The sequence below is a fragment of the Balaenoptera acutorostrata genome, chromosome 15, assembly GCF_949987535.1.
Source record: "Balaenoptera acutorostrata chromosome 15, mBalAcu1.1, whole genome shotgun sequence".
NCBI lineage: Eukaryota > Metazoa > Chordata > Mammalia > Artiodactyla > Balaenopteridae > Balaenoptera > Balaenoptera acutorostrata.
Window position 1 is genome coordinate 16,564,067 of NC_080078.1, and position 135,581 is coordinate 16,699,647.

Sequence of the window (135,581 nt, forward strand, 5' to 3'; positions counted from 1 at the left end):
AGGGCAAGAGATGTCAGGGAAAGATCAAGACATTAAAGGAAGGAGAGAGAATCAGGAAAGAAAGGCAAGCACAAAGAAAGGACAAAAGCCATAAGAGAACAAAATGGCTGGAATGAAGCAAAAGTTGTCACCAGGATGTGCTCGTTTTGGACATGCAGAAGGTTGGAGAGGGGAGATCACACAGTGCATCCTTGGCTGCCCTCCTAGCTCCCGGAATCTCCCTGCCAGGAGCCCCACCGTACTTCCGGCTCCTCAGGGTGGGGCTCCCTGTGTTTCCTGGGACGAGTCCTCAGTCCCAGATGGTGAGCCTATAAGGGGGTGGGGTACTCCGAATGCCAGGCTCCTGACCATTACTAACCGAAGCTAAGGGTTCCAGCCCCTCCTTGGGCTCTGTCTTTCTGCCCTGCTGACACAGTGGGTCAGAGGGCCAGTCCTAGAGGGGCCCCAGAAGAGAAGGGCTGGCAAAGAGAAGAAACCGATGACACCAACCCTGGGGAAGTTTCAGACCTACAGGAGGGAGCCATTGCCCTGTGTGGGCTACAGCCCCAGGAAGATTCAGCTATGGTGCCCAGGAGTCCTGAGGGCCCAGAACTGCCCCCAGAGGAGGACCTGTCTGCTTTTACTTCCTCAGCTTCCCACTTGCCCGCTGGACTGACTCTATCTGTTCCAGGGAGGGGGATCTCCAGGTGTCCTGCGGCCTCAAGTCACCGTTCTCAGAGAGAAAAAGTTTGTGAAGAGTCTGACAGATCAAGGATGGATGAATGGAAAAAATAGTACAGCAAAATATTAAGATAGAATCTACATAGTGGGCATAGGGATGTTCACTGTACAATTCTTTCAACTTTTCTATACTCTGGATTTTTTCATATAAAATATAAGGGGAGAGAAAAAAAAATGTCTGGCAAATAGTAGGCATTCCTAAGTATAAGGTGTTGGGAGTGTAATCCCTTTCCAGGAGAATCTATATTTCAAATACCTGCAGAGGACAATGTTTATCCTGAAAGATGGCAGATTGCAGGTGAGGGCACCAGCAGAAACCAAATAGGGGAAGGAGAACCTTGGACCACACCCAGAGGTGATTAGAAAGTTTGCCCACCCAAAGCAGATGGCCCTTCGGTTGGTGATCTTTTCTCAAGTTTATTCTGCCTCTTCTGAGATCTGGGCTTTGGTCCAGAGTTGACCCCACCCTGCCACCTGTAACCCTTGGGGCAGGATAAGATGTTCCAGACCCTGCCTGACAACTGACCCTAAGAGTTTGATCATGTTTGCTCAGGAGGTGAGGTTCACACAATAAAGAGCAGGGGGAGGGCTTGGACTAGGTATAAAAGACCTGGAAGTTTCCAGGGGGTTACTTTGCACTTGAAACTGCCAGGTGAGGGGTGACAGAGGCATGGGCTGAGGGGTGACAGGGATGCCTGGATTTGAATTAGAGGGGATTCAAGCTGAGCTGAAGAAGAGGCTTCCTGGATTGAATGGCTGGGGAGACCTGTGTGTCAGCTAACCGGGGCATCTGGGTGTGAGCTAGTCTTCGGTGTAAGGATATCTGGATCTCAGCTGAAGGACTGGGGACACCTGGGATACACCTATGGCCAGATTTGTGTTAGTGGAGAAGGAGGTATGACAAATAGACCAGGTGCCTGGGATCTCCTATCTTAAGCTGGTTCCGATTCCTTCTCCAACTTCTCAGTCTATCCCACCTGCACCAGAACTGCTTGGACAGTGGTGTTGGCTGTCTCTTCTATCACCAACTTCACTCTCCAAGTGACCCAGGGACCTCTAAAATGCTCCTTTCCTTCTGATTTGAGACTAGGATGAAACTAGGAATTTTAACTATGCCCCAGATGTCCCACAGACTGGGCCAATCTACCACAGGCCTACTTCAGTTAGGTTTTGCTCTGACTCCTGGTTTGATAAACTCAACTATTTCTAGGATTTGGAGATGTCTTTCACTTCTTTAGAAAACTCCTTTCCTGCTTTGTGCCAGGAGGGAACAGGGCTTGACACAGCTTAATCCAGATAGAAGGTCACGACTGATCTTCTGGCTTGGGAGGGAAGAGGAGGGTTGGTTGTAGCCAGACCGGAGAGAGGCAGAGGGATTGAGGACACATAAGATAGTATTTGTGACAAACAGGACTAGAGACTGTGGACAATTCTTTCTAAGACCAAGACTGGGTGGACGAGGTCTGAGTTGAAGGACCAAGAAACCCAAGCCTCAACTGGAGGTCAGGGGTGCCTGGGTAAATGATATCTGGAGGGATAAGGGTAAACGTTCACTTTCTCCTTTCTTCCCACTCCAGCCCCAGGATGTTGACCATTGCTTTTCTTGCCCTTCTTTGTGCATCAGCCTCTGCCAGTGAGGGTAAGTGAGAAACCAGGAGCCCAGCACTAGATTCAGGGGAAGCAGCTTCCTGTACTGCTGGTGGCCAAGGCTGTCAGTGGCTGATTTGGGGTGGTGGGAACTGAGTTGCGGGAGGAATAAGGGTGGTGGGGAGAAACTGAGCTCTCAGGGGATTTCTCCCCCCAACTCCTCTTTTCCCTCCAGTTCAGGCCAGGTCCTCCTCTTTCAGTGGAGAGTATGGAGGCCGTGGAGGAAAGCCATTCTCCCATTCTAGAAACCAGCTGCATGGCCCCATCACTGCCATTCGTGTCCGAGTTAACAGATACTACATCGTAGGGTAAGATTCTTTGAGTTTCTGTGGTTTGGGGACCTTCTAGGATCTTACTAAATTGTGAATTTCTCAGTCACTTTGGGTCACATCTGTTTCAATCAAGTCACAGGGATAACATGATATGGAAAAATTATTAGAGGACTTGGATTTGAGACCTGTGCTGCCGAAACCCCTAACACTCCCACACTTGTGACCTTGGGTAAATCATATACCATCAACTCAGAGTGACCTGGAAGTTGTCTCGTTTATCCCCCACCCAAGGTTTAAATCCCCTCTGGCATCCTTCATCTTTGCTTGATGCCTCTCCCAAAACTTTATCCTTCTGATCCTGGATTTGTATCCTAGCACAGCATGGACAAGTCTCTTCCCTCATCGGAGCCTTTCAGATGTTTGAAAAATCCCTTTTCTTGTTTCAAGTAGGGGGTGGGGGCCTGGTGGGAGTGTAGACTTCAAATTCAAGCTCTGATATTCACTGTCTGGGTGATTCTGCGCAAGTTGTTTTCCCTCTGTGAGCCTGTTTGTCAGCAAAATGAGGAGTTGAAGTTCCATGTATGATCCCCAAGGGCTTACCCAACCCTCACATTCTGTGGGACTGGCAGGGGGTGTGTCATCCCTGTCACTAGTCTGAAGGTCTCAGCCTGTAGGCCGAGAGGTCCTGAATTCTGATCACCTTACTCAGTGTCTCCCTTCCTTCCCTCCTCACCCCTGCCCCTAGTCTCCAGGTGTGCTACGGCAAGGTGTGGAGCGAATATGTGGGTGGCAAGTTGGGAGAGCTGAAGGAGATCTTTCTGAACCCTGGGGAATCAGTGGTCCAGGTGTCGGGAAAGTACAAGAACTACCTGAGAAAGCTGGTCTTTGTGACTGACAAGTTCCGCTTCTTGACTTTTGGGAAAGACAGAGGCATAAGTTTCAAAGCTGTCCCCTTGTACCCCAACACTGTGCTACGATTCATCAGTGGCCGATCTAGCCGATCCATTATCAATGCCATTGGCTTCCACTGGGATGTCTACCCCAGTGAACACGAGAACTGCTGAGTTGTCCTGCAACACTGCAGTGGGGGTATGGGAACCCCTCACCACTAACCACCATCCACCTGTCTCAATAAAAAAAATAATAAAAGGCATGGCTAAAGCTAGTGTGCGTATGGGTGCCTGCAGCTGGGATCCACCTCTTGACTCTGGGTATGGATGTGTGAGTCTCATTTCTGGCTATTTGTCAGACGTCAATCTGGGGAAGAGTGGGAGGATGAGGGAGAGAGGTGTAAGAATCCTGGGCTTTTCTTCATAATTTATCAAGAGGAGATAAGATTCTGGCCTGCACCAATTCTTTTTTTCAAGTGTTTACCCAAACTGGAGTTCTAAGGCTGAATGAAGGTAAGACCCAGTTGTGGCTTATCGCCAAAACCCCAAATGTTCCACTCTCCAGCCCTTTTCTCCCCTTTGTCTTCTCCTTGAGATAGTGCCTCTCCACCAAAAGGCTGTCACCTCACTCTCCTGACCTTAACCCACTCACTGTACGTGGGTGGCCTGAGTCATCATCCTTTGTTATTTCCCAGAACCCACCTGACTCCCAAAATTTAGCCTAAGTTCCTGCCAAGGGCTTTGCTTATTACCCCAGCCTAGTTCCTCCCCACCTTTACTCATAAGCCCTGGTGTCCTGGCTCAGCTCTCTCAGACCGCAGTTCTTTCCTCAGGAAGCCACCACCTCCTCAACAGCTTCTACTCTGCCAATATCACCCTCAAAACAAGGGCATCCCAAGGTGGGGGGCAGAGATTTCCATCATGGGTTTCCATGAAGAGAAGGGGCTGGTTAGAGTTCAGGGGAAGCATTAGGGTGACTGGATAGATTCAGCAAGGATACAAAGTTGCTTTGGAAATAATTCTTAGGACTCTAGCTCCTGGTCCTAAATTTCTGACAGTTTTTTGTTTGTTTGTTTTCTTTTTTGTGTGTGTGGTGGTGATTGGGGGTGGGGGAACTTACTCATTGCTCCCAATAAGTTTATACACATCCCAGAGAATCCCAGTCACATTTCTTCACAATTAGACGAAGATAACGGTTATGTACATGTAATTTTATAAAGAAATATTAACATTACACAAACTTATGCCTAGCCTGTTTTTATAGAAATTCCTTTATTTCTCTCAATTCCATGGAATGGAATACTATGCCACTGTAATTATATTTTTATTGAGATATAAATCACATAATACAAGACTCACCCTTTTAGAGTGTGCCATTCAGAGGTTTTTAGTATATTCACAAATTGTGCAGCCATCACCACTCTCTAATCCCAGAATACTTTTACCACCTCAAAAGAAACCCCATCCCCATTAAGTAGTCACTCTCCATTCTCCTCTCCCCTAGGCCCTGGTAACCCTCATCTACTTTCTGTCTCTATGGATTTGCCTATTCCGGACATTTCATACAGATCAAATTATACAACAATGCGGCCTTTTATGTCTAGCTTCTTCCATTTAACATAATATTTTCAAGTTTTATCCATGTTATAGCATGTATCAGTACTTCAATCGTTTTTATGGCTGAATCTGACAGACTTTTGACAGATCAGACATCTGGTCAACTGTAGGAAAGCCTCTGCTTTCACACTATTCCCACTTAAGGCACTGGCACCTCAGAGGCAGCATGGCACAAGGGGACTAAGGGAGGGATTGCTGGCTCTTATCTAGTCTACACATTAGGTTTTGGCAGGAGATTATGATTAAAATATCCCCTTACTTAAAAACTTAAGCTTTAAAACTGCTGAATTAAGCTAATCACACATTTACCAAATATTCCCTGCTAGGATCTGGTTCTTTTCCTCTAGTCAAACTGTTTTATTGGTGCCATAACAAAGGTGTTTTTCGTAGGATGCTAAAGGAGCCAAAAGGAAGGCTAACTTTCTCTGGGAGGTCAGGGAAGACTCGTGCGTGCGTGCGTGCGTGCGTGCGTGCGTGTGTGTGTAGTGTAGGGGAACAGTACTGGGCCCAGCTTATGCATAAATATGAAGATAGGGCTTCCCTGGTGGCGCAGTGGTTGAGAATCTGCCTGCCAACGCAGGGGACGCGGGTTCGAGCCCTGGTCTGGGAAGATCCCACATGCCGCGGAGCGGCTGGGCCCGTGAGGCACAATTGCTGAGCTTGCGTGTCTGGAGCCTGTGCTCCGCAGCAAGAGAGGCCGCGATGGTGAGAGGCCCGCGCACCGCGATGAAGAGTGGCCCCCGCTTGCCACAACTAGAGAAAGCCCTCGCACAGAAACGAAGACCCAACACAGCCATGAATAAATAAATAAATAAATAAATAAATAAATAAATAAATAAATAAATAAAAAAGAAATATGAAGATATGAGAACTACAAGTGGTTCAGTACAGGTAAAATGCAAAGCACAATTGGGCCAAAGATGAAGCCTCACGGAAAGGCAGGAACCGCGAATATCATACTGAACGATTTAAACTTTATCTTATGAGTTACGGGGAGCCACTGAAAACTTTGCCCAGAGGATTGATAAGATTTAGAAGAATATATAATTTTCCTGGTATAAGTGGGGAAAATGGACTAAAGGTAAAGCAGGATGAGATACGAAAATAGTTAATAGGCTAGTTCTAGATCAGAAATGATGTCTACACAAAGGCAGTAATACGAGGAAAAGAGAAAAGGGAAGAATTTGAGAGATTTGAGGTGGAAGACAGGCTCAGAAGAACTTGATAACTGAATGCACGAGGGTGAGTGAAGGAGAATCTAGGAGAACTACCATGTCAGTAGCTTGAGCAACTGGGAAGACGGTTACTCTCTGAGATGGGGAATACAAAAGAAAAATTAATTAGCTTTTGGACCCACTGAGTTTTGAAATATAGTTGATTTACAATGCTGTGCCAATCTCTTCTGTACAGCAAAGTGACTCAGTTACACACAGACATTCTTTTTTTTATATTCTTTTCCATTATGGTTTATCACAGGATATTGAATATGATTCCCTGCGCTATACAGTAGGACCTTGTTGTTTATCCATCCTATATATAATAGTTTACATCTGCTAACCCCACACTCCCAGTCCTTCCCTCCCCGCCCCCTCCCCCTTGGCAACCACAAGTCTGTTCTCTGTCTGTGAGTCTGTTTCTGATTTGTAGATAGGTTCATTGGACCCACTGAGGTTTTTTTTTTTTTTCTTATAAATTTATTTTTATTTTTGGCTGCGTTGGGTTTTTGTTGCTGCGAGCGGGCTTTCTCTAGTTGCAGCGAGCGGGGGCTACTCTTCATTGCAGTGTGCAGGCTTCTCATTGCGGTGGCTTCTCTTGTTGCGGAGCACAGGCTCTAGGCATGCGGGCTTCAGTAGTTGTGGCGCGTGGGCTCAGTAGTTGTGGTGCACGGGCTTAGCTGCTCCGCAGCATGTAGGATCTTCCCAGACCAGGGCTTGAACCCCTGTCCCCTGCAATGGCAGGTGTATTTTTAACCACTGCACCACAAGGGAAGTTCCCCCATTGAGTTTTGATGTACCTGTGGCACATTCTGGAATGGGGACGTGTCTGGATCCAACACTGGGCAGAGGGATATTTGGGAATAAAGCTTTGATATGAGTTTGATATAGGGCTTAGATTCAGGAGTCACCAGCACATAGATAATGAAGTTCAAGTGATGGGTGTGGAAGAAGTCACCCAGGGAAACTGTAGGCATATAAAATGATAAAAGGCTGAAGTCAGAGAGGACTGGGGAACACCAGAGTTTGACAGCTGGTCCAAAGAAGAATCAGTTAAAGAAATAGAGAATGGAGTGGTCTCGGAGGTGAAGGGAAGGAGGAGTGATGCACTCAAAGGCAAGACAGAAATTTCAAGGACTCTGAGAAGTCAAGAAAAGGACAGACTTCAGTTTCTTTAGCTTTGGCAATCAGAAGGTCATTTATAATCTTGACAAAGAAAGTTTTGGCTGGAACCTGAAAGTTGGAGCCAGGCTGCAATTGGTTAAGGAATGAATGGGAAGTGAGGAAATACAGCGGCAAGAATTGAATATTTCAAGAAGTCTGGCTCTAGAAAGGCAGAAAATATGTAAGTAATATTTATGGGGAATGTAAGGAAGGAGGTTTTATGTTTTTTTGTTTTTCCTAGACAGGGGAGACGTGAGCATGAGTTAGAGTAGAGGCTGAAGATTCAGGAAAGAGGAGATAATTGATGGAGCAAGGTCTCAGAAGAGATTGGCAAGGATGCTTTATGTAGGTGTTGGAGCAGGAAACTTTAAGAGAGAAGAAAATAAAGAGTGAAGGTATAGGTTAGTCTGTATGGGGAGTAGGTAAAGAGTGAAACTTGAGGGAGTTAACAACTAGCCTTTACTTGTTCAGTTAAATAAGTAAAGTTACTTGCTGTGTCAGTCAGGTTCTACAATAGAAAGAACCATGAAGAGATATACATACACATATACATAGAGAAAGAGATCTACTGCAAATAATTGGTTTATATAGCTGTGGAGGCTGGCTAGGCAAGTCTGAAATCTGTAGGGCAGGCCAGCAATCTGGAAACTTCCAGGCAGGAGGAGATGTTGCAGTCTACAGGTGGAATTTCTTCTTCCTCAGGGAAACCTCACTTTGGCTCTCTTTTTTTCCCTTCAGAATACGTTATTAGGTTATCAAAACCTACACTTTTAGCAACTTCATTTTATTTTTCAAAAAAATTTTACCGCTTTATTAAAATATAATTGACAAATAAAAATTGTAACATATTTAGTGTACAAAGTGATGACTTGATATACATAGTGAGTCCCCAAGCTCCCACTGCAGAGCGCAACAGGGAGAGCCATGTCAAGGGAACACAGGGCCAGGCCTCTTGAGCAGCCCCAAGAATAGACAAGCCTCAACCTGCACAAGCTGATGCAGTCATCCAGGAGACAGCTGAGGTCAAATCCCTAAACAACCATCCCAACAGAACCAACTCTCTAGTAACAGAAGACTCCCTTTTAGGCTACAGCTCATGGATTTCAAGAAAGCTTTTGGTCCAAGAAATTCAAGTCTAGCCAATGAAAGTGTGCAATTCTTGGTGTTATCATGAATGTGGACCTGCATGTGCTGGGGAAAGACAGCAAATACAGACCAATTTTTTTTTTCCCTAAATTTTAATTTATTTATTATTTTTGGCCGCGTTGGGTCTTGGTTGCTACGCGCGGGCTTTTCTCTAGTTGTGGCGAGGGGGGGCTACTCTTTGTTGCGGTGCATGGGCTTCTCATTGTGGTGGCTTCTCTTGTTGCGGAGCACGGGCTCTAGGCACGGGGGCTTCAGCAGTTGTGGCTCGCGGGCTCTAGAGAGCAGGGTCAGTAGTTGTGGTGCACGGGCTTAGTTGCTCTGCGGCATGTGGGATCATCCCAGACCAGGGCTCGAACCCGTGTCCCCTGCATTGGCAGGAGGATTCTTAAACACTGCGTCACCAGGGAAGCCCAGACCAATTATTAACATAGGCTATATGAGAGAACATTAAGGATGACTTCAGGTAGGAAGACTATATTAATATGTTTACATGTTTAACATGTCATACATGTTTATCTATTTCAGGGAAAACAGTAGGGAGAGATGTAAAATGGAAGAGACAACTAACATTTATTGAGCATCCATTATAAGTTCGGTACTCTTCAAAATTACCTCATTTAATTGTGACAACAATTCTATTGGAAAGTAGTAGCATTGTTCCCATTTTTCAGATGAAGTCACCAAGACAGAAGGCAGTTGATATGTTTGTAGGTGATGAGAGTCACAAGGACAGATGTCAGAGGTCACTGTGTCCCCTCCCCCCAAACTTACACCCTTGCCTATTCCCCAGTAGTATTTAATAACTGAGCAAACCCAAGCAAAAAGAAACTTTTTTTTCCAATTCTCTGCTTCAGTTTGCCATCAAAAGGAAATTCACCCAGAAACACTATGAATCTTAGTAGAGCAAATGAAAATGAGATCTGTTACTCTCAGTACAAAATTAGAGCTAAGAAAAATTACATTACTTCATTTGGTCATATTACAAGTATTTATTAGGTGCCTGTGATGTACCAGGCACTCTGCTAAATGTTGTTATTATACTTGTTCAAAGTCACAAACATAGTATGTAGCAAAGTCAGGATTAAACTCAGGTCTTTCTGATGTTAAAACCTGGGCATTTTTCACATGTCCTTGATTTTCAAATATCTTAGAAACAAAATCTTACAAGGAATCCCAATATGAGGATCACACAGTTGGGAAATCATGTCCTGCTCCCACACACGAGTTTTGACAAATGCATATGCCGGTGTAACCCAAACTACTATCAAGATATAGGACATTACCATCACCCCAGAAAATTCCCTCTGGGCCCTTCCCAGCCACTTCCTGCCCCCAACTCTCAACAGGCAATCACTTTTCTGACTTTGTCACCACAGACTAGTTTAGCTTGTTCTGCATTCAATCTGTTATTACATATCATGTAGCCTTTGCACTCATGAGAGAATAAGAGTGAAAAAGCAAACAACATCTTAGTATTGTTATGAAAATAGTTTTAACTTTATAGAGACCAGGGACCCCCATTTTGAGAATACCTGCTCTAGCGATTACAATATTTTGTTTTGTTTTAAACGTTAATATTCTTTTTTGTCTTCTCAAGGCAACCTCTGCAGAGCAAGCCTCATCATTCCAGTGAGCACAGCAAACTTGCCCATGCACAGCAGCCACCAAAGGTGACCTCAGTGCCTTTAGGAAAGGGCCTGTGTACAGCTCGGCCAGACCCCCGGGAGCTCCTCTGGGTAGTGTCCACCCCACCCCCCCGTGGCTCTTATATAATTAATTGTACATGAAATGAAGGAAAGGGTGTCCACGTGGGGGAGACTGGCATGGCTTCTTGGACACCCACGGTGCTCTATTATCTGAGGACTCCTCCTTCTCCACCTCGCCCAAGTCTGGTTCTCTCTTTTCCAGCCCGCGTTCTCTTCCTCATCACTGGTGCTATGCCTGCTGTCCCAGATGACCCTCATTTAATCTTCCCAGGCTTGAAGGACAGAATTATCTGCTTCATCCACTAGTCTCTTTCCAATTTTTATGGCGTAAGCTCTTGGATTCAACTTTCCTCTGCTCTCCTTTGCTACTTAAGGATCTAGTTTGGAAGTTTTTTTTAAAAATTACTGTTTCTTTCTCTTGGAATATCAGGTGTTTAACAACCCTAATTTCTACCAGGCAGATGCAGATCTTGATACCCTTCCCTTATAATTCTTTTTTTATTGTCTGTCACCATCACCCAGTCCCACATCCATCTCCCCCATGAAAAAAATTAACTCCAGGAAAATAAGAACCACATCTGTCTTCTTGTTCACCATGGTATCCCCACCACCTAAGACAGTGGCTAGCACACTACAACTGAACACTGTGAACGGAATTATCTTATTCTCTTTGAATATCAGTTGTTTAACAATCCTAATTTCCACCAGGCAGATGCAGATCCCTAGGAAGCAGATCCAACCATTATTCCCTTTCAAGAGCTGAAGAAATGGAGGCACAAAGAGGCTAAATATCTCTACCCCAGGCGGCCTGGCAACAAAGCCCCGTACATAAGCTATTTTTTCAACCTCAGAAGCCCTGACTCCCTGACCTATGCTCTTTCCACTATTTCTGGCAGGTATCTTACCAAATATCTGGGAACTGGCAACAAATGTGAAAACATGAAGAGCCCCTGTGTAAAGTGTAGGGAAGACCAAACTGCTAATCATCTAATAGTTCTCGAAGTGTGGTCTTGGAAATTCTGGAGATCCCTGAGACACCTTCAGAGGTCTCCAAGGTCAAAATTATTTTCATAATAAAACTGAGATGCCATTTGACTTTTTCCCTTGCATTCTTCCTTGGGTATACTGTCGAGCTTTCAAGAGGTTATATGATGTGTGATATTACAACAGACTGACTACAGAAGCAACCATGAGAATCCTGCTATTTTGTCTTGAATCAGACATTAGATTTGTAAAAATGTAAAACAATGTCACTCTTGTTACTATTTTTTTGCTTTGGAAAATAGTCATTTTTAAAATTAAAATGTTTTCTATGTTCTATGTAATGGGTTTGTTATTGTAATTTTTGGCAATTTTTTTAATGGAGATATAATTCACATAACATAAAACTTACCATTCGTAAGTGTACATTTTAGTGGTTTTTAGTACATTCACTATGTTGTGCAACTATCACCACTGTTTAATTCCAGAACATTTCCATCACCCCCAAAAGAAATTCCATACCTATTAGCAACAGTCCCAGTTCATCAACCCCTTACCATCCCTTGGCAACCATTAATCAACTTTCTGTCTCTACATATTTGTTTCTGTAATTTTTAATTTTTTTTTTTAAATTTATTTATTTATTTATTTATTATTTATTTTTGGTTGCGTTGGGTCTTCATTTCTGTGCGAGGGCTTTCTCTAGTTGTGGCAAGCGGGGGCCACTCTTCATCGCTGTGCGCGGGCCTCTCACTATCGCGGCCTCTCTTGTTGCGGAGCACAGGCTCCAAACGCGCAGGCTCAGTAGTTGTGGCTCACGGGCCTAGTTGCTCCGCGGCATGTGGGATCTTCCCAGACCAGGGCTCGAACCCGTGTCCCCTGCATTGGCAGGCAGATTCTCAACCACTGCGCCACCAGGGAAGCCCTGTTTCTGTAATTTTTAAGTGCATTAATACATGTTTTAAACTTGTATTCATTTCTAACACTGTAAATATGGATAAATAAAGTCCATATAAACAGAAGATCTTTGGGGCCTCAATTTTTAAGAATTCAAAGGGATTCCAAGGCCCTAAAGTTTGAGACCCACTGGTCTAATATTTGTTTTTTGATAGGCTGGACATAGTGTCTAAATCAGGGCCCTACCAGGAGCTCAAAGATGGGATGATCATCCCTGGTTAAACTTCCAGAAGGGATAGGGAACTACTTAACAGACGACTAAATCCACAGGACATGGGACCAAGGGTGAAGTTGACTAAGAAACAGACCGAGCAATGCTTTAACCCTCACTCCGACGTGTTGAGTGCTGAGTTACAAAGTAAAGGACATCCGAGCTGGTCTCCTCGGCTCAGACATGCGACGTAAGGGGACACAAATGTCACCTGGCCTCTGCACCCCAGAGTGGCTGTGGGCTCAGCAAGAGGTGAGTGCAACGTGATTGTCCACAATCCAGCCAGCGTGGTCCTGACCTAAATTAGTGACCAGACGTTGAAGCACCGTTGACTTGTCCTGAGGGCAAGTCCCCAAACCCACAGAACAATTCCCGCCTCACAAGCGCGAGAAACAACTTCTGAAGCAAAAAACTGTAAAACCGAAGACCATTACTAGTCGTTTAGAATAATCCCGTTTCCGCGAACATCTTCCTTATTCCTATAATGTGTCTTATTATGCCACTAGAATAGCAAAAATTGTATTCAGAGAAATTTTTGGATAAATCGATGAAGTGCCTTCGATCACCCTCTGCTTGATTCGTACCAAAATTCGTAGTTATTTGAGGGGGTGAAAAAATGAGGCGAAAACTACACTTAACGCAAATCTATGCCTCGAAACCCAGACGGTAAAAGGAACCCAGTGCCGGGCGGCGCTCACCAGCTCCCCCGACGGCCACTGTCGCCAACGCGTCGGGCTCCGGAGTTTGCGCGGGAGCGTCAGCCGGACGTCAACGGCCGCGTAGCCAACGTGCGCGCATGCATTCTACTCCAGGGGAAACTTTTTCTTGCAGGACCCGGAGGCGAGCCCTAGAGGGCGGAATAGGGGCGAGGCACAAGCTGGGGCTTCCGGCGGCAAGTAGCCGTGATTGGTGGAGCCCGGGAAAGAGGGCGGGGCAGCGGGAAATTCGAATGGAGAGGCGGGCCCAAGGAAGGAGTAGGATGGACGCGGGGGTCCCGGTGCGGAGGCGACGCGAGATGGCGGCGGCGACCTCGGGTACGCGAGCCCGGGCAGGGTGGGTGCCGTGGTCTGGAGACTTGTGGGGCGATAGGTCGGAGTCCGGTCCCGGCTCCGCGAGTTGTCCGGGAGACCCAGGAATAGCGCAGGGGCGGGGGCGGGGGGAGCTGGGAGTGTGGGAGTCGTAGGCTGCTTCCTCCTCACTGTTTCTTGCTCTCGACGCAGATCAGTAGACCCGGGTTGAGACCTGGTTCCGGCTCACTTTTGAGCCCAGCGCACTTTCCCTTGTGAGCTTCAGTTTTCTTCGTAAAATGGGGACAATGACCCATCTCAGACTACAAGAGTAAGCGACCGAAAAGTAGCTAATACTCTAACCATAGGGACAAAAGGGAGCTGGATGCGCGTATGGGGGAAGGGTTCATGTATGACGTGTTGTTTGGGTGCAGGGAGATCCCTGAGAGAGGTAAGAGTTTCAGACGGGCTGCAGCTGGGTGTGAGTTGACAGCATAGGATGTGCTGAGATCACAGAAAAGGGAAATAAGGGACTGTTTGTTTCCTTACACTCTAGCCTTGGCAGTCAGCGCTATTTTAGGGTTGGAAAGGCTGTTAGGACATTCAGAATCTTGCTCTGCTCTCTTCTGTAGACTGAATTCTGATAAGTGATTATAATGGGCACCACAGTAATTTATTTGAGACCTTAGTGTTTGTCAGCCCCTGTGAAGAAACAGCTATCTAGTAGGATGTCAAACACATGTTGAGCCCTTGCTAGGTGCCAGGCACAGTTGTAAGTACTTTATGATGATGAATCATTTAATCTCCACACAATGCTATGAGGTGGTTTACTATTATTGTTCCTGTTTTACAGATGAAGAAACTGAGGCATAGATGGGTTAAAAAGCTTGCCCAAAGTTAACACAACTAGTAAATATTGGGGTCTGAATTCACACCCAAGCAGTTTGATTCCAGAGCCTCTGCCCTTAACCATTATGCCCAAGCACATGATATTCCTGCTGTCTGAGCACAACACCCCCTCACCCTTCTAAGACCCACTGTGTCTGGTACATAGTAGATATCATAAAAACGCTTGAATGAACATTGTCTCTTCCCTAGAGGAGCTTATAGTCTGTTTCAGTAGATAGTCATATAAATCTATAACATGAAAAGCAAAGAGATATGTATAAATTGCTATAGGGAGCACAGAAGCTGAAGTAAACCCTTGGGTATTCTGGGAAGACTTCATTAAGGAAGTGATATTTGAAGTGGGTTTCAAAGGTTGGATAGGAGTTCGCCAGGCTTTGGTGGGATGAAAAGACCACCAAATGATCAATTTCTTATTTATGATGTAAAGAGAGGCCAAAGATGCTCTCTTTGGCTCAATTTCCTCATCAGTAAAAGAAGAGTTAAGTTGAATGAAGCTTGGGAATTGTGGGAGAGGGGAAAATTAGGAGAAATAATTAGAAGTACTAGCTTTGCCCAACCTCAAAATTGCTTTTATGATGAAAGGGATAGACTCTTCTACCATTGGCAGATGTGTGCATGTGCCTCTCCATCTGTCCTCCCCTGGACTGTGAGCTTTGAGGCAAGAATGGCAGTGGCCACTTTTATGAAGAAAACAGGAAACGAACAAGCCAATGTTTTATGTTAGTCAGTCAGTCAGATCTTAATTTGTTCAGCAAATATTCCCTGAGAGCCTAATCTGTGCCTGGCATTGGGAATATAAAAGTGAGCAGAGTTCACAGTTACTTGGAGAAGACAGACAAATATGCAGTTACAGTGGAGTGTGACGAGTGCTTGGATGGAGAAGCTAAAGAGAACCATGGGCTCACCTAACAGAGCCTTAATGGGGCAGTAATTTTACAAGGGAAGGTTTTTTTTAGAGGAAGTAAGGTGTAAGGATTTACCCCAATTGCTTGGGAGGCAGCAGGAGGTGGTAAGGAAGATATTCCAGGGAGAGAGAATAGCATATGCAAAGGCCCAAAGGTGTGAGAGAACTTGGTGTAGGAATTGAAGGAAATTCATTATGACTGAGAGCTTACAATACAAGGAAGGAAGTAGAGGGAGAATGATTGGAAGGGAATGAGACTGGAGGCAGGGAGACCAGTTGGGAGGCTGTTGAGATGAAGAGAACCTTGGCAAAGATTGTGCAGTGGGGATGGAGAGAAGTAGACTCATTTAAAAAGGTAGACTTGACAGATGTTAATGAAGAACTGGTGTGGGAGATGAGAGAGGAGGTGGAGTTAAGAACTCTCCCATCTTTGGGGTTGGTTCCATTTATTTACGTTAGAGAGCATAGAAGGAAGATGGGGTTGCAGAGAGATGGGGAAGGATTCAGTTTAAGATGGGTGGAGTTTGAAATACCTGAGAACCGTGTAAGAAGAGGTGTCAGGGCAGCAGCTGGGAATGCAGATCCAAAGTTCAGGAGAGCCTGTGGTGTGGAGGTGTCAATTAGGAGTCATCAGCTTTGAGGTGGTAACTGAAGCCAAGAGAGCAGGTGACCTTGCCCATGATTAGTCAGTCAGTAGTGGTTCTCAACTAGGGGCAGTTTTGTTCCCCGTGGGGACATTTGCGATGTCTGGAGACATTTTTGGTTGTTACATTGGTGGGGCAGGGGTGGGTGTGTGCTACACTTCCTACAGTGCACAGCGGGCCCCACCCCCAAAGAATTGTCCAGCCCCCAATACCAATAGTGCAGAAATTGAGCAACCCTGATCTACAGAGAGGATAGAAGGAGTTTAGGAAAAACATTTAAGACTGGCAGAAACTGAGAAGGAGTGAATAGAGAGCTGGTGGGTGGCAGGGAAACTAAGGGAAAAGTACGTTTCCCAAAGGAAAGCAGATCAAGGGTGTTGAATACTGCTGCGAAGTCAAACAGGATGGGGACTGAGCTTGCCTATTGGATTTAGCAGTAAGGAGGTCATTGGTGACCCTGCTGAGGGCAGAAGTGAGTTGCTGCCTTGAGGGGAGTGAGTAGCAAGAGAAAGAGTGTAATAATAACAATAACAATAGCTGACATCGCTGAATACTTACTGCCAGCACTGTGCTAAACATTGTATGTACATTATTTCTCTGACTCCTCACAGTCTTATGAGGGTAGACACTGTCATTTTTATAACAAGAAACTAAGGCTTCAGCTTCCCTGGTGGCTCAGCGATTAAGAATCCGCCTGCCAATACATGGGTCACAGGTTCGAGCCCTGGTCCCAGAAGATCCCACATGCCATAGAGCAACTAAGCCCCCTGAGCCACAACTACTGAGCCCACGTGCCACAACTGCTGAAGCCCATGTGCCTAGAGCCTGTGCTCCGCAACAAGAGACGCCACCGCAATGAGAAGCCCGCGCACCACAATGAAGAGTAGCCCCGCTCGCGGCAACTAGAGAAAGCCCGCGTGCAGCAACGAAGACCCAACACAGCCAAAAATAAATAATTAATTTTAAAAAAAGGTAACTATCCAAAAACAAAAACAAAAAAAGAAACTAACGCTTGAAGAGGTTAAGAAGCCTTCCCAAGGTCACACAGCTAGTAGATGGAACTTGTCTCCGACTCTAAGGCCCATGGGGATACAAAGATGAAGGGGCTGAGAAGGCCCGAGGAATCACATAATGAACTTTGGAGTTAGATCTTCATCTGAAACTGTCACTAGCTAGCTGTTGACTATGGGCAACCTAGCTAACCTTTCTATACTGACGTTTTCTCATTTGGAAGATGGATGAGTATATAATAAAACACTGAGCTTTTATCAAGTACCAGTGCTGTGCTAAGCACTTTTACATGAATTACCTTATTATTGCCTTAACAGCCCAACGAGTAGTTATTTTTATTTATTCCCACTTTACAGGTGTGGAAATTGCCCAGGAATAGAAAATCATTTCCCCAGGTTATTTAGTTAGTTGTAAGTGGCAGAGCTGGGATTTGAACCCAGGCCATCTTACCTTGAATTTTTTCCAACCTTGAATTATTACCAACCTACTTACTATGTACTAGTTACTCTGTTGACATTTTACTTCTTTCAATCCTTGTTAAGCTCTTCCAAGGCCCTCCCCACCCCATTTTATAGACAAGGAAACTGGGGCATATGGATGTTAAATCACTTGCCCAGGGTCACAAGCTAATAAGTGTTAGAGCTGGAATTTAAATTCAGCTCTGTCTAGCCAGAGTCTATACTCTTTCTTCATCACCACAGACTTCCCCTTCCCTTTGTATTGATCACTGAACTTCCTTAAGTGCTTCTGTATCTGCCATCTTTCTCTATTCTCACCAAAAAAAACCCTGGGAAAGATAGGCAAGGAGAGGCTCCTGCACACATTTTTTGACAAGTCAGTGAACCTCTTTGCATCTTAGCTTTCTTATCTGCACAGGTGCATCTGCAGGTTTCTACTTCTGACTTTTAGGATTGCCATGAGGGTCAAATGAAAACTAGATTACCAAGTGCTTTGTAAACCTTAAAGTGAGAAATGGTGTTACTAGCTTCATTTGTCAGATGAAGGAACAGAGGCCCAGTTTTTGGTTTTTTTAATATTTATTTATTTGGCTGCGTTGGGTCTTAATTGCGGCATGTGGGATCTTCCTTGTGGCATGTGAGATTTTCCTTGCGGCATGCGAGATCTTCCTTGCGGCATGCAGAATCTTCTGTTGTGGCATGCAGGCTCTAGAGTGCACGGGCTCAGTAGTTGCAGCACACGGGCTCAGTAGTTGCGGCATGTGGGCTCAGTAGTTGCGGCGTGAGGGCTTAGTTGCCCTGCAGCATGTGGGATCTTAGTTCTCCAACCAGGGATCGAACCTGCGTCCGCTGCATTGGAAGGTGGATTCTTAACCACTGGATCACCAGGGAAGTCCGAGGCCCAGTTTTTGGAATGGACTGTCTGCTATGTGTATACCTTACTTATGCATAAGGTTCTTCCCAGGGTTAGTCTGTCCACCTTTTTGTCCTGCTGTTTCTGTGTTGGCCAGCCTCTTGCCAAGAGAGGCCTGTGGTTCCCAACAACCAGCTGCTACCACCAGCAAAAAAGGAGAGAGTCAGAGCTACCAAGAACTTTCCCATGTACCCAGTTGGTACATGACAGGGAGGCAATACGACATCCTCGTTAAAAGCAAATTTTCAGAGATGAGATCTAGGTTTGAATTCTGCTGTTAGCTGTGAGTTATAGTATGGTATCCTCCAATATAAAATAGAGAAATACCCTCCTCGTAAGATTTTTTTCAGCCTATTCAATCCTCACAGAAATCCTCACAGCTTTTTTTTTTTTTTAGTTTTATCTTAATTGTGTTTTCTGATGATAAAAATAATTCATAATCCCCCACCCCAGCCCCCCGCTAAATGACTTAGATTTAATTATGGGAAGCAAACTAAACAGAAAGCTTACCATAGATGATTGCATGTTAGTGCCTTTGCAAACTGAGCTGGGACAGAAAGGGACTGGGGGCTGCCTCTTAACCTTATCCCTTCCAAAGATGTCCACAGTGTCATTATTATTATTATTTTTTAATGCAAACATTACAGCATTACAGAACTGGGTAACATAGAAAATAAACCCACATAATCCCCCATTGAGAGAAAACCATCATTAACAGTTTGGTGGGGGGCATATGTGTGTATGTATGTATTTATATGTATAATAAACTCCAGGTAAGAAACAAAGGCACAGAAAGGTCAGGCAGTTCATTGACTGATTTTAGATAGGGGCATATGTCAACTCTTTTAACCCTAGAACAACCCCATGAGGTCCTGGTCTGCTACACCTTGACTGACCAAAGTGTGTCCCACCAGCAGTAGCAGCATCACCTGGGAGTTGCTAGAAGTGCAGAACCTTAGGCATCTCCCCAGGGACTGAAGCCAAATCCATATTTTAACTAGATCTTCCAGGTTATTTGTGTATACATTACAGTCTACACCCCACTGGACCTACTTACTGAGTGGGATAGGAACTGAGGCCAAGCTTGGGGACACCCACAGCATGGCCAGGGTGGAAAGAGCTTACCCCGAAATGAGCTGTGGCCCCCGGCCCTCCCAGTGGTATCCGCAGGACCCCAGCCTCCAGGCCTCCTTCCCTGCCTCTGTTGTCAAGGTTACGGGGGTCTCTAGTCTAAGATGCTGGGGTTTTGTTCTGCTTATTCCTCTGAAGAGCAAAAAGACACAATGTATGTTACGATACAAGATAAGGTAATATCTTTTTACAATATCTGGTAATATGCTCCAGGCATAAAACACTGAGGTGCTTGGAAGAGCTGCTGTGCCTCTACGAGCGTCTTCACTGGTAAAATGGGACTAACAGAAGCTACCTCTCAGTGACACCATGGAGATTAAAGTGTGCCTAGCATGTAGTCAGTGCTTCATAAATGTTAACGTTTGCTAAGTACGCGATCTGGTTTACAGTACCAGCCTACAGATAATCTCTCTCCTTCAAACCACCCCCACCCCGCCCCACTGCACTCTTCCTGAGACCATGTATTTGATTCATCTTTTTCTTCCATCCTGCCCTTCTGTGCTCACCCTCACCAACAGAACACACAGTTCTCCTGCCTCACCAGTTCTCCAAGGGGGCCGTGCTTTCACACCTCCAGGCTTTTGCACATGCCTTTCTTTCTGCCTGGAATGCTTGTCAGTGACCCTACTCATCCTTCAGGGGTCAGCTAAGTTAACTACCTCCTCCTCCAAGACCCTTACCCTTACTTCTCAGCAAAGCTACCACCATACTTCACACCTAAAAATTATCTTCTTCCAGGAGCCAGTCGCTGTCGGCTAAGCAAGGTGGGAGCTGGCCGGCGCCCACCTCCAGCTCGAGTAAGGGTAGCTGTGCGACTGCGGCCATTTGTGGATGGAACAGCTGGAGAAAATGATACCCCCTGTGTACGGGGCCTGGACAGCTGTTCTTTAGAGATTGCCAACTGGAGGAACCACCAGGAGACTCTCAAATACCAGTAAGGTTCAGGCCACTCTCCCTCCTATCCTCTCTCTCCTAGGCCTGCTCACACTATCACTTGCCCAGACAGTTTCTCAGACCTTCCTCCTCAGGATCCTTGCTCCTTCCTTAGCACAGCTTTGTTCGCCACACCTTCGTTTGTTCATTCAGGAAATGTTCATAGGTGCCCACTGTGATGGGTTCTCTGTAGGATACTGTGCGGAAGACCGGGGGCTGAATCAGACACAAGTTACTGTTCACAGTCTTACAGGGGAAATAGGCACAAAGTGGGGAAGGAGCAGCGAAGGTAAGCAGGGGAGCCCCAGCTCGGGTCTTGGGGAGGTGTGGGAAGGGTTGGGGGAGCACAGACCAGCTAGCCAACCCAGGCTACAGCTGGGTGGTGTTGGAGACAACCACCCACGTTTGGGGACAGAACTCACAAGGGCAGCTACTTTAAAATTCCTTTGGAGATTTAAAGTTCAGCCTCCTTGGCCTGTTATTCTAGGCCAGAGGGTGGCAAACTACAGTCTACAGGTCAAATCTGCCGAGAATCTTTTTGTAAATAAAGCTTTATTGGAACACAACCACGCTCGTTTATTTACATATTACCTGTGGCTGCTTTCTGCCCGACTGCAGCGGCAGAGTTGAGTAGTTGTGAAAGGAACCATGTGGTCCACAGAGCCCCAGATATTTACTATCTGGCTTTTTATGGAAGAAGTTTGCCAACCCTGTTCTAAGCCCTTGACAATTTGGCTTCAGTTTCTTTCCAGCCTCATTCCCCCTAACACATAGCTACACTCCACTTATACTAATCCCTGCTGTGGCCTTAGCCACAGCTTCTCCGCTGGAGTGCAGTGCATGGACTACAGGTGTGTTGAGTCTCACCTAGTCATAAGCAGCATCCTCTCTTTACTCCATTACGGTGTACAAATACTACTTTCTATATATCCTGTGATATACCCTGCCCTTTCATACCATGTCTTGTTTGTGTGCTATTTTTGATACTTAGAGTATCTTTCTCTTCTCTGGCAAAATCCTCCTTCCCCAGGCAGAATGCTACTGCTCCTAGTGCGTTCTCATCTTCGTTTCCTGAATTGCAGCAAAGTATGGGTATCTATCTATGCCACCAGGCTGCAGAACTCCCAAGAGCAGGGACATCAAATTCATCTCTGTGTTTCAACACCAATACACAGACTGGGATGGAACGGTGTTCAGTGGGTGCTTTCTTAGGTCTTTGTGCAAGAAAAAGGATAGAGACTCTTAAATCTGAGGCCAGTTTTATCCTCTAGGTCTGGGCGAGAATGGAACCCTCTACTAATCCCCTCCTTTCTTCCTGCCTGCAGGTTTGATGCTTTCTATGGGGAGAGGAGCTCTCAGCAGGACATCTATGCAGGATCAGTGCAGCCCATCCTAAGGCACCTGTTGGAAGGGCAGAATGCCAGTGTGCTTGCCTATGGGCCCACAGGAGCAGGTGAGGAAGCCAGATACAGAACAGCTACGGGTCAGAAAGGACTCGGGAGTGGGGAAGAAATTCTCACAGCTCTTTCCACTCCTTTTCCAGGGAAGACGCACACAATGCTGGGCAGCCCAGAGCAACCTGGGGTGATTCCCCGGGCTCTCATGGACCTCCTACAGCTCACAAGGGAGGAGAGCGCTGAGGGCCGACCATGGGCCCTCTCTGTCACTATGTCCTATTTAGAGATCTACCAGGAAAAGGTGAGGCCCCTTTCTGATCGGGGAGGGAAGAGACAAAGGGTCAAAATCAGACCCAGTTCTGGAACATGAAGCTCTGTTCTAGCAAGAAGGCGTAAGACCTGGAAAGACAGAGGTTGGGGTAGTGGATGGCACAACTCTGAGAATCAGCAGAGAAAAGGAGCCCAATAGCCAGGAAGTAAGCAGCCTGTAACTGGAGGATTGGCCCTACCTCCCACTGCTCAAACAGGTATTAGACCTCTTGGAACCTTCATCAGGAGACCTGGTGATCCGAGAAGACTGCCGAGGAAACATCCTGATTCCGGGCCTCACGCAGAAGCCCATCACTAGCTTTGCTGATTTTGAGCGGCATTTCCTGCCAGCCAGTCGAAATCGGACAGTAGGAGCCACCCGGCTCAACCAGCGCTCCTCCCGCAGTCACGCTGTGCTCCTGGTTAAGGTGAGACCCACTGACAGGGGTGAGGACCTGGGAAGCCCCTGAAGCCTGAGCTAAACTGGAGCCCTTGCTCTTACCCCCAGGTGGATCAGCGGGAACGTTTGGCCCCATTTCGCCAGCGGGAGGGAAAACTCTACCTGATTGACTTGGCTGGCTCAGAGGACAACCGGCGCACAGGCAACAAGGGCCTGCGGCTGAAGGAGAGTGGAGCCATCAACACCTCCCTCTTTGTACTGGGCAAGGTGGTCGATGCGCTGAACCAGGGCCTCCCTCGGGTGCCCTACCGGGACAGCAAGCTTACTCGCCTGTTGCAGGTCAGGCCTCCCATCTCGGGTAAAAGGAGCTAGAGAAGGGGGTTCTCAGGCCTGCTGGGGTGTTGGGGGACAGCAGTCAGGGAAGGGGAAGGTGGGGCTTCTGACCCACCCACCCTGCCCCGTCCCCATCCCTCAGGACTCTCTGGGTGGCTCGGCCCACAGCATCCTGATCGCCAACATTGCCCCTGAGAGACGCTTCTACCTAGACACAGTCTCTGCACTCAACTTTGCAGCCAGGTCCAAGGAGGTGATCAATCGGCCTTTTACCAATGAGAGCTTACAGCTTCATGGTGAGGACTGGGGTTGGTAGGAGTGGAAAGGCCCAGTCTGGACAACTGGGGAGTTTGCTGAATCCACCAAGCATCAGCAAAGAAGTTGACACCCCCTTTTTCCCCTACCCTGCCATCTTCCCCTAGTCTTGGCACCTATTAAACTGTCTAAGAAAGAACTGCTAGGCCCATCAGAAGCAAAGAGAGCCCGAGGCCCTGAGGAAGAGGAGACTGGGAGCCCTGAACCCCCAGCAGCAGCATCTTCTGCCTCCCAGAAACTCAGGTGAGCAGAGAGGGAGGGGTCTTGGGCATATTCCCTTTCCTGTTGTGTCTGGGTTGGGTGCAGAGTAGCATTGGGTTTAGCCTGTTGGATCCTTGAGCTGTAAACTTGTTCTTCCACTGGATTCACCCAAAATCCTACTCTACTGAATTCACTGAAGTGCTAAGATCAACCTCCAGCCTTGACGCTGCAGCTGGGGGCCATAAGGAGGCTCCTCCTTGAGCTCCTAGCCCCGCCTTTCTGTTTTCCAACCCCTTTAGGCAGTCAGCAAAATCTCACATTTTGGCACCGATGTTTCAAGGATGAGTACTTTTGCTTCTGGTTCAAGGAGTAATGAGGACCCGGTCTTTCAGGTCCCAAGGGTAAGAGCAAAGCAAAGGAGATAAGAGATGAAGAGAGATGTCTCATGGAGACTCAGTCTGTATGTTAGAGTCCAACCTTTCTGTGACTTTCCATGGAGTCAGCTGCTGTCCTAACTTTGCCCTGCTTCTACCCTCAATCTGAACAAAGCCTCTCTAAACCAGGGAGGTGTGTGGCCTCCTTCCCTGGTTCTGATAGCCCCACCTCATGGCCCAGTATGCACTAATATTCAGGTCACCCCGGTTTAGTGGTCTTGCTTTCTGTGTCTGGCCACCTAGCCCTTCAAGGATCCAGCTGCAGTTTGAACTTTGTCCTTTTTCTACCCCTAGCCCAAATAAAGCTTCTCTAAACTCTATAAGTCCTAAGACTAGAGGTGACCTGAGATGGCCAAGGATTAGTGCACAGTCTGCCCCAGGGGACTATTGTAGTTAAGGAAGGATGGCATACATAAAAAGGTGGTTGGTGCTTGTGTTCACTTGGAACCCCATCTCTCTATCTTGTCCTTCTTAAGCCATTTGTCAGCAGTCCCCTCTCCTATGTGTACAGACTCAGAGAAACATACACACCCGTACATCTGTATTATGTGTGAAACAGGCAAGGTTTCTGTCAGATAGGCACCTTGGGTAATCTCAGAGAATGGGGCACATCAGACCTAGACAGACCCTGACCTCAGGGAGCTCAAGTTTCAGTAGAGGAAGCAAGATGGGAACATCAGTATATGATGCAAGGTCGATAGTACAGAGCACAATAAGGAAGGAGGATCCTCTTGTTCTGTGAGAGCCGGGAAGGAAGAAATGACTTCTGTGTTCACCTGTATTTTCTGATCCTGCTCTTCTAGGCACTTATACACAAAGAACAGGCGAGTCTCTGTCCTCGAGAAGCTAGTCCACAGTGTAGGAAAGAAGATATACAATCAAGCTGGCATCATGGGAAAGGGGGCATCAAACTGACTTTGAATGATAATTGAGATCAGGTGTGAGGGGAAAAATTCCAGACAGAAGGAACAAATGTTAGGCATTATCATGTTCAGATTAAGTCAGGACTCTATTTGAATGGGCCTTTCCTACTGCTCACAGGAGAAAGGCTTGGCATTTGAGGTGAAGGTTTTCAGAGCCCTGCTGAAGATGACCTCCTCTGTGAATCTTTCACCGACTGCCCCTCCAAATGGACAGGCTCCTGGTCCTTGCTGTCACCTTATCACGGTCTCTTACTTTGTTAGACAGTGAGTGCCTTCAGGGCAGGGCACTGATGTCTTAGACCCCATGAACACCTGCCACTCAGGTGTTCATTAAATGCTTCTTCTCATCTGATCTCCTGGCATCCCTGAGAAGTTACTTGGGTAGGTAGTCAACCCCCCTTCGCCTGAAGAAGGCACAGCACCCAGAGAGTCTCGATGACTTGTTCAGGGTTGCCTAGCAGGTTAACACCAGGGTTCTGGAACCACAGAAACACCAAGTTAAGGCAGGATGAGAGGAATCTGCGGCTGGAGAGGGTGATGAGAAGAAGAGGTAAGTGGGGAGTAACCTCTTTGTCTGCTCAGCCCCCTACAGAAGCTAAGTAGCATGGACCCAGCTATGGTGGAGCGCCTTCTAAGCTTGGACCGTCTGCTGGGCTCCCAGGGGAGCCAGGGGACCCCTCTGCTGAGCACCCCGAGGCGAGAGCGGATGGTGCTTATGAAGACAGTGGAGGCGAAGGATCTGGAAATTGAGGTAAGTGTTGGGGGTTGGGGCTGGGATTCCTACTGGCCTTGAGAAGCAGCCCGAGGATCTTCAGATAGGGAAGGACACTGAAAGGCTGGACCAGCATCCAATTTTCACCCAACACTGGAATCCCTCAGTTCTCCAGCTTCTGCTTGAATGTCCTTAACATGGCTGAACTTTGAAAAATAATTGAGGTCAGATGTGAGGAGGTGAGAGAAAAAAAAAATTCCAGGTAAAAGTACAAATGCAAGACATTGCTATTTCCTAAATCTCAGTTCATATTAAGTGAGGACTCTCTGCTTGAACTTCCCTTCAGTATTTCACAAGGAAGCTTGTTCCACCTCTGGACAGCCCTGATCACTAGAAAGCCCTTAATTACATTGGGCTCCAGCTGTCTCCTGGTAATTTCTCCTGTTGGTCCTCGCCCTGCCCTTTTAAGGCCTCAGAGCCCTGAACACTCACTGTCCTAATCTACTGCCCTAAAGTTGGTTCTGGGTCATATCTCTCCCTGATCCTTTCTAACAGAGGCTTAAGATGAAGCAAAAAGAACTGGAAGCCAAGGTGCTGGCCCAGGAGGCTGCAGACCCGAAGGAGAAAGAGAACTACTCTCCCACAATGCTCCGACCCCTTGCCCGCCGCACAGTCACAGTGGCTAAGCCCCTCAAAAAGGCTGTGGTGATGCCCCTACAACTGAGTAAGTTTGGCTCTGGTGGCCAGGAGGGCCCAGATAACAGAGATCTTAGAAGGAAGGAGGTGTTTGGAGCAGCTGTCCTCATGTCACTCATGTCCTCCCACCATGGGAAGGGGGAGGAGGATGTGAAATAAGAGCTGGGTGCACTGCTCTCGGGCATTTAGTACCATGGGGTAGACTGACCAGTGCATGACTGATTATCATGAAAGACCAACTGAGATTAGTTTCAAATAAGGTATAAGAAAGGTCGTGTGGAAATAGAACAAAAGAAGATTAACTCAGGCTGGAGGGGAACTGGGGAATCAGTAATGGAAGAACCAAGTGGCTACCAGGGGGGCTGAAGAGTGGCCTCTGCTGTGATTCCAGCTCACAATTCTTGCTTTCAGTTCAGGAGCAGGCAGCATACCCAAGTGCCGAGATCCATATCTTGAAGAAGAAAGGCCGGAAGAGAAAGGTGAGAGTAGCCGAAGGCTTAGGCTTTACCTAGAACCCAGGAGAAGTAAGGGGTAGAGAGCTCTAGTGGGAAGAGTACTGGCCAAAGAGTTACATGGCCTGTCAGAACACTTATCAGCTATTTACAGCTCTTCCAAGTTGCTTACCCTCTGAATGCAGTGATGTCTCACAGGGCATTTAGGATGAAATGCAGTAATATGAATGTACTTAGTGGGGTGGGTGTCCATCACCTGTTACTTTCCTTTCTTCGTGCTGGCTCTTACTCTCAGTCAGTAGCTACTTACTAGGTACACTGTGCAGCCTGGGTCCTGCCCTCTACAAACTTCAGAGCCCATTTAGGCAAACAGCCTAAATAGTCAAGAAATGAAACAACACTGAAAGACCTACCTAAAAACTGAGATGACATCGGGAATGTGTCACTTGTTGAGTACCTTCTATGTGCTTTCCTAGGGGTGAAAGAGCTTATTCTTTCCTTTTAGAAATGAGGGACCAGATTTAAGAGCTCACTGTGTGTTTTACATTCATTAACTCATTTGATCTTCACAGCAACACTATTCTACTCTTTCACAAGTCGGATAAAATGAGAATCAACCCAGAGAGTGAGCAGAGGGAAGGGTTTTGGGACAGACACTGGACAGGAGGGAAAGAGTCTGGGGAGGGCGGGGAGGTAGGTGCTGTTAGGTTCCTATCCTTGGCAGAGGAGTCCAGAGTGGTTTACTGCTGTTACTGCTGTTTCTGTCACTCACCTCCTCCTGCCTCATAGCTGGAGTCCCTGGATGCCTCAGAGCCGGAGGAGAGGGGTGAGGACTGCTGGGAGCTACAGATCAGCCCGGAGCTACTGGCCCATGGGCGCCAAAAAATATTAGATCTGCTGAATGAAGGGTCAGCCCGGGATCTGCGCAGCCTGCAGCGCATTGGCCAAAAGAAGGCTCAGCTCATCGTGGGCTGGAGAGAGCTCCACGGGCCCTTCAGCCAGGTAATGACCCAGGGAGGACAGCCCCGGAATGGAGTTGGGTGGGGGAAGCCTGGCACTCCCTAGACCCCTTCCCCATCGCTGCTGTCCTGCCAGGTGGAGGACCTGGAACGCGTGGAGGGCATAACCGGGAAACAGATGGAGTCGTTCCTGAAGGTGAGCTCATGAGACTCGGGCCCCCTCCTCCCCCTGGCCTGTGCCCTGCCAGGCCCTAACGCTGCTCTCCCTTTGCCTCCTGTGTTGCAGGCGAACATCCTGGGTCTTGCCGCGGGCCAGCGCTGCGGGCCCTCCTGACTGCCGGCTCCCCTCCTCACTCTGCCTTTTTTTTTCTCTTTTTAAATCCTTGTGTAATTGCTTGTCCTGTAAATACAGTTTTCACTCCGTTGCTTCAGCCTGATTCTTGGGACTGCGAGGGCGGGGCCGGGGTATAATTGCTCTTGGGATGGGCCACAAGCTTCGCGGGTTAACTTCTTTGGGCGCCATCTTTGGGAAAACACGAAGCAGCGCAGGATTGTAAATAAACCGCTGGAGTGGGAGGGGGCAGGGACGGTGGCCCAGAGGACACAAAAAGCCACCGCGAGAGTCCGAAGACGACAACCGTTAGGCGGGCGCGCGCTTAGAGCTTAGCCCCGCCCCATCCGTACCCCAGGCGCGCGCTCCCCTACTCTCCCGCTCGGCAACGACAGCGAGCTTGTGCGCGTGCGCGCGAAGTAACGGCCGCTGGTGGAGGGAGGCGGGGGGTGGAATCTTTCAGGGGGGAAAGAGAAGCCGCCCCGTCTCCCGCGCGCCCACCACCTGCGCCATCGTCAGCCAATCAGCGGCCGTCTCAGGGGTCTCGCGCTTAGGGCGACTCCAGCTGCTGGGTGGCTCCCCCGTCCCTCCTCCCGCCAGAGTCCCTCTCGTACCTCCCCCCTCCCGCTGGCCTCGCGCGCGCTCGCGCTCGCGCCCGCTCCAGCCTCTTGTGTGTCCTCGCGCCCCCCGCCCGCCCTCCCTCCCTCCCCGCGCGCAGTGTGCTCCGCTCCCCCCCCACCCTCCTCCTCCTCCTCCTCCCCCCCCCCCTCCCGCCCGCCCCGCGCACCTCCTCCCCGGGTTCCCCCTCCCCCACTGCCGCCTCCTCCTCCTCCTCCCGCCCCAGGGTGAGCGCGAGCCACCTCCCTCCCTCCCTCCGCCATGGATCCAGGCAACTGGAGCAGCTTCATCTTCCAGGTAACAACCCCCTCCCCCGCCCCACCCCCCCCGCCCCACACCCCCTCCCGCCCGCCCTCCCTCCCGTCCCACCCCCCCCTCCGCGCGCCCGGTGCGCGCGCAGCTGTCCCCCTCCCTCCCTCGCGCCCTCCCCCGCCCTCCCCGAGGCGCCGGCTGGGCGCGCGCGCGGCGGGGGCCGAGGCTGCTCCCTCGCTCCCCCCACCCCGCCCCGCCAGGCTCCAACCGCCGCCGCCGCCGCCGCCCGGGCCCCCGCCCCCGGCCCCGCGGGGCCTCCCGCCCCCACCCAGGGGGCGTCGCCGCCGCCGTCTCCGCCGCGCTCCGCGGCCCGCCAGGCGCCCTCCTTCCCTCCCTCCCGCCGGCCGGGGTGCGCGGGCGGCGGGGCGGCCCGCGGGCCATGCGTTCGGCGCGGCCCAGCCCGGCCGGCCGGGGGCGGCGCCCCGAGCCCGGGCCCCGCGCGGCCCGCGCCCCCGGCCCCCGCTGAGCCCCGGGGGCCCCGCCGTGGCCGAAGCCATGTTCCCCGTGTTCCCTTGCACGCTGCTGGCCCCCCCCTTCCCCGTGCTGGGCCTGGACTCCCGGGGGGTGGGCGGCCTCATGAACTCCTTCCCGCCACCTCAGGGTCACGCCCAGAACCCCCTGCAGGTCGGGGCTGAGCTCCAGTCCCGCTTCTTTGCCTCCCAGGGCTGCGCCCAGAGTCCATTCCAGGTGAGTAGGGGCCGGCCGTGGCGGGCCGGGCTGGGAGGGCGCCGACCCGCGGCCGTGGCCCACACGGCGCCTTGTTTTCGCAGGCCGCGCCGGCGCCCCCACCCACGCCCCAGGCCCCGGCGGCCGAGCCCCTCCAGGTGGACTTGCTCCCGGTTCTCGCCGCCGCCCAGGAGTCCGCTGCCGCCGCAGCCGCGGCCGCCGCCGCTGCCGCCGCCGCCGCCGTTGCTGCTGCGCCCCCGGCCCCGGCCGCCGCCTCCACTGTGGACACAGCGGCTCTGAAGCAGCCCCCGGCGCCCCTTCCGCCGCCCCCGGCGGTGTCGGCGCCCGCCGCTGAGGCCGCGCCCCCTGTCTCTGCCGCCACCATCGCCGCAGCCGCGGCCACCGCCGTCGTTGCCCCAACCTCGACGGTCGCCGTGGCCCCGGTCGCATCTGCCTTGGAGAAGAAGACAAAGAGCAAGGGGCCCTACATCTGTGCCCTGTGCGCCAAGGAGTTCAAGAACGGCTACAATCTCCGGAGGCACGAGGCCATCCACACGGGAGCCAAAGCCGGCCGGGTCCCTTCGGGTGCTATGAAGATGCCCACCATGGTGCCCCTGAGCCTCCTGAGCGTGCCCCAGCTGAGCGGAGCCGGCGGGGGAGGGGGAGAAGCGGGTGCCGGCGGCGGAGCGGCCGCAGTGGCCGCCGGTGGCGTGGTGACCACGACCGCCTCGGGAAAGCGCATCCGGAAGAACCACGCCTGCGAGATGTGCGGCAAGGCTTTCCGCGACGTCTACCACCTGAACCGACACAAGCTGTCGCACTCGGACGAGAAGCCCTACCAGTGCCCGGTGTGCCAGCAGCGCTTCAAGCGCAAGGACCGCATGAGCTACCACGTGCGCTCACATGACGGCGCTGTGCACAAGCCCTACAACTGCTCCCACTGTGGCAAGAGCTTCTCCCGGTGTGCACGGGGCTTCGGCCGCCCACTAGGCGGGTGGGGAGGGAGGGACGGTCGGCGATGGAGGTGGCCTGGCCTTGGCTGGTGGGGAGGGAGGGAGGTTTCTGAGAATGGGGACAGGGAGCCACTCCCAGGGAGGAGGGCGGACAGCCTCTCCTGGTTACCAGGGAGCAGGGGGTGGTACTTAGCAAAGGAGGTGGGTCCTTGGGTTGTAGGACAGCCTCGAGTGGGAGGAGGCCGAGGCAGCCCTGCGCCAGAGGAGGGATTTCCTGCCTTACCAGGACTCTGAAACCCCGGGCTTGGGAGAAAATGTAGGGACCCAGGGAAAGGCCTGCTGTACTGTGTTAGGCAGACTCGGGGACACCTCCACACCCCAGGGCCCTAACCCCAACCCCAACGTATCCCCAGGCCGGATCACCTCAACAGTCACGTCAGACAAGTGCACTCAACAGAACGGCCCTTCAAATGTGAGGTAGGAAGCCCGCCTCCTCCTGTCCTGGTTTTCATGATTTTGATCCTCATTGTAGTTGTCTGAGTTCAGCCTCTCAGACCCCCTTTTTCTCTCTCTCTTCTTTTTGCTTTTTCACTCCATTTTTTCATCCCTTCTTCAAGGCCTCATCATCTCACTCCCATTTCCTACAGATCAAAGATCCCCAAGGCTCTGATTCCTTTAACCTCTTGCCCCCCTCTCCCTACTCCCCGAAGCTTTAACTCTCCTGACACCCCCCACGCCCCTCCCCCCTCCCCAGAAATGTGAGGCAGCTTTTGCTACGAAGGATCGGCTGCGGGCCCACACAGTACGACACGAGGAGAAGGTGCCATGTCATGTGTGTGGCAAGATGTTGAGCTCGGCTTATATTTCGGACCACATGAAGGTGCACAGCCAGGGCCCTCACCATGTCTGTGAGCTCTGCAACAAAGGTACATGCTGAGAGGTGCCGGGGGGGTGCCGGGGACAAAGGGTGGGGACAGAACCAGAGGCCCTTCCACAGATGTGGGTTAAAGGTGCTGTAGCCAAGAGCTCGTGGCATCTAGAGCCCTTTAGAAAGCAAATGAAGCAACATTGGGATGACTAAACATCATCACTAAGTTCGAAGAGGTCATGGCTTGAGGAGATGATCTACCAGAAAGAGTCCACTTCTGGGTGTGTGTGGGGAGATGGGAGGGGGACACAACTGCTTTGGGGAAGGAGTGGTCAAGGGAGCCAGTTCCCAAGGGTCAGAAGGCAAGGTTTCAGCTGTGCAGCCACAAGTTCTTGTCTTCAGCTCCTGGGGCAAGTGGAGTACAATGGCAGGGATTTAACAAGTACTTGCCATGCCTCAGTAGTAGAGCAAGCTGCTTTTAAACAAATTCACTTCTTCACTGAGTAACCGGTCTGAGACTGCATGGGGCACTGGAGGGAGGGGACACAGCCGTCTCTGCTGAGGGTCAACTCTTCAAGTGGCTAGGAATCAGTGTCCGGTCACCCCAGGAGAGATCCCCCAGCCACAGAGGATGGGTTCTGTGGATACCAAGGCCCAAAAGCCAACACCACTCAACCAGTTCTCAAGCTCAGGGAGGAGCTATGCCCCACCAGCCCCAGGAGAGTAGTTGGCCCCAGGCTACCAAGGATGTGGTGGGAGGAGGACAGGGCCATCTGAGGAGGGTGTCCCCAGCCTAGGAGAACAACCCCGTCTCTGGGGTCTCCGCCTGGCTGACCCCCACCCCCCCCATCCCAATCCACCCCCCCCCCCCATAGGCTTCACCACGGCAGCATACCTGCGCATCCACGCGGTGAAGGACCATGGGCTCCAGGCCCCGCGGGCTGACCGCATCCTGTGCAAGCTGTGCAGCGTGCACTGCAAGACCCCTGCCCAGCTGGCCGGCCACATGCAGACCCATCTGGGGGGGGCCGCCCCCCCTGTCCCGGGAGACGCCCCCCAGCCACAGCCCACCTGCTGAGGGGGACCCCCGCACCCACAAGGCAAGGCGTGGGGCATGGCTGGGGGGGGTGGGATGGGGCGTGTGGGATGAGGGGGCTCAAAGGGCCCAATAGGGGATCTTAGGAAGGCCAGGGATGCCCATCTATCACCCAAGTTAGGGAGACTTCTGGGGACAGGGAGGGCCTTTCAGGAGAACTGGGTAAGGATGTGGGCTAAAATCTCTGGGGACCAAACAGGAAGTGAGCAACGGCTGTGTCCCACGGGAGGTTGTCTGGGAAAGAGTCTGGGGCAAGGGGCAAGGCTCTTGCCATTCAGATTGCGCTGTGATCTGGTGTTTCTCACCTTGCAGGTACAGGTGAGGTCTGTCCAATGGCGGCAGCAGCGGCGGCGGCGGCGGCGGCAGTGGCAGCCCCTCCCACAGCTGTGGGCTCCCTCTCGGGGGCCGAGGGGGTGCCTGTGAGCTCTCAGCCACTTCCCTCCCAACCCTGGTGAGCTCCAAGTTGGTGGGGGGGAGAGGGGAGAATGGAGGAAAGTCCCTTGGTACCATCTCCTCTTCCCCTCTCTCTTCCCACCAATTCCTCACTATTTCCCCCATCAACCAAGGAGCCTCCAGAAGAAAAGGAGGAAGAAGTGTTTTCTTAGGGGAATTCGCTAGGTTTTAATGATTTGTTTCTCCTGCTCCTCTCTTCTCCCTATCAGACCTGACCCCACACACACCTGTTCCCTCGGTTGTGTTGAGGCCCCCTGGACAGTGGGCAGGGGTGGCAGAGGACAGGAGTGGCCACTGCCCTCACCCCCTCTCCTCTCTGTAACCCCCTGCCCTGCCCTTCCAGGGATTTGTGAGCCTTTCCCTCGATGGTCCTTCTTCCTCTCCTCCTTTCAGTGTCCCCCTACTGTCTGCTGCCCCTCCCTGGGGAGTTGGTGCTTTTTTTTTTTTTTTCCAGGGGGAGGGAGGAGAGGAAGGAGGGAAATCAAAGATTCTGTCCCAGAGAGGGGGAAAGGTGAGATTTGAGGAGGGGCAGAAACAGGGAAGGCAGAGTTTGTACCTTCATAAGGTGGGGTGGTTTGGGGTCAGGCCCTAAATATCATCCTGCTTGAGAATCTGTCAGGGGAAAACAAGTCAAGGGGAGCAAAAGAAGGAGCCACTAGGGCCAGAGGCAGAACAAGAGATGGAATCTTAGGGGGCCAGGGTAAATGGGGGGGGATCCAGGGACTAGAGGTGCTTCCTGGGGGTGGGGGGAATGCAGCCACAGTGTCTCCCCCTTCCCTCTTCCACCCCAGCTCCATCCCTGGCCTTTTCTTTTCATCCCTCCCCCCGCGACAGAAGCTGTGGCCCTGGCCATGTCATCGTGTTCCTGTGTCCCCTGCATGTTCCCCACCCTTCACCCCCTCCTTTTGCGCGGACCCCATTACAATAAATTTTAAATAAAAACCTGTCTCAGACTCAATGAATGAATTGCTCTCACCAAGCCCCCTGTCCCCACCCCTAAGGGGATTCTTAGGCCTGTTGTCTGTCCCAGGCTTGCTCTGCCCTGTGCAGCTCTGGGGCTCTGGCTCCTTCCTCCCCAGAGGCAGCATCAGTGGCTGCAGTCCAGATTCAGGGTGGGGCTGAGGCTCCGGTGACTGTGGAGAGCACGTTCCAGGACTCCGGAGTCTCTGGGGAATACCCAGTCTGCACAGGCCCAGAATAGCCCCTGGAGGCTTGAAGAGGCCTGGGTCAGAAACCCAAACAGTTGTGGGACATAAATGCTGCTTTCCCCCATCCGGACTGATTGCCTGCTGCTCAGCCAAATACCTACATACCCTTAAGGCCCTGAGAGTTGATGGTGGATGATGTAGCTGCGAAAAGACTGGGCAACTGTGAGCTCTAAGACTGGGAACAATGAGGTTGAGAATAAAAACTGCACTTCTCCCCACTTTTTCTCTTCATTCTTGGCGTGGTCCAACCTGCTCTTACTCGGGCTCCTCTGCCCCAGCCCCCTCCTGCTGTTCCAGACTGCCCTTGCAGCCTCTACCCTGCCCCTTGCAATTCCCTTCCCAGTCCTTGCTCTGACCCTTCCAAGGACCTTTTCTTGAGCCTTCCAGTACCCATTTCTGCTGCTGCTTCCTTGGGGGTAGAGGGACTTCCTGTTCTGCAGGCTCCCTTCTCTTGAAACCCCACCCTGGTCATCCTCTGCAGCCTCCACAAGTCTTGCCTCATCTCCCCTTCTTTCTGCTTCTAGGGGTGCCTCCACCTGGTCCTGCCTGTCCCACTGGTCCTGTCTCTCCTCGCAGACCCCTCTCCGTTTCCCCTAACCCCCTGCCTCTGCCGGGACCCCCGGTGACCGTTGGCGGGAGGGGGCCGGGGCATGGGAAGGAGGCACCCCCAGGAGGCGCGCGGGGGAAGGGCTAGGGAGCGGTGCGAGTGGTCCCCCGGCCGGTTGCCCAGGTAACGCGGGACCTGGCACGCGTGGCTCCCTCCGGCTGGCCGCGAGGGGCGGGAGGCGTGCAAGGGGCGGGGGCGGTGCGCGGCAGCGGAGCGTAGGGGAGGGGACCTGAGAGGAGGGGAGGAGGGGATGAGCAGAGGGGAGGGGAGACCCGCCGCCTCCCTCCCTCGCTCGCTGACTTGCTCCCTCCCGGGCTGCGGCTGCTGCAACCGCGGCGGCGGCGGCGGCGGCGGCAGCAGCGGGAGCAGTTTGGAGGCCGGCGTCGAGGTGAGACGGGAATGGACTGAGGCTGCGGGTAGGAGTGGACGGACAGACAGCGGACCCCGGGAGGGCTGTACGGGAATTCGGGCGCCTGGCGGACTGGCTGGTGGTGCTGGGCGCACCACGCCAATGGGAGGAGGCGGCGCCGGTCCCCCGGGGGCGAGGAAATCCCTGGGAGAGGGGCTGGGAAGGGGCTCAGAGGAGATGCCCAGGTCCCCCAGGGAGGGGCGCGGGCGTCTACGCCCCAAAGGCGCATCAAGCAAACCGCACCGCTGGGCGCCCAGGGAGGAAGGGAGGATTGATGCAGAGGGAGTGGAATGCGAGTTTTGGGGTTCTCTGCCCAGTCTGCCTACCGGAGTGCATGGGTCTCTGAACAGCTTGTTGATTTTGGGGTGCTGTGGTATCTACTAGGATCTGAGAGTCTGGATCTTGTTGGGTGGACCCAGGAAGAGACCATGGGGAGGATCCTGTTTACAAAAGGGCTCATCTTCCCAGGGCTCTCTAACCAGAAGACTGAGCAGAGCACTCCTCCCCAGAGATGTCCCACCCCAAAGCAAAGGAAACCCCAACTTTTCTTCCTTTCCCCAGAGGCAGCCCAAGGCTGGCCCTGAGATAGGAGCATTGCCCTCTTGGGCTGCAGTGCTGAGAGCTACCTCTTCCCTCCTCACACTAAGCCTGTCTCCTCCTCTTCCAGGATTTGCTGCTGTCTCTGCTGCTCTATCCTTCCCACAGAGGCCCTCTCCCCTCCCCTATCTCAAGATGGCAGCCAGCAGCTCTCAGGTCTCTGAGATGAAGGGGGTAGAGGAGGGTCCCCAGACCCAGGGAGAAGGGCCTGGCCATTCTGAAGCTGGAACTGGTCCTCCCCAGATCCCAGCTGGGGTCCCAGATGAGCCAGAGACCCTGCAGCCAGGACCAGACATCACTGGGGCCCCTGTGGACACAGAGCCCAAGGCTGGGCTGGCTCCAGAAACCACAGAGACCCCAACCGTGGCCCCAGAAACAGCTCAGGCCAGAGACCTCAGCTCAAGCCCAGGAGGGGAATCAAAGGCCAACTCCAGCACCGAAGAAACATGCCAAGAGCTACCATCCAAACCAGAAGTGAGCAAAGAGGCCACTGCAAACCAGGGGTCCAACCTGGAATCCGCAGCCCCACTTGAGCCAGCCTCAGAGCCTGCTCCCCAGCCAGACCCCCAGCTGGACCCCCAGCCAGACCCTCAGCCAGAACCCCAGCCAGCTTCCCAGCCCACCTCCAAGCCAGTCCTTCAGCCAGAGCCCCCTACCCAGGAGGACCCCACCTCTGAGGTCCTGACTGAGAACGTGGGAGAAAAGCAGGAGAATGGGGCAGTGGTTCCCCTGCAGGCTGGTGATGGTGATGGGGAAGAGGGTCCAGCCCCCCAGCCTCACTCACCATCCTCAACAAAAACCCCCCCAGCCAATGGGGCTCCACCCCGTGTGTTGCAGCAGCTGGTTGAGGAAGATAGACTAGGAAGGGCTCACAGTGGGCATTCAGGATCTCCCCGAGGTAGCCTGAGCCGCCACCCTAGTTCCCAGCTGGCAGGGTCTGGGGTGGAGGGGGGTGAAGGCACCCAGAAACCTCGGGACTACATCATCCTCGCCATCCTGTCCTGCTTCTGCCCCATGTGGCCTGTCAACATCGTGGCCTTCGCTTATGCCGTCATGGTGAGCCCCAAGGGACCCTGGCCCAGGCCTGCTGTGGCTCCCAGCTTCCTGCCAGTGCTGGGACAGAGCCCCAGGAGTAACCTTGCCTTCCCTCCCCTCTCTGCATGGACCTCACTTCCCAATTACAGGGCCTTTCCTTGCCTCTTCCTAGGATTTCACCTTCTGAGCCCTACCCCTTCAGGTGGGAGGGAAGTTGAGACATTTCACACAGCCTTACTGACCTGTGCCCTCCTCCTGCTGCCTCTCCAATCCCCTTCCTCCCTTAACCACTGCTACCAACTGGCCTGTCTCCTCTGGACGACTCTCACACCTGATCCCGGCTGGGCTGGTGCCCCCACCCCTCACCCTAACCCCAGTCCCGGAACAGCCTGCAGCAGGGGGACGTGGATGGGGCCCAGCGTCTGGGTCGTGTGGCCAAGCTCTTAAGCATCGTGGCGCTGGTAGGGGGGGTCCTCATCATCATCGCCTCCTGCGTCATCAACTTAGGCGGTGAGTGGGGGTCTGGGACAGGCCGGGAGGAATGGAAGGGTTGGCAAGGGCAGCTTTACTAACCCCTGCCCCTGATCTCTCCTGTCTGTCCTCCCTACTTCTTTGTCTCTCCTTGTCTCCCCTCCCCACCCCCAACCGTCTCTGTCTGTCCCTCCCTCTCCTCTCCCACAGTGTATAAGTGAGGGGCTCTGCCCTGCATTCCAAGACTTTTTTTCCTGTTGGGAGCTGCCTTGGGCCCAACCTCCCCTGGGGGGAGCCCAATCCATGGCCCAGGCCCGCACCCATAGGGACCAAGGGAGCCTGAGCGGCCTTGTTTACAGCTTCTTTCCTGCTCCTGCATCCTGCCAGGCTCCACTGCCAACCGTAGGCCTCCCTTCTCCCTGCACTGTTTCCAACTTCCCTGCACTCCTGCCTGCATCCCCTCCAGCCTCTTGGCTTCCCTATCCCTGCACTTCTGGAAACCTCCTTGCACTTCTGGAAACCTCCCTGAACATCTCCCAAACTCTCTTTGCTCTCAGCCTCCCAGCATTTCTCCCCACCTTCCTGCACCACAACCTCCCGAGAATTTCCTGCACCTCAACTCTGGTCTCCCTTTCCCAACTTTCATTGTCTCAGCATCCTCCCCCATTCCTTTCTTCCTTCTCTCCTTATTCATCTCCCTTTCCCTCTCCACATCCTCCACCCCCTTCCTCTTCCTGCCTCCTCATCGCCCCTCAGCATCATCTCCTCCACCCTCCTCCACCGTTCATTCTGCAAAAATTCCAGCACTTAGATCAGGCTGGGGGAGGGGAGCAGTGTCAGGAGAGGGCTCCCTAGCCCGGGCTCCGACTGTTCTCAGCTGGGACCACCCAGGTCCGGACGCCCCCATGGTGCCTCGGGGTCGCAGCGCTGGCAAGCCAGGCCTCGTTTGGAGACTTGTGCAGGGGTGGCCAGTACTGTTCCGAACACGCACCTGGGAGAAGGGAGGGGCGCGGCTGTTGACCCTCCCCGGTCAGCCTGAGTTGACCTACCCCACCTGGGCTTTTTAACCCAGTCAGAGAACTCGTTGGGGCTGGGGTCATTCACGTGCTTTGTAACGAAAGAACCCAAAAAATAGGACCAAAGCTCCCAGCTGCAGGGAGCAAGGGAGAGGCGGAGAGGTCTATGATTTTTTAAGAGGACGAGAGAGGTTTGGGAGGCGGGGACCGAACCACAACGCGGTTCCGAGTTGGCGGGTTTTTTTTCCCCCTAAAAAAAGAAAAGTGTAGGGAAAAAACCTAAAAGTCTAAAATCAAAACAAAACAAAAGGATACACCAAACAGATTCTCCCTTTTTGTATGCCGGATGCTGCATGAGTCTGAAACACCAATAAACGGAGACTGCATGAGACTCGCCTCCAGCCTCAGTTGGTCCGTACGTGCGTGCGCCGCTGGGGCCCGAGGTACTGCCTCCTTTCGGGCAGAACCTATTGGGTGGTTTGCGCATGCGCCGCCCCGGTGGCCATCTTTACTGTGGGCCGAAGCCTATCATTCCGGAGCGCCTACCTGCGCATGTGCAAGCCTTCCCTTGCTTTCCTCTTCCAAGTAGCTTTGACTAAAACTGAGCCTCCCGCGCGATCTCTGTGCGCCTGCGTGCTGTGACCCTACGCAGCCCGGGAGGCGGGTCTTAGCTCCTAGGTGCGTATGGCAGCTGAGGTGACGAAACTTCGAGGTGCGGGGAGAGGGTGCCGGATCCAGGTGTAGAGAGCGGCCGTATCAAGGCGAGAAGAGCGAGTCCGCCCCTCTCCCGCCTGGAAAGTGGTTTCTGCCGGTCCCTGGGAACACCGGAGTACCGGATCTCGATCCGTGGGGGCGGGGTCCTTGGAGGGGACGGAGCGCCCCCTCCTGGGAACAGGCGGTCTGTTCGCAGGGACTGCTGTTGGAGCCTGATTGGTTAGAGAGACATTCCCTAAACCCCTGGGGAGCCCAACCCTTGGGGTTGGGGGATCCCCAGCTCAGTACTCCTGCATCTCCTATCATCGCAGGGCCCCTTCCCTAGTGACATATGTCCCTTGTCCGGGGCCATGGAGACACTGCAGCCACCACGGCGGCGCCTCTGTCTGAAGAAGGGGAAGTGACCTCCGGCCTCCAGGCTCTGGCCGTGGAGGATACCGGAGGCCCCTCTGCTTCGGCCGATCAAGCCGAGGAAGAGGGGGAAGGAGGCCGGGAGGAGGCTGAGCATGAGGGGTCCGGGGCCGAGGAGGTGCAGGGAGAAGCCCCCAGCACTGAGGGGGAAGAGCATGCCAAGGGAGAATCCGAGGACTGGTGCGTGCCCTGCAGCGATGAAGAGGTGGATCTGCCCGCGGATGGGCAGTCCTGGATGCCACCCCCCTCGGAAATCCAAAGGCTCTATGAACTGCTGGCTGCCCACGGTACCCTGGAGCTACAGGCTGAGATCCTGCCCCGCCGGCCACCCACACCTGAGGCCCAGAGTGAAGAGGAGAGATCCGATGAGGAGCCAGAGGCCAAAGAGGAGGAAGAGGAAAAGTGAGGGCACACCCTTACACCTTGTCCTTGAGGCTGCTCCCCTGATGCCGGGAGGAAGTAGGGAGGGGAGGTGGGACCCAGGAGCATGGGAAGTGGAGGGAGGGAAGAGAGCCGGAGAGGAAGAGCCAGCAGGCTGTGAAGTGTGGGTGTTTGGGGGGAACCACCCTCACCTTTCACTCTCTATCCCCCTGTCCCAGACCGCACATGCCCACAGAATTTGACTTTGATGATGAGCCAATGACACCAAAGGACTCCCTGATTGACCGGAGACGCACCCCAGGTACAGACGAGAGGGGAGAATTGGGGGGGGGCGGTGAAGGGCCTCTGCTCCCACTTACTCAGAAAGTGACTCCCTAAAAGAGGCCTTTGCTTGGTGCCTTGATAGCTCAGAACTTGTTTCAGGAGAGAGCATGCACCCAGTGGTGCCATCCTTCCAGCTTTGGTGGTCCCCTATCTTCTGCAGATAATTCCATCATGCTTCCCATTCCTTTGATCTCAGTCCCCCCAGAAGTCCAAGTCATTATCATTATTATCTAGATCCACATCCCTACACTACTGTGTACATCTCGTAATCTGACCCAGTTTCCCATCCCATGTGCCTTCCTAGAATTTACCCTCGGAGCCATTCTTTTTTTGTTTGCTTGTTTTTTTAATAAATTTGTTTATTTATTTATTTTTGGCTGCTTTGTGTCTTTGTTGCTGTGCACGGGCTTTCTGTAGTTGCGGTGAGCGGGGGCTACTCTTCGTTGCGGTGTGCGGGCTTCTCATTGCGGTGGCTTCTCTTGTTGCAGAGCACGGGCTCTAGGCACACGGGCTTCAGTAGTTGTGGCACACGGGCTTCAGTAGTTGTGACACGCGGGCTGTAGAGCATACGCTCAGTAGTTCTGGTGCATGGGCTTAGTTGCTCCGCGGCATGTGGGATCTTCCCGGACCAGGGCTTGAACCCATGTGCCCTGCATTGGCAGGCGGATTCTTAACCACTGCGCCACCAGGGAAGTGCCCCCTCGGAGCCGGTGTTGATTTCTCTTTCTTTTACCCCAGCATTCAAGCCAGCAGCAAGTCTTGTTAGCTCTGCCTGCACCCTTAATCCAAGCCACCATCTCTGTTGCCTAGGTAGTTGTGGTAGCTCCTAACTGGTCTTCCTGTCACCAGCCTCAGCAGCCAGAGACGGGTTTATGTTTCAAAACATAAATTGTGTCACTCCTCTGTTTTAAATTCTCCAAAGGAGTCCATTTCTGGGGGGCGGGGGGGGGCGGGTGGATGAGTGCATCAATTGAGAATCCAACCCGCCCCCCCCAGGGCTTCCATGTAAACTAAAAGATCCAAACCCCTTATCGTGACCTGTAGGTCGTATCTTTGGCCTTATCTTTCCTGTCTCCCCCAGCTCTACATTTCTCATTGAACAGACCTCCCTGTTCTTGCTCTGGGGCTTTTGCACTTGCTCGTCCCCTACCTGGGATGCTTCTCCCCGGTCTTCATATTTCTAGCCCCTTCTCATAATCCAGATCTTCACTGCCCACCCCATCTGAGGCCCCATCCCTAAACCTCAGAACCTCCATGACAGGCCTGGAAATCTCTGTTCAATGAGCTCCCCAAGTGATTAGTAAGATCCAGGCAGGTCTGGTGCACACTGCCTCAACTCGCTTCCACATTTCTCTCATTCCCCTTCTCCAGGAAGCTCAGCCCGGAGCCAGAAACGGGAAGCACGCCTGGACAAGGTCCTCTCAGACATGAAGCGACACAAGAAGCTGGAGGAGCAGATCCTTCGTACTGGCAGGGACCTCTTCAGCCTGGACTCAGAGGATGCCAGCCCCACCAGCCCCCCACTTCGGTCCTCAGGAAGTAGTCTCTTCCCCCGGCAGCGGAAATACTGAGTGCTGCTGCCCTTAGGGTGCAGAGTCTACCTGCTGGGGCCTTGGCTCTTCTTCCCTAACCCAGGCCGCTGGGAAACTTGGGAAGAGGAGAGACACTCCAAGCTCCCAACACAGCACCTTGCCAGAAAGAGGACATACGTGTATGTGTTTATGTTTTCTGTTGAACATCTCTTTGGAGACCTGGGCTGAATTTTCTGAATCTAAAATAAAAAATACCAAGTTATCTTCTCTTAGAGGAGGGACTGCAGCTGGAACCGAAACAGCTGCGGAGAGGCAAAATTGTACGCACCCAGATGGGGAAATTAAAGCCAGATGGGGTAGAAGTGAACTCAGTCGGCACCTGCCCCCCTGCCTCGGGCCGAGGACCCTTCCCGGTCTCATGCCAGTGCTGCCAGCTGGCTCTGAGGTGGGAATTCCTGAGCACTGAATGAGCTGCAGTGCCTTCAGCTGCAGTAGAAGCAGCCCAGAGGAGAAAAAAACAAAACCAAACAAACGAGAACCAGCTGCAAGGGCCCTTTAAATGCCCAAGCCCCACCCCCGCTTCCGCCCTGCCCTGCTGGGAAGTCATCTCTAGGGCTGGGTGAAGGAGTTTCCTGATCTGGGGAGTCCGTTGCAGCCAGCCACACTTCTGGATGTGAGTACTTCATACAGGCCTCAAAGCCCCAAACCAGTTGGTGGGACCTTGCGTCCTTCAAGACCCTCTCTAGCTCTATCCTGCCTTCTAGGGCTTGCTTCATCCGGGGCAGTTGGTCTCTGAACCAGAACCGGGAGAAGATGGGTGGAAGCTTAGCCTTGGGAGGCTTTGCTTTCCTTGGAGTTTTTTCTGGCTTCTGAAGTAAAGGTAGATCAACTTGTTATCTTGCCAACACCCTCACCCCTCCAAATCTCAGGCCTCTCTGACCTTAAGCTCCCCCATCAGCAGTAGGGGCAGAGGAAACTTAAGGGGTCCATTTAGACTCCCTCCTGGAGTGAGATTGGTCCCTGCTAGACTCCCCCTGGGGACCTGAGCTCTGGCCTGTCCCCTTGAGCTTTTAGAATGTGACTTGTCCCCGTTGAGATTCCTCAACTCTGCAGACATCGAGGCTTTCCTACTACCCCACTCAGGGCTATGCCAGCTGTGGGCCTTGCAGATCATTTGAGAAATCATTGGCAGAGTAATCTTAAGGTAGGCTTGATTTCCAGAAGGCGTGGAGTTTGGTGAGCAAGGCTCTTTTTCTTTTTTTTTCTTTTTTTTTCATTTTGGGACTGGGAAGTGAAAACAGGAAGCTCTCTTGCACCTGCCATGCTTCTAAGGTTCTGGGGATCTTAGCAGCATGGAGGGTTGGGGGATAGTAGTAGAGGCAGGCGCGCCCTGTTTTCTCTGCTCCCTGTCTGGGTGGGCCCCTAGATTTTACGGGGAGAAAGGCTGGCTGTCACGGGTGCCAACTGACTGCCAGAAACTTCTGCCTATTTCCACCCTTGGCACACAGTATACTCAGCCTCCCCTGAGGGTGAGGCTTTCTGGACAGGGCACCTCTCTAAAGCCATGGGCAGGTCGGGGCAGCCACCTTGAATGGCTGGCCCAGGGAAAGCCAGAGAGCTCCAAGGTTACTCTGGCCCCCTTGTTGGGTGCTGCTCTCCTAGGTTACCGAAAATACCTTTGAACTGCGCTGGCACTATCTCCTGGAGAGCAGCCAGCCCCTCCCAGGTCCTTAAGTCCTTGTTCTAGTTTAGAATCTTATTGCCATTTTTGCCGGAGACCACACTACTTCTTGGTTTGGGGGCTCTGCAGTCACGATACCTGAGGTGGAATTCTGGCTCCGTCCTTTGATCGTTGTGTGATCCTGAGCAAATTCCTTAATTTCTAGGTTCTTATGAGGATGAAATGAGTTAATTAAAAGCATTTAACACAATACCTGGCACAGATTAAGTTCTTAATAAGTGGGAGCTGTTATGGGGGGGCACTTGCCAAAGATAGAAATTCCAGAGTCTCGTTCCTGGAAACCTTAGCCTAGTGCGTCTTGGGTGAGGCCTGGGCATCAATACGACCAGCTGAGTCCTATGATTGGGCGATTTTAGAAAACAGGGGTTCTGAAACCTGGTTCCTGGCTCACTTCCAATCTAGCCAATCTTCGCCTTCAATGACTGGCATTAATTGGCAGCATCTGGAGGTAGGATAGAAATAGGACAAGCATCATCCTGAGCTGGCAGAGCGGTTCTGTCCCCAGAAAAAGCTGCTGCTCCCGAAAAGTGACCCAGTTGGGCTAGAGCTCAGATAAGATTTTCCTAGGAAGAAAAGGTCCTACAACTTTGCTGCTACTAAAGAAGTGATTTATGTGAAACAAATTCTCAAGAATTTCCACTATAGTCCCCCAGAGCAGGAAATCATTTCCCTAAACTGGGAAGCTGTCTGGTAAAAACAGCCTCTCTGCAGTCCCTGAGAAATGTGACTCTCGCATTCTCTAAACAAAGACTAGAATGTTTAAAATCAGTGAAGGGAAACTGCAAAGATGAGTTCCCTGTCTGTGCTGAATTTCCTGTGCATTTTCCTAAACCTAAGCTTGATAGACGTGATGGTGGCAAGGCTGTCTCCAACTGTTCTTCCAACTTCAGGCCTGCCCAGGCCTTGGGACAAGGGGACTTGTGCTGGCTGGGGGTCTACTTGGACCTGAGGGTGAGGAGCTGGGGGAAAATACATGACATTCCCTGCTTTTGAGGAACAGTTTGCCATCTGGGTTCATCTTTGGTCCGCCTCCTCCAGGCCACCCTTTGTCGCGCTCCTACTGTGCATTAGACATGCTCCAGTCTCTAACCCCTTTAACCCCAGGAAACAGTCACTTTTATTCCCACTCCAGTCTAAGAGAGTAAGGCTTGGAGGCTAGCACATGGCCCGAGGTCATATCGGCAGTGACAAAGCTCAATCCCTGCTATATATTAGAGTCAGTGGAAGAACTTTTCTATATAGCAATGCTAGGACCCCACTCCAGACCAGTTAAATCAATCCCCAGAGATGGGTGGTTTTAAAAGATCTCCAGGTGATTCTGATGTACAGCCAGGCAGGGTTGAGAGGCTGTTACAGACCAGAGCCGCTCATAGTTTAATGTATGCCCAAATCACTGGGGATCTAGTTAAAATGCTGACTAATTCAGCAGCTCTCAGGTCGGGGGAACCCAAGATTCTGCATTATTAACAGGCTTCCAGGAGATGCTGATGCTGCAGACTGATACCCAGTGTGGCTGGTCGCCTGGGCATCTGCTGTTTAAGATTCACTGTTGTAAGATTCACTCACAATTGACACTGAAAATCTGATATGTAATGATATGACTCATTCATTAATTAAATTTTGCTCTAGCAAGTTTACTCTTGAGCCAAAACAGGGCAAGAATTGCCTCTTCACTAGAGGATGAAGCCAGCTTCTTCTCCCAGGCTGGTTTGTTCTCTGCTCATCCAGCCATTACCCCTCCCTTCTTGGTGTGTGGGGTGCAGTTGGGGAGCCAGTGGTCTCTGAGACTTTGGGTAGAAGTTGACTGGTTCTGGCAGGAGCCTCATGACACATGAGGATCAGTGTGATCACGCAAGGTTGGACAGGTCCCCAGAGAGCAGACTAGGGGGCAGATCTTGGAAGCAGACACTGAAGGGAGGGCTCGGTGAATGTAGGGAGTTGGGGCCAAACTCGGGGCTGGGCAGGACCTTCCAAAGGTCAACATGATCCTTAGCCGTTGTCTTTTGAGGGCCCTGGTATGTTGGAAGTGAAATGCTCTAACTGTACACGTTATCTGGTAAACCACGGAAGTCTAAATCTGAGACACAAACATGCTGCCTGAGTCGGATGGTCTCCCTGGATCTCTGAGAGGCCTCTCGTGAGGCACACTTCTGGGGATGGCAAGATTGAAAAGGCAAAACCTGTTCTTGGGTGAACTTAGCAGGTGAACTTACATGGAAGGCACAGCTTTAGGGCTGGGTAGGTGGATGATCAGGGAGGTGAGACAGGGTCCTGGTACTGAAACAAGGGTAGTTGGCAAGGGCATGGCCTCGGAATAAGGCAGGAGCCCAGCCTGATTAGCTTTAAGGATGACTCTCAGCTGAGTCAGTGAGCTGGGCGAAGCTCTCGGCCCCCCTGACTGGGCCCAGCTGGGGTGACAGATGGTAGAGAGGCCTCAGCTGTAGGGGGTGAGGGATCGTCCAAAGGAGCCATTGGAGGCTGTTCCCAGAGCCTGCTTCCCAGCCTTGTGTGGCCTTCTAGAGTTTAAATCTTCCCTGTGGGGCCTCACAGACCCTCCTCTTGCAGCCCTAGCCCTTCCTCTCCCCCATCTGGCTTCCTGGCCAGGCTTTCGCCCTGCAGAGAACCGGGAAGAGGCTTCGCTGGGCTGTCGGATGCTCCTTTGCTATTCTAGGCCCACAGCTGGGGTGACACAAAAACCTGCCACCTTCCTGATCAGTAAACAAGTGAGGGTTAAGGCCGAGATGCCAGATGGGGTAGGGAGCCTCTGGTGCTAGGTCACATCCTCCAACTGGATAAGGAAGCTGGCCCTCAGCTGTAAGCCACACACATAGTGCTGCTAAGAGCCAGGCTCTGTTCCAAGTACTTTATGATTAACTCAGTCCTCATACGTTGGGTTGATGACCTATCCATCCCCAGTTCACAGGCCAGGAAACGGGTATAGGGAGGGCAAGGGACTTGTCTGAGATCACCCATTCAGTAAGGGTTAGAACCAAGATCCAGGCAGTCCTAGCCCCAGGGTGGGGGTGGGGTGCTCTTGTGGGGCCCTCTCCTGGGGAACGGAAGCACAGCTGAGCAGGATGGGCAGTAGAGAGGAAGGAAAGCGAAGGTCCAGGTAAGAGTGGGGAGAACAGAAAGCAGAAAACTAGCACCTGGATTTTCAAACACTCCCTGAAATCAACAGAAGAGGGAGCTCTGATGTTAGAAAAGTTAAGGGAAATTAACTTGACAAACAGGCAACAGAATAGTATCAAGGTCAAATACCATACAAAGTTGCAAGAAAAAGAATGAGGAGCAGAATAATATCCCCCTGATGTAGAAAGTGTACCAAGAAAACAGATCAAAACTGTAACCTCTTTGAAAATGAGGCAAGACATTAGGAAACAATACCAGGCAAAGCAGCAAATCAGAATTGTAAATAAGCCCAGGTAGTCTGGCTGAATCCATGCCCCTAACCATTGTACTGCACTGCCACTGGAGAGAGACAGGACCAGGCATTCCATCAGGATTCTCATCCTGATGGTACCACCAGCTTGCTGTGTGGCCTTGAATAACTCATTGTCCCTACCTGGGACTCAACTAATTAGAGCCACACTGTCTAATATGGGATCAACCAGCCACATTTGACTATTTAAATTAAAATTAAACACGAGCTCTCGAGCGGTCTTGAGCTCACACCCAGCTTCTCCTCAGCCTTAACCTGCGTGCCGCCATCACTGTTATGCTAGGCACCGCTGCCTGCCGCTGCAATGCTCGGTAGCAGCAGTCACAGTCTCCCGGACCAGCCCCCCCGGGTCCCGCTGCTGTTACCCAGTCAATTCGCTGCTACTCCCGTGGGTCACATGAGACAGATGGAGGAGTTTGATGCTCGCTGGGTGATATACTTCAATAAGCTAGATATTGATGCTTGGGAATTGCGTAAAGGGATGAACACGATTGTTGGCTATGATCTGGTTCCAGCACCCAAAATCATTGATGTTGCTTTGCAGGCATGCAGACGCTTAAATGATTTTGCTAGTGCAGTTTGCATCCTAGAGGTTGTTAAGGACAAAGCAGAACCTCATAAGGAAATCTCCCCCTATGTCATCCAGGAACTTAGACCAACTTTAAATGAACTGAAAATCTCCACTCCAGAGGAACTGGGCCTTGACAAAGTGTAAACCCCATGGATGGGATTCCCGAGAATTTATTGATAGTGCTACTTGATTGTAAACAATCACCTGGAAATATTGATGATAACATATTACCTTATTTGAACAAGTTTTCCTTTGAGTACCAAACCATGTAATATAACTTGGACTTTAATAAAAAGGAAATGAGTTTGAACTGAAAAAAAATTAACTAATTAATTAAAATTTTAGTTCCTCAGTGACACTGTCCACATTTCAGGAGTTCGGTAGCTGCATGTGGTCAGTCCAAAGACAGCACAGATTAAGAATATTTCCATCATTGTAGAAAGTCCTTTTGGATGATGCTGAGTTGGAAGGTTTTAGAGAGGAGCCACACAGGTGATGTGAGTGCATCAGCACAGGGGTAAGACAACTGGGAGTGGTGGGGACTGTGGTTAAGCAGGAAAGCTTGTGGCCCATCTAAAGGGCTCAGCTGCTATGTGGCTCTCATCAGTTTGCCACGTGGGAATGTAGGGCCTGGCTCCTCATTCTTCAAGAGAAGCAGGAATCGGAAGTTTGTGATAACTCACAATTTCTAAACAAAAGAAACTTTACAGATTGTGTGGATCAAGTAAAACTCTTGGACCTTGATTCTGTAATTTTGTGGCTCCGGCCTCTTTTTCCTGTGCCAAGCCGCTCCCCCTTCCTCCTTCTCACTTCACATTTGTCACCCAGTTTGGAAGCTGGATGGATGGTGGACTAGATGGGGTACCGCTCCTTTTTGGTCGTGGCTTCAAAAATGTTGGACCGGGACTTCCCTGGCGGTCCAGTGGTTAAGACTCTACACTTCCAATGCAGGCGTGGACAAAAAATTAAAAAAAAAAAAAAAAGTTGGACCAAAGTCTCAGAGGGCAAGGCTTTGAATCGCTTAGTAAACTTGGTTCCCTTTGTGTGACTCCAGGGGACATGTCCAAAGTCCAAGGCATACTGGAGGCAGGGATGGGGTTTAAGTAGGTGGTGTGACATTCCTGAACAGGCCAAGCACTGGAGATAACCACCCAGGATTCAGAAGCAGTTAGGGTGGGGGTGGACAGAATGCAGTACTCATTCACTCGCTTTCTCCTTCCCACCCACCCCTACCCATGATGGCAGGGAGTCACAGGTGGCAACAGACCACAGAGAACTGGGGAGGAAAGGACTAGAATACTCTGGTGTGTTTTTTTTTTTTTTTAATTTTTATTTATTTATTTATTTTTGGCTGCATTGGGTCTTCTTTGCTGCGTATGGGCTTTCTCTAGTTGTGGCGAGCGGGGGCTACTCTTCGTTGCGGTGCATGGGCTTCTCATTGCGGTGGATTCTCTTGTTGCGGAGCATGGGCTCTAGGCGTGCAGGCCTCAGTAGTTGTGGCTCGCGGGCACTAGAGCGCAGGCTCAGTAGTTGTGGCTCATGGGCTTAGTTGCTCTGCGGCATGTGGAATCTTCCTGGACCAGGGCTCGAACCCGTGTCCCCTGCATTGGCAGGCAGATTCTTAACCACTGCGCCACCAGGGAAGTCCCCTTTGTGGTGTTTCTAATCCAGCTGATTCTATGGGAGCGTCAGTTCCATCAGGGACCCCTTCCTTGAGAGGCGGCCCACATCTAAACAGTTCATCCCAGGATTGCTTAAAGCGCAAGGGGGGAGGGCTGCAAAGATCATGCAAACATTCCTGGGCTATGGGCTAATGTTTGCATACAGCTGGGGCCCTTGGGATCCCCTGAAATAAAGGAGCCAGGGAGCTCTTCAGAGCCTCTGCCCCCCACCGTGCTGGCGAAGACCCACAGCACCGCCAGAGGCTGACCACCTCTCCCAGCTTGGTGTGCTTCTGCCTCCTACACTGTGGGGGTTGGAGATTGGGAAAGTTTTGATCTTAAGCCCCTCCCAGTACTTCAGGAAGCTTGGGGGAGGTAAAGTAGATGGGAATGAGGGAAAGGAGTTGGCGGAGAACCCTGGGCTTCTGTGGTTAACTGCATCAAGCATCTCTTGGCAGGGATGAGGTCTGGATGGGCTGCCCTGGGTGGGAAGAAAGGAACAGATGGGTGTGGGGACAGTGAAGGATGGCATAATCTGAGCCGGAGGAGGATGGGCCCATTCCCCCAGCGCCAGCCAGTCTTCATGCCCACTTCATCCCAAGCCCCCTGGACTCATCTTTTGTCTTCTCCCCATCTGTCTTTCACACTCTGTGCTGCCCTGGGCTCAGGAGTCACCATGGCAACTGAAGAGTCCATCATCCGCATCCCGCCATACCACTACATCCATGTGCTGGACCAGAACAGCAACGTGTCCCGCGTGGAGGTCGGGCCAAAGACTTACATCCGGCAGGACAATGAGAGGTTGGTGTTGGGACTGGGCTATGGGGGCACCTGGGGCCAAGGAGGGCCTGGTAGCCTGGCTGGCATGATTGTCCATCTCCTCCTTCCTGTTCCCTGGCTTGGGTGACAGGAAGCTTTCTTTCCCATTCGCCGCCTCCTTCGGGAATAGGAACGGGGGGTCCCCTGGGTCCTCACACTGCTTCTCACCCTCCAACAGGGTCCTGTTTGCCCCCAAGCACATGGTGACGATCCCCCCACGCCACTACTGCACAGTAACCAACCCGGTGGCCCGGGACGCCCAGAACGCCGTCTTGTTCGACGTCACAGGACAAGTACGGCTCCGCCACGCTGACCTAGAGATCCGGCTGGCCCAGGACCCCTTCCCCCTGTATCCGGGGGAGGTGCTGGAAAAGGTACCTGGCTCACCTTCCCCGTACCCACTCTACCGGTCCTGCTACCTTGACCTAGGGCTCAGCACTGCTTTCTGGAGGGAAAACAAATTGGGGCCATGGGAGGTGACATTTGCTCGTTCTCACTGGGACAGAATTGACTTGTTGCCCCTCCACTCACCTTCCCCAAACATCCCCTTCCTCTTCACATGCCCAGGTCAGACCTTTGAGAGCTGTCGGCCCATCTCCGGACCTAATCTTCCAGGCTCCAGAGCCTGCCTGAAGCTCCTGGCCAGTCTGACACTAAATGACTTGTGCCAAGAGTAAGCATTTCATCCTCTCAAACAGTGCCAGACGCCGGTGGGCAGTGATAGCAGTGGTGGACCAGGTGAGGCCCAGGCTCGGGACGCCTGTGGCTGCTCGACGGGAAGGCATCGCACACCTGCAGTGCCAGCCAGGCCCTCGTCCATGTTGCCCTAAGGCCCTGGGCCGGAGTGGGAGGGCACCCCGCCTTCATTTCTATAACATTTCTTTACCTTTACCTCCTTGCCGTTTTACACTGTTCACTCTGGGCTCCTCTACCAAGCGGTGCTTCTTTTTTTTTTTTTTTTTTTTTTTTTTTTTTTTTTAATTTTTTATTTATTATTTATTTATTTATTTATTTTTGGCTGTGCTGGGTCTTCGGTTCGTGCGAGGGCTTTCTCTAGTTGCGGCAAGTGGGGGCCACTCTTCATCGCGGTGCGGGGACCGCTCTTCATCGCGGTGCGCGGGCCTTTCACTATCGCGGCCCCTCCCGTTGCGGGGCACAGGCTCCAGACGCGCAGGCTCAGCAGCTGTGGCTCACGGGCCCAGCTGCTCCGTGGCATGTGGGATCTTCCCAGACCAGGGCTCGAACCCGTGTCTCCTGCATTAGCAGGCAGATTCTCAACCACTGCGCCACCAGGGAAGCCCAAGCGGTGCTTCTTGATCCTGGAAGCATAAGAGCTTGACCCGGGAGCTTTGAGGCATTCCCGTCCGCTTAGCTGCAGGCACTTTGGGGAAAATGTGTGTGGAGATAGTAAGTGATGAAGAATGATTCGGATGTTAACCCTTAAGGAATCTGGATGAAGTGTGTAGGGGAATTCTTTGTACTAGTCTTGCAACTCTTATGGAAGTCTCAACCTGTCACAAATTGAAAATCACCCATATCCAGATTCTGCCTTAGACAAACTAAATCCCTCTCTTGGAGGGAGCTGTGGAGGGTGGCCTGGCACCAGAATTTTTTTTTTCCGGCCACGTGGCATGTAGGATCTTATTTCCCTGACCAGGGATGGAACCGGCGCCCCCCTGCAGTGGAAGCATGGAGTCTTAACCACTGGACCGCCAGGGAAAGCACCCCCCGCTTTTTTTTGGGGGGGTGGGCACCAGCATTTAAAAGCTCCCTAGGGTGGAGAGAGCTTTCCTCATCGCTGCCTCTTTAACCTCTGCTTCCCCGGCAACCCCAGCTCACAGTGGCTTATTCTCAGACCCCATGTGCTCCAGGCCAGGAGGGCAGGGCCTTCCCCTCCTCTGAGCCCAGTGCCACCAAGATGTTCCTTTTTTACCAGAGAGTCGGCACTCGCCCTCCTTGGAGGCACTGGCCCCTACCCGCACCACTTTCTTTCCCTTCACTGAGGCGCCACCTGGCTCGGGCCTCCCTTCCCCCGCCCTCCTGGGAGCCTCACTAATGTCCATGCGATGACCCTGTCAACATCTTGGCCTTCTTGACCTCAAGTCTGACCCTCACATCTTCTGCTTCAGTCCCGCCCAGTGCCATGTCCACTCTGGACATGGGTGGTTTATTCCCGCACCTGCCCCACCTCTGAAGTTTTTTTTTTTAGCTAAAATATTTATATTTTTTATTGAAGTAAAGTTGATCTACAGTGTCGTGTTAGTTTCAGGTGTACAGCACAGTGATTCAGTTATACATACGTATATATCTATTGTACAGATTCTTCTCCCTTGTAGATTATTACAAAATGTTGAGTATAGTTCCCTGTGCTATGCAGTAGGCCCTTGTTGCCCCACCTCTGAAATTAAACCCAGCTCCTCCTTAACCATCAGTCTCCCCTTCCTAGTCCTCCTCTGTTGTCATGTTGCCTCCAGGCTTTTGAATCCCACTTCTCTCCTATCCTTCAGATTCTCTTCCTGGTCTCTCCCTACCCCAGCGGAGCCCTGTCATTTTAACACACGCTCTTCGTGTGCTAGACCTGCGCCCAAACCCGGTCCTTGATTGGTATTACCCCCACCTGATCTTTCTGTCCTCACACTCAGGTAGATCCACCCCAACAGTATTATAAGTAGCTAGTGGGGTAAGTGGTTCATTCCAACCCAAGCCCTGCTCATTAATGTTTCCTTCCCAACCAGCTTTCTCTCCTTTCTTTTCCCCCCTGCATGCCTCTAAATATTGATCATTCTCGACTCTCTCCCTGTTTTCTGCCCTCTCACTCTCAAACAACTTGGTCACCTACTTAGAAATTGAGGCCATCTGGAAGGATCTGGATCTGTGTCCCCTTTCCTTTCCTGTGTCTCCTTTCTACCTGTTGGAGCCTCTAGGAGGTTCCCCTCCATCCTTGGACCCAGGAAGATGCATCCTTCTATTTCTTGATCTTATCCCCACCTAGAGCTTCTCTCTCCTGTCTTTAACTTCTCTGTTACGGGTGCCTTTCTCTTGGCCAATAAACGTGCTCTGCCTCTTCCATCCTTTTCTGGCCTTGAAGGCTTACTTGTGCGCACTTTTCATCTAAAGAATGCATTCATAAGACTGTGAAGTCCTCTCTGACTTCCACCACCAGTATCTGCTCTCCATCCCCAGAGGTATCTACTATCATCCATTCAGGGTATACACTTCCAGATATGTCTGTGCATCCATGTAAGAATGTATCCAAAAAAGTATTGATTATAACTTATTTGCATAAGGGCTAGCACATTGTCACTTGCCAGTGTATTTTGAATGAACTTCTCATCTTGGTGCATAAGTCATTTCTTGTTTAATTGTTTGTAATTCCATATGATAGATAGAGGTTCAGCCCTTCTCCTGAGTTACCATTTAGGATGTGTCCAATTTATAAGGAAAAACAATGCTGTGGTGAATATCCTTGTGTGTGTGTGCCCTTGTGCATGCTAGTTTCTTTTTTTTCTTTTTTTTTATAAATTTATTTGTTTGTTTGTTTTTATTTTTGGCTGTGTTGGGTCTTCATTGCTGTGCTCAGGCTTTCTCTAGTTGCAGCGAGTGGGGACTACTCTTCATTGCGGTGCATGGGCTTCTCATTGCAGTGGTTTCTCCTGTTGCAGAGCACGGGCTCTAGGCACGCAGGCTTCAGTAGTTGTGGCACGTGGGCTCAGTAGTTGTGGCTCGTGGGCTCTAGAGCGCAGGCTCAGTAGTTGTGGTGCACAGGCTTAGTTGCTTTGCGGCATATGGCATCTTCCTGGGCCAGGGCTCGAACCCGTGTCCCCTGCATTGGCAGGCGGATTCTTAACCACTGTGCCACCAGGGAAGGCCTAGTTTCTTTTTTGTTTTAAGAGTAGAAACTAGTAAGAATTTCTGGGTCCCAGGATATGCACACTAAATTTGTATGGGCTTTTATGAATGGCCCTGTGAATCTAATTTTTAGCTATTTGCTTTCTCTTCCCTATTTAGTTTTTTTTTTTAATTGGGGTATAGTGGCTTTACAATCTTTCCTATTTACTTTGACAATTTGTACTTGATGTTCTCTGCCCTGTTGCCTCACAAACCCCTGCATCTGGCCCCCCACCTCCACTGACCCCACTTTGGCAAAACCCCAAGACATCCCAACTGCAGGCCCAGTGGACTGCCATTCTGTGTCTCACAGACCCTCTCGGCCACATCCATTGTTGATCTGCCCTCTTACTAAAACTTGTCTGTGTTTTACTCTGTGGACGTCTTTTTTTTCCATGTTCTCCCCGTCCCCTCTGCCTTCAGGTTCTGTCCTGAATATCCTGTGTGCCTTCTTTTTTTTTTTTTTTTTTCATGGCCTTGATCACTTCATCTGTGTTGAAGACACCCAACTGTATACCTTAGCTGGGAACTACAGGCTGTGAGTCCCCTAGCTGCCTATAGGAAGCCCTCTCCTGGATGTCCCACAGTCGCCTCATACTGGACATCCAAACCTAACACTTCCCCTTACCCCCAAATCTGTTCTTGTCCCATATTCCTAGTCTCACTTGGTGATAACTACTGGACCTAGTGCTGAAAGCCTGTAACAGCGTGCGGGACAAACTGGAAGGAGACAAAGGAGGCAGCCAGGAGACCAGTTAGGAAGATATTTCCATCATCCAGGCGAGAGGTGTTGGCAGCTTAGGTGAGGGTGTGGCAGGGATAGATAAAGGCAGACCTGGATTTGCAGTGGACAGACAGGAAGTGACGATGGAGTAGATATGAGAAATGAAAACCGTACTGGACTACACGTTCTTCCCAGGATGCTCACCCCCTCCTCCTTCTACACCTTTATATCAAAAGCCAGCTCTTCCTTTGAGCCCCAGTTCAAATGCTACTCTCTGAGGGCCTTTCCTAACTTCTTCACCTGGACTTCTGCAACCTCTTCCCCTTGACCCGGTCCACAGTCTGCTTGGAGGCATTGGTCTGTTTGTCTTATCATCCACCGGAATCTCAACTCCACGAAGAAGGGGGTATGTCTTGACTCCACCACAACCAGCCGAGCGCCGTGCACATAGAAGGTGTCCAGGCAAAGGCTTGCCCGGATAGTAAACCTCCAGCTCTGCCTCTCCAACCCAGAGTGTGGTCGGTGGGTGAAGTAGAGTTATGTGAGCTTCTCCTCCCGGGGGGCTACTCTAGTTGGAGTAAGGAGTGGCAGGTAGCCTTCACTAAGGCTGAGGTTCAAATCCTGATTCTGTTTCTTACTAGTTGTGTGACCTTGATCATGTCCCTTAGCCTCTATGAGCCTCTTTCCTTGCCTTCCTGCTTCCCTCGGATCAAAGATCAAGTGAAATCCTATTTGTAGAAAACATTTGTACAAACCTCTTAAAAGGTTTGGCAGCTTGTGGCTGGGTCCCCCTTCCTGATGGAAGGAGATGTGATGGCTGGAGTACAATGGCTGTCTTGTGACCATGAGGCAACCTTGAAAACAAAGCCTCATGCTTCAAATGTGCCTGTTATAGAAGTTTATACCTTCCCACCACCTTATACTTCCTGAGAGCCCCAGTGCACACTGGGCCATGAGATATTCACTTACTCAGCTTCTCAGATGTTTCTCCCACATCTCCCATCAAGCCCTCTACCCAGTTTCCCACCTGGATTTCTAGTTCATAACAAGTTCTGAGCACTTCTGCAGAGGAAGGTGTGTCCTTGGCCCATCAGCAGTGGCAGCCTCTTGCTCTCAACTCCATCTTAGCTCTTCAGACCAGATGGCTTGGTGGCCACACCTACCTTGTACATTCCACTCGGAGTCTTATTTTGGGACATGGAGAGATTGATGCTGTGGGCTCTGACCTTCACGGTGTCAGGTTTGACTCCAGGGGCCCAGCTCTGAATACCCCACGACCCCCCCTTCTTCCCCTATTAGGACATCACCCCACTGCAGGTGGTTCTGCCCAACACCGCCCTCCATCTTAAGGCACTGCTGGATTTTGAGGATAAGAATGGAGACAAGGTGGTGGCAGGAGATGAGTGGCTATTTGAAGGACCTGGTAAGTATTTCCTCTCCAGCCGGGTCAGGGTCAGAGGTTTCCTGCCCTCCCATTCTAGCCCTGATATCTTCTGACCTTCAACACCCATCTCATCTTCCCTTCCCAGGCACGTATATCCCCCGGAAAGAGGTGGAGGTTGTGGAGATCATTCAGGCAACGATCATCAAGCAGAACCAGGCCCTGCGGCTGAGGGCCCGCAAGGAATGCTGGGACCGGGAGGGCAAGGAGAGAGTGACAGGTGGGGTCTTGAAGGGATGCTGACGGTGGGTGGGTGGGGTTGGGGGGGGGCAGGCCGTGCCTCGACCACAGGGGAAGTGGGGAAGTTTGGGGGTAGCCACTTGTAGCCTGGAGGAAGTGCTTCCCTGGTATCTCTTGCCAGCTGTTCTGGGCTGCCCCCTGCTGCTTCCCCCCACCCCCTTCAGGAGGCTCTACCCGGATCCTGTGATCACCATCATGCTGACATGGCTTTTCCTTCCCCCCAACCCTTTACCATGAGCTGGGGGCAGCGGCCATGTCTGTTTCTAGGTCAACAAAGCAGGTGTTCATATACAACTAGCAATTGTGTTTGACAAATGTGATGTATTAAATAAGGTCTTCACAAAGGCCATGCTTACTGAGCCAGGTGTGGTTCAAATGCTTTACAAATGGCAACTTCTTTAGTCCTCCAACAACCTTGAGGCACCACGACTCCCATTTTCCCTATGACATCACTGAGGCCTGGGTTTATGGCCAGGAAGGGCCAGACTGGAACTTTTCCCCCGGCACTCTTGCTTCTCCAATAGGCTCAGTGACCTCTGCAGCTATAATAGAGGCAGTTCTGCCCATTTTAGGGGAAGGAAAAAAGTCGGTCTTTGGAGCTTAGAGAAGGCCTAGCAGAGTATTGGCATGTAGCAACTTGGGCACTTGGAAGGGCTTTTTTTTTTTTTTTTTTTTTTCCCCCTATCTTTCTGGGGTAGGGATTGGTTTTCCTCTGGCCTCAAAAAAGGAAAACAATGACTCCTGTCAGGCCCTTGAGCATAGGGGCAGTGGCATCTCAAAGTGGCCCACAAAGTTCTGCGGGTCCCCTGTTGTCTAGGCTGCAGGAAGGGGCAGCTGGGGAACAGGCTGGGTGACCTTTGACCCTTGCCTCTCTGCCCCTGGCCCAGGAGAAGAATGGCTGGTCCGTTCCGTGGGTGCGTACCTTCCCGCAGTGTTTGAGGAGGTTCTCGACCTGGTGGATGCTGTGATCCTTACGGAAAAGGTTTGTGCTCTGGAGGAACCTGGGTGGGAGACTCTCAGAGTGGCAGAGAACGGTGCCAGAGAATGTGAAAATAAGATCACCTGAGGAGTGTCCTGGGTCACCTGAAAGGGTTTAAGAAGTCCTCCTGGATTGGTAGACACTATCACTTAGACCTGGATCATTTAGTGGCCAGTAGGGTTCCCAGATCCCCCAAGGAAGTTAGAGGTGGGTTTATTCAAACCCCCCAATATCTCGCTCTACAGACAGCCCTGCACCTCCGGGCTCGGCAGAACTTCCGAGACTTCAGGGGAGTGACCCGCCACACTGGGGAGGAGTGGCTGGTGACCACGCAGGACACAGAGGCCCACGTACCAGATGTCTATGAGGAGGTGATGGGGGTCGTGTCTATCACCACCTTGGATCCCCACAACTACTGTGTGATCCTCGACCCGGTGGGACCGGATGGCAAGAACCAGCTGGGGCAAAAGCGTGTGGTCAAGGTAAGTGTCTCCGCCTCACCCAGAGGTGAATGCCTTTGGAGTGGCCTAAGGCCCTTGGACCCCAGTCCCTGCCCTCCTCCCACCCTCGGTACATGTTCTAGAAACACCAGGCTTGTTTTGGCTCCCTCTGTGCACACTTGTCTCTGTCCCTTGAGACACTGTCTCATTGATCTTTCTGGCATCCCTGACCTGAGGTTACACGTGGCCTCTCTTGTGAGTGCCTCCCTGGCCCTGCACTGTGTCTGTAAACCTGGAAACTCTAATATTTCACATCCCTCTGTTCTGGAAACTTTGTCATCCTGTGTCAAACAAATCTCTTGGTTTACCCTTCTCCGCATCCTCTACCTCATCCCCTCTCTGAACTATATGTGGGACTAGCAAGGCTGGTCAGACCTTTCCTGTGAAGATCGTAGATATTTTAGGCTCTGTGAGCGATATGGTCCCTGTTGCAGCTACTCAACTCTGCTGTTGTGCCGTGAAAGCAGCGTAGACGGCTTGTAAACGAACCAGTGCCGCTGTGTTCCTGTAACATTTTATTTGCAAAAACAGGAGGTAGAATAAATAGGAACAACCCAAATGTCTATCAACTGTTGAATGGATGAAAAATATGGTATATCCATACAATGGGATATCAGTCAAAAGAATGATAGATAATCTTTCTGGGGTTGAGGGCACTCATGTTCTTGAAATAATTCAAAAATGTAAAGATCAAAAATGAAGTTCTAATATGTGCTACAACATGGACAAACTTGAAAGCATTATGCTAGGCAATAGAAGCCAGACGTGAAAGACCACATATTGTATGATTCTGTTTACACGAAATGTCCAGAATAGGTAAATCCATGTATAGTGGGTGGGGTGGGGCTGGGCAGTAACTGCTACTGTATATAGGGTTTCTTTTCAGGACGATAATGTTCTGGGGTTAGGGAGTAGTGATGTTGGGCAGCTCTGGATATACCAAAACAACTGAACTGTATACTTTAAATAGGTGTATTTTATAATATGTGGGTTATATCTCAAATATATATATACACATATGTATTTATATTATATATTAAAAATAGGCAGCAGGCCAGATTTGGCCCAAAGATCAGAGATTACCAACTCTGGACTACACCATCCCAAGGCAACAAAGCATGGGAGAAATAAAGCAATAATAGGTTAATTCTTAACTATTGAGCTTATGAGAACCCAGACCTTGACAGTTTACAGAATTTTTCAGGGCAGGTGTTTTTTTTTTTTTTTAAATTTATTAATGTATTTATTTATGGCTGCGTTGGGTCTTTGTTGCTGCACACGGGCTTCTCATTGCTGTGGCTTCTCTTGGTTGTGGAGCATGGGCTCTAGGCGCACGGGCTTCAGTAGTTGTGGCACGCGGGCTTGGTAGTTGTGGCGCACGGGCTTAGTTGTTCCGCGGCATGTGGAATCTTCTTGGGCCAGGGCTCGAACTCGTGACCCCTAAATTGGCAGGCGGATTCTTAACCACTGCACCACCAGGGAAGTCCCGGGGCAGGTTTGACCAGATCTACAGGCATTATTGTAGAGTGCCTCACAGTCTAGATAATGATTCATTGTATAACGTAAGGGTAGGGAGGGTGCTTTTGGGGGCTCCTGTCCTCAGCACAAGCCCATGGTCACACGGAGCTGAAAGAGGTACCATCAGAGGCACCCACAGCCCTGGGTGATGACTGCTCCTGACCCCGCTTCTCCCCACTAGGGAGAGAAGTCCTTCTTCCTCCAGCCCGGAGAGAAGCTGGAACGAGGCATCCAGAACGTATACGTGCTGTCGGAACAGCAGGGGCTGCTGCTGAGGGCCCTGCGGCCCCTGGAGGAGGGGGAGGGCGAGGAGAAGGTCTCCCACCAGGCGGGGGACCGCTGGCTCATCCGTGGACCCCTGGAGTACGTGCCACCTGCCAAGGTGGAGGTGGTAGAAGAGCGTCAGGCCATCCCGCTGGATGAGAACGAGGGCATCTACGTGCAGGATGTCAAAACCGGAAGGGTAAGAACTGAGGGATGGGCGCCATCGCTGCCATGTGGTCCTGGTGGTGGCTTGGTCTGGGCAAGTGGGTGGTGCTGATGGGGAGATGCATGGCGGAGGTGACAGAAGGGATTCAATCAACAGTGTTGCTAGTAGCATCCAAGCCAGCCGGCTGCTAAATATGAGGGCATTCTCTGGAGTTTTTGCCTTCCCTTTGTCTTAAGTATCTAATTTCAAATGTTAGAGCTCTCAAGCAAGAAGATGAACCAGATTTTAGGATGGAAACTTAGTCCCCAATGCAGATCTGGCCTCTGGCATAAAGGTCTGACTGGGATGTGGCCTAGGAACAGTAAGACCTGACCTCCCTCCCACACCCTTTTCCTGGTGGAATCCCTCCTCTCTGCCTCTCACCTAAGGCTTGATCTTGGTTAGAACTAGGACCACATCTCCAACTTCTTTAAGAATCCAACCTACAGGTAGAGCTCAGAATCCTAGGAAATGTTAGTGTGTGCTACCTATTTCCTAGGATTGCATCTGTCCCTGGGATGCCCTCCAGGCTGCCCCATGAAGGAAGATTCCAGAAGAAATAATATCGGGAACTTACTATACGCCAAATTCTTGACACTAGACATGTGAGATGTCATTCATTCCTCTGCCCTGTGAGGTTGCCACTATCAGGTCCATTTTGCACACGGGTGTGAGAGCTGCCTAAGGTGACAGAACTTGCAGAGAGTGAACTTGAACGCAGCCTCCTTCCAGAGACCACATTTAACCACGATGCTGTCCTACCTCCTGGACCAGTTCCGCTTTAGGGCTGCTGGGTAGGACTCTTTCCCTCCTCCCTTTGCCGGTGACATTCCTCCTCGTCTTCCTCTCTCGAGGTGCGTGCTGTGATCGGGAGCACCTACATGCTGACCCAGGATGAAGTCCTGTGGGAGAAGGAGCTGCCTCCGGGGGTGGAGGAGCTGCTGAACAAGGGGCAGGACCCTCTGGCGGACAGGGGTGAGAAAGAGACATCCAAGACTCCTAGGCCCTCCGCTCCCCGGAACAAGACCCACGTGGTTAGCTACCGTGTGCCCCACAATGCCGCGGTGCAGGTGTACGACTACCGGGAGAAGAGAGCCCGGTGAGCGGCGGCCTGGGGGGCTGTGCCGTGTGGGGCTGCGGTGGGAGGGCCTCTCCGGGCCTCTGACTCCCGGCTCCCTCTGCAGTGTGGTCTTTGGGCCAGAGCTGGTGTCGCTGGGTCCCGAGGAGCAGTTCACGGTGTTGTCCCTCTCGGCTGGGCGACCCAAGCGTCCCCATGCCCGCCGCGTGCTCTGCCTGCTGCTGGGGCCTGACTTCTTCACGGACATCATCACCATCGAAACCGCAGACCACGCCAGGCTCCAGCTGCAGCTTGCCTACAACTGGTAAGGGGCAGAGGGGAGGGCCAGGGCCCCTGCTGGTGCAGCCCCGGGGGCACCCGGAAGAGAAGAGATGCCACCTCGAGCTCTGAGCTCACAATCAGGGCAGAACGCCTGACTCAAAGCCACGGTCAAGGAGGAAACCCAGGGGTTCATGCAAATCCAGTCTGACGCCCAAGTGGAACGACAGGGAAGATGAGGGCTCACCTGGGGGTAGAATTTAGGAGGAAACGGCAGGAGGACACTCCTCAGCTAAACTCCTAGCGTGACTTGAGCCAAACATGTAACTACAAGGTTTTAAAAAGATTAATCAGACCCAACTGGTGGGAGTGGCCGGGTGGTCAAGAGCAAGTACTCTGAGGCTGATGGGCATGCATCCCAGCCCTGCCGTTTGCTAGCTGTGGGCCTGGGCAAGTATTGGGTGCGTTCCTCAGTTTCCCAGTCTGTAAAATGACGTTAAGGACATAACCATCAACTTCATGGGGCTGTGGAAAGGATGCTGTGGGAATTAGAACTGTGACCGGTCCATAGTTAGAGCTCAAATGACAGCGATGAGAACTGGGGGAGATAAGTCAGATGCTGAAGCAGTACTCAACAACTCCCAAGCACGCGTTCCTCACCTCTTGGCTGAGTGGCCAGGACTGTGACAAAGGCAGCTGGGCACTGATATCTTTGGGGGCACAGACCCTGGAGCCACACTGCCTGGGTTCAACTTTCTGGCTTGGCACCTGTTGTGTGACTTAGGGTCTGTCGCTTAACCTCTCTGGACCTCTATTTCCTTGTCTATGATGGGGGTAATGCTCATGCCCACCTCATAGGGTGGCTGAGCAAATAAAATGGGAGCACGTAAGTTTCTTAGGACTTCACCTGACACATAGCAGATGCTAATTCGCGTTCTCTATCGTGAGACCCTTCCCAACCACAGAAGGTGGGTGTCAGTGTCCTTTTTGAAGATGAGAGAGTTGTCTTTGCTCACAGGCACTTTGAGCTGAGTGACCGGAAGGACCCCCAAGAGACGGCCAAGCTCTTCTCAGTGCCCGACTTCGTGGGTGATGCCTGCAAGGCCATCGCGTCCCGGGTGCGAGGGGCCGTGGCCTCTGTCACCTTCGATGACTTCCATAAGAACTCGGCCCGCATCATTCGCACTGCTGTCTTTGGCTTTGAGACCCCAGAAACCAAGGGGCCTGACAGCATGGCCCTGCCCCAGCCCCGGGACCAGGCTGTCTTCCCCCAAAATGGGCTGGTGGTCAGCAGTGTGGATGTGCAGTCGGTGGAGCCCGTGGACCAGAGGACCCGGGACGCCCTGCAGCGCAGCGTCCAGCTGGCCATTGAGATCACCACCAACTCCCAGGAGGCAGCTGCCAAGTGAGTGAGGCCTGGGGACCTGGCTCTCCACGATGCCCACTGTGGGCCCGACCTCTCCAGGGTCCCTGTCTCTAGCCTGCTGCCAGGACCTGGATAACACGGCACCCTGGTGGTCAGCCTGCTGTCCTCCTTACCCAGCAGACAGCCTGGGCTACTTAAGGTGGGAATAGATGCCACCCCTGCTTCTGTGGCTTCTCGCCTTGCTTGTGCTGGAACCCAGATTCGTATCTGTGGCCCTCCAGGCACTCTGGGGTCCAGCCTTGCCTCCCCCTCCTCACCTTCCAGCCTTCTCCCCAGGCTCACGTGCTCCAGGCCCACCAGCTCCTTTCTGCTCTTCAAGGTGGGAGCTCCACACGGGCTGTTGCCTCTGGCCGGAATGTTCTCCCTGCACTTCCGGGCAGCCTCCTCCTTCTGGCCTCCAAAGGTCACCTCGTCGGAGAGCCTTTTTCTTTTTTACCCCAACTGAAGCAGCACCCTCTTTGCCCAGTCACGTTATTGTAGCACCCATTTTTCAAGGAGATTGTCACTGTCTGAAATCATCCCTGTTTACTTGTCCTTTTTTCCCCACTGGAAAGTAACTCGCGTGAAATCAGGAGCCGTGGTCACAGCCACGTGGCCCTGCACCTAGAATCGCACTTGGCTTGCACAGTGCACACGCTGTGCTTTCATTTGCACGTCAAGGGCCTCCCATGGGCCAGGGGTCCCTGCCCTTGGAGCTCCTGTTCCAGCTCTGGCCCCATGCCAGCGTCTTACCTATCCCCTCTCCCACCCAGGCACGAGGCTCAGAGACTAGAACAAGAAGCCCGCGGCCGGCTTGAGAGACAGAAGATCTTAGACCAATCAGAAGCTGAAAAAGCTCGCAGGGAACTCTTAGAGCTGGAGGCTCTGAGGTGGGTGGAGACCTAGAAGAAAAGATAGCAGAGGGTCTTGGAAGAGCAGCTGATGGGAGGGATGTGTGGGGGTGTGGGTGTGGGGGTGTGTGTGTGGGGGTGTGCACAGGTGTCCTCGTGCTGCTACAGCATAAGTCAAGGGCGGAGAAGGGCAGGGCTGGGCTTCCTGCTGGGTCTCCCTGACTCTGCGCCGTCTCCAGCACCGCGGTGGAGAGCACTGGGACCGCCAAGGCAGAGGCCGAGTCCCGAGCAGAGGCGGCGCGCATTGAGGGAGAAGGCTCCGTGCTCCAGGCCAAGCTCAAGGCAGAGGCCTTGGCCATTGAGACGGTGAGTGGGGGAGATGCCCATGGAAGGGTGTGGCCTTGGGTCTGGAAGAAGCCCGATCGCTGCAGTCCCTGAAGCCATGTGGGATACCAAGTGCCTTAACAGAAAGCCCTGTCCAAATACTTTGTGGTTTACGAAGTCTTTTGCCCTATTTCAATTCACTTAATACCTGCTTTGAAGGTAAGGATGATGATTACACCCATCTCACATATATGTGCTCCAACACTGGCCCACTTTATGCTAGGTATTGCCTGTGTTTTACATGCAAGATCTTATTTAATGCTTGAAATCCCATTAAGGGTAGGAGTTCTCTCCATCTTACAGAGGAGGGAACCGAGGCTTGAATTAAGGGGCTCCCAGGGTCACTAGCTAAAAGGTGGCATAGCCAGGGTTCACCCCTAACTGATGGTAAGTTTACCGTTCCATCCCCTCCATCTGAATTCCCTCAGGCTTGCTGGCTGGGGGACTTGCTGGACATGTCCAGTGGCCACACAATCAAAAGAATGCTGGGTTTTCCCCTTCCAGGAGGCTGAGCTCCAGCGTGTAAAGAAAGTGCGAGAGCTCGAACTGGTCTATGCCCGGGCCCAGCTGGAGCTGGAGGTGAGCAAGGCCCAGCAGCTGGCTGAGGTAGAGGTGAAGAAGTTCAAGCAGATGACAGAGGCCCTGGGTCCCAGCACCATCAGGGACCTCGCTGTGGCAGGACCGGAGATGCAGGTGAGGTGGGGGGAGAGTGCAGGCATGGGTGTGTGTGTATATGTCTTTGTGTGTGTGTCTTGGGACCATATTTGGAACCAAGAAGGCAGGGCCGGGGAGGCAAACACAACACCTAGAAAGATGTCGGGGACAGAGGGGCGAGGGGAGGTGGTGACTTGGACTGTCTCTGTATCCCGTGTCATTCGAGCATGGTGTCCTATCAGGCACAGTACTAGACTCAGCAGTGAGCGGGAGCTCCTGCGAGGGCAGTAAACTGATGGGACATCAGTCTGTGACAAGCCCTTCGAAAGAAGTCAACAGGGTGATACGGTGAAGGGGGAGGTGACATGTCAAGTTAGCTGGGGAAGGAGGGCCCCTCTGAAGAGGGGATACTTAAGTGCTCTGTAGAGTCGACAAGAGCTTCCCAGGAGAGGGTCCAAGTGCAAAGAATGAAACCTGGTGCATTTAAGGAACAGGAAGGACTGGACGGCTGCAACCTGGCTGGAAGCTCCCAGAACTTTCAGGCCCGTGAGGCCTGGGAGGGGATGAAACCCTCAGGCTCCCCTTATGTTCCTTGCTTGTCACTGACTAGTCCTATGAGGATGGTTTGGGCTACAATGTCAGACCAGAGCGGGGGGCAGCCCACCCTGGAGAGGCGGCCGAGGGGATGATAGAAGGGACCAGGGTCTGACTATCTTTTCGCCCGCCTCTTGCTCCTTCCAGGTAAAACTGCTCCAGAGCCTGGGCCTAAAATCAACCCTCATCACCGATGGCTCTGCTCCCATCAACCTCTTCAACACAGCTTTGGGTCTGCTGGGGCTCGGGTCTGAGGCCCAGCCCCTAGCCAAGAAGGCAGCGTCAGGGCCCAGCGCCCAGGAGGGCCTGCTTCTCCCCTCCACCGCTGGCCCTCTAACTCTTGGAAGCAACCAGGTCATGCCTTAGCTCCCTACTGCACTGACAAATAAAACTGACACTTCTGGGCATTTAAACCTTCTTCTGTTGCCATAAGTCTGCATCACAAGGGAGTTTAATGGTGGTAGGGAAGAGATACCCCTGAAATCCTGATAATTACTAGAGGCTACCCTCATCTGTAAAGTGGAGAGGAAACTGAGGCAGGAAGAAGACTAACCCGAAGTCAGGCTGATGGGAATGTGGGCCCAAAGTCTGGCTCAACAGCCAGACTATCCTTTTGGCAGTCAGCTTTCCTAGACACTAGCTGGGGGAGATGATGCCACAGGTGAGAGGATGGGCCTGTACCCCTTGGGATGGTTCCTGTGCCATCTCTTCTCACTGCCATTTCCTCCCAGACCCCAGCTCGGCCTGGGAGTTCTGGAGTCTTAACCCTCTGGCTGTGGGTGTAGCCATCCTGGCTTCCCCACCTCCAGCACTTGGGAGGCTTTCTCTGGCGCCACCTGCTGGTTGAATCACACACCTGCACATGGCGTCTGTGCATGCGTCCCTTCTCAGATGGGGGTGTCAGATCTGAGAGGAAGTTACTGCACCAGGGCCATAGGAACTGGAGCACCTCCCTGGGCTTCTAATTTGGGCTCTTCGGAGCATTGAGGAAGGGGTGCCCCCTTCTCACCCTCCCCCATGACTAGTGAGGAGCCCTTATTTGGGGGACGGATCCAGGTACAATCAGTCTGGGCACACAAATGGAGGCTGCAAGGTGCACCAGCCCTCCCACCCAGGTACAGCTGTAGGTGCCAGGCCTGCCTGGTCTCTGCTGAGGAAGCAAAAAGATCTCGGATTAGAGAGAGAAGCTTGGGTGTACTAGCTGTGCAACGAGAATGCAACCTCCCTGATCTTTTCCTCATCTGTGAAATGGGCCAGCAGTTCCCCTCCTGAGCAGGGTTGAAGCTTTTTTAGGGTCTTATTCCTCTTCCCCCACTGGGCCCTGGCCCCATGAACTCTTGTCTCCTTCCAGCTCAAGTTGCATTGGTGACCAGTAGCTCCACTCAAGTCTGAGTTGGTTGGGGCCGGGGGCTGTCTTTAGCCCATAGCACTTGGTGGTGCCTTCTCAGTGTGGACAGAATAGGCAAGCGAGTCAGCTCATCCACCCCTGCTTCCTACAAATCCCCTACATCTTCCCTTAGGAGAGGTAACTGATTTAAAGCTCTTCATCTGGCACCTGGCATGTGCTAAGTGCTGTGTTAGCACTGTTTATAGCCAAGGGCCTCGGGGGATAAGTGACAGCAGGTAAGGTTGCCCATGGAGGGTAAGTTCCTTCCTGTCTCGGCCACGGCTCCCGTGGCCATCCTTTGACATTGTCATTACTAATAACCACAGCACCTCTGAAATCAACTCCTGCCGCCTCATCCTCGCCTTCCAACAACCATTCCTCCGACTCCAGGCTTCAGTGACCTTGTTCTCAACCACTTTCTCAACGTTGAACCCCACACCCCTTTCGTTTCAATCTTGCCCAGTTTAGATTTTGTTGTCTGTTGTGTAATTCACTCATTCTCAGTCAAAACCTCCCTCAGAAAAGGGAACCCTCCTACACTGTTGGTGGGAATGTAACTTGGTGCAGCCACTATGGAAAACAGTTTGGAGGTTCCTCAGAAACTAAAAACAGAATTAACCTATGATCTAGCAATCCCACTCCTGGGCATATATCCAGACAAAACTATAATTCAAAAAGCTACATGCGCCCCTATGTCCCTAGCAGCACTATGCACAATAGTCAAGACATGGAAGCAACCTGAATGTCCATCGACAGATGATTGGATAAAAAGGTGTGGTACATATATACAATGGAATACTACTCAGCTATAAAAAAAGAATGAAATAATGCCATTTACAGCAACATGGATGCAACTAGAGATTATAAGTGAAGTCAGTAAGAGAGAAATACCATACAATATCACTTATATGTGGAATCTAAAATATGACACAAATGAACCTATGAAACAAACAGACTCATGGACACAGAACAGACTTGTGGTTGCCAAGGGGGAGGGGGTTGGGGGAGGGATGGTGTGTGAGGTTGGGGGTAGCAGATGTAAGCTATTATATACAGAATGGATAAACAAGGTCCTATTGTATAGCACAGAGAACTATATTCAATATCCTATGATAAACCATAATGAAGAATTAAAAAAAAAAGAATGCATATATATGTATAACTGAGTCACTTTGCTGTACAGCAGAAATTAACATCATACTGATTCAGAGCTGCCTGTGAAGCACAAGCCACAGGGGAGGACTCTCAGCTGCAGGGAACAGCAGTGCAGCTCTGGGGGCCACGGAAGAAGTGCAGAAACCAGACTTCACGGGCTACACAATTTTGCCTAGATCTGCCCCTACGTGGAGCAGCCAGGAATAATTTCAAGACCACATAAGGGCTGAGTTTTGAGTGGTGGCAGATCCTCGCTGACATCCCACTGAGGATGTTTGATTGTCCCCCTGTATTCCAAACCAGATTGTTTCTGGATGGCAATCTCCTTTCTCTCACCCTGGGGTGGCCAGAGGGGAAGCTGGATTAGAGGTAGGTGGGCAATAGGGTAAAGGTTTAAAAACTTATGTTCCATGACTGATTGCCTAAGATTATGTATGAGGAGTGATCATAAGTAATGAGAGCTAAAAAAATACAAATAAAAATGAATCAACTATACTTCAATAAAAAAAACCCTCCCTCACTCCTCGCCTCTCTCCCACCCAACGATGCTCAGTGGAAAAAGCCCCATCCCGACTTGAACCAGCTACTGCCCCCTCCACCGGCCCTGACCAGCTGCGTGTTCCTGGAGGAAGAACACCCCACCTACTGACTGATCTCATTTGAAACTCACGGCAACAAATCTCGGGAGACCTAACGGCCTCTGACTCTGCTTGTCTAGCTTGCGTGAGATTCCCTTCAGAACAGCTGTTCACACCCCCTCCCCTCTCCACCTCCCATACCCCTGCCCACTTTCTCTCACCTCTTCCGTCCCCACCTCCTTTCTCTCCTGCACCGTCTGTTTCTCCCTCTCCTGGATCGGGGTCACTGGTATATAAACATGCTCTGCTCCCTCCCATGGAGAACCAACTCTCTCAGCCCTACATTCCCTCCAGCTGCCATATGTCCTCCTTCACGGCCAAAGTCTTGTTTCCATTCCTCACGTCTCATTATCTCCTCAAACCACTCCAATTAGCTTCTGTCTCCACCCCTTGCTTCATGGAAATGGCTCTGTTTGGCATCACCAGTGATGTCCTTGTTGCTAAACACAGCAGTTAGGTCCTCTCATTCAGCCTCTCCCATCATTCAGCACAGTTGGTCACCCCTCTTCCACCCCAGGCTCCCATGACCTGGCCTGCTGCACTTTTCTTTCCACCTCCCTGGCTGTGCCTCAGTTCCCTTGGCCAGCTCTACTTTCTCTGCTCAGCCGCTAAATATGAGTCACTCTGAGCCTTGTTTTTTTTTTTGGCCATGCCGTGCGGCTTGTGAGATCTTAGTTCCTTGACCAGGGATTGAACTCAGGCCCTCAGCAGTGAAAGCGTGGAGTCCTAACCACTGCCAGGGAATTCCCAGAGCCTTGTTCTCTTACTCAGCTACATTCTTGGCCAGTCTTATGGCTTTAGATTCAAAAATCCGTTTCTTCATCCCTGATCTCACCCCTGAGCTCTAAGCTCATTTCCAATTGATGACTTGATGTCTCCACATAGATCTCCAATGGCCATTGGGCTTGGCCACATATATGACCTATTCAGGCCAATGAAATCTAAGAGGGAGTGACATCACCATCCTTTTTCCTTGTCCATGTTAACCAGCAATATTCAAATATTGGCCTGGGTCCCAGAGAAAAATGTCCAAGCAGAGCCACAGTTGACCTGCAATAGACATGCAGCAGGAGGGAGAAATGTTTGCTGTATTAAGTAACTGAGATTTGGTGCGGGGGTGGAGGGGGGGTGTTACCACAGCATAATCTAGCCTATCCTGACTACATGTACCTCATAAAGTTGTGAAATCCAATAAGGTAATAGAAGCTTTTTGCATGAAGACAGGTTTTCACTGTCTCCCCAGCACTTACTGTATAGTGAGGGATACAAGATATACCTCTGTGGTTGGAAAACAGGACTTGCTGGAAATATAGTGGAGTTCCAGCTCACACCAGAGCCCAATTCTCAGTCAGTCCCTTGGTACCAAATTTATCCTTGAAGTTCCCTTAAATTGCCCATTAAATACAGAATGGTGTGATCTGTGATGAAGATCAACACAGCCTGTTTTCCTCCAGCACTGGAGCAAATGGCTTTTCTTTGGTTGAATACCAAATAAATTAATTGATTTCTTGAAATACGCCTTGTATAAGAAAAATTTGTCTTTAAACAGCAAAACCGCACTCTATATGGTAAGACGCTGCCTACCAAATCTATCTGCTCTTCCTCCTAGTCTCACAACTAATCTCTTTCCCAACCTCCCCTGCATGTAGATGTGGCCACGTGACTGAGTTGCAGCCAGTGGAATGGGAGTGGCAGTAGCACGTGCCAATTCCCTGCCTTCCCATAAACCAGCCTCGTGCAGTCCTCCAGGTGCACCTCTGCCTGCATGAGATGAAGGCAAGCAGGGTGCTCTTGGAAGCTGTGTGTTGAAAATCACAGAACTATAAGTCGGGAGGAGCCTGAGTCCCTGAATCTCTGCTTCAGGAGCTCCCAGTCAGGAGCTCCTGATTAGGCCTTAACATGAGTTAAAAATAACCTATCTTGGGACTTCCCTGGTGGCGCAGTGGTTAAGAATCCGCCTGGCAATGCAGGGGACATGGGTTTGAGCCCTGGTTCCGGAAGATCCCACATGCCGCGGAGCAACTAAGCCCGTGCGCCACAACTACTGAGTCTGTGCTCTAGAGCCCACAAGCCACAACTACTGAGCCCGCATGCCACAACTACTGAAGCCCGCGCACCTAGAGCCCGTGCTCCACAACAAGAGAAGCCACTGCAATGAGAAGCCCACACACCACAACAAACAGTAGCCCCCACTCCCCGCAACTAGAGAAAAGCCCGTGCGCAGTAAAATAAATTAAAAAAAAAAAACACGTATATTCCTTGAGGAGGAACCACGACCCAGCCCAAAGGCTGCACAATTGTCTCTTGACATCTCCTCCCTTGTTTCCGCATTCCCTCCCTTCTCTGATTAGCAACTGTTTGAACCTGCCCTTTGGAACTCAGGGGTCACGGAGGCTGAATGAAGCCTATTTCCTACAAACAAGAAACAGGAGACACGAAAAGGATTTGTACCTGGGAGCTCCACAGGGTCCTGCTGGGTTTCATTAGCGGACCAGAAAATATACAAAATGAATTTTAAAATACAGAATACGTGTAGACGTGAAGAATTTATTTAGACACAGAAGCAGTGAGTAGCAGTGGTTGCCTCTGGGGAGAACTGGGAGCTTAAAATGGCAGAAGACTTCATCATCCTTTCGTAATGTGTGCAATTTACTATTTTTACATGTGAATACTTTACCTATTATTTGGAAAGATTCACTTCAGCGCCTCCATGTGGCCCTCAGGGTGAAGTCCAAAAGCCCTCCTGGGTTCCTCAGACTGCCGCTGGCTTCCACCCCACCTCTCATCAGCTCTCCAGCCACCAACCCCCAGTGCTCGGTGTTCCAGCACATCAATCGGCTTCCATTTGGCAACTGCTCAGGGCGCTCTCTGGCCTCCCGGCTCCCTCAGCTGAGAATCAATCCTCTCCTCTGCATTAACCCTTCCCGCCCAGTTTTCTACTTAAGACACCCAAAGCACTACAGCACATTCTAACCCTATCCCCCAACAAGCACCTCCCTAACTGCATCATCTCCTTCCTGGCTATCCTGTGGTCTCCTTTCCACTGAATCCCCTGGGCCTAGAGCAGTTGAGGCTCAGTACACATCTTTTTTTTTCTTTGGCAGTGGCACACGGCTTGTGGGATTTTAGTTCCCTGACCAGGGATCAAACCTGTGCCCCCTGCAGTGGAAGCATGGAGCCCTAACCAATGGACTGCCAGGGAAGTCCCTCAATATACATCTGATAAATTTCAGCCCTCTCGGACATGAAGCCCTCTTGGCTAAACTATTACAAGGATAAAATAAGTAATATCTGCAAAGAAACTCCAGCACAGGGTCTGGCATATGGTAGGCTCAATGCAGCCTTAAAAAGAAAGCTGGTGCAAGACAGCTTTCTGCTCAGATAGTAGGGATAGCTGTCAGGGACAGATGCCCGGAACAATGTCTCCTATGATAAGTTCCCAAAAAAATGTTTAAGAGGGAACAGTGATTCTCAGTGTAACTGGGAAGAAGAATCAATCAGCTGGAGTTTATTAAAACTTCAGACTTCTGGGCCCATCCCTAGAATTTCCAACTCTGAAGGTCTGGCACAGGGTCTAAGAAGCTGAATTTTCCAGAAATATCCCACAGGTGGTCTAAGGACCACACTCTGAGAAACCAACCGATCTATTCGTATTTAAGCTGCTATGATATGCCAGGTCAAGGTTAATCTTCTTTGTAGGGATAGAGAAAGAAGAAGAAGAGTCTGTGCCCTCGTTGAGTTTACATTTTAGTGAGGGTAGAAAATATCAGGTACACAAGTAAAGGTAGACAGCCAGTGACAGTGTTGTAAGGAAAATAAAGCAGGTGGGCAGGGGACATGAAATGCGCTTGGGTGGCAGGGAGGGGACCTCTCTGAGGTCACTGAGGAATGACAGGAAGGAGCCAGCCAGTAAACTACTGCGGGCAAAGTATCCAGATGGATCATCATCTTCCCCCAAGCTCCCCTCGACCCAGGCCCTGGTCCAAGACTATCTCAAAGGAAACCAAGTCCAGAACAGTGAGGCTCCCGCCTTTATAATCAAGGCTTTCGGAGCCAGGACAGAGATTGCAGTGGGGATCTCGACAGCACCTTCTCTCCGGGCCATGGTACCCACAGGCTTCCTCTATCTAGCCAGGGGCAGAGGTCTGAACCCCTGCCTTTTGGGAAACCTGGCCCCTACCCCACCTCCCTTACTCAAGTGTCCCTAAGGTCTCAGCCAAGCCAGATCCCAGGGCTGAGCCAGCAGGTGTGACTATGCCCCATCCTTAGACAGCTCTCCTGGGGCCCCGGGAGCACTGCCCGTGTGGGTGGGGCCTCCTGAGCATCCTTCCTGATTTGAAGTCCAGGTCCCTGGAGATCACAGGGGTGGGACTGGTCCCCAGGATTACGGAGAACATGACATCACCAAAGAGGCTGGTCCCCCTTCCCAGCAGGTTGGACGACACATTGGTAAGACGTGAGCCTGGGACCTCCTAGGAGGGACAGGGGTGCTGCGTGGCACAGTGAGACTCCCAGGGCAGGTGGGTAGCCAGGGGCTGGAGGTTCCAGGGTCACTTCTTCTTGGCACGATCTGCTGCGTCCAGGGCAGCCATGTTGCGGGCGGCTGTGATCAGGTGGATGACACTGATGAGGGACTTGAGCAAGGCGATAGGGGCTGTGATCCAGAGGCCCATTCGGAAAAGACCTACAGAGCCAACTGTGGGAAGGGAGCAAGGGCAATACAGAGAAAACAGGACGCGGGTGAGGGAGGGGCCTTCGTCTCCCCGGGCAGGCCCGACCCCCTCCCATCCTCCTGCCCAGCCCCTCATCTCCTACCTAAAGGTCCCTCGGAGAAATTGAACAGGTAGAGGAGGCAGTAGAAGAGCTCATTTCCAGCACACAGGGTAAACAGAGCGGGCTGCACAGACAGCAAAAAGGCTGCTTAAGCAAGAGGGTGGGGTAGTGCCCCCGATCCCCCAACTAAGGGCCGGGGGGCCAGGAACTGTACTGGGGAAAGAGGGGTGCAGGGTGGTACGGGTAGGATGTGGGTGGGCATAGGGGGAACAGGGCAGATCAGGGAACCTGCCCAAGGCCCTTCACCCTCCCCTTGTGCACGGAGCTGTGGGCAGCAGTCACCACAAGGGTACGTACCAACAAGAAGATATTTTTACCCGGCTGCCCCCTTGAAGCCCTGGGCCTTACCTGGAGGTGTTATACCCTCAAGCCCACCCGGGGTAAAGACTACACTCCTTCTCACGGCCTAAGGCCTTTTGAGAGCTGGTTCTGCACACCTCTCTGGCTTCTTCCTCCCTCCCTCTCCCCTCAAGCCACTCAGTTCCTTCTCCCTGGGCGCACCTGGGCCTCAGGCCCACTTGCTTTCTCCAGCAATTCTTGGGCTCAGCCCAGGAGCCCTTCCCACCAATCCTACCCTGGGCCCAGGGCTCAGCCCAGGACTTGCCCGTAAGCTAAGTGAATAGGGAGGGGCAGCAAATGCTCACTCTGGAGGTGTAGTAGATGCGAAGCACTCGATTTCCAGACAGGTCAATCATCTTGTGACTTTCACTGCCTCGGACCACAGAACTTGGGGAGAAAGTAGGCGGAATCCATGAGCTTTCATTACTACGAATGCCCACCTAGTCCACATTTCAACCCACACACGTAGGTACTGGGATTGCCTCTGTTGAACAGAGGAGGGACTGGGGCACAGCTGAGGACCACTGTCTTGCCCGAAGTCGCACTACCTAGCTGGGTAGCTGGGGGAAGAATCAGGATTCAAAAGCCCCATGCCCCTTCCCAAGGGAGGTTAACTCTTTGGAATCCTCAGAAGAGTTTTAGGGATTACTTAATCCAACTGTAAAACAGGACTGACGCTAATTCAGAGAAGATTTGCCCAGGGTCCTTAAACAAAGCAGAGCTAAAAAGGAGACCTCCCAAGAAGCCTGAAGACACCTCCCATGTGGTCTCACCCCTCCCCACTGTAGTGTCTTCTTCAACCGGTCAACACCCCCAGAATCACAGACCTGTGGAGGTGCAGCCAGTGGCTGGCAACATCCAAGCTCATGCTGAGCTGGAAAAGAAGGGTGGCGCGAGGGTACAGCAGGGCCAGGTTGACCAGCAGACACATTGTGGAGCACCGGTCTGTCAGCATGTCCAGCATGGCCCCAAATCGGGTTCCTGAAAAATGGCAACTATTAGGTGGAAAGGGGCTGTAAGGGGGCAATGGATCTGTGACAGAGGCCATATTTAGTGTATCAGTCTGATGCAGAGTCTAAGAGAGAAAAGGCCCACAATCCACTGCCTGGGGAGGAAAGCAGACTGCTATCGTTGGAGTATGAAGGTCAAAGGGCAAGGGTCACCGTGCCATAAAACAAGGAAGCATGGCAGTGTAGAGAAAACAGTGTAGAAGGGTGTGATAAAGCTAGCTCTACAACTCATCAATCCCAGAACCAAGGATCCAGGTCTCAAGACAAGGAGACTTGAAGTCTTAGGGAAGTCTTAGAGGTGGGTCTGAAGAACAGATTAAAAAAATTAATCATCTCTCCAGAAACCATCTCCCTTCCCTCTCCATCCTCCCTCTAAACATGCTTTCTGGAATCCTTATGGCTTGTGCCTGGCATATAGTAGATGCCCCCAAAACACCTGTTGAATGGATTTTTATTCAGAGAGGCCTCCAGCACTTGCACTGCCATGCCCGGTCTTGGTATCCCACACCCTTCGATATCAATGAGTTCTTCTCCACAGCGAGCTTAAATCCCTTCTGCTACAAAATCAGGCCATTCTATTCTGCTTTCTACAGAGATGGGAATGACAGAGCCCTCTGATTTCCGAGTACCTTCCCACCCCGAGGTCCTGAGGAAGCAGGAAAAGGGGGCAGAGGGTTGTTGGGTCTCAAGGCTGGCTGAGAAAAGGTGTCTGTCACCTTGATTAAGGGCTCGAGCAGCGTGTCCATCGAAAGCGTCCAGAAGTCCGCTGAGCAGGTAGAAGGAGGAGGCCGTGAGAGGGCAGCAGGGCATGAAGTACAAAGAAATGATGGCGAAGACAATCCGAGCATAACCTTGGGATTGAAACGGCGTGGGGAGACAGGGCAGGATCAGGGAGCCTGCCCAAGGCCCCTAGCCCTCCCGTTTGGCCCGGAGCCGCGGGTAGCACTCACCGATGAGGTTAGGCACAAACAGGAAGATATTTTCGCCTGGCATCGCGGAGGTCCCCTGGCCGCCCTGGGCCTTATCTGGAGGTGCCAGCTCGCTCCCAGCCCCGGCGCAAGGCTCACCCTCCAGCCCGGCTCATCAGCCGCGCCCACTGCGCGCAGGTCCCCGCTCCCCAAGCCGGGTCCCAGATGTTAAAGCTCTTTGCCTGCCGTAGCATGGGCCGACCCAGCTGTGCGCGGGGCACAGGGGGCGCGCACACCCAGCCCTTCCTCTGGGCAGACGCTGGCCTCCGCCTGCCCCGCCGGCGCTCCTGCCTCCAGCTGCGGCCCCTGCTGCTCCAGCTGTGCTTAGCTTCCGGAACCTACTCTTCAGCGTTCGCCCTTGCAAAATTGGAGAAAGGAAGAAGAGGCTTAAGAAATGGCTGCGTCCCCTTTAAGACCTGCCCTCTTCCTTTTCCTTTTCTTCCCTCCGCCCCTTTCCATCGGTTCGTACCAAAGTACAGAGGGAGGAGAGGGGGCAAAGAACCATCAACGCTGAGCAAAGGAAGAAACTTAAAAGGAGAGGTCAAAGGAGAAGGAGGCCTAGGTAAATGTCTCTACTTTCCTTTCTGCGGAGGCTATGACTCCTGAAGACAAAGAAAAAAGATCCCGCCCTCCCGATTCTTTGCACCCCCGAGAGGCCAGGTTATTTGGCACAGCCCACACTTTTTCTTCCCCTCCCCCTCTCTCTGCCCCCATTTGCTCTCGCAGGCTCCAGGCAAAGAGATGACAGCCAGAGAGGTTGGAGGGCGGCCTCGGGCGGGGTTGCTTCTCGCGTGCCCCTAGTGGTGGGAGGGTTAGGTGCCAGTCTCCACCCTACGTGATCTTCCCAAGTTCCTCAAGGCCACTGGCGCGGGGGTCACTGCCCCCAAGGAGGGACCTAGAGGGGGTGGAGGAGAGGCCGGAGGAGCAAATGCGACAAGCTGGGAAAATGCCCACCCCGCTTTGGTTCTAGAATCCCTACTCTCCTGGCAACGGGGCTGCTGAACCTCCGCAGACGCCAAGGTTTTTATAGCAACGGGTAGCGGCGCTGCTCCAGGTTCCCCTCTTTCCAACCTTCCTCCCCAGCTCCCAAATACCCCGGCCCATAAAAGGGCTCCTTAGACCTCCCCGTCTCCCCTCCTGCCGAGTAGCCCAAGATTTCGACCCATCTGCCAGGTCGGGGGCGGCCAGTGGGCTGCCTTGTCTTGGGAACCGTCTTGGGTGGGAAGAAGGGAAGAGAGGCCCCCTGCTGGGCGAAGTGAGGGGGCGGGAGGCGGGTGTTGTGGGATTCCCACCTCCTCCCTCCCCCAGGGAGATTTAAGGCAACGATTTATTTTCTTTCTTTTTTTTTCCTTTTTTTCAGAGAGAGAACTGACACAGTTCTCCAAGGCCGCGGGGAATGGTGGTGTGTTGGGTTTGGGAGAAGTGGGCTGGTTTCGCAGCATAACCTGGGCTTCCACTGTCCCCAGGGGGATGGCATCCAGTGCTACCAGGAATGTGGAGAAAAAGGGCAGCGGGCAATCCCAAGCCACAACCTCTGCAGCCTCCTTGGGTGGAGGTCCGGTGAGCATTGGAGAGGAGTTCTTGGGGTGGGGGTGAAGTGAAGTGGAGAGCTCCTAGGCTTAGGGCACTGAGACCGCCAGCCTGGAAACTCTAGCCTCAACCCTGAGCCCAGAGCCCCCAGCACTAGGCCCCTGAGGTCCCCAAAGGCTGCCCTCCACTTCCAGGACCTTCCAGCCTAAATTGCAAGGCCCAGCTGTCCGATACCAGACTCCTTAGACCCAGAGCCCCCAGCCTGGGAGCCTCCAGACCCAGGACTCCCATGTAGGAACTCCCAGGCTGAGCCTCTCTGACTTTCCCTTTTCCAGAAGGTTTCCCATTCTGAGGAATTCCTGACACAGATCAGCACAGAACTCACTGACGAGGCCTTGTTTGTCGCTGCCTACCGCATGAATCCTATGCCCATCAAGGAAAAACAGACACAAGACCAAGGGACTCAGATATCCAAACACGGTGAACCCCATGCCAGGACCCTTGTGTCCAGAGACCCTCCGATACCCCTAGTTCCAGCCCCTGCTGCCACTCATGCCAGCCTTCTCATTCTTCCTGGGGCATGGCAGGCACGCTCCCGCATTTGGACAGATTATGTGTGAGGGGCCCCTGGGAACTCCAGGTGGAAATGCTCTGTAGACAGTTGGAAATATGGCTTCAGAACTCAGTGGCGAGGTCTGGGCTGGTGATAGAGATCTGATATAGGAGGAAGTTGGCAGTTGAAGGGTGTGCAGTTGCCCTGGTTGGGGGTGGGGTGGGGGGATGGGGGGTTGTGCAGAGTGAGAAAGATGAGGGGCGCTGAGGATGGAGCCTTGGAGAACCTCTCCAAGTAAGGGGTTGGCAGAGGAGGAGAGAGGGGTTCATGAAGAAGGTAGAGAAGGAACTGACAGCAATGTTTATTTTATTTTTTTAAAATGACTTTTTAAAATTAATTAATTAATTAATTAATTTATCTTTGGCTGTGTTGGGTCTTCGTTGCTGCGCGCGGGCTTTCTCTAGTTGCGGCGAGCAGGGGCTACTCTTCCTTGCGGTGTGCGGACTTCTCATTGTGGTGGCTTCTCTTGTTGCGGAGCACGGGCTCTAGGTGCACGGGCTTCAGTAGTTGTGGCACGTGGGCTCAGTAGTTGCGGCTCACAGGCTCTAGAGCGCAGGTTCAGTAGTTGTGGCTCACGGGCGTAGTTGCGCCGCGGCATGTGGGATCTTCCCGGACCAGGCCTTGAACCCGTGTCCCCTGCATTGGCAGGCGGATTCTTAACCACTGCGCCACCAGGGAAGTCTCAGCAAATGTTTATTGAGTGTCTGTTATGAATAGGGAATGATGGGTAGATTTGTGGATGGATGGATGGATGGAAGAGAATGGTGGGTGGATGGATAGATGGATAGGTGGGGAATGGTGGATGGATAAATAGATGGATGGGGGATAGGGGTTGGATGGATAGGTGAAGGATGGAAAGATAAAAAGACATGAACCTTGAATCTAAAGTCGAAAGACTCTTATTCTTTTCTAGGGAGCTCTGCGTAGCAGCTTGACATCTGGAGGGTGATCCCAACTCTGGTGCTGCTCTTGGCCTCTCGTGCCCTTCCCCCACTCTGTTCCTCTAGAACATGCATCAAAGCTCCTCTTTCACAACTCATTCAACAGTTCAGTTTGGGGGCGATTCCTGGTCATGAGCAACATCACCCCTGAAGCCTCCAAAGTGTTCTGGAACCATCACACACCTCTCCACCCTCAGCTAGCAAGGACGCCACCAGAAATCAAAAACTTTAATAAAGTGACAGAGATCCTTCCCTCCTCCCAGGCTGGGCAGTGCTCTCTGTGGGGTGATGTGGGAGGCGTGCCCCTCCTCCTTTTTGCCAGATATGTGGGCATATTATTTTATTTATTTCCTATTCCTTTTTTTTTTAAATCATCTTTACTGGAGTATAATTGTTTTACAATGTTCCTATTCCTTTTTTTTTTTTTTTAAACATCTATTGGAGTATAATTGCTTTACAATGGTGTGTTAGTTTCTTGGGCATATTATTGGAATGGCTGTTTTTTCTTTTTGAGTGATTTTTCTTTTTAAAATTTGTTTTTTTCTCGCAGCACCATGTGGCATGTGGGATCTTACTTCCCAGACCAAGGATCAAACCGGCACCCCCTGCAGTGGAAACGCGGAGTCTTAACCACTGGACCACCAGGGAATTCCCCTGGAATGCCTTTTTTTTTTTTTTTAATAAATTTATTTATTTATTTATTTATGGCTGCGTTGGGTCTTAATTGCTGTGCGCTGGCTTTCTCTAGTTGTGGAGAGCGGGGGCTACTCTTCGTTGTGGTGTGCAGGCTTCGCATTACGGTGGCTTCTCTTGTTGTGGAGCATGGGCTCTAGGCGCGCAGGCTTCAGTAGTTGTGGCTCGTGGGGTTCAGTAGTTGTGGCTCGCGGGCTCTAGAGCACAGGCTCAGTAGTTGTAGCACACGGGCTTATTGCTCCACGGCATGTGGGATCTTCCTGGATCAAGGCTCGAACCCGTGTCCCCTGCATTGGCAGGTGGATTCTTAACCACTGTGCCACCAGGGAAGCCCCTGGAATGGCTTTAATTCAGGCAGATATCAACCTATTATCCATCAACCTGTTGGAAGAGATGAGTTCATGGATCCAGATCCAGCCTCCCAGCCAAACTCCAGCACCTTAAGGTGCCTGTGACATCTTAGAGGGTCCACCTTTGCTTCTGAGGAGCCACCCCGGCCACCAGTGTCAGTGTTGAGGTCTCCCCTCCACGTTTGGGAGCCGCATGGCTATGGAACAATCATGCCTGTTACTAACCAGAAGGCAGTGCAGTAGGCTTTGTGACGTTTGCATTTAAATCCCAGTCTGGCCACTTATTGGAGCCTCCTAAGGAAGTCAGTTCACATCTCCCAGCCTCTGTTTCCTTATCTGAAAAATGGGAATAATTGTCCCTGTCTCACAACGGCCTTGTGAGAGTTAAAAGCATAATGCATACAAAGTGCTCATCACAATGCCTGGCACAGAGTAAATGCCAAAATAACTTAGGCTATTATCAAGGTCAGTTTGCCTCGTGTTCTAAAATCCAATCCTCTTTTGAGTGTCCTAAAAATGTTTCATTATATTTAATTAAAAATTTTTAATTAAGGAAAATTCAGTTGATTTGGAGAAAGACTTTAAGACAAACAGGCTGAGGCTTCCCTGGTGGCACAGTGGTTAAGAATCCACCTACCAATGCAGGGGAAACGGGTTCAAGCCCTGGTCCAGGAAGATCCCACATGCAGTGGAGCAACTAAGCCCATGCACCACAACTACTGAGCCTGCGCTCTAGAGCCCTCGAGCCACAACTACTGAGTCCACATGCCAGAATTACTGAAGCCCACGCTCCTAGAGCCCATGCTCTGCAACAAGAGAAGCCACTGCAATGAGAGGCCCAAGCACCTCAACAAAGAGTAGCTCCCGCTCGCCACAACTAGAGAGAGCCAACGCGCAGCAACGAGGAAAAAAAAAAAAAAAACAGGCTGTAAATTCCTTATAACGTTCAAAAGTAAAGTAGAAAAGGACACCCATGGGAAACCAAACAAGCTCATTGTTTATGAAAAGCTGCAAATCTAATGCTTGGTAGACACGTAACAGCAAATATGCTTAAAATGCCAAAAAGGACTTCCCTGGTGGCGCAGTGGTTAAGAATTTGCCTGCCAGTGCAGAGGACACGGGTTCGAGCCCTGGTCCAGGACGATTCCACGTGCCGCAGAGCAACTAAGCCCGTGTGCCACAACTACTGAGCCTGTGCTCTAGAGCCCACGAGCCACAACTACGGAAGTCCGCGCGCCTAGAGCCCGTGCTCTGCAACAAGAGAAGCTACCGCAGTGAGAAGCCCGCGCACCAAACAAAGTAGCTGCTGCTCGCCACAACTAGAGAAAAGCCCACGCGTAGCAACGAAGACCCAACGCGGCCAAAAATAAATAAATAAATGCCAAAAAGATTGGGGGGAAAAATGGTACACTTGGATGGGTACAAGATTTCTCAAAAGGGGGTTGACTTTTAGGTCAATTGGTCATGAAACAAATTGAGCGCTGTTTGTCACCTGCCAAACACTGAAGGAGGAGAGGCAGCTACTGTCATTTATCACCCAGCTAGAAGAGCCTGGAAACGCCAAGCCCTGTGGAGAGACTGCTGAGGCCAGGAGTGGGCCCAGCGGGTCCTCCAGAGGCTGAGCCTAAAGTCAGGCTTTTTGACCCCAGGCCAGCCCCTTCAACCCTGCCCTGTATGCAATCTTAAATTTCCATCTTTTTCCCCAAGTGTTCCCCTCTCCCCAGCCCTCTTTCCAGAGAGGCCACCATCACCGTCTCCAGTGCTCTGTGACCCACCTTCCCACACCCCACCAGCCCAGTTACAAATGGAGATTTTCTGTTTATTGCTCAAAAACAAAAATCCAGAAGCAAAGGTGGGGAGACTGTGGGTAGGGGACATGGCAGGAAGGGGGTAGGGGCCTTGTCCCAGCTCTCCCCTTCATCCCTCTTCTTCTGACCCTCCAAGGGTCAGAGGTTAGGCCCGGGGACAGAGCATCTGGGAAGCGCAGAGCCTTCATGACCAAGGGAACAGCAGAGCTCTTGGGTAGTCCTTGTGGGATGCCCTGGGCTGGAGGGGCCCCAGGAGTTGCATCAGGGGCTGATTTCCCCTCCTAGGGTCCAAAAGCGGGTAGAGTGAGTGGGGGGCAGGCCCCTTGTTTGGCAACTGAGAAGAGGAGGCTTTGGGCACAGGATGCTGGTTTATTTACTGTAGGGTCCTCAGGGCCATCAGAGCCCCCTCGTGGGACCAGGAGATTATTTACACAGCAGGGAGGAAAGGAGCCAGAGGCCAGGTCCTGTACTCCTTCCTGCCCAGAATGAGGAGAGGAGGGGCGTCCTGGGTCCTGCAGCCTTAGTCTTGGTGTTCAGATGGAAACTTCATACTCTCGTGTATCCTGGAAACAGAGAGATGGCCATCAGTCACTAGAATGGGATGGAGGTGGAGGAGGCAGCAAAATGGGAGGAGGCATTCACAAGGAAGGGGAAAGACTCTGTGTTTTTAAAATAACATTGATCACTGGGAGTTTGGGGACCATGGGATGGGAATGGGGCTGAATCTGGCCAATGGATGTATTTGGTTCATCCTACAGTATCTTAAAGTCACATAAAAATCTAAATTTCTGGATTGTCTTGAACAGTTGGAAGCTCTGGCAGTTGGGCCTAGGTTTCCTCCACGGACCGGATGGGGTACAGGTTTCCCAGTTAGTCACAGCCCTCACCACTCCCGATTGGCCCACCTGACTTAGCTTTGTTCATTGACGTGGCCTTTGTAGGCAGCTGAGTTTGCAATTCCCAAGACAGATATTACAAAGACCCTGAGAGAAGGTTATGGAGTCCCAGGGGAGCTGAGGGATGTGGCACTCCAGGGGTAGGGGAAGGGCTCACCCCAGCTTCATACAGTGGATTGCTGAAGTCTGACTCCACCGTGATGGGGCTGTAGGAATGGGAGCCTGAGAAGCCGAAGAGGGATTTTCCCTGTAGCCTGGGAAAGGAAGGAGATAGAGGGGCTTATCGAGAAGTGAGCCCCCAACCCCCCCTCACCCGGGCTTCTGTGCCAGGCAGGCAGGACGTCTGCCCTGGCCAGCAGCTCCCTGAGTTAGGTACTTACTTGGTGTAGTATATGTAAACGCCACTGCCGAGGACGATGACCAAGCCTAGGGGCAGCAGAATGGCCAAGGCGAGGTTCCCACCCTCTAGCTGCCGTGATGGGTCGGTGGTCTGGGTGACTGGAAGGAGGAGGAGAGGCCAGTGATCTGGGGCTGGGCCCAGCCCTGGGCTCTCCCAGCCTCCTGCCCTGGGCCCTGAACCCTGGGCCTTACCCCACCGGGGGCCTGGCCTCCTGCCCCCGGCCTCTGCCTTGCCCTCCCAACTTGGCCAGGCCTGGGTCTCCCCCTGTGCCCTCACTGACCTTCCAGTTTTCGGTTGTCCAGGAGCTCCTCATAGGCCACTGCAGGGAGAGGAGGAGGAGGGGACGGGGTCTGAGCCAGGGAGGGAAGGAGGCTGGGTAGAGGGCCGGGAGCCCAGTGGGGCTGGGCTGGACAGCCTGGATTCTCTGCCCTCTGCTCAACCTAAACTTGATCCTTCCCTTGGGGACAGGGGAGGAATAGTCAGAGCAGGGCCTCGGTCCTCCTCCTCCAGACCCCTGGGCAGTCTAAACCAACCAGGTCTGTAGGATTGTCCAAAATACAGAAACAGAGACCTATCCAGAGGGCAAGGGACTGCCAAACCAAAGCCCCCTCTACTACTTCCCTTAGGATAATTCCATGACCTTGAACTTCTCCAGGGCTTTTGGCTATACCTCTGAGGATAAGAGCCCATAGGAGGTGAATGGGGAGCTCGGCAGGGTCTCGAATTTGCTACCTGACTTTCCCAGCCCTGTCACATCCTGGACACTGCTGTGCCCCCTCCTGCCCTGCCTGCCCAGGCACCTTTGCAGAGTGGGGGCTGGCTGGTCCACTGTGAGGGGTGGCCGGGCACACAGGTGATGGTGACCTCGCCAATGAGCTCAAAACCCTCATAGCAGAAGAAGCGCAGAGACTCGCCCGCCTGGTAGTGATGCTTGTACAATGTCTGATAGCCGTTCTCTGGCACCCCGGGGTTCAGGCACGGCTCATACTTCACTGCAGGGAAGAGGTCAGTCATGGGCCAGCTGCACCGTTGAGCAGGCCACCCAGCCACCCGTCCTAGGGTGTCCCCAGACTCACAGGCGCACTTGGGGACCCGGTCGCTCCACTTGGGCGTGCCCGTGTCCCGGCTGTAGCAGGTGAGCACGGCCGCCCCCTCCAGGCTGTACCCTGGCAGACAGCGGTACTGGACGTGGGAGCCAACAGGAAAGCCGGCATCTGAGGTGGTGCGGTGCCCGTTGGTGATCTCACCAGGATCGGCACAAGTCATGACTGTTGGCAGGAGGGCAAAGTCAGGGGGAGCCAGGGCCTTAAAAGATCTGCCAGAAGCTTAGAGCTGGGAGACGCCTGAGTCGTGGGCCATCTCCTCTGGGCAACACTCTGCACACATCTCCCACTTCTTCCTCAGAATGAACAGAGCAGGAGTTGGAAAACTTAAAATTCACTGTATTTTACGTATCAGGTTTCTTCCAGAAAACAGAACGTTTGGGGCAACCTGGGCCCCCATCCTAGGGTGAAATTTGAAGTATTGAACCACTCAACCAGAGCAAACCAGCTAAATCCCAACCGTGTCAGCCCTGCATGGCAAATCATCAGCAGAAGAGCAGCTGCCCTCTTTAGAGGGGCCCAGCCCTCCTGCTTCCCTCATTCCCGTCATCCCCAGCCCATTCTGCTCACTTGTATTGCCTGCCTGGCCTCTGCGGGCATTTGTTTACAACCTTGCTGTGGAAGAATCCCAGTCAAAGCCATTTCTTATATATAGACCTGTGCAAGGCACCTCGCTAAAGTGTTTTACAAACATGATATCATATACCCTGATGATCTCGAGAGGTCAGCGTCACTATCACCTCCCTTGGGGCTCAGGGCTCAGGGCAGTCAAATGACTGGTCTGTGGTCACTCAGCCAGGGAGTGGCAAAGCTGGAACTGTTCAGGGTCACAGCCAGGGGGCACTGGGCTGAGATTCAGAGACTTAGGTCTCAGCTCAGCTGAAGGTTCCATGTGCTGCCTTGGGCAGGTTCCCTACTGAGTCTTGGGCAGCTGGGCCACGCCCTCTCCCCTCTGGGCCCCACTTCCATCCCTTCCTGTCCCTGCCCCATGCTGTCTGGGTTCCAGATTGGACATCCTGTGACTCCTTCCAGGGATGGGGAGCTGTGTCAACTAGAAAGTTTTCCTTGTGTCCAGTCCAAATCTGGCTTCCTGAAACTTATCCTCATTGGTCCCACCGTTGCTCCTAGGGGCCAGGTGAAAGACCTACAATCCCATATCCTGGTGACAGGCTTCCAAAAATTTGGAGGAAGTGACAAGATGCCACCCCTTTCTGCTCTTCTAAAAGATAAACTCTCCCAGCTCCTTTGAATGTCACCTTCTCTGTGAAATCTCCTGCCCTATGCCTGGGACAATTAACCCACCCCTCTTCCTACAGCCCTTCTTCATACTTACAGCAACTACTACTTACTCATTGTTTACCTGCACCAGGCACTAACGTGAAAGGCTTTTCATTTGCTTTTCACAATCCTCTATTCCTACTTCACCGAGGAAGAAGCCAAAGCCTCAGAGATGTTAAGTACCTTGCCTGAAGTCACCCAGCGGTTACCACTCTAATATCCTGAGTTAAGTATGTGTCCCTGTCCCAGACTGTGAGCTCTGTCAGGGTAGGGAGAGTCCCCAACACCTCCGCATAACTCCAGCCCCAACACATCATGGGACTTTAATAACTGAATTAAAATAAACCGAGTTCTCTGACAAGCCTAGGCCCCTGCAAAGTGACTCCCCATAATGTCAAGGGTTGGGGACTGAGAGACTGGAGCAAGGCCTAGAACAAGAAAAGAGATGACGGGGCAGGCGGGGGGGTGGGGGGGCGGGGGTGGGGTGGGGGTGGGGGCAGGGGGGCGGGACTCAGACTGGGCAGAGGCAGGGCCAGGAGACGATGGGGGAGGAACCCAGAAGAACCAGGTTCAGGACCCAGAACAGTGCAAGAGAGAGGGATGCAGCCCTGGGAAGATGAGAGTGGGGACCAGAGGGGACAGTTTCGGGACACCGAGGAACAGAGGAGTGGAACCCACTGGACATATGGTTGGGGCCTGAGGAAGATCTAGGCAGGACCGAAAGCGAAGGGATGGGTCCAGACAGAACAGGGGCGGGAAGAAGAAGATACGGAGGCGGGGCGCAGAGGGGGTGGGCGGAGCCCAAGCAGAGCCGTGAAACCCAGGTGGGCAGGGGCGGAGCCACGAGAGGATTGGGGCGGGGCCCGGGCTCACTCTTTTGGCAGGCGGGTGGCGCTGCGCTCCAGGACAGGTCCCACTGGCAGGTGAGAATGTCCGACCCAAGCAGCTCATAGCCAGGCTCGCACTGATAAGTAAGCACAGTGCCCCGGATCAGGTCCCCGTGGGAAGCCGTCCTCCAGCCCCATTCCGGGGGCGGCAGCTCGGGGCACGTGTCGTTTCTCGGGACCTCTGCAGGGGAGAGACGGCGAGTTTGGAGGCTGTCCTGCGACCCAGGGCGCCCTTCCAGCCTCGGGGGCCTCTCTGACCTGCGGACCCCTTCCCATCTCGGGACCCTAGGCCTCGGTACCTTTGAAGTGCAACACGAAACCCTGGCCCAGGCCCGGGTTTGGGGGTCCGGGCGGTGCCTGGAACTGCAGCGTGAGGTCGGGCCCAGAGGAGAGGAGGCGGCGGCGCGGTTGAGGCCCTCGCAGCTGGGCCAGGACTCGGGCGCTGGGACCGTCCCCGTCGAACAGCGTCAGCATATCCCCTTCGCGCACATTCAAGCTGCAGGGAATGGGACCAGATATGGGGGCTGGGTTACGATCGGCCCCCCTCCCATCTGGTTCTGCCCAATCACTAACTCAGCTCATTAGCAACCTTACCTACTCTCCAGTCCCACCCTACATTCTCCTATCCCAGGTCTCAGTTTGGATCAATTATGGGCTTCTCCTCCACGCAAGTCGCTCCAGGTTCCATTTGGTCTGTGGCTCCTCCTGGTTCCTGCTTCCCAATCCCCAACCCTGATCATTGTTGACGCCTCCCACTTCCCAGTCCCTCCTCCATCACCAGGTGATGCACAGCCAGGCTCAGCTCCAGCTCTGACCAGTCACAGACCATGCTCATTACCACCCAGCCCAACTCAAGGCCCCAACCGAATACATGCTTTTTGAGCCACGCCCACTTCTGGTTCTGTCCAGGCACATGACCACCTCACACCAAAGTAGCTCACTGGATTTCCCCCACACCCATGCCCACCTTGTGTGCTGCTGCCGATGCAACAGCTTGGGCCTGGGTCCCTGGAAATCACTCCAGGGGGGCCTCAGAAACAGCCAAAGAGTGAGACTTCAAACCAGAGCTCCTTTTTCACAATAGTCCCCGAGGAAGGCTGCATTACCCCATTTACTTGTCCAAGGTTGCCTGACCAATAAATGATTTGTACCTGGGTCTACCTGATGTCCCACACCCCCATCCTGAATCCTTAGCCACTTCTTTCATCCGAACATATATTCACTGAATCTCGTGTAGACGCTCGAGCCAGCCAGGATCAGAATGCAGGCCAGTGCATTGTCATACCACACTTGGCGGAGCCCACACCCACTGCACCCTCTGCAGTACCCAAACATACATCTCAACTTGGAGCAAGATGCGCTTCTCTTCCTGGACATGCAGACCCCACACGCAATCTTGGCCGGGGCTATAGCTCTGGGGCCAATCCGGAGAGAGGACCACACCAGCTGGCTCTGACAGCTCCCCTCCACACATGGCTAGGATAGAAAGGGTGTCAGATTCAGGACCCAGGTGGGCATGCAGTCTCTATTTCGCTACGATCCTCACCACTCCCAACTGTGTGCACCAGACTGCCTCCCCAGTTTCCTATTATCTATTACCCACCTGATTCTTGCCACGCCTAGTCCTGTTGTGTCCAATCCCCAGCCCCAGTCTTAACTAACCCCGCCCAGTCTCCAGCCTAAGCATCACCACCCAATCCATGACTTAGCCCAACTCCAGTTCTACCTCTTGAAGATATTTGGGTTATGACTCCTGAATTCTGTAACAAGCCCATCAACTACTCAGCTAAGAAAACTAAGCCTCTGAAAGGGACGGGGATTGATCCTGAGTTTACTAGGTCCTCCTTCCTGAATGGCCTTCCTAGGATCCCCAGCTCAGGGGGTAGTCTGTGAACTGAAGGATGTCCTGAGGAGGTGGAGGGCTCACCCTTGCAGGCTGGCTCTGTGTCGTTCCAGTGGGGTTCTGTGGGATCCACACATTCGATGGCATTGGGGGGGCCAGGGGGCTCCAGGGCATATCCTGGGAGGCACGAGAAGGTGGCCATTGCCCCTGGGCGGTACTCAGGGTCCGTGGTGGTGACATTGCCATGTGCCAGGAAGGGGGCAAAGCAGCGATCTTCCTCAAAGGCTAGAGAGGGGTCAGTCACAGGAATTAAGCATTAGGACAGGCCTCCAGGGATCTCAGACTGAGGAACCAGGCTGAATTCCAGTGTGGTTTGGCCCCACAGTGGGCTATTTAAAATGAAATGCCCTTGGGCTTAGCTTTCACTCTCCAGTTTCCCCCAAAACCTAACATTCCTCATTCACATATTTATGTTAGCTCCCCGGCCTCTGGACAGAAACCCCAAGGTTAGTCAAGTCCCAGCCACTATTCTACAGATGAGGACACTAGGTCCACAGACAAAAAGCCACTTGCTCCATGTCACACAGTAGGGCAGTGGCAGAACCAGGCCTCAAGCCCAGATTCCTTGATTCCCAGCCAGAGACACTTGTCTCTGGAAGCTGTAATGGAGTGGGGGGAAACGGTGCCTTTGGAGACCTGGCTCATGTAGGTGTGTTCGCTCCTCAAAAATAACTGTTGGTTTCTGATCAACCCTGATTATCCATACTGTGGCTAGAATCCAAAAGTGAGGCAAACACAAAAGCTACTCAGTTTTAACTTTGGTCTAAGTCAGCAAAAAAATTAACATTTGTAGAGTGTTTTAGTTTTTGCCCATCTGATCATATCTTAGACTCAGGTAAGGCTCAGGTGCCTATGATACAGAAAGAGTCTGAAGCCCATGGAGCAGCAGTGGCCCACAACTATGGAGGCAGGCCTCAAACCTAGAAATTCTCTTTGCACTCTCAGAATCTAAAATGCAATTTATTTTTCAGATCCACTGTTCTGTTTCACCATTACTTAACCTGATAAGGTATCATGTCCAAATCCTATGCATCCATCAGGGCCAAGTGCCAATTCCCTTTCTCCCTTGATTCATACCAGAAACTAGCCCTTCCCATCTCTGAGCATTGTACTTTCTTTGTCTCTTTCCTGCTACTGTTTACACAAATCCTCTGCTCCAGCCACAGTGAAACTCTCTGCTTCCCAAACATATCAGGCTTTTCTCTACCTCTTTACTGTTGCTCACACTGTTCCTTTCACCTGAGATGCTCATTCCCAATCTTCCTCTTTTAAAATTCTCTCTATCCTGTAAGTCCCAGTTCAAACGCCTCCCCCCATGATCACTGACTTCCTTCCTTCCTACCTATGCAGCATCCAGCCCCCTTCGTCTGTTAACAGCACTCCTATTTTCATTTTGGGTCACATGTCCTCCCCACTTCCAGTCCATGAGATTCAGTTGGAGCCAACCAGGGATGGCCATGGGATGTGGATCTGCCAATCATAACACCACCTGCCCCTAGCTACAGTGATTGGCTCAGGCATAGATAGATGACCTAAGCCAGGACAATGAAAGCCTTTCCTGGCATTTTTGTTAAAGCTCTTAGGAAAGTGGTATGCTTTCTCTCTTTCTGATGGAGTTACTAAACTTGTTGGTATGTAAATCTGTAACTGCTAGGTACACAACAGACTGACAGTCTGCCTGAGAATGAAGCCAACCGAGAGGAAAGAATGAAGAGATTTAAGTAACTGGTCTCTTGGCTGTGTACCTGGATCCAGCCACACCTGAAGCTTAAGTAGAAAAGACCACCTCAGGGAATTAGAATGTGTCCTTGTCGATTTGGGATGGGGAGACAAGTCAGTTTTCAGGAATCCAAACGTGGAGATAAGCAGAGATGGATTATGTGCTTGTGACCATGCCTGGGCGTCAGGAAGAGGGGAAGGTGCGGCAGTTGGGGCCCCAGGGGAAGGGCAGTTACCTTCAAATCGGAGGCTTAGCAGCAGGGGATTGGCAGGTGTCTCTGAAAGCAGCTCCACATAGAGGGACTGGGCATCACTGATGAGACCCCGCTCTGGGACATCATCCATGTCTGAGTCATAGATCACCGGGGATAGGGGACTGCCCCCTGAGCGCACCATCAACCTGGGATGGACAGAGGTGGCCAGGAGCTCAGCTTCCCCTCAGAAACTGCCTCACCTCTTGCCTGCTCTCCTAACCTTATTTCGTAGCTATTATTTTCAAACATTAACTATATGCCATGTACTCTTCTAAGCTTTTACACATTTTATCTCACTTAATTCTCACAAGAACCCTTGAGTTAGATACTGTTATTATCCCTCATTTTATAGATGAGAAAATTGAGACACAGAAAGAATAAGTAACCTGTCCAGCTACACATAGCAACTAATGTCAGAGCTGGGATACCAGTTTGTTAGATAAAGAGTGAGAATAATGATGATGACGAAGGCAAACACATTTATAGTGCTTACTGTGTGCTAGGCACCATTCCAAGCACTCCCTTAAGAGGGAGGTACTATTATCTCCGTTCTACAGATGAGAAAACTGAAGCACAGAGAGATTAAGTGATTTGTCTCAGTTTGCACAGCTATACTGCCTAAGAAAGGGGAAGGACCAACCTGCATTTGACATAGATCCCAACTGGGATTCCCCCCCATCTGTCTGACTGTCTACTGCAGCCTCCCTATTTCCTTGAAGTGAGGACCTCTGACGCAAGGCCCAGACCCTCACCGGTCATTGTCCTCATCCAGGGAGACTCTCTCAAAGTGCAGGTGCAGCCGGCGTCCCTCAGCTGCTTCGATGACCCAACGGCAGGTGAGGTTGGGCCCTGCAGCTCCCCCAGGCTCAGGGGACACAATGCGGCCAAGTGTAGCATTGTGGATGGTGCCACCACAGGATGCTGTGGACGGTGCAAGGGGGCAGGTTAAGGTGACTTGTCCTTTTCCCATCTGCAGAGCTATTGCACCCACACCTTGGCCTGGGACCTGGCCTTGGGATGACCTCTGCCCTACAGGCTCACCCCCAGGACTTTTTTCAGGGCACTACCAGGTGAGGAACCAGCCTTGGAATAGAAAAGCCCTAGGATGGACACCTCCACCCCCAGGATGGAGATTCCATCAAAATGAAGACTTCCCAGACGTGGACACCCTGAGGTGGGGAGTTATGGGGGAGTCCCCCAAACTGAAGCTCTCAGATGGAAAATACTCAGGATAGGATCCCAGGATGAAGACTCTCCAGGATAGACACCCCCAGATATAGACCCCAAGAATGGTTTCCTCTAGGATGAGGAGTCTCCAAAAGCAAGGGACCTCCAGAACGGTGACTCCCCAAATGGGAACCCTCCAGGAATTCCCTGGTGGTCTATTGGTTAGGACTCTGCGCTTCCACTGCAGGGGGCACAGGTTTGATCCCTGGTCGGGGAACTAAAATCCCACAAGCCATGCGGTACGGCCAAAAAAAAAAAAAAGGGAACCCCCTCCCCCGAGGTGGCACTTCCCCAGATGGAGAGCCCCCCCAAGGATGGAGACTCCAAGGATTGAGACCCTGAGGCTGAAGAGCTCCAAATGGAGACCCCAGGATAGGGACTCTTCAGGGCACAAACCCCTTCAAGATGAGTGTCCCCAAAGATAGAGACCCCCAAGGTAGGACCCTCCAGTGGGGCTCCCAGGACAGAAAACCACACCTATTGTGGCAGAGACTCACCCATGCAGCTGGGGGGTTCACTGCTCCAGGCTGGCCGGGTACCATTGAGGCAGATGAGGGTCTCCTCACCCTGCAGCTGGTAGCCCGAATCACAGTGGAAGGTGGCAGTGCCTCCAGGGTGAAGGTCTGTCACACTCACATCCCCATGGGCTGGCCGGGGAGGGAAGCCGCAGCTCAAGAGGTAGGCTGGATCAGGCAGAGCAGGAGAAGGAGAATTCACTCTCCCAGGCCATCCTCTCTCACTGGTTCCCTAGCGTTTCCTCCCCTCTTTCCAGGTCCCCCTCACCCTCCAGGGCGCAAACTGGCTCCATACTGGAGTCCTTACATGGACACACTGTCTCATGAAGAGGTAATGTCAACATCCCTTATCTCCCCTAATCTTTGTAATCTACCCACTTTGGCCCCCATTTTATAGATGAGAAACCTGAGACTCAAAGAAGTTTTGGACCCTAGCACCCATTTACTGTGTGAACTCAGGCAAATCAGTTGACCACTCTGAACTGATTCAGCTCTAATAATAGCAAATAGTATTTGCAGAGCTTGTTCAGCTTCCAAAATGAGTTCACGCAGTGCTTTTGAGGTAGTCAGAGAAAGGCTGTGACCCACTTTCCAGATGTGGAAATTGAGGCTCCAAGTTGTTAAGTGCCGCAGATCATTTTCTCCCCTCCACACACACAGACTTTCTTCCACTGAGGTGTCACTGTGGTATTATACCCTCAGCTTTCATCCAGAGGACTCACAAGAAACTCCTTTAGAAACCGACGATTCTGTCATTAAAGACCTTAACACCCAGTGTCCCCTAAATGAATCCCCCAGTGAAAGTGAAGTGCTAGGGAAAGCTTTGCTTTCCTTAAGGAACTGGTTTATCTTTTTTCCTGCAATGAGAACTGTGTAATCTCTCTTTTCATACTGGCTGCTAGGAAGCCCAGAACCAGGTTGAGGCTTGTCCCTAGTAACAATGGCTTGTCCATCCACATTCTATTTTTTTCAAATTTAATAAGCATTATCTGGTGCCAATTTTTCTCTTATTCTTTTTTTTTTTTTTTTGGCCGCGCCGCACGGTTTGTGGGATTTTAATTCCCCAACCAGGGATCGAACCTCGGCCCTTAGCAGTGAGAGCGTGGAGTCCTAACCACTGGACTGCCAGGGAATTCCCTCTTACTTATTCTATTTAATCTTATTGTTTGCATTCTTTTTTGAAAGCCTCCTGAAATTCTTGCGGAAACATATGAGATAAAACAAACAAATAGAAAGTGACTTGGTAATCAGTGATAGACTCTGAACTTGATCCTGACAGAGCTCTGTGTGTCTGTTTAAGACTAGGCAGAGTTCATTAAGAAGGGCTTCCCGGAGGAAGTACATCGAAGCTGGGTCTTGTACGAGGGGCAGGCTCTGGTTAGCAGAGGGTCCAGCTTGCCTGGGCCTTTGCTTTTTCTGACTCTCCAGTCCTGAGTGATTCTGAAGAGACCTGGTCTCTCCCTGTTTCAAAATTCAACAAGCATTTCCTTGGCTGGGTCCTAGGGTCAGAGGTGAAAAAGACTGAGGCCTTGCCTTCAGGAGTTCATGGTCTGCTAAGATAGACATAAAAACAGCCTTTTAGAACACAGGGATTTGGGAATTCCCTGGTGGTCCAGTGGTTAGGACTTGGCGATTTCACTGCCGGGCAGGGGTTCAATCCTTGGTCAGGGAACTAAGATCCTGCAAGCCGAACAGTGGACAAAACAAACAAACAAACAAAAAACAAACCAAAAAACCCCACGGTGATTTGAATAAACTTTAGCCTCTGTGATGGCTCTCCACGGCCAACAGAATCAAGTCTGAATGCTTTAGGTTGACATTCAAGCCCCTTCCACAACTGGTTCCAGCCCAGCCCATCCAGCTTCAGTTCTCAGCACCCATGGCCCATATATCTTACACGATGCAGTTTTGTGACTCTTTACAGTTCCACTTCCATATTTTTCCACACAATTTCCCCTACCTGAGAGGCTCTCTTCTCACTTTTTCTCATCTTTCAAGGAGTAACTTAAGTACCACCTCCTCCAGGAAGTCTTCCTGACCCCTCCCCTTTCCCACAGAGTTAGTTTTGTTTTCTTTTTGCCTATACACAATCCACATGCATAATTTTATCATCACATTAACACCTGCTTATTGCCATTGTGAGACTGAATCAAATGCTTTTTATTTTGTCTCCTAAAAACCTAGCCTAGCTGATCAATTGATGCCGCCAAGAGGCAATGTGGAACAGTGCAAAGAGCACTGGATTTGGAGATGGGCAGACCTAAGTTCCAATTCTAGTTTCACAACTTATTAGCTGTATGGCCTTGAGCAGGTGACTTCACCTGTAGGGCCTGTCATCTGTAAATGGCAATAACAATTCCTATCATTGAGGATTGGCCTTAAAGAAAAGAAACCTGGAATCAAGCACCTGGAACATAGAAAGTACTCAGAAAATACTCAGTACTCAGAAGCCCGCCCCTCAGCTTCAATTAATAAATGACCAGGGGTCAGGGACTTGGGGATCTGACTTCTGACTTTGCAATGAATTTGCTGGTGGCTGAGCAATCCATATAAGCTTTGAGGCTTTGTCTTCCTCTCAGAGATGGAGTTGACAATGGCCACCCCCAGGGCTGCTGTGAGAAGCAACCAAAATAAGAGTTGGTGAAAGAGTTTTGTAAATGGGAACGTTTGCTGGACTTGGGGTGAGGGGTGATGGAGCCTTTGACCTTCCAGAGAAGCTAATGAGGCCACTGTAGACTGGAGGGCCCAGCTAGTGCAAATTGGGAAGGGCTTAAACAGGGCTTCCGTCCCAAAGGTGCCTGGAGAAGCCGCAGAGCAGGGAAGACCGAGGCAGGTAATGAAGGCCCATTTATGCAATAGCCCTACTTCCTTAAATGTTCCAGTTCGTCTAAAGAGTCCTATTTTCAATGCCCTAGGGAAGTGGCTGCTTAAAGGAGCCAGCAGGAAGACATCCTATAATATCTGAAGCCCAGCCCTCAGCCCTGGGCCTTCAAGGCGTGCCCTTGCTCCCCAACAACCGGGCCCTGACCACCAACTACATGTCCCCCAGCTCACTGGTCTCTCCACGAGTAGGTCTGCTGCTGGGCACCTCCACCGTGCATGCCTTACCTCCTGGGGCAAGGCCAGAGCAGAGGCCTCAGGAGAGGCTGGAGAGTGTGTGAGGAAGGGATACGGGTTGTCTGTGTCCTGGATAAAGTCACAAGGGATCTGGTGTCAGCAGAGCTCACAAGCGGGCAGCAAGGCCATGAGGTGAAGTGAAGGGGACACTGGCCCAGCACACAGTTCCCTCTCTGTTTCTGAGCAAAGGAAGGGACTTTGGAGACGGCAGCAGTGTCTGGAATGGGACCTTGGGCTGGGCCCCTTGCCTCATGCACACGTGTATGCTAGAATGTACATTGCATCGTGGGAAGGTTTCCATACACACAGGCAAATATAGATGCACACGTGTGTGTAGGCTGTCTGTGGGTGGGTGCTTGTGAATGCAAGCATGCGCAGATACATCCCCTCTTTCCTACCCCCAGAAGTCAGCAGGATCTTTTTAGGTCACAAATCTGAGGCTGTCACTATCTTGCTTAAAACATTTCAAAGTGTCTCCTCCTCCCCTGCAGGATAAAGTAGTCCGAGGACTCCTCACTGAAGCTGGTAAGGCCCTTTGTCATCCAAATCCAACCTACCTCCCAGTCTAGCCTCTTAGCCTACTTCCCCACCACTTTCTGTGCTTTACTGTAATAGCAATGACTGACATTTTCGAGCCCTCACTGTGTACCAGACACTATTTTAAGCACTTGACATGTATTGATTCATTTGATCTTCCTAATAATACCACAAAGTAAGTATTTTGATCCCCATTTTTCAGATAAGACAATGCGGCACAGAAAGGTTAAGTAACTCACCCCAGGTCACACAGCTAAGACAATTCTATCTTCCATGCTGAATTACCTCAACTCCTCAAGGGGGTCACATTTTTTTCTCCTCTCTGGGTCTTGGAATGTGTTTTTCCATCCATCTAGACATCTGCCTTCCTCTTTCTCTCCCTCCCACCCTTCCCCTAGCTAATTCATCTTAGGTGTCAGCTTAGTCATCACCTCCTCCAAGGAGGTGTCCCCATATTCCTTATAGGGGAAATTTAGGTCCCTTTGACATTTGTTCTCTCTGACAGTAGTTCCTCCATCATAGGGATGGGGGTCCTTATCTCACTGAATTATAATCATCCTGATTATTTGTCCACCTCCCTACCTAGATTCTGAGTTCCCTTTACATCTGGCTTGTTTATTCCTCTCCCCAAGGATAACACAGGGCCGGTATGAAGTGGGCACTCAATAAACATTTGCTGAGTGAATGGATGAATTGTCACTTGGATGTGTGCACACCCAGGCACAGGTCTGTGAGTGTGTGAGATAAGTGTGTATAGGTCTCCTCTGAGGATTCTGCCCCCCATGGTCCTAGTCAGGAGGAAAAGGTCCCAACATTACCCTGTGCTTAGAAGGCTCCTGAAGATATTCCCTGTGCCCAGTGTGGCCCCTGCCCTCCCACCAGCACTCCGAACTCCTCACCCTGATAGTGGATCCTGAAGCCACTACCCCTTGGGACCCGTGGGCTCTGGAAGTGCAGGAGCAGCCTGTTGGTTGGACTCCGAAGGACCTGTCCTTCTCCCAGCATGGAGGAATTAGCCAGGAGTCGGGGGGCCAGGCCTGGGGACCCCCCACCAGCCAGCACCAGGAGTTCCTCCTCCCGAGACAGGTTCAGCGTCTGCACCTAAAGAAGCCAGACCCAGACCCGCCAGGGAAGTCAGCCGGGGTGTGTGACCCCCTAAGCTCCCCCGCCCCTTGCCTTCCTTTTCCCTGTATGTAGCAGACCAAGAACCACGGTAACGTTGGCCAAGTTGTAGAACTTTAGGAGAGTCTGTGAGATCCTCAGAAAATAGGTCCATCTGAGTCAGAAAACAAGTTCTCTGGCTCCTAGGCCAAACCCGTGCACACCCCTGGGCCTGGAGGGAAGGGCTGGGAGGTTTCACAGTCATATGCTTAAGTCCAGTTACCTGGATCTCAATGCCGTAGCCAGGGTAGACATGGATGCTGTACGTGCAGTCCAGGAGCCCCAAGGTGCGGCTGGCCGCGCTCCCTAAATCTGGAGACTCCACATGCCCTTCACCTTCGGAGATGTTGTTATTACACAGAACTAAAGAGATATAAGTGCTGGGGTTGAGAGAATCTCTGTGTTCTTGCCCTCCAAGCCAAGTAACCCTGGGGGTCCTCATCTGTCTTCTCCCCAGCACCCCTCACCATCTTTATCCAATGCTCACTCTCCCATCTGTGCCCAGAACTCCCTTCCTCAACTGTCATAAGAGATAAAACACATAGAACAGTGCTGGCACATAGTAAGGGTGTATCAACGCTAGCCTTTACTATAATTAAGCAGAAGCCCCTCTCCCATCTAGACCCCTTCTTCCACACGTTCCCGGCAGCCTCTCCCCCATCCACACCTTCCTCTTCTCCCACATCCCCTTTCAATCGCCTCACCTGGGCTGGTCACCGTCGTGGTGACAGTTGTCGTGGTGATGATGGTGGTCGTGGTCTCCTCCTCTCCTCCCTCAGGCCCGAGGGGCGGGCCTGGGGAGGCGGGACCGGGAAGGGGCGGGGCCGTAGTTCCTGGGGGCGGGGTCAGCAGCTCCGGCGCGGTGGGGCCTGCCCCCCTGCCCTCCTTAGGGGTTACGGCTGTTGTCAGAGGCCCTGTGCCCGGCTCAGTGGCCCGTGGCAGGGAGGGTGCTGCAAGAGTCTGGCCGGCTGGAGGGGTGGCTAGTGTGGGGTCTGGATCAGATCCTGGGACAGTGCGAGGGAAGTCAGGGAACAGGAGGAGCACATTGATGGGCCTTGGTTGGGGAGCAGGGCTGAGAGAAACTGCGAGTTCCCCACTGAACCCAAAAGACCTCCCCCACGAGGCGCAGGCCCCCCACCTCTCCCTTCCCCACCCAAACTCCCCCCCTCCTGCCAAGGCTTCCACAGCCTGCCCCCCACCCCCTTCTTTTCTTCTCTCTGTCCAGGCCCTTCCACTCTGACAGTCTCCTTGAGCTTCTCTCTCTGTCCCCCCATTCAGATCTGGCTCCCTCTCCTGGTTACCCCTTTCTCTTTCCTCTTTTTCTTTTGCACTCTCTAGAACTCTTGGTCTATGTTTAGTATTCTTATCCCTCTCTGATTTTATGATTCTAGATCTACTAATCTCTGCATTTCTCTCTCTTTCTGTGTCTCTTTTCCACTCTATCTCTGATTCTGGTTCTCTGAGTTTCCATCTGTCTTTCTCTCTGTCTATTTTTCTGTGCTGTTTCTTGATCATTCTACCTCAATTTCTCTGGCTCTCTGACTGTCTACGTCCAGTTTTGACTCTCGAACCATCTCTCTCTGTCTCTCTGAATTTCACTGGCCTGGCTCCCCATCTCCCTGAATTAATGTCCCTCCCCCTGCCTCTATGTTGCTCCTGCCACTCTGGGGGCCTCACCCGGCAGGTAGCCCATTTCTGGGCCTCTCCTCAGCAGGGCCCCATGGAGCAGCTCCGCCAAGGCCTCAGAGGCTACGGTGGGGGTCTCATTTCCAGGCTCTGGCAGTGCCTCCTCCTCCTTCAGGGGCAGACCTGGGAGATGAAGTTGTGCGAGCTCTTCCACTGCCCCACATTCCTTCCTTCTCCAGAAAGATCTTTTCCAGAGCTCTTATTCTCTCCTCAGTCAGCTGGGCCAGCAGGAGCTCAGAGGGTCCCAGACTGGGCTGAGAGCCAAGATTGAAGGAGGGGCTCCCAGCTGCCCATCACACTCCTACCCCTTCCTCTCTCCCTTTTCCCCCAGGCTGTGTGGGCCTTCCGTGAGCACCTCGGACAGCGCCAGCAGGGCAGAGAAGAGGCAGGGCGCTACCTTCATTTTCCCCTCGGTGATGCTCTCCCCCCAACCCCGGGGCTCTGAGGAGGGTCTGGCAGCACCTCCCAGCCCTTGCTTCTGCAGTGTCCAGCTTTCTCTCTGGGTTTCTGTCTCTGCAGTGTGGTCCTCCCTCCCTTCCTCCCTCTCTTTCTCTGCAGTCTCTGCCCCCTTCCCTGGAGTCTCTCTGGGGGGTCAGAGTTGGGGATTGAATATCTGGCCTCTGAGCACTGCCTCTGTTCATCTGTCTTTGTCCATACGTCCAAGAATATTTGTGTGTGCTGCGCCTGGCATCTCTCCCGGCACCTCCATCTCCCACCCAGGTACCCGGTCTGCTTCTGCCGCCTCCGCAGACATCCCCCACCCCCGGCCCCGCCACAACGACCCCAGCCCTTCTTCCTGGATTTAACCTCTGAGACGCTGCTAAAAGCTCCCCTCATTAATTTCCCCAACTCCTCAATATATGAGGTTAGGGGCTCCAGGTGCAAGCTGGAAAGCCCTGGCTTGCCCCTTCTCCGTCAGCTGTGCCCCTCCCCTCCCCCACGGGCTCAGAAGGCGCAGGATGTTCGGAGAAAGGAAGGTATAGGACCCCGCTGGGGGCCTTCCCGGGGGCCCACCCCCACGCACCCAAGTCCTTACCCTGAATCCAGGGACAGCTCAGCAGAATTAGGAACAGCAGCTGGGGAGGCGGCGGATGCTGGGCCCTGGGAGTCCCCATGGCGACTCACACCAATTTCTCTCCTCTGCGCCTCTCCTAAATAATCTAGCTGTCACCTTTCCTCCGTCTTCTTTTATCTTTCTTCTTCTTATTATTTTTCCTACTGGCAGTTAGCAAGGGAGACAATGTCTCTGCCTTTGGGATGGAGGGGCAGAACTGGGCTGGGGGTCGCCTGGAGCCCACCCCTCTTTGGCCAGTCTCCTCTGTCCTCTGCTCTCCGGTCTGCGGGAGAGGGGGCGCGGCTCCGGCTGCAGCGGGTGGGGCCAAGAAGGGCGAAGGAGCTGGGTCGCCTGGGTTACCCTCTGGCTCAGGCACCTGGGTCCGCCAGGCTGGCTGGATTCTAAGCTGGGGAAGTGGGTCGAGGCAAAACAGCTTCCGGGGACCTAGGGTGGGGTCGAGGATAGGGAGGGTCCCTACTGTGCTCTAGTGGGGCTTGGCGGGGAGAGGAGGGGGCTGCAGAACCTGGAGAGCCGAGGCTCGGGCACTGGAGCTGCGGGAGAGAGAGCTGAGAAAGGTGTCAAGCCCACGTCAGATCCTGGGGACGGGCGAAGGGAGGGGCTTGGGATTTATTTGGGGGCTGTGGGGGGAGGGAGGAGGAGGAAGTGCAGATGGAGGAAGGAGGGACCACATGAGCCAGGGTCGTAATCCTCACTCCCGCGGCCCCTAGGGGAAGCGAAGGCAACTCTGGTTCCAGCAGTAATTATGCCCCCTCCCCCAACCATTCCAGCACATTTGGAAACTGAATGTTCTCTTCCCAGGGTGTCGAGGGGCAGCATAGCTGGGTTGGCGCTTGCTCAGCGCCCCCAATATGCCCCCGGCCCACTTCCAGACTCTTTCAGAGAAGCTCATGTGGAATGCGCTTCCTCCTCCTCCAGAAGAATGACAAGTTCCTACGTTTGTGAGAAGTCTAAGGGGTTACAGGCCAGGATCTGGGGAGGGGAGATCCCTCCTCTTACGTACAACATGACCCCAGCCAGCTGCCTGGCGGCTTCAACTTTGATTTTTTTTCTCCTGGCCTCATCTCGCAAGACCGCTGGAGAGCCCTTTTCAGCACCACCAGAAAGGACAGCTCTTCTCGGCCCCGCCTGAGATGGCCCGGCCCGCGGCGCTGCAGGCGATTGGCTGAAGCCGCCTTCATTATCAATCGGGCTCCCGCGGGGGTTGGCTCTTGTGAAGGCGAAGGGGGAGGTGGAGTCACAGGCCGACTGGCCGAAGGATCGGCTGACCCACGGACAGGCCTCAGCGTCCCTGTCCGCAGTCTGCGAGCACCGGTCTTGTCCATCAGTTCGCGCGCTCGCCCCGCCCCTTACTTGCCACGCCCCTCCCAGGCCCCGCCCTTTCTTTTCGCATTGCGGGGCGCTGGAGGTTGGCGCTGTGCCCCATGAGCCCCACGTGGCGCCCCGTCGGGGCCAGGGGAGGCAAATCCGGAGACGACACCCCCAACCCGGCTGAGTTGCGGTGGCCACTGGGCGAGGGCGGGGGTAGCTAAGCTGAGAGGACTGTGGGGAGGGTGACGTCAGGGTGAGTGGGGGCCAAGGAAGGAGCGAGTAGGGGAGGGGGGAGAGAGAGAGAGAGAGAGAACCCGTGGGTCGGGTCGAGTGAGAAGCGAGGGCAGGAAGGAGAGAGGGGGAGGAAGGAGAGAGAAGTCGCTGCAGCGGACTGCTGGTTGCGGTTCCCGGGGCTGCGGGTCCAGGTGGGGTAGGAACTGCTGTCCGTGGAAGCTAGAAGGAAAGGCAGAGCGGGGAGGGAAAGAGAGAGCGAAAAGAGGGGGGGGCGGCGCGGTGGTGGAGGGAGGAGAGAATAAAGGAGACGGGGAGACAGAGGGTGGGGAAAGGAGAGACTGACGGGAGAGACAGGAAACTGGAGAGAGAGGAAACTGCCCTAAGGAGAAAGAAGAGGAGGAAAGAGGCGAAAGAGGAGGAGGAGAGAGTTGGAAGGAGAAAGAAGAAGGAGAGGAGAGAGAGGCAGAAGGAGAGGAAGGAAAGGAGAGTTAGAGGTACATGAAGGAAGCGAGAAAGCAGGAGGTACAAGGTGGAGAGAGGACCTCAGAAGGAGAGAGAACCAAGAGTAGGAATGTGGAAGGGAAACAGCCCAGGGTGTAACCAGGGAGCAGCCATGGAAGGAACCGGTGGAGAACTGGGGGGACAAGGGAACTGGGGTCTGGAAGATGCCCCAGGCCTCTTGGCCAGGGCCTCCCTGCCCATCATGCCTGCGTGGCCATTGCCTCTGGCCTCGTCTGCCCTTACCCTGCTCCTTGGAGCTCTCACTTCCCTCTTCCTCTGGTACTGCTACCGCCTGGGCTCCCAAGATATGCAGGCCCTAGGGGCTGGGGCTGTCAGTGGTAGGCCTGGAGGGTGCTCTGAGGCTGGCAGACCAAGCCCACAGAGCTCTGGGGAGTCTGTGGAAGGACCTAGGACAGAAGGCCTAGTGAGCCGTCGCCTTCGGGCCTACGCCAGGCGCTACTCTTGGGCAGGGATGGGTAGGGTGAGGCGGGCAGCTCAGGGTAGCCCAGGCCCTGGGGGAGGGCCAGGGGTCCTGGGCATTCAGCGCCCAGGCCTGCTTTTCCTGCCAGACCTGCCCTCAGCCCCCTTCGTGCCACGGGATGCCCAGCGGCATGATGTGGAGCTCCTGGAGAGCAGCTTCCCTGCCATTTTGAGGGACTTTGGGGCTGTGAGCTGGGACTTCTCAGGGACTACCCCTCTGCCTCGGGGCTGGTCCCCACCACTGGCCCCTGGGTGCTACCAGCTCCTGCTATACCAAGCAGGCCGGTGCCAACCCAGCAACTGCCGCCGGTGCCCGGGGGCCTATCGAGCACTGAGGGGGCTGCGAAGCTTTATGAGTGCCAACACCTTCGGCAATGCTGGCTTTTCCGTCCTCCTGCCCGGGGCCCGGCTCGAGGGCTGCTGTGGGCCCACCAATGCCCGAGTCAGATGCCACCTGGGTAAGTGGATGCTGCTTACAGACAGCTTCCTCGCCTCCACGATTCCCCCTCCAGACTCCCTTCTCTGCCATCACAGCTTTCTACACTGTGACTCTGATCATGCCTTTCTTCTCAGAAATCTTCCTTGACTCCCTGTTGCCCACAGCAGCATTTCCTGAGCTTCAATGATCTGCAAACCATCTTCATAAGCTTTTCCATAGTCATTTACCACCTGTACTGTTTCTTCATATTGACTCCCCCCCATGTTTTGTTTTACTTATTTAAAAGGAATCTTTATAGAAAAATGATAATCAGTATTATTTGACCTAAATAAGAATTATTCATAAAAATAAGTTTAAACTTAAAAAAAGAAAGCTTTAAAAATTCTAGCGAAGTGTCCTAGTCTGAGGCTGAAGCCTACACTCTCCTCCTTTAAAAAGGAGCAATGTTGGGAATTGCCTGGCGGTCCAGTGGTTAGGACTCTGTGCTTTCACTGCTGAGGGCCTGGGTTCGATCAGGGATCGGGGAACTAAGATCCCACAAGCCGCAGGGCGTGGCCCCAAAGAAAAAATAAACATAAAAAGGGCAATGTTAGGGGGGATGTTAAAGTTATGATAGCACCAAACTGAGATTTTCTTTTCAATGTTTTAGAGATTGAAAGAAAATGGGGAGAAAAAAAGATTTGTTTTCTGATTGTTTAATGCCATGACCTTGTTTTGCCTACAGTCATCTCCTGTGCTACCAGTTGAATGTGTTCTACACTTCAAAGCACGCTGGCTTTGAAGAGATCTGGAGCAAGGCCAAATCTTTTCTCCTTATCTCCTACCTGTTCCCTTCTTCCCCTTCCCTCCCACCATGCCCTAAATCATGAACGCCTTCTGGCTGATCCTGGCAGATGCCACACACATGCTCTTAACCTAGAATGTCTTTCCCCCTTATCACCTCCTGGAAAACTCCTACGTAGCCTTCACGACTCGCACTTTCAAATGCCACACCTCCTCTGGAATGTCTTCCTCTTCCCCATCATTTGAGTTAGCTCCTCAGTTTTCTGCACCCCAGTGTGTGGTCCTTGGCAGGTTGGAGCCATGTTTTATACCTTTTGGGGAGAGGGGGCCTAACACACAGTAAGTTCTTGAGTTAAACTGTCAGAAGCCCAAGAGGAGATGCTGTTTCCTTTAGGAAGCTTTCCCTCGTCTCTGAAACAGAATAGATTGTGCTTTGCACTGCATTTTCTGTCTCCTAGCATTTCTTTCCTCCAGTACTGTATTGTAATTTTACGTGGGTCACCTTCCAGAGAGCGAGGAGGGACCACCATAGAACCTGGCATTTAAGACTCTCAGATCTGCTTTTTGACTGAATGGGGTGGGCCCCTTTGATGGAGGCAGGAGTGTTGGAGGCCCGGATCTCTTTCTACAGGCCTGAAGATCCCCCCTGGCTGTGAGCTGGTGGTCGGGGGTGAGCCCCAGTGCTGGGCTGAGGGACATTGTCTACTGGTGGACGACTCCTTCCTGCATACAGTGGCTCATAATGGTAATGGGGCTCCCATTCTGCTAGGAGGGATGAGTGACTGAAGAGTGAAGGGGAATAGACTAAAGGCTGCAGAATCGGGCCCAACTGGCTTCCTGTCCTACACCACCATTTTCTAATTGCATGACCTTGAACCAGTCACATGATTTCTCCAATCACCCGTGAAATAGGGCAACTGCCTTCTTTTATCAAGTGACTGCAAGGATTAAATAAGTTAATGTAAGTGCACAGCAAAGTGGTTCATAGCACAAGACCCTGGGCCTGGACCACCTGGGTTCCTGTCCTACCTCTGGCATTAGCAGTGTGACCTTGGGCAAGTTATTTAACCTCTTTGTGCCTCAGTTACTTTGCATAAAATGAGAATACTTATGGTACTACCTCACAGTTTGTTTTGATGATTAAGAGTTAATACACATAAAGGATTAGAACACTGTCTGGCACTTATTTACAAAGTGTTTGCATTTATGAGTATTTGGTGAGTGCTCTGGCATGTAAGTACTTAATGTCAGCTGCTCTGCTGTCTCCATCCCACGTGCCCTAGGCTCTCCTGAAGATGGGCCTCGAGTGGTCTTCATCGTTGACCTTTGGCATCCCAATGTGGCTGGGGCCGAACGCCAGGCCCTCGACTTTGTCTTCGCACCAGACCCTTGAAGGAAGGTGTTCCCTTCAGACATCTGGGCTGGAGAGATGCTGCGCTCGGGGATGGCCTGAATGGTAGCCAGGACCACCTCTCCATTGCAGGGGGTGGGGTGGGGCTGAGGGTGGGAACTGGCCAGTGAACGCCAAAATATAGATTTTTAAATCCTCTCCTAACTCCTGACTACTTTATTCCCAGCTACCAGCCCAGGGAAAGGCTGGGGGCAGGGATCTGTGTCTTCTCCCATCCAACTAGCCAGGTACCTCCCTAACAAGCCATATACCTGGCCCTCTCCCTGGGAGCCAGCACCAGACCCTCAACTCAACTTTATTCCAATAATTTAATAGAAAATTAAAATAATAAATAATATGAAAAAAATTGAGAAGATGCTGAGCTGGTGCAGGCCCAGGCCTGCCTAGTACAAAGTTAAGGAGGTAGGGAGGAAGGTGGGGAAGCAGGAGGGAGGCAAACTGCCCTGCACAATGGTGAGGAGGCGGCTCAGAATGTGGTGGGTTATTAAGGGCTGGCTTGACACTTTGGTGTGTACAATGTACTAAAAAAAGACAAAGGGAATTCTAAATCCTTCTAAGCCAGCTGGTGAGGGAAGAGGGCAGGACAAGGATGGGGAGGAGGGAACCAATGCAGGCCTTCTGAAGGCCTCTGAGGGGAGGGGCTGGAATGTACCTTGTGGTTAGCAATGAGGTGGGAATGGATGGAAAAGGGCCAAAGTGAACTGTACCATGCAATGAAGGGATGGAAGAAAGACCCACGACTTGGCCAGCAAAGCCGGGGCAAAGGTCTGGGAAGGGGAGGAAGAGAGAAAGGGACTGGGTCCCAGCAGCCAGAGGAAGACTCAGGGCAAAGCTCAGTCCTTGAAGACAATCTGTTGGCCGTGAGGACGCTCGTCGTGGGTGATGTGGCGCCGGACATGGATTCTGCGGACACGGTGCTCTCGGTTCTCCTCGTCCTCCCCTCGGCCTGCCCCGCCACCTCCAGCTGCACCCCCTGTGGCCTCCAGGAGGGCTGGGTCTGGGCCTCGGGGAGTCTCGTAGATCAGGATGTTCAGGGTCTCCTCAAAGATCCGGGCCTCTGGGAATTCCACCTGCAAAAGGCCAGCAACCCCCAGCTCCCTCCCTCTGGCTCGACTACTACGCAGCCATCCCCTCCCCGAGGCTGCTCCTGCACTGTCTCTCGACTCCTATCGCCTCTGCAGCCTCCTAGCCTCTACAGTCACAGGTTCCTTTAGCCTGGACTGTCCTCTTTGCAACTTCTTTACTCAGCTAAGTCACACTTATACTTCAAGGTCCAGCTCTGAAGTCAGGCAGAGAGTTGTTTGTTTTCTGTCCTTTGTTGCCAAGTCTAGGTATATCTTTTCATTTGACAAATATTTACTGAGTGACTGCACTGTACCAGGTGTTGTTCTGGGCATTGGGGATATAGCAGTGAACAAAACAGGCAAAGTTCCTGTCCGCAGGAAGTTTACATTCTAGGGGGAGGACCCAGACATACATGTAATAAGATATAAAGTGTCAGATGACGATAAATGTTACGGAAAAATTATAGCAGGAAAAGGGTGTGGGGATGGCCACCGCCAGGAATGTTACAACTTTAAAGAGGGAGCTCAGAGAAGGCTTCACTGAGAAGGTGACATCCGACCAATAGCCAAAGGAAAGGAGGGAAGGAACCAGATGGAGAACTAGAGAAAGATCAGTCTGGGAAGGGAACAGCTCTGGGGTCAGGAATTCGCTTAGTGTATTTGAAGATCAGCACAAGGCCAAAGCAAAAAGGCAGAGTGAAGGAGAGTAGTAAGGGATGAAGAGGTGGTTAAGGGTTCCCCTTGTGTGGCTTGGAGGGATATAAACAACAAAACTTTAACAAGCTGCATTCTCATTACTGGTTTATCTTCCTGTCTTCCCAATTACAGAGGAAGCTACTTGGAAACTGGATTATTCATTCATTCATGCATTCAATAAATGTCTCCTAGCTTCTGCGGTGTGATAAAGGCCTGGCTAGTGCTACAGAGATAGGGAAAAAAAAAAAGATTCAGCTCTACTCTCAAGAAGCTAACTCCTTGCTGCTGAAGTAAACACTCCTACTCCCCCCATCCCCAGCAGACTACAATCAACATTGTGTTTAGCTGACAGGCGGGTATGACCAACTTTGTCTGGGGTTGTTGGGTTGAAAGTTCATGAGTGGTGTCCCAAAGAAAGTGATGCTTGGCTTAGGTCTTAAAGATTAAGCACAAGTCCATTAGGCAGACAGGAATGAGGAAAAATAATTCCAAGAAGAGGGAATAGTGTGTGCAAAGGTAGGGGGGAGTGAAATAGCACTGAGTGCTTAGAGACTTTCAAGATCTCCAGTGTGTCTGAGGCACATCCTTCATGTCAAGGTCAGAAGGGACCAGGCTGATAAGATCTTCAGGGGCCAGACATCATGACAGAGGGCTTGTACTTTACTCAGCATCTTATTCACCTTGATTTCAAGCCTCTTGCAGTGCTCAGGAAGTATCTGCTGATGATTGCCATGTTAATGACTCAGGGCCTACAATCTCAGTGTGTTCCAAGCACCTGAAGTTTTAAGAACCTACTCTGGGTCATGGATCCTTCTGAAATTCTAATGACAACTATGGTCCTTCTATATAGAAAAATGCATACCCACTCCCCAAACTGCACACTCTTTCAAGATAGCCTTGAAACCCAACTGGCCTAGATTAAGAATCCCACTCTAATCCAACACCCTCCTTTCACAGGTAGAGAAGCAGAGACCCACAGAAGTCAGATGACTTGCCCAAGGTTACAGAACTAAGACCCCAGAACTTAGAACTCCAGCTCCTTGTCCCGGTGATGGATTTCCCCTGCCTGATCTGCTGAGCTGCCTTTGTCCAGGGTGCTCGTCCTGCCCACCACCACAGCCCTCCCTGACCAGGCCCTGAACCCCTTCTGACCTTGGTCTGCTTCTTCTCCGTGGCATAGACAATGGAGGTGCAGCACACCTCGGCGATTTTGCGGCCCTGCCCGTAGAAAGACCAGCAGCAGATCTCATCCCCCAGAACATCCTTGAGGAATAGCAGCCGCCCATGGAAGCGCAGGGCCAGTTTGTCAAACAGCTCGATGTTCTTAAGTAGGTTGTCGTCTGAAGTGCTGAGGACCAGGGGGCCAAGAGGCTCAGTACAACTGGCTTCCTCCCTCTGTTCCCCCAAGCTTAGGGGCCCAGATATCTAGCACTCTAGTCCTACCTAAGAGTTTGGTGCCCAGAAGGGAGCGTCCTCCACCCCTGGGGCCAGGCCAAGGAGGCCTCAGAATGGAAGCAGCATTGGCTCAGCAAATCCCAGCACAGCAGCGTGGCTACCCCGTGCAGGTTCTGGAGCCAAGCTACCTCACCTGGCATCCTAGCTCCACGACTTTTTAACTGAGTGACACTAAGCAAGTTACTTCACCTCTCGGTGCCTCAGTTACCTCATCTGTAAAATGGAGATCACAACAATACCTACTTCAAACAATTGTGAGGATTATGTGAGTAAATATATGTAAAGCACTTAGAGCCATGCCTCTTATAAGAAATGCTAGTAATTATCATCTAATCCTCACCTGGACCCCACTTTACTGATGATAAAACTGAAGCTCAGAAGTGAAAATGACCTGTCCAAAGTACCCAGTGGGTAAGTGGCAGAGCTAGAATTTGCATCCAGGCAGGATTCTTTTCGCCCCCCACCCCCGCCCCCGCCGCCCCCAGGCGGCCATAATCCTCCCCTTGGGCCAGGAGCAGAGCTGTGCTTGAGCCCAGGATTCCACCCAGTGCACCTCCCCGCCCCTGAGGGGGTCACCTGGTGTAGGAGTACTTGTTGTTACTGCGGTTGTGCAGGAGCTTCACCACGGGCTGTTGGGGGAGAAAGGATGGAGAAGGGTGGGGGTCAGGCTGCCGGGACAGGCCCCCAGCCTCCACCCGACAGGGCTCAGGGGCCTCACCTTGGAGGTGCTGGCCAGGAGCTGCTGCTCCTCCCGGGGAGATGTCACCGTGGGGATGAGGCACAGCGGGGACAGGTTCTCCCTTTTTTGCTGGAGAAGAAGCGGAAGGTGATTAACAGCACAACCAGAGGTCACTCACTCCCCAACCTAAAAGCCTTCAAACACTGCTTGTTGCCTTTGGGAAAAAAATCCAGACTCCTTAGTAGTCCACACAAGACTGTGCAGGATGCGAACTCTCTGATCTCGTCTCTACCACTCTCCCCTGCCTGCTGGGCTTCAGCCCCACCTGTTCCTTCGCGCATCCAGCTTGTGCCCACCAGGCCCTTTGCAGCTGCCACTGCCGGCAACAGCCTGCGCTCGGTTGCATGGCTGGCCCCTTCATGCCATTCAGATCTCAACTCAAACAGTGCCCCTAGGAGGGTGCTGGTCCTCCACCCTAAGCTCCCTGGCTAAGCAGCCTCCTCTACTTCTTCCTTTTCACACTATCAGTTCACTTTCTTCATGGCACTCAGTTCCTCACATTTTCTCATTTTTTGGTATATTTGCTCATGGTCTCTTCCTAGGCAATAAGTACCAATTTACAGTAGATGCTCAATAAATATCTGGTGAACGAATGAACTGGGCTAGGTTGGAAGGTTGGAGGGAGAATCAGAACCAGACACATAGGTTTCTTTCCTCTTCTCTGCTTTCTAGAATCTTCATGCCAAAACCCCTCTCACCTCTCCCAACCTAAAAACTAGATGTGCAATTCTAATACAAATTCCAGAAGATTTTTGTTTTTTGAGAAACTCCTAAGGCTTTTTCTAAAATTAATTTGGAAGAATAAGTCTACTCTTACTTAGGTCAATTTTTAAAAAGAGTCAAGCAAGAGAAGAGATTGACCCTCCCAGATATTAAAATATCTTACAAAGCCATAATAATGAAAACAATGTAGTTCTGGTGCAGAAACAAACAAAAACAATGAAACACAACAGAGAACTTGGAAACAGACTGGTGTATACAGGAGAACTGATATTTATAGAGAGAACATCACAAATCAGTGGGGCAAGTGTGTATTAGTTATCGCTGTGTAACAAACTGTCCCCAAACTGAACAGCTTAAACCAACAACAAATACTTATTATCCATTTCTGTGGGTCACAATGGATATTCAGGAATTCAGGAGTGGCTTTGCTGAATGTTTTTGGCATGGGGTCTCTCACAAGGTTATAGTCAAGTCAGCTGGGGCTGCAGTAATCTGAAGGTATGTCTGAGTTTGGAGGATTTGTTTCTGAGAAAGCTTATTCAAATGGCTGGCAAGTTCAGGCTGGCTATTGGCAGGAAATATCTGATCCCTGTCATTTAGACCTCTCCGTTGGGTTGCTTGAGTGTCCTCACAATATGGCAGCTGGCTTCTCCAGAGCAAATAATCCAAGAGAGAGCAAGGTGGAGGCCTCACTGTCTTTTATGACCTAGTTTTGTTAGCCCTATTCAGTGTGGGAGGGAACAACGCAAGGCAATGAGTACTAGGGAACAAGAATCATTGGGGACTGCCTTGGAGGCTGGCTCCACAGTCCACCTTCTGGCTCCCATTGATTCAAATCCCTCCCATACACAAAACACACTCACGCCCTCCAAAGATCCCCCAAAGTCCCATCCTATTACAGCACTGAAGTACAGAATCTGGTCATCTAAATCAGGTTCAGGTGGGGACAATGCTCCTTGGGAGGTGTTCCTTAACTATAGCTCCTTGGTACATTTTCTCTGGATCTGATGACCTGTGAACTAAAGAGACTAGTTATCTCTTCCACACACTCCACATGCAACATGTGGAACAGGCATTAGGATAAACACTCTTGTTCAAAAGGTGAGGAGGGGTGCAGGAGGCACAGAGAAGTCACTGCTTCACAGAAATTCTGTAATCCAGTTGGACAAATATTGGGAGCTCTCTGATGTCTACTCCTGTCCAGGAATGATTCTCTATGGCTCTTGGCTCTGACCTGAGTCATCCTTCCATTTCCATGAAAGACAGTCCGTGTTTGCAGCTCCATAGTTTCCTTAGCCTGCTTTCTGCCTGTAGAACTTCGAGGGTCCAAAGGCTTCTTCTCCTCTTGTACTGTCTCTGTCCCTTCCAGTCTAAGCTGGCAGTGTTTCTGCCAATATAATTCTCTTAAAAACTTAATGGGTGTCTTGTGAGTCCTGGGTTTCAGTTCATTAGACAAAAGCCTCACCCACACATCTTTGTGAGATAAGCTCTTCTCTACTTTGGGCTTATGCTGAGACTGCTGCCTGACAATAGCCTTAAGCTTCTTAGAAGTGCTATTATTTGATTGAATGGTTCTCTGAGGCATCTTCTTGGATATTTCTGAGGTCTTAAAGGATTTTACAATCACATCCTCAGCTTCATCTTTAGACCATGTTTTACTGAGAATGCCCTGTGTTTGATCTTTGCCTGGAAGCCATTTGCTAATTTTAACATCGTTGTTATCTGAAAGGCTGGGAATTTTCAAGCCCCCAAAATTCCTGGCTCCTTTTTGTTCAATTCTTTTTCCTTTAGCTTACCCTCTCCTCTTCTGTTTCACTATAAGCAACAAGAAACCTGTGGCACTTCAACATTCTACCTGGAAATTTCTTTAGCTAGATCACCCAGATCATTAGTATGTTTTCTACTTTCTACATTACTGTAGGAGACAGTGTTGCTACTTCTGCCACTATATAACAAGGATCCCCTTTCCACCACTTTCCAGTAAACATGTTCCACACTGCAGCCTCCTCAGAGGTCATCAGACTTCTATGAATACTCTTTAAAGCTCTTTAGGCTTTTATTAACACTGTTCTCAAGTCCTTCCAGCTTCTGCCCTCTTCCCAGTTCTAAAGCCGCTCCCACATTTTAGGTTTTTGTTATGGCAGAACCCCACTCCAGATACCAAAATCTGTTATCCGTTACTGGGTAACAAATTAGTACAAACTTAGCAGCTTAAAACAACAATAAACATTTATTATCTCACACAGTTTCTGTGGGTTGGGAGCTTGAGACTGGCTTAGTTAGGTGGTCCTGGCCGAGGGTCTCTCATGAAGTTGGAGTCCAAATGTTGACCAGGGCTGTAGTTATCTGAAGACTTGATTGGGCCTAGAGGATCCAATTCTGGGATAGTTCACCCATTTGGCTGGAAGTCTGTGCTGGCCGTTGGCAGGAGGCTTCAGTTCCTCACCAAGTGGACCTCTCCCTTAGGGCTGCTTGAATATGCTCACATGGCAGCTGGCTTCCCCAGAGTGAGTGATCCAAGACAGGCAGAAACTGCTATGGGTCTTTTATGACCTAGCTTTAGAAGTCACACACTGTCATCTCTGCAATCTCCTACTGGTTACATAGGTCAGCCCTATTCAGTGTGGGAGGGGACTAAACAAGAGCCTGAATAAGCAAGAGGCAAGAATTGCCGGTGGCCATCTTGGATGCTGGCTACCACAGATTGTGTAGTAGATGGCATTGAGAAAGCTAGCTCACTCCACAGAGGACAAAAAACAGTTGAATCCCTTCATAATTCGCATATACAAAAGGTAAAACTATAAAGCTAATAAAAAATGTAGAATAAACTTCTTAAACAAGATCCTAAGAGGATACACCATTAGAGAAAAAAAAAAGAGGAATTTGACTATATTAAAATCAAGAATCTCTCCAGTTGACAATGAAAAGCATGACTTTATAAATAATTTCACGTAATAATGCTGAAGGAATTACAATTATTCTACAACCCTAATGAAATTATTGATTCAGGTGAGAATTATAAATGGATGTGTGGTTGATAGGTAACTGCCATTCATAAAGTGCCTAAATTACTTTATAGTTGGCAACAAGGAAATGTAACTACAATGGAGGGATCAAACCATCATCACCTGAACCTAGGGGCCACTACTGAGCATCACTAATGATGGGTCATATTAACAATATTGTAGGTCTTGATATAACACAGTATGATATATGTAACATTACTTAACATGTTTTCTAACCAAAATGTTTAATATCAAGCTTTTAAATCTACCATCTAATTTAGAGAAAACTCAGGATAGGGTAGGGTAACAAACCACATCAGGCGAGTTTGGAAAGTAGGTCACTGTGAAGGACAACTGATGGTCAGTATTATAAGAAAGTCAGTATTTTGAGAAAAAAGGGACTGCTTGGGTTGGAAAAAGAACATAATAACCAGATGTAATGCAAGGATCTAGACTGGGTCCTGGTTTAGATGAACCACCTATAAAAGACATTTCTGGAACAAACGGAGAAATTTGTGTATGCCCCTGATGTTACATAAAATTTCACTGACATGGAAAGATGGCAATTATTAACAAACAAAAAAAAAGCATACTACAAAACAGCACATACAGCATAATCATATTTTGGCAAACACACACACAGGAAAAGACCTGGAAGGATATTTGGTGCTTTTATTTTTTTGATGATCTGTGTTTTCTAAATTTCTACAATACTTACAGACTGCTTTAAAAATAATGAAGTTATTTATAATTAAAAAAATAATTTCTATTCAACAACAGATGCCACATACAGGTGACATTCTAAGAGAAATTATTGGCAACATCTAAAACTGACTAGAAATTATTATTTAACAGACTTTCTCAACTGGGCTTCCTCATTGAATATCAAAACCCAGCAAATAATCTGAGTAACTATTTTCTCAACTCTTCTGAGAATGTCAGGTAAATGGTACCATTCTAGATGCACAGGAGAAGTTAATTTATTATGTAAAATACATGCCTTAGAGTAATAGGGCTTAATTCTCCCTAGGAACTAAGCTAAAATATGTAAGAATCTCCTGAAAAACAACAAGAAAAAGATAGGACACTCAGTAGAAAATTTGGTAAAGAATATGAATTGGCAATTCACTGAAGGAGAAACCAAAAAAGCTAGTGAGTATGTGAAAAGATGTTCAATCTAATTAGTAATCAGAAGCATGCAAATTAAAATGAAATCACTCTATACCAATCAGATTGGCAAAATTAGAATGCTGGGTGATGCCATGAGTTGCTGAGGATATGCAGAAACAGGATTCCTTATGCACTGCTCATCAAGAGTACAAGGTGCTACAGCCATTTGGGAGAGTAATCTGATGATACTTGCTGAAATTCGTTTGCATGTGTCCTGCGGCCCAGCAATTCCACTCCCAGCTACAATCATGAGAAACACTGACCCAGGACCCACAAGGGCACACGTACAAAGATGCTCATGGTGGCATCGTTTGTGGGGGCAGGAAGCGGGAGGCAATCTAGGTTTCCAACCTCAGGGGAATGTATAAATAAAATATGGTTGAATGCACACCATAGATTCCTGTGCAGCGGTCAGAAGCAAAGAACTAAATGTACATATAGCAGCATGAATAGAACTTGGAAAAAGTGTTGAATTAAGAAACAGAACATACAATCCGTAGCTCAATGACATTTATGGAAATTTAAAATACATATGTATACAAAACAATGTTTTAGTTTTTTAAGGGTACAAACATAATCCAAGGAAATGTATTAAAACATTAGAACTGGAGGGGTACCTATGGGGAAAAGGGAAGTGGGCAGGGGACTGGGAATGAAGGAAAAAATAAAAACAGAAAAGATCTGCATAGACTAATGATGTTTAAGTGCCACACCCTGAGAAGTATGGTGAACTCAATTCTCTGTACTGGAATCTTAAAAACAACGGGATTTCCCTGGTGGTCCACTGGTTAAGACTCCCAGCTTCCACTGCAGGGGGCACGGGTTCGATCCCTGGTTGGGGAACTAAGATCCCGCGTGGTACGTGGGGTGGCCAAAAAGAAAGAAAGAAACTAACAAAAAACTCCAAACCCAAAACCTCCAAACAAACAAGCATATTCTAGCTGAGTGGAGTGGAGAATGAGAATGGTCTCGGGGAAGCTTGGAAAGGAGGCAGCTGAGCACAGAAGAAAAAGCACTGCACTTGGGAGTCAGGCACCTGGGGTTGGCTCTGAGCTTTGCTGCTTACCGGCTCTTTCACCTTGAATATATCCCCAGCTTCCCTCATGTTTCTTTTTATGTCAAACAGGGGTACAAGAAGGTAACAACCAATCCTAACACACAGTGGATGTGAGATAACATTAGATAAATGTAAAGTTACAGAACAGGAATGCACTTCCAAAATCATCTAGTTTGATGTTTTTTAAACTGCAAGTGGTAACCCACTAATGGGTCATGAAATAAATTTAATGGGTCCAAAACGGCATTAGAAAGAAAGAAAACAGAATATCTCAGAGTGTATTTCACTAAAAGTATCATTTTATAAAACTTATTTCAGTCATATATATGCAAGTATAAAATGCATTTTTCTCTATGAGATGCAGTCAAAAAGCTTGAAAAACATGGATATTGCCCAAAGGAATTCTATACTTTTGGATTTCAAGGTCCAATAAGTATTCCCCAAGATAACAGAAAGTTGTTCATAGTTGCCACTTTTTAATATATTGAATATAAAGGGCATCAAAAAAGAAATTCTTACAATCTCCTATTAATATTGTATCATAAAAGGACACTTTTAACATTGTAAAAATAGAACAGAATAAAAGGCTTTATGTGAAACTCACTACACTGAACATATTTTTCTCATTTCCCTATCTTTTGGAACATGAGAACAGAATGCCAGAAGTAGGAATTGACTCACTCAAGGTCACTCAGTCAGCTGTGGTGGAGGTGACACTTAACTCATATCTCCTGGCTGTGCTTTCCAAACTCTTCTCCTCAGAATCCTAAGAGATCCCCAGAAAAGAAGCCCAGCAGGTGGGGCCCTGGAACCCCCAACCCTGTTTTATTGGGTGTGACTGCTTCTATAGTATTTCACTGCTAGAAAAAAAAAATTATTTAAAGCCCTGGGAGGGATGGAATGCTGCCTCCCAGGATAGGACCAATCATGGAGGTCATTATATTCCAATTTAAATTCAGATTTTTTTTTTTTTCCCTCAGTGGGACAAGGGCATTATTTGGGATTTCTGAGCAAGGGAGAGAATAAATTGGGATTGTGTTTAAGGATCATTATTCAGGTGCTAGTGTAACAGCTGGATTGGCTGGGTAGAAACAGCAAGAAACAGAGACAGTAGTCATTTAACCACTGCAGTAGTCTTGGCATGAGGTGGTGAGGGGGGCCCTGCCTGAGACAGCAGAAATGCAGAGGACAGTTCCCCCAAATTCTCTATAGTGTCATGGCCAGTCAGAGCCAGGCCAGAGGCAACTCCTCCAGGCAGTGCCCCATATTTCCTTTTGCTTTTCTTTAATATCTTAATAGCTAACTGCTTGGGCAGGTCTCCCAGGGACATGAGCATAGGGGTGGGACTCAGGAGGTGGGGAAGGGACCCTCACCTGCAGTGCCAGCTGGCAGTCCTCAATCAGTCCCTGTACCAGGTAGTAGCGTGCTTCGCCCAGAAGCTCCCCCAGTTCTCTGGTACTCTCAGGCAGTGGCACGGACCCGTCCCGCAGGTAGTTGAGGATTGTACCAAAGTGGCGGCCGCTCCGGTCAATCAGCACCCAACCTGGTGCGGTGGGGAGAGGCAGGAGGAAGGATGGCTTTGCTAAAGGCTGAGGAGCTACTAAATTTTTATGAAAGAAGGATTCGAAAGCCACAATTCTTAATACTGATCTGTCTCAAGCCTGTGCCATAGCTAAGAAAATCCCTTTAAAACATCTCCAGTGAGTTCTCCCATAAGCCCCTTTTTAACACAGCCAGCCACAGAGAATTAATTCCCTCTCAAGTCTGTGCTACACTGAGAAGGTTCTCACCATCAGAGAGTTTGTACAGATTACCTTATCAATAAACCTCTAACCTCTTGTGCTAATTCTGACCATCCTATTTAATTCGAATGTCTACCCTACCATCCAGTTTACTACCATTTTAACCTTTATATTCTTCATAGAATATAAAGATATATATTCTTCCTTCTATTCTTCATAATATACTTATTGCTATCTGAAATTACATATTTCGCTTTTGTTTTAGTATGTTTACTTGCTTATTCTCCCCCTGCCCCCACAAAAAAAGAAAACTCCATAAGGCTTAGCTTATCAGATTTGTGTACCAAACTATCTCCCGCACTGGCATTTTACAAATACTTATTGAATAAATAAATTCTTCACCTTCAGGTATTTGAAGGCTGAGCTCTACCTTCCCAATTTTTACTTTCCTGCTCTCACAACCCTTGTTAACCCCTTCTGAATCCACTCCACCTCCACCACCCCCAACCCTGCCACCAAACTTTAAGGTTCCACTTGGGCATATGGGGCCCAGACCTGAATGCAACACTTTTGGGAAGGTAAGGGGCTCGCCTGCCAAAGAGAACTGTCCACTCTCTGCTCTGGCGTCCCTGGCAAACCCAAAGCAGCCCTCTCCTTCTACAGTCTGTATTTACAGATGGAGTCCTAGAGTGTAGAGGAACCTGCGTTAGGGTAACGGAGACCGACAAGATCCTCCAACTCTCGGGGATGGCTGTTGGCAGCGCTGAGGTAGAGAGGGGAACAAAAGGCTGGGCAGGTGTAAGAAACTGATGAAGGGTGCCCGGAAGGATGTTGTTGGCAGCTGGGCTGGTTCCCAAGTCTTTTGAGCTGAGGCGTGAAGGGTGGGAGAGTCAGTGGGAAGCAGTCATGAAAATTGGGAGCTGACATGTTGAATCACTTACCACAGCGCCCGGCAGAGTAGTTGGAGGGGCGGGGGTATGGTGCGGGGGTGTGTGTCCATGAATGTTGGTTACTACTGCTGGCGGTAAAGACCGGGGGAGGAGGGAGATCATGACCGAGACAGGCGAGATGAGACGGGATGTGGGGGCTGGAGGGGGTGAGAATGAACCGACTGGACGGTGGCAGAGAACGGGCATGAGGAGACTGGGCCAGGAAAGACCACGGGAAAGGGAGACGTGGATCTGGAGGACGCAGGACAGTAAGCAAGGGCGGCTCGCGTACCTCCGGCGTCAGTGAGCACCTCCGCGCGGCCGCTGAACATGGCCTTGAGCATGGTGTCCTGTCCCGTGAGGGTGCGCAGCGTCGTGTAGTGCAGCGAGCCGCCCACGTTCAGCTTCACGTACTTGCTGTTCGTGGTCAGTGGCTTGAGACCGTAGGCGGCGGAGCCAGGCTCGAAACCTGAGGGCTTAGGGACTTCCAGGGACGGGGCCTCGGCCGCCGCCGGGCCCGAGGCCTCGGCCGACATGCCTGGTGGTGGCGGCGGGCAGAGATCCTACGTTCTCTCTGCGCCCCCCGGCCGCTCCCAAAGACCCCGGTCCTGAGCCCTCGGGCCGGACCGCTGGGCCCGCACGCCTCTACACCGCCGCTATTCAACGACACTGGCCCTCAGACCCATCGCGCCTGCACCGCCCGGAAACCGGGCGACCAGCTGCGCAAGCGCGTCAAGCTCCCGCCCCCGACCTCGCGGGGCCGGAAGTGCGGAGCATGCGTAGTGGCCTTGGGCCGGTGGAGGGGTCGAGCGCCGGGTGCCGCGGGGCGGGGCGCCGCGGTAAGTGCTGTCTGGTAGGCAGTCCTGGAGGCCCGATGTAGGAGGCGCTTGACCACCAGACTGTTGTGGAAAGCGGTGTCCCTGCCGCGTGTCTCTGCTCTCAGAGCGCTTCGTGGGCGTAAAGGGAAAACTGTGGCCCAGAGAAGCAGGGGATTGGGCACAGTTTCCCGCCTCCCATCCCCGCGCATTTGACAGACTGAGGGGAGCTGCGAACGAAGCACCAAGGGACGCTCTTAAAGGAGGCCAGAGGGATGTGGCCTCGCAGAGGAGATGGCGGTAGTGCTAGGGTATGCAGGGTGTGAGCAGGTAAGGTCGTCATGGAAGGCTTCCCTGAGGAGGTGATACTGAGCTGAAGCTCAGAAGAAGCGGCCCCGTGGAGGTGTGAGGGCGGAGAGTTACTGGCAGAGCCAAGGGCAAATACAAAGATCCTCAGGCCGGAACACACTTGGCATATTTGAGAAGCAGAAAGAAGGTCAGGGGTGGCTGGAGCAGCTGAGCAAAGGCCTTAGAATCCCAGCCGATGTCGTGAGACACCCAATCCCTAAAGAAAGAAGTAAGCTGGGAACACGTTGTTGATAAAGTGTGGTGAGAAGTGTTTTTACCCGATCCCGTCCACATTCAGTTGAGAGGCTGATACCTCAGAGATTTAACAATCGACCTGAATGTCTAGCAGGTGGATCCGCTGGAGGGAAAACTCAACACAAAGTTGTAGTTTCCACCTTGCCATCAGTTCACTGGGTGATCAGGCAAGTCACTTCTCTCTGGGCTTGCTTGGTTCCTTTTCTGCTAGTGAGGGGTGCAAATTTAAATGCCAGGAGACAAGGTAGGAGTGTAAATGAGTGGGGCAGACCAGTTACAAGGTACTGGGGAGCCATGAGGCCTGTGGTGACCTGAAGAGCCCATGTTTTACCAAAAGGATTGCCAATTCTGATTTTTCAAATGTAGCTGGTGAAAAAGAGAAAAGCAGCTCATGACAACTGGGAGCTAGTTTGCACTCTTCCTTCAGAAGCCTCAGTGTTGCTAGTAGGGGGCCTGGTACTATTAGCTAGGCTGTGGTGTCGCCTTGTTGAGCATAAACAATTTTACAGAGTACCAACATCAGACAAAACCAGTCGCTAATGGATTGAGAGAAAGACCATTCCATAATCATGCCTGAACACGAAAACGAGAACATTGTCCAGACCACAAAAATGACCAAACACAACCCTCTCCACGGTTTGAGTGACTGCTGCTTCTTTACCAACTACAGCTTTAGCCCCGATCCATTCCTCCTAACTTCTAGAAAAGAATTATTAAGATAACCAGAAAGAATTATCCCCACTTCCTGACAGCATCCAACCTAGAGCAAATCTCCCCTTTCTCAAACCCTCCTAGAAAATCATCTAACACAAGCCCCAATCCTTAATAAGTCCTTTTTTTTTTTTTAATAAGTCCTTTTTAATATGCACTTGCTGAGATGCCCAGAATGGGTTCCCCATGGTGTGCCGTCTCCCTCATTCTACTACAGGTGTGTTCCTGGTAGTCTTTGGCTGGAGGGCATTATCAGAAATGGAGGATCCACAGAGATTCAGCTGAAGCCCTCACTACCTTGGACTGGAACCCTTGACTTTAGTAATAATGTGCACATCTGAGACCCCTTGTGTCTCTAACTATTTGAGGTGCCATCCTACCCATGGCTGGGAGGTAAGCTCTTGCTGAATTGAGCTCTGATGTTTCATTGAGACCCTTGAGTGTTGGGATTATTTTGTTTATTTTCCTTGGAGTAAGGTCCTCTTCCATTTTTTTTTTGGTTATCCAATTATATTTTTATTTTTCCTTGGGGAATTTGTTTTCTGGCTTTCTACATCTATCTGCTCCCATGGTTCCCCCCGTCTAGTGTTTTGAATGTTGTTTGTCTATAAGAGGAAAAGTCTATAGGGAAAGGATGGGTATGTAGCCCTGGATGTCTGAGGGCAACACGAACCTGTTATTTATTGCTCAGTCTCTGGTGGCTGAACACCACTTATCCCTCTAAGAAGTTGGGGATGCCAGCCGCTCAGGGGTCATGTAACTAGTTAGCATGCTGGCGTGTCCTTTGTTATCAGAATTAACCAGACAAATCACTCCATCAACCAAGGCCCAATAAGTCTGTCCTACAGCAAGCCCTGGAGACTATGGAATTCAGAAGGTATCCTCAAACCAGTGTGCTTTGAATAAACTTTGCCTCAGATTGCCATTCCAAACCTTTATAAGGACTTCTTTCTCAGTTTTGTCTGTGTCCCTGAGAACTCCTTTTTTTCATTTCTTCTGCCCAGAATCAGGTCATTTTCTCTGGCTTCTGATCAGTGATGACTGGTCTTTGGCCAAGTTCTAGAGATACAAGGTTGCACAGCACTGGCCTTATGAACTCTTGTCTCAACTAAAACTGGGCCAAATACCTGATTCCTTCATGTTTTCTCACAATTACACTAACTCGTACCCTTATCTTTCTAACTGACCCAATTTCACTAGGGACAATTTAGAATTGCAGTGGCCATTTTGGGGAACTTGGGACAAGAACAAGATTCTTTTTTTTTTTTTTTTTTTATAGCTACTTTATTTATTTATTTTTGGCTGTGTTGGGTCTTCGGTTCATGCGAGGGCTTTCTCTGGTTACGGCAAGTGGGGGCCACTCTTCATCGCGGTGCGGGGACCGCTCTTCATCGCGGTGCGCGGGCCTTTCACTATCGCGGCCCCTCCCGTTGCGGGGCACAGGCTCCAGACGCGCAGGCTCAGTAGTTGTGGCTCACGGGCCCAGCTGCTCCGTGGCATGTGGGATCTTCCCAGACCAGGGCTCGAACCCGTGTCCCCTGCATTAGCAGGCAGATTCTCAACCACTGCGCCACCAGGGAAGCCCCAAGAACAAGATTCTTTATTTGAGAGTTACCTTAGAACAAAAAGATAAGAAACCCTCATGAGGAGATTGTCTTGGTTGTCAAAAAGAGAGATTATTTTGTTTAACATAGGTGATATTTCATTTCTGTACTTTGGAGATTAATAAATACTGATTTTTAAATTGTATAGCTCTATGAAATTGTCAAGTGCCTAAGATAGTTTTAAAATTAGGTGGAATGTCACTCTGTGTGTGTGTGTATGTATATGTCAGAATCTGGAGGGTTTTTGCATTTAAACTGTTTCATCTTTACTTGCAGAGGGAACATGGATTAGCTTTTTAGAGTGATAGTTTCACATTTGTCTGTAGTAGCTCCCTCTCACTTTTTTTGCTGTCCATTTTCCTCTCTTGGAAAAGTTTAAAGATTAACTTATCAAAAAAATATTTCATTGAATGTGCGCAATCCAGTTAAATACAGTTGGCCCTCGAACAATATGGGTTTGAACTCCACAGGTCCGCTTATACGTGAATTTTTTTCAGTAAATATATTGGAAAAAATTGCGGGGGCATTTGTAACAATTTGAGAAAACGTGTAGCCTAAAAATATCAAAAAAAATTAAGAGAAAGGTATCTCATGAATGCATAAATTATAAACAGATACTACTGTATTTTATCATTTACTATCATAAAATATACCAAATCTATTATAAAAAGGGAAAATTTGGGACTTTCCTGGTGGCGCAGTGGTTGAGAATCCGCCTACCAATGCAGGGGACACGGGTTCGATCCTTGGTCTGGGAAGATCCCACATGCCGCAGAGCAACTAAGCACCTGTGCCACAACTACTGAGCCTGCGCTCTAGAGCCCGCAAGCCACAAGTACTGAAGCCCGTGCGCCCTAGAACCTGCACGCTGCAACTACTGAAGCCCGCGTGCCGCAACTACTGAGCCTGCATGCTGCAACTACTGAAGCCTGCACACAACAAGAGAAGAGCCCGTGCTCCGCAACAAGAGAAGCCACTGCAATGAGAAGCCCGCGCACCACAACAAAGAGTAGCTCCCGCTCACCACAACTAGAGAAAGCCTGCGCGCAGCAACGAAGACCCAACGTAGCCAAAAATATATATATATATAAAGAAAAGGCAAAAATTTATCAAAACTCGCACACACAAACATTTACAGACTATACATGGCACTATCGATTACACTAGGTTACCAGAAGGCAGTCATATTGCTGCTTCATTATCAATGCATGAATCGTTTTATCTGTAAATAAATATAAATTTCTTTTTCACACTATCTTTTGTTTTGTTTTTTTTTTGGCTGCGTTGTGCGGCATGCAGGATCTTAGTTTCCTGACCAGGGATTGAACCCATGCCCCTGGCAGTGGAAGCACGGAGCCCTAACCACTGGACCACCAGGGAATTCCCTGTCTTTTCATTTTTGATGTCTAGTGTTACTAATACATTTACTATCTACAGTGTAACATAAGACAGTATTGACATAGGTACTGACAGATGATTCATCTTGTAAACAGACCATGTAAACATATGGTATCAGTATCGATAAATACAATCAGTACTTTAAGTGTATTTTCTCTTCCTTATGACTTTTTTTTTTAACATCTTTATTGAAGTTATGACTTTCTTAATAACATTTTCTCTAGCTTACTTTATTGTAAGAATACATTATATAGGGCTTCCCTGGTGGCGCAGTGGTTGAGAGTCCGCCTGCCAATGCAGGGGACACGGGTTCGAGCCCTGGTCTGGGAGGATCCCACATGCCACGGAGCAAATAGGCCCGTGAGCCACAATTACTGAGCCTGCGCATCTGGAGCCTGTGCTCCGCAACAAGAGAGGCCACGATGGTGAGAGGCCCGCGCACCGCGATGAAGAGTGGCCCCCGCTTGCCACAACTAGAGAAAGCCCTCGCACAGAAACGAAGACCCAACACAGCCATAAATAAATAAATAAATAAATAAATAAATAAATATTTAAAAAAAAAAAAAAAAGAATACATTATATAATACATATAACAAAAAATATGTGTTAAATGTTTATATTATCAGTAAGGCTATTAGTAGCTAAGTTTGAGGAGGGGGTCAATTGTGCCTTGTGGGGTGGGGGACTGGGGGGTGTTGTTTCTTAAGTTCCTTAACTCCCACGTTGTTCAAGGGTCACCTGTAATCAAAAATGTCTGAAAGAATTGCTAAACTATATATGTTTCCTTTGTGGGCTCTGAAAAGTATATTTATGTAATAGGCTTTGTAATTATAGATAAGGCCTTAGTTCCAAGATAAAAGAAGAGTTTTTGGCGTGATCCAGTGTATTTGCATTTTAATTTGCCATGTAAAAATAATGCCAGCACAATATTTTGGTTTGTACAAGATCAGGGTTAGTTTTCTTATGATTTAAACCTTTTTACTTTTTATATTGATTTTATAAGTTAAGTAAATTATCTTAGTTTTATATATGATTTACCTTTTGAAATTTTTAAAAATACTCACCATGCTGTACATTACATCCCCAGAACTTATTTATCTTTTTTTTTTTTAATTTTATTTATTTTTTACTTTTTTATTTTTGGCTGCGTTGGGTCTGCGTTGGGTCTTCGTTGCTTCGTTGCAGGCTTTCGCTGGTTGCGGCGAGCGGGGGCTACTCTTCGTTGCGGTGTGCGGGCTTCTCATTGCGGTGGCTTCCCTTGTTGCAGAGCACGGACTCTAGGCGTGCAGGCTTCAGTAGTTGTGGCATGCGAGCTCTAGAGCGCGGGCTCAGTAGTTGTGGCATGCGAGCTCTAGAGCGCAGGCTCAGTAGTTGTGGCGCACGGGCTTAGTTGCTCTGCGGCATGTGGAATCTTCCCGGACCAGGGCTTGAACCCATGTTCCCTGCATTGGCAGGCAGATTCTTAAGCACTGCACCACCAGCGAAGTCCCTAATTATGTTTTAAGGCTTTCAATTTATTACCTATTTGTGTATTTATATATCTGTGAATGCCTAAATACACATATATGTAAAGGTATATTAATAAATCATTTACTGAAAATTGTTACATGAATAATATATAAAAGGAGGAAAATGAGAATTGGGGCTTTTTTTTTTTTTAATGTCCAGACTAGTAGAAGTTCCTTCCTTCCTTCCTTCCTTCCTTCCTTCCTTCTTTCCTTTCTTTCTTCTTTGGGTCTTCGTTACTGTGCATGGGCTTTCTCTAGTTGCAGCGAGCAGGGAAAGTCTACTCTTTCCTTTTTGTCACTAAAAATATCCTATTAACTCTTGGTGCTTTTTGACATACTCTTAAATCATTTTTTTAAAATTAATTAATTAATTTTGGCTGTGTTGGGTCTTCGTTGCTGTGCGCAGGCTTTCTCTAGTTGTGGTGAGCGGGGGCTACTCTTCATAGCGGTGTGTGGGCTTCTCATTGCGGTGGCTCCTCTTGTTGCGGAGCACAGGCTCTAGGCACACGGGCTTCAGTAGCTGCGGCACGTGGGCTCAATAGTTGTGGCTCATGGGCTCTAGAGCGCAGGCTCAGTAGTTGTGGCGCATGGGCTTAGTTGCTCTGCAGCACGTGGGATCTTCCGGGACCAGGGCTTGAACCTGTATCCCCTGCATTAGCAGGCGGATTCTTAACCACTGCACCACCAGGGAAGTCCTTAAATCATTTTTGAAAAGAGTTTTTTTTTTTTTAAAGTTAAATTCCTAATAACCATTGTTGTTCATTGCTGTGTGTTTTTACAACATTGCCTATAAATATATCTTTTCTTTAGATATTTATTTATTACTTATATGTTGTTTCCTCTACAACTATTCTTGATTTTGCCTTTCCTAAATTCAGGCCCCAAATTTAGGCTAATAAAACTATTAGGATATTTTTTTGTGTGCCTAAGCTATGTTTGGGTTTCCTAAAATAGCCATCAAATAGCACAAAGATCTGCTCCTTTTTTCTATAAAAAGAACAATAGGAATCATTAGGTTTATCTGGAATTTACCAAATTTAATTAATCAAAACTATTGTGAGAGCTCTTTTGTCTACTAAACTCACAATTTAAAAAAATAATAAATTGAAAAGAGAGGTTATCTTTCTAAGTTATTTACACATAAGTAAAGTATATTAATATGAATATATGTCAAGAATTGTATACTTTTCAAGTTAAAAAATAAAGCATACATATTTAAGCACAAAGACTGGTATGATAACTGTCTACAAAAAGATCTGTTTCCAGAATTTTAGATTCACAAGCCCCTTCCCTTTTTGTTCATGAAAAGTGTGATCAAGCATTTGGGGTACTGGTCAGTTACATGGGGATAATCAGAGGCCTACTGCTTATTTCAGTTTTTTATTAGACCCAGTAGCCAAGACGTAGATACCTCATCTAAGAACTATAGCAACAATAGCAGAGTATGGGAAATTTTCCCTTGATTTAGTTCTAAGGTCTCTACTAACTAAAATGGTTACCCATTCTAAAGACTCTTCTGTTGACAGAAAATGTTCAGTACTTCTCAGCTGGTGGCCTATCTGCCTGTGAAATATTATTGTTTCCTTTTACATATCACTGTCCATCACTGCAACTCTGTAAACCCAGCCACCCTCCTAACGTGAAGAAGGAGAAGCCCATGGCTGTTTTTCTTTGTTAGGGAACTGTCAAAACCTGATGTGCTCAGTTTTGTGGCAAGGTGACCGCTGCAGGCTACCTGTCTCAGGCAGTCATGTCAGCTGGCTTCCAGTTGGTTCAGCAAATGCAAGTCCATGGAAGGAGAATGAAAAGCAGGGGGAAGGGAGAAGCCAGGGCATTTCTCTACCAGCACCCTCCTCCACCCCAACTCCCATCTCCACATTAAGTATCATCTCCCATGATGGCACTAGCTCTCACGTGGGTCCAGCTCCCACAAGAAATGTTGGCCACAATTCTGGCTTCTACAGGTGACCCTGGCCCTGGGATCTGGTAACACTGCCCTTTGTTCCTCTAGTTCCAGGAGTGGTAACAGCTTTCTTCCACTGTTAATTTTGGGGTTGCCTCACAGTCTCCTGTTAGGCTTCTCAGCTATTGGTTACTATACTACTCAGCAATAAAAAGGAACAAACTATCGATACATGCAACAAATTAGTTGGACCTCAAGGGAGTTATACTGAGTGAAAAAAAGTCAATCTCAAAATGTTCCATACTGTATGATTCTGTTTATACAACATTCTAGAAATTACACAGTTATTGACATGGAGAATGGATTGGTGGTGGCCAAAGGTTAAGACAAGGCTGGGGCGAGGTGGGGTGGGGAGAGGGGATGTGTGACTATAAAGGGATAACACGAGGTATCTCTGTGGTGATGGAACAGTTCTGTATCTTGATTGTGGTAGTGGTTACACAAATCTACATGTGATAAAATTCCATGTGTGCATATAACTGTATATATACACACAAATGCAATGAATGTATATGAAACTGATGAAATCTGAATAAGGTCTGTGGATTGTACCAATGTCGATTTCCTGGTTTTGATACTGTACTACAGTTATGTAAGATGTTACCACTGGGAGAAACTGGGTACATGGTACCCTTTTCATACTATTTTTGCAACTTCTTGTGAATCTAATATTATTTCAAAAAAAATTTTTTAATCCAAAAAGAAAGAAAGAAAGAGAGATTCCCTGACATCTATAGTAGTCCCTAGAAAATGGACAGCAAATTAAAAACTTGTAGATGTTTTTCTGTTATCTAAGGAAGTAGCCATAGTAAAAATGAAGTTCAGCAAGAATGCTTCTTGATATTGCCTGAATAGCAGAGATAAATTGACAACATTGAACCAACATTGGTGGGGGGTAACTTTAAGGGTATTGCTGAGGATTTTCCAATGCACATCTTACCAGCCAGTGACATATTCCTGGTAAGACTGCAAAGGTAGGACATGGACAAGAACCAAAGCCTTGAGGCTCTGTGAACACCTCCAAATGAACTATAAGTATGTTCTAGTTATTGTTTACTCTCAGGGTGGATTGAGACTTTTTCTTGCTGGAGAGCTATGGACATATTAGCAGAGAAAAAATTGCTTGATTTTTAAATTCCCACCGTTGGGGAAAGGGGTCTCAATTTATCTCTCTAGTAACAAAGAGACATATTTCACTGGTACCATTATTTTTAAAAAATTCTTTATACCTTTTACTTGGAAAATACACTGTCCATATCATCCACTATCTTCAGCAAAAAGAAAGAGAACTAAAGGAATGAAAAAATTCATAATTATCAAAACTCTCAGAAACCCAAAGTTTTGCCATTGCCCTTGATAAAATAAGATCAATTGTGGGTCCCTCCAGGACCCACAGGTTATCTCCTTCTGAGTTAACTGCTCCATGCATTTGGGAATCACTTCCAATCCTAGACTGACCCCATTATACTTATGTGACTAACTTCTTCAGGGATTCATATAATACCTCCAGATTTAGCACCAATAGATATAAGCTGCATTTCCAAAACACCCACCTAAGCAGCTCTGCATGATCTGAAACCTGGAGATTTGGTCTTCTGGAAAAGAATCAGAAAAAAACTGCCCTTGAGCCTCTACAAAAAGAACCTTTAACAGATAACTGACATAACAATAAACGCCAAGTTGTTGATCTTTCGGTTCATATTTCCTAAGTGAAAAGAGGTTCATCACTTACTCCAGAGTACTGGGCATCCAGTCCATTGGGGGACCTCAAACTGAGGATTGTTAGACATTTTCTGGAAGCTGCTGACTGTGGGCAGCTTCTGTCCAAGATGAAGGGAAAAGGTGCTAACCGCACATGTGAATAGCTTCTGCAGAACAAGATTTTTTGCTTCTTCAGTGCCCTCTTCCATACCCTTTGTTCTCCTAGTAATATTGCCTATTATTGTCTTTAACATCCTCTTTAACTGATTAAAAGTTATCTTAATATGGTCTTCCCTATCCTCATCCTGTTACTTTTGACCCCTTGTGGTCTCCTTTCACTGCTTAAAAAAAAAAAAAAATGCTGGTGTGTATTTCTCAGACCTTAGGTATTGCTCTGAATTTAACTCATTCGTGGAACCGTTGCCTCCCCATCTAATCCTGCTGACAAAAAAATGTAATAACTTCAAACACTTCAGAAGGTAGATATCCTTCTACAAGTCCTTTCTGGTCTTAAGTTTTTCTCACATAATTAATTCCAAAGTTCAGTTTTACAAACTTGTACTTGAACGAAATGCTTCTGCTGAGGTCGTTATAACCCTACCCATAAAACCTAGGTCATCAGGAATGGGATATAAGGTTGGGGCTATCTTTGCTATAATAGTCTATTCTCTTCTGAGACACTCCAACCTATTTGCAAGCACTATGTAACTCCACTCAAGGAATCTGTCCACCTCAAGAGTCCAAAAATTGGGTACTCCCAATACAACCTATGCCTCAGTAGGGTCCGACTTCCTATGCAGACATCAGGCTTTTACCTGCCTGCTGCACTCTAACTTATCCTGTGTATTCAGAGTAATTGTTAAGAGCCTTTCAGATATTTTAAACTACCACTTCTCCAGAAATCTCCAAAATGAGGCAGGCTGTTCAAGAACAGGCTATTCAGGAAAACTCCCAGGAGGGATAACCTATTTCATTATCATGTATGCTGTATGAGCTATACTTCCCAGAGAGGGGTAATAGTACTGGAAAAGGTGATCCAAATCTTGCCTCTAACCTCAGCAGACATCATAAATGCCAACTTCTACTCAGAAGCCCAACAACTAGTTTAAATTTAAATTCATTAACCAAGGGGAAATTTATGCTTTGGCAAACACTGCTTGCTGCTCCTATATAAACACAGGTCAAGTTGAGCAGCCTGTGACTATGCTAAAAAAAAAAAAAAAGTCACTTGAATCGCTAAAAAAGGCAAGCTGGACTTTGGGACATGTTTTCATTGCCTGGATTTGATACTCTAGGCCCCTGTCTTCAAGATCTGTAACAAGGATTAATAACTATTTAGTTTCTGGTAATGTCCTGTGGTGCAGTTGGCTGATGTATTCTGGTCAGAGTTTTAAATGCTACTGTGCAACCATCATCATGTCAGAGGATTTGAGAACTCATTCTGCAACAAAAGGAGAAGGAAAGACTAATCATAGGCTCACTATAGATGTTCTCTTGACAGTCTCCTGATGGACAAAATCTTGGCAATGGTGAAGAGCTGGCTAGTAGGCTAAAGTTCTGAGGCTTGACTCCATCTGCCTTTGGCTAAGAGGGAGACAGAGAAAGAGAAAGCATCCTCTGACAGCCTGGAGCTGGCCTGGCACTATCATCTAGGCCTTGGTGTTGATAGGAGCTAGTATGACACTCACAGCTAGACTGTTGTTTTCTCTTGATAAACATAAACAATTTTACAGAACACCAGTATCACAGAGACAAGGCCACTCTGTCACTGTGATGGATCAAGATAAAAACAAGACCACCCTGTCGTTATGTCTGAACACAGTCAAAAACAAGAACATTATCCAAACAACAGAAATGCCAAGTATCTCTATTCTGCCTAATATAAATTACTTCACTTTCTTTATCAATGATAGCTTTAATCTTGCTCCTTTCTTCCCACCATTTAGATAAAAAGTTTTAAGATACCAATCATAGAACTATTCCCCACTTCCTCACAGCATCCAAATCAGAACAAAGCCCCTTTCCTTGAATCCTTCCCAGAAACCTAACACAAGCTCAAATCCTGTGATAAGTCATTTACAACATCTCTTACTGAGATGCCTCACAGTTTCCCGTATTGTGTGGTCTCCCTCATTGCAATGAGCCAGTAAACCCAACTTTGTTCAATTATAGGTTTGTTCTTGATAGCCTTTGACAGGAGGGCATTGACACTGCAAATTGGACTTTTTTATCATTGAAAAGATACTGATTTTTTAAAAATTCATTTATTTTCTTTCTTTCTTTTTTTTTTTTTTTTTTGGCTGCATCCAGTCTTAGTTGCGGCATGCGGGGTCTTCGTTGAGGCATGTGGGATCTTTCTTTGTGGCACATGGGCTTCTCTCTAGTTGTAGCACTCGGGCTTCTCTCTAGTTGTGGCATGTGGGTTTTCTCTCTCTAGTTGTGGCATGTGGGCTCCAGAGCGTGTGGGTTCTGTAGTTTGCGGCACACGGGCTCTCTCATTGAGGCGCATGAGCTCAGCAGTTGTGGCCCGCGGGCTTAGCTGCCCCGCGGCACGTGGGATCTTAGTTCCCTGACCAGGGGTCGAACCCCCATTCCCTGCATTGGAAGGAGGATTCTTTACCACTGGACAACCAGGGAAGTCCCGAAAAGATACTGATTTTTTAAAAGTTGACTCAAAACAAGTTTTTTTCTTCTTTGAATTTTTGAACTTTACTTTTTTATAAAGCAGGTTCTTATTAGTTATCTATTTTATACATATTAGTGTATATATGTCAATCCCAATCTCCCAAAACGAGTTTTAAGCACTATGAAATCATACAAACTAGGTTTATGGGTTTTATTTGGCCTGAGGGCTGCCAGTTGTAACCTTTCAGTTGGATGATCTCCCCTCTGGATATGAAGGTTGATACTGCTGGGAATGGTTAACAGCTTCAGGATGTAAGCTGAACCAGGGATAGAACACATACTTTCACATGTACTATTTCATTTAATGTTCTTTTCTACTTAAATCATTCAGAACTCTCTTGATTCTATTCGTGCTGTGCCATTTGCAAGGTTGCCTGCTGCCTGTTTGCCTGTAAATGAGGTCAGATCCCTATTTTACAGGAAGATGCTGATGTATACCTGTTCCCTTCTCACTGTCAGCCAGTAGCCATAGGAACTGTGATCAAGCAAACAATAACACCTCCATGATCGAATCCTCAGGGAACAAAGTTCATTTTAATGAAGTTGGCCTGATCACAGAGGAATCTGGGGGACTTTCTGGGCTTCTCAGCGTTGTGCCGCCTCCTGACTTTAAGCTGGCTCTGGAGAAGAAGAAAGTGGAGCTGTCTCAGGTATGGGCTTCTTACTGGGAGCTGGGACTTGAGCCCGGCAGAGAAAGGCTGTGGGGAGAATCCTTCCAGGCCTGCTTCTCCTGAGAAGAAAGCAGAAGAGCCTTGTATACCAGGTCCTGTGGTCTCTGAGGGCATTGCTAGTTCTTTGAGAATATGAATTGAGCCTAGAAGGATTCTAGCGTAACTCAGGGCGTTGGCTAAAATATCTTTAAGGACTCTGCCAGCCCTGGAATCATAGGAACAAGGGACCCAATTCTATGATATCTGCTTTGGCCTGTGAAGATGGGAAGGAACAGAAAAGGCTTTAGGCTAAGTGATGGTTTATACCCCACTAACTCACTTCCCTTTCTGTATCCCTGCCATTCCCCATACCATACATCCTTCACTCTGTTCTCCAAAAAGCCCAGGGACTTTAGCCTTCCTCTGACTACCTGAGGTGAGTCCTGGGAACCCTTAAGCCCACCAGACCTCTGCCTTTCCCTTTTCCTCTGCTTCATGGGCCAAGGTTTCTGCCTCAGTTTCCCTGCATGACAAAACAGTTTCCCTAGGACTGGAGCTAGCCCCAACCCCTTGGCAGCCCAGAGTCCCCTGGCCAGTGCTGGCTCTTGGGCTCAATACAGTCTTCCTGTGCTCATAATGTCAGGCCTGGCCTTACTGTAGAAGTGACTGATTACTCAGAATATAGCCACTACAGGGAACCTCTGAATGCCTCTCACATAATATATGGATCTTAACACCTCAATCAAGATACTTTGGATACTGTCCAGTGGGCCATGGCCACCATCTTTCAAGGAGTGGCTCAGGGGCAAGATCAAGTTCCCAGTCCAAGTCTCCAGTCCCACTCTTATCTCCTTTCTCACTGAGAGAGAGACAGAGAGACAGAGAGGCTGAAGACAAAGTCCTAAAAACGATGTGACATTTTTCTATCAATCAGTCACCTAAGGCAATGGAGGGTTGAATCCTTATCCATCCTTGCCCAATATGCACCTTTGAGGCTTCTTTTATCATTAAAAATTTTTAAATTATTATTGGAAGGGTAATATACATGATAAAAAGTTCAAGGGCTTCCCTGGTGGCGCAGTGGTTGAGAATCCGCCTGCCGATGCAGGGGACACGGGTTCGAGCCCTGGTCTGGGAGGATCCCACGTGCCGCGGAGCGACTGGGCCCGTGAGCCACAGCTGCTGAGCCTGCGCGTCTGGAGCCTGTGCTCCGCAACAAGAGAGGCTGCGATAGTGAGAGGCCCGCGCACCGCGATGAAGAGTGGCCCCCGCTCGCCACAACTGGAGAAAGCCCTCGCGCGGAAACGAAGGCCCAACACAGCCATAAATAAATAAATAAATAAATTTAAAAAAAAAAAAAAAAAAAAAAAAAGTTCAAACAGTAACAGAGTATACAGCATAAAATAAGTTTTCCCCTCACCTTGACCTCTAATACTCCAGTCCTCCTCTCTAGAGGCAGCCACTGTTCAGTTTCTTGTTTATCTTTCCAAGATATTCTGTGTACATATAAGCACGTGTGTACCTAATGTCCTCCCTTTTGTGAAACATACATATTGGCATACTATACGTTTCCCTGCATTATACTCTTTCCACTTGATATATCTTGGAGCTTATTCCATGTTTGTACAAATAGATATGTCTCATCCCATATAGCAGCTTCAGAGTAGTATTCTATTATGGATATACTATAATTTGTATAAGGCCCTACTGGTGGGACAATTAAGGGTTTTTTTAATATTATAAACTATGTCTCAGTGAATATATTTGTAATATTTCTTGGAATACTTGAATGAGTAAATGTGATAAATTCCTAAAAGTAGAATTCCTGGGTCAAAATTTATGTTCAGCTTGATAGATATTTTCACTTTGTCCTGCAGAGAGCGTAAGTCAGTTAGTTTACACTCCCGTCAACATTATGGGTGGGCCTATTTTCCCACAACCTCACCAACAGAGTATTTCCAGACTTTTGATCTTGGTGTGGCTTTATTAGTTTATTCATCAAAATAATACACATATATTATTGCCAGGCCCTGAGATGGCAAGAATAATAATTCTACAAGAATGTAGAAATAAATTAGATAGTCCCGAACCTTGCCTTGATATAGACATACAAACTATAATTTTTTTTTCTTTCAAACTATAATATTATCTGGAAAATGCAACAGTGGTACAAGGTACAAAGGTAGCCCAAAGAAGGGAGGGGTTAATTTCATGTTTGGGGAAAAGTGGGGATTGTTCACAGCCGGGGAAAACTTTGTGAAGAACATGATATCTGAAATAAGTTTTGAAGAATTCATTTATTTAACAAATTTGTGTGTAGCGCCTTCTATGTGCCAAGCACTGTCTGAGTCCTTAGGATACATTAGTGGCCAAAGATTCCTGCCCTCAAGAAGTTAATGTTCTAGTGAGGGGGCAGCCAGTAAACAGTAGACTTAATGAATAAATAAATTATGTAGTATGTTACAAGGTGATGGGCACTATAGAAGAATAAAAAGCAAAGTAGGGTAAGGGGATCAGGAGTGTCTGTGATGGAGGGGGACGTGAATAGCAATTTTAAGTAAAGTAGTCGGGTAGGCCTTGTCGAGAAGGTGACTTTTGAGAAAAGACTTGAAGAAAGTGAGCAAGTTAGCCAAGCAGATATCTAAGGAAAACTGCAGGCAGTGAGAACAGCCAGCAGCACAAAGGCTCTAGGAAGAGAGTAGACCTGACATAATTGAAAAGCAGCAAGGAGGCCAGTGGACTGAGGGAGGGAAAGGACAGTAGGAAATGGGGTCAGAGAGGTGTTAGGGGGCTGGAGCTTGGAGGGCCTTATAGGCCATTGAGACAACCTTGGTTTGTTTTTTGTCTCTGGGTCCTTGCATTGCTGTTCCTTCTACCTGGAATCCTCATCCCCCAGACCTTCACACAGAAAACTCATTCACATCCTTCAGGCATCAGCTCAAATGTCACGTCCACAAAAAAAAAAAACCCTTCTCTGATCTTCTTATTTAAAGTGACCTGTCTCTTATTCCCTGTATCTTCATATTCATTTCCTTTTATCCATTTCAGATTTACTTGTCTATCTTTCTCACTACAGTAGAAGCTTTATGAGGTCTGGAGCATTATCTAACTCATTCGCCATTATAAGCCCAGCATCCAGACACAAAGAGTTGCTCTGTAAATATTTGCTGAATGAATATGGGTGGAAAAGGAGAGAAGGATGATTTTTTTAAATAGGAATATAGTTGTTTTTTTTTAACATTTAAAAAAAATTTATTTCTTTTTATTTTATTTTTTTGGCTGTGTTGGGTCTTCGTTGCTGCGTGCAGGTTTTCTCTAGTTGCGGCGAGCAGGGGCTACTCTTTGTTGTGGTGTGCAGTCTTCTCATTGCGGTGGCTTCTCTTGTTGTGGAGCATGGGCTCTTCTCTTGTTGCGCACGGGCTTCAGTAGTTGCAGCATGCAGGCTCAGTAGTTGCGGCACGCGGGCTCTAGAGCGCAGGCTTAGTAGTTGTGGTGCACGGACTTAGCTGCTCCACAATATGTGGGATCTCCCTGGACCAGGGCTCGAACCCATGTCCCCTGCATTGCCAGGCAGATTCTTAACCACTGCACCACCAGGAAAGCCCGAGAAGGATGACTGAGGAAGCAATGAGAGATGAGAGGGGATCTGGAGCACAGTGGAGGGGTTGGCTTTGGGTTAGAGGAGGGACACATCTTCCTCTGTGAACAGAGACAAGGAGGAAAGTTTGGACAGGTATGCAGGCTATGTAGGGTGAGGGGGTATGTGACAAGTGTAGATGATAAAGGATTTCACAAGTGATGGCCTCTTTCTGGTAAGGTCATCTGCTGACAGTTCAGATGGACGTTTCAGAGGTTGGAAAAAGGATTTGAGGAGAGTGGGAGAGATTTAGAACAGTTGCTGGGGGGAATGGGAGAGAGAACTCACCAACATTTTGAGACTACCATGTGCCAGGTACTGTATTGAGTGTTGAGGTTATAGAGATGAGGAGGATGTGACGCAGTCTTTGCCTTTCAGGAATTCACAACCCAAAGGAGATAGATTTTCTACAAGAAAGTTAAAATGCAGGGTGCCGTGTACTGTAATGAAAGGAGTGTTGTAGAAGCATGATGGGGGTGGAGGCTCAATTCTGAGGGTGGAGGAAAAACATCACAGTGGCTGTGACCTTTGAGGTTGGTTTGAAGAAAGAGAAAGTGTGTACAAGGTAGAAGTAAGTAAGTGTGTTCCATGAAGAGTACAGTGCTAGCCTAAACTATGGTGGTGTGGAATAGCTAGAATCACAAGATGTTTATGTGGCTGGAGTGAAAAATGGAAAGATGATGCTGGGTGATTGAGGCTAGGTTGTGAAGGATGTCCCAGGAGGTGGAACTTTCTCCTGGAGTCAGCAGAGGTCTTTAGGAGGGCAGCAGAATCTTGAGATTGCTCTTTTAGAAAGCTAATTGAGTAGGCAATGTGTGTGATGTATTGAAGGGTGGAGAAACTGGAGGCAGTGAGAAGGGTTAGGAGATAGCTGCAGTAGTCCTGATGAGAGATGAGAGCCTGAAACAATCAAAGGCAGTAGGCATGGAGAGGAGGAGAAGGGTACCAGAGACAATTCTGATGGTGGATGGAATGGGTGGGGTAAAGGGAGAGGGTGGAGTCAAGGCTGACTCAGAGGTTTCTTACCTGGGAGACTGGGTTGATGGTTCTCCTGTTACCTGAGATGAAGATGCAGTAAAAGGAGTATATATTAAGGAAAAGTAATAAGCTCAGGTTTTTAAATAGTGGCAAAATACACATAATGTACAATTTACCATTTTAAAGAGTACAATTCAGTGGCATTAAGTACATTCACAGTGTTGTGCAATTATCACAGCTATCTAGTTCCAACATATTTTCATCACCCCAAAGGAAACCCTAAACCCATGAAGCAGTTATTTCCTAGTCTCCTTTCTGCCCATCCCCTGGCAACTACTAATCTGCTTTCTGTCTCTATGGATTTGCCATTTCTGGGTATTTCATATAAATGAAATAATACAATAAGTGCACTTTTGTGTCTGGCCTCTTTCACTTAGCATAATGTTTTCAGGGTTCATCCATGTTGTAGCATGTGTCGGTGTTTCATTTTTTTCCTCCAGTTTTTTATTGTGGTAAGATACACAGAATATAAAATTTACCATTTCAACCATCTTTAAGTATACAGTTCAGTGGCATTACATACATTCACATTGTGCAGCTATCACCACAATCCATCTCTAGAACTTTTGCCACACAAGGACTTGAACAAGAAACAGACGTACGTTGGAGTGTACGTTGCTGCTATGGCAGGAGCTCCAGGCCATACAGCTGCCCTCATGTATTTTGTTTTTGTTTTTGTTTTGGCTGTGCCCTGTGGCATATGGGATCTTAGTTCCCCGACCAG

At 50.3% G+C, this 135,581-nt stretch overlaps 11 protein-coding genes and 1 long non-coding RNA gene across 30 annotated transcripts in view; 8 read left to right on the forward strand and 4 right to left on the reverse strand.

Annotated features, from left to right (window-relative positions):
* The first annotated feature begins 2,304 nt into the window (after positions 1-2,304).
* On the forward strand, positions 2,305-3,703 carry ZG16 (zymogen granule protein 16). The gene is made up of 3 exons (XM_007186987.1): positions 2,305-2,359; positions 2,543-2,675; positions 3,385-3,703. Exons 1-3 carry the CDS (start codon positions 2,305-2,307, stop codon positions 3,701-3,703), a joined length of 507 nt encoding a protein of 168 aa, XP_007187049.1.
* A 9,758-nt stretch (positions 3,704-13,461) lies between these two features.
* Positions 13,462-27,991, forward strand: KIF22 (kinesin family member 22). Its single transcript, XM_007186396.2, has 14 exons — positions 13,462-13,559; positions 20,241-20,436; positions 21,761-21,888; positions 21,979-22,133; positions 22,360-22,569; positions 22,650-22,880; positions 23,017-23,170; positions 23,297-23,432; positions 25,330-25,498; positions 26,015-26,183; positions 26,567-26,634; positions 27,397-27,609; positions 27,703-27,762; positions 27,853-27,991. The coding sequence occupies exons 1-14, from the start codon at positions 13,475-13,477 to the stop codon at positions 27,898-27,900; spliced, it is 2,022 nt and encodes a 673-aa protein (XP_007186458.1). The 5' UTR covers positions 13,462-13,474; the 3' UTR covers positions 27,901-27,991.
* Positions 27,992-28,681: 690 nt separating this feature from the next.
* Positions 28,682-33,809, forward strand: MAZ (MYC associated zinc finger protein). 5 transcript variants are annotated; one of them, XM_057529892.1, is made up of 7 exons: positions 28,682-28,812; positions 29,428-29,514; positions 29,598-30,454; positions 30,860-30,923; positions 31,201-31,372; positions 32,190-32,414; positions 32,723-32,863. In XM_057529892.1, the coding sequence occupies exons 1-6, from the start codon at positions 28,777-28,779 to the stop codon at positions 32,390-32,392; spliced, it is 1,419 nt and encodes a 472-aa protein (XP_057385875.1). In that variant the 5' UTR covers positions 28,682-28,776; the 3' UTR covers positions 32,393-32,414; positions 32,723-32,863. The 5 variants fall into 5 exon arrangements, with proteins under 5 accessions (XP_057385875.1, XP_057385876.1, XP_057385877.1 ...); XM_057529893.1 differs by lacking the exon at positions 32,190-32,414 and having other exon boundaries at positions 28,685-28,812; positions 32,723-33,809; XM_057529894.1 differs by lacking the exon at positions 28,682-28,812 and having other exon boundaries at positions 29,164-29,514.
* A 1,128-nt stretch (positions 33,810-34,937) lies between these two features.
* On the forward strand, positions 34,938-38,595 carry PRRT2 (proline rich transmembrane protein 2). Of its 3 annotated transcripts, none has more exons than XM_057529085.1 (5): positions 34,938-35,094; positions 35,755-35,840; positions 35,928-36,740; positions 37,097-37,229; positions 37,401-38,595. In XM_057529085.1, the coding sequence occupies exons 2-5, from the start codon at positions 35,820-35,822 to the stop codon at positions 37,409-37,411; spliced, it is 978 nt and encodes a 325-aa protein (XP_057385068.1). In that variant the 5' UTR covers positions 34,938-35,094; positions 35,755-35,819; the 3' UTR covers positions 37,412-38,595. The 3 variants fall into 3 exon arrangements, with proteins under 3 accessions (XP_057385068.1, XP_057385067.1, XP_007186455.1); XM_007186393.3 differs by having other exon boundaries at positions 34,944-35,066; XM_057529084.1 differs by having other exon boundaries at positions 34,939-35,094; positions 35,755-36,740.
* A 132-nt stretch (positions 38,596-38,727) lies between these two features.
* Positions 38,728-41,607, forward strand: PAGR1 (PAXIP1 associated glutamate rich protein 1). The gene is made up of 3 exons (XM_007186394.2): positions 38,728-39,733; positions 39,931-40,013; positions 41,408-41,607. Exons 1-3 carry the CDS (start codon positions 39,252-39,254, stop codon positions 41,605-41,607), a joined length of 765 nt encoding a protein of 254 aa, XP_007186456.1. The 5' UTR covers positions 38,728-39,251.
* Positions 41,608-42,121: 514 nt separating this feature from the next.
* Positions 42,122-65,202, forward strand: MVP (major vault protein). Its single transcript, XM_007186395.3, has 15 exons — positions 42,122-42,241; positions 49,652-49,784; positions 49,981-50,176; positions 55,714-55,837; positions 55,944-56,075; positions 56,983-57,077; positions 57,320-57,556; positions 59,274-59,555; positions 60,416-60,660; positions 60,746-60,943; positions 61,916-62,302; positions 63,076-63,192; positions 63,393-63,519; positions 64,042-64,230; positions 64,933-65,202. Exons 2-15 carry the CDS (start codon positions 49,660-49,662, stop codon positions 65,149-65,151), a joined length of 2,673 nt encoding a protein of 890 aa, XP_007186457.1. The 5' UTR covers positions 42,122-42,241; positions 49,652-49,659; the 3' UTR covers positions 65,152-65,202.
* A 6,492-nt stretch (positions 65,203-71,694) lies between these two features.
* Positions 71,695-75,718, reverse strand: CDIPT (CDP-diacylglycerol--inositol 3-phosphatidyltransferase). Its single transcript, XM_007186391.3, has 7 exons — positions 75,585-75,718; positions 75,098-75,472; positions 74,864-74,998; positions 73,965-74,118; positions 73,443-73,524; positions 72,781-72,862; positions 71,695-72,661 (listed from the first exon to the last, which is right to left on the reverse strand). Exons 2-7 carry the CDS (start codon positions 75,138-75,140, stop codon positions 72,516-72,518), a joined length of 642 nt encoding a protein of 213 aa, XP_007186453.2. The 5' UTR covers positions 75,141-75,472; positions 75,585-75,718; the 3' UTR covers positions 71,695-72,515.
* Positions 75,719-75,849: 131 nt separating this feature from the next.
* Positions 75,850-78,887, forward strand: LOC103010518 (putative protein T-ENOL). Of its 7 annotated transcripts, XM_057529912.1 has the most exons (4): positions 75,886-76,135; positions 76,582-76,675; positions 76,981-77,125; positions 78,750-78,877. In XM_057529912.1, the coding sequence occupies exons 2-4, from the start codon at positions 76,586-76,588 to the stop codon at positions 78,827-78,829; spliced, it is 315 nt and encodes a 104-aa protein (XP_057385895.1). In that variant the 5' UTR covers positions 75,886-76,135; positions 76,582-76,585; the 3' UTR covers positions 78,830-78,877. The 7 variants fall into 7 exon arrangements, 1 of the variants encoding a protein (XP_057385895.1); XR_009005499.1 differs by lacking the exons at positions 75,886-76,135; positions 78,750-78,877 and adding an exon at positions 75,850-75,871 and having other exon boundaries at positions 76,476-76,675; positions 76,981-77,388; XR_003623814.2 differs by lacking the exon at positions 76,981-77,125 and having other exon boundaries at positions 78,750-78,887.
* A 2,178-nt stretch (positions 78,888-81,065) lies between these two features.
* SEZ6L2 (seizure related 6 homolog like 2) lies at positions 81,066-99,821 on the reverse strand. Of its 7 annotated transcripts, none has more exons than XM_007186386.2 (18): positions 98,770-99,821; positions 97,725-97,856; positions 96,752-97,051; positions 96,271-96,410; positions 95,786-95,987; positions 91,215-91,400; positions 90,243-90,411; positions 89,473-89,636; positions 87,542-87,742; positions 86,952-87,090; positions 85,914-86,110; positions 85,601-85,795; positions 83,423-83,614; positions 83,147-83,338; positions 82,627-82,665; positions 82,327-82,444; positions 82,104-82,225; positions 81,066-81,613 (listed from the first exon to the last, which is right to left on the reverse strand). In XM_007186386.2, the coding sequence occupies exons 1-17, from the start codon at positions 98,846-98,848 to the stop codon at positions 82,111-82,113; spliced, it is 2,760 nt and encodes a 919-aa protein (XP_007186448.2). In that variant the 5' UTR covers positions 98,849-99,821; the 3' UTR covers positions 81,066-81,613; positions 82,104-82,110. The 7 variants fall into 7 exon arrangements, with proteins under 7 accessions (XP_007186448.2, XP_007186447.2, XP_007186451.2 ...); XM_007186385.3 differs by having other exon boundaries at positions 82,104-82,200; positions 98,770-99,816; XM_007186389.2 differs by lacking the exon at positions 83,147-83,338 and having other exon boundaries at positions 82,104-82,200; positions 98,770-99,819.
* An 820-nt stretch (positions 99,822-100,641) lies between these two features.
* ASPHD1 (aspartate beta-hydroxylase domain containing 1) lies at positions 100,642-104,012 on the forward strand. The gene is made up of 3 exons (XM_007186384.3): positions 100,642-101,789; positions 103,185-103,298; positions 103,837-104,012. Exons 1-3 carry the CDS (start codon positions 100,922-100,924, stop codon positions 103,944-103,946), a joined length of 1,092 nt encoding a protein of 363 aa, XP_007186446.2. The 5' UTR covers positions 100,642-100,921; the 3' UTR covers positions 103,947-104,012.
* A 241-nt stretch (positions 104,013-104,253) lies between these two features.
* KCTD13 (potassium channel tetramerization domain containing 13) lies at positions 104,254-117,280 on the reverse strand. Its single transcript, XM_007186986.2, has 6 exons — positions 116,837-117,280; positions 115,247-115,416; positions 107,898-107,987; positions 107,756-107,808; positions 106,877-107,072; positions 104,254-105,034 (listed from the first exon to the last, which is right to left on the reverse strand). Exons 1-6 carry the CDS (start codon positions 117,078-117,080, stop codon positions 104,798-104,800), a joined length of 990 nt encoding a protein of 329 aa, XP_007187048.2. The 5' UTR covers positions 117,081-117,280; the 3' UTR covers positions 104,254-104,797.
* A 16,147-nt stretch (positions 117,281-133,427) lies between these two features.
* The window catches only part of LOC103008771 (uncharacterized), a 13,077-nt gene continuing 10,923 nt past the window's right edge, over positions 133,428-135,581 (reverse strand). Inside the window, exons 2-3 of the long non-coding RNA XR_009005325.1 lie at positions 134,846-134,877; positions 133,428-133,798 (exon numbers count right to left, since the gene is read on the reverse strand). This is a non-coding gene — a long non-coding RNA (uncharacterized LOC103008771). The remainder of the gene's footprint in view (positions 133,799-134,845; positions 134,878-135,581) is intronic.

Bases quoted from the DNA above. Each gene is read 5' to 3' on its own strand.
- ZG16 (XM_007186987.1), top strand. From the start codon at position 2,305: ATGTTGACCATTGCTTTTCTTGCCCTTCTTTGTGCATCAGCCTCTGCC. The intron at 2,360-2,542 runs GTAAGTGAGAAA...TTTTCCCTCCAG, and splicing joins ATCAGCCTCTGCCAGTGAGG to TTCAGGCCAGGTCCTCCTCT. The intron at 2,676-3,384 runs GTAAGATTCTTT...CCCTGCCCCTAG, and splicing joins AACAGATACTACATCGTAGG to TCTCCAGGTGTGCTACGGCA.
- KIF22 (XM_007186396.2), top strand. From the start codon at position 13,475: ATGGAGAGGCGGGCCCAAGGAAGGAGTAGGATGGACGCGGGGGTCCCG. The intron at 13,560-20,240 runs GTACGCGAGCCC...ATCTTCTTCCAG, and splicing joins GATGGCGGCGGCGACCTCGG to GAGCCAGTCGCTGTCGGCTA. The intron at 20,437-21,760 runs GTAAGGTTCAGG...TCCTGCCTGCAG, and splicing joins CAGGAGACTCTCAAATACCA to GTTTGATGCTTTCTATGGGG.
- MAZ (XM_057529894.1), top strand. From the start codon at position 29,323: ATGTTCCCCGTGTTCCCTTGCACGCTGCTGGCCCCCCCCTTCCCCGTG. The intron at 30,455-30,859 runs GTGTGCACGGGG...ACGTATCCCCAG, and splicing joins TGTGGCAAGAGCTTCTCCCG to GCCGGATCACCTCAACAGTC. The intron at 30,924-31,200 runs GTAGGAAGCCCG...CCCCCTCCCCAG, and splicing joins AACGGCCCTTCAAATGTGAG to AAATGTGAGGCAGCTTTTGC.
- PRRT2 (XM_057529084.1), top strand. From the start codon at position 35,820: ATGGCAGCCAGCAGCTCTCAGGTCTCTGAGATGAAGGGGGTAGAGGAG. The intron at 36,741-37,096 runs GTGAGCCCCAAG...CCCTAACCCCAG, and splicing joins CCTTCGCTTATGCCGTCATG to TCCCGGAACAGCCTGCAGCA.
- PAGR1 (XM_007186394.2), top strand. From the start codon at position 39,252: ATGTCCCTTGTCCGGGGCCATGGAGACACTGCAGCCACCACGGCGGCG. The intron at 39,734-39,930 runs GTGAGGGCACAC...CCCCTGTCCCAG, and splicing joins AAAGAGGAGGAAGAGGAAAA to ACCGCACATGCCCACAGAAT. The intron at 40,014-41,407 runs GTACAGACGAGA...CCCCTTCTCCAG, and splicing joins TGACCGGAGACGCACCCCAG to GAAGCTCAGCCCGGAGCCAG.
- MVP (XM_007186395.3), top strand. From the start codon at position 49,660: ATGGCAACTGAAGAGTCCATCATCCGCATCCCGCCATACCACTACATC. The intron at 63,193-63,392 runs GTGGGTGGAGAC...CGCCGTCTCCAG, and splicing joins TTAGAGCTGGAGGCTCTGAG to CACCGCGGTGGAGAGCACTG. The intron at 63,520-64,041 runs GTGAGTGGGGGA...TTCCCCTTCCAG, and splicing joins AGGCCTTGGCCATTGAGACG to GAGGCTGAGCTCCAGCGTGT.
- CDIPT (XM_007186391.3), bottom strand. From the start codon at position 75,140: ATGCCAGGCGAAAATATCTTCCTGTTTGTGCCTAACCTCATCG. The intron at 74,119-74,863 runs GTGACAGACACC...GCCATTTTTCAG, and splicing joins TGCTCGAGCCCTTAATCAAG to GAACCCGATTTGGGGCCATG. The intron at 72,662-72,780 runs GTAGGAGATGAG...CCCTTCCCACAG, and splicing joins TTTCTCCGAGGGACCTTTAG to TTGGCTCTGTAGGTCTTTTC.
- LOC103010518 (XM_057529912.1), top strand. From the start codon at position 76,586: ATGGCATCCAGTGCTACCAGGAATGTGGAGAAAAAGGGCAGCGGGCAA. The intron at 76,676-76,980 runs GTGAGCATTGGA...TCCCTTTTCCAG, and splicing joins CCTCCTTGGGTGGAGGTCCG to AAGGTTTCCCATTCTGAGGA. The intron at 77,126-78,749 runs GTGAACCCCATG...TTTTTCTCGCAG, and splicing joins GACTCAGATATCCAAACACG to CACCATGTGGCATGTGGGAT.
- SEZ6L2 (XM_007186385.3), bottom strand. From the start codon at position 98,848: ATGGGGACTCCCAGGGCCCAGCATCCGCCGCCTCCCCAGCTGCTGTTC. The intron at 87,091-87,541 runs GTGAGCCCTCCA...TTTCTATCCTAG, and splicing joins CACAGAGCCAGCCTGCAAGG to CCATGTGTGGAGGGGAGCTG. The intron at 81,614-82,103 runs GTGAGCCCTTCC...CTCTGTTTCCAG, and splicing joins ATCCACTGTATGAAGCTGGG to GATACACGAGAGTATGAAGT.
- ASPHD1 (XM_007186384.3), top strand. From the start codon at position 100,922: ATGTGGAAGGGAAACAGCCCAGGGTGTAACCAGGGAGCAGCCATGGAA. The intron at 101,790-103,184 runs GTAAGTGGATGC...CTCTTTCTACAG, and splicing joins CCGAGTCAGATGCCACCTGG to GCCTGAAGATCCCCCCTGGC. The intron at 103,299-103,836 runs GTAATGGGGCTC...CACGTGCCCTAG, and splicing joins GCATACAGTGGCTCATAATG to GCTCTCCTGAAGATGGGCCT.
- KCTD13 (XM_007186986.2), bottom strand. From the start codon at position 117,080: ATGTCGGCCGAGGCCTCGGGCCCGGCGGCGGCCGAGGCCCCGTCCCTG. The intron at 107,809-107,897 runs GTGAGGCCCCTG...CTCCCCCAACAG, and splicing joins TCCTGGCCAGCACCTCCAAG to CCCGTGGTGAAGCTCCTGCA. The intron at 107,073-107,755 runs GTGACCCCCTCA...CCTGGTCCTCAG, and splicing joins AACAAGTACTCCTACACCAG to CACTTCAGACGACAACCTAC.